A 101,254-nucleotide genomic window follows, 5' to 3' on the forward strand; every position below is an offset into this window, starting at 1 on the left:
GTATCTGTGCATTTCACAGGCTGAAAAATAAACGCGAAGCAAGCAGTTGCTAATCTAATCAGACACTGGCTATGTCTTCCTCAGCATGTGGGTTGTACGCTGCCGGCTTGAAATCTTTGACCTTGCAATCTCTTCTGAAAATTCAAAGGCTAGTGTGATGTGAAAAGCTTTAAGAATTTCCCAAGAACTGAATAAATATAATCTCACAGAATGGGAAATTTTGAAAGTATTTGTACTACCTAATGATACATTTTCATACGTGTTGACGTTAGTCATTCTCAAATAGGTTTTAACAGTGTTTTTCGCTCTTAACATCCTAGGTGAGGTCTAAATGCCACTTTTCAGGGACATCCCTGAGAATAAGAGAGAACACATTGGAAGCTTCCCACAGAAGGGGAGTGAAACTTTGGGTAGTGGTTTGCAAGGGAGGAATCTGCTCTTCCAACTACCAACTGTGAAGCCTTCAGGGCCTGATTTAATCTCTCTGGGCCTGCTTTCCCCAGCTCCACTGGTAAAATGAGAACAATAGGATTGCAGTATTGCTGTAAGGATGAAATGTGATTATACACACAAAGTGCATTCACAACGTCTGGTACTGAACAAGTACTCAAATGTTTCCTAAATAGTCAAAATTTAAGTCAAAATGAGTGAAAAGCTTGAAAATTCAGAAAACCAACCACTTTGCAATTACACTTTTTCTCAAGGGGTAGATTCCCGAGAAAGTGGCCGTTCTGTACTCCTTTCAGATAAAAATGATAAACTGAGAAAAACTGTATGCTGGATAACTTACCCATGGTTCCCAAGGAGCCGTTTTACTACATGCAATTAATTAGGCACAAATGTCCTGGTGCTGAACTACCGTTTACATCAATTCACTACTAGATGGTCCTAAATCTGGGTAAGGGATATTTGTCTGGTATCTAGTGGCAATATTCCAGAAATTTCTTCATTTTTTTATGAGATTCTGTTTGTGAAAACTAAGGCACTTAGTAGCCAGTTAAAACTGGGATAATTTTTCTTTCAGCCCCACCACCTTCATGCTTAAGTCCCAGAAAAATCCAGCTAACATTTTAATTTAGTTCAAATATATACTGACTGCCTGCTATATTCATATAATGAGTATTATATTCAAGAGTACGAAGGGAGAGAATGCAAGCCACTTAGGCGGTTATTATTGAAAACCTTTATCTATGGAGAAATACTGACGGCAAATGAACAGATCTCTGTCATCCTATTACAGCGTGGCGCGAGGGAGAGGTGGCCTGGACCTCCAGCACCAGGCCCTTAAGGACAGGCACGTTTCCAGTAACAGTCTCAGTTCCCCCAAATTCCCCCGAGGAAGGAGGGCAGCCGGTGTTGCCGATGGCATCGCCTGATATCACTTGTTCCGGGTGATAGGAGAGCGTGGGGCCTCCTGGCCCACCTCATCCGTGGTCTGACTGCATTAACCTCTCGGTTCCCAGCTCCTGCCACGTGAGGTGTCCTAATATGGTCAGACTCCGGAGGAGCCCAGGAGCGCTAGCCTTTCTCCTGCTAACGGGGAGGAGGCAAACACTGAAGGAAAGCAAGTGGGGATCTGGGTTCGCTTCTGGGCCAGTTGAAAGTGGGCTGCAGCAGAAGCCCTGCCCCGGGTCATCGATCATTTAATAAACCCCCAGCGAATTCGATCTCCTCAGGGGGCTTTCTGCCCTCCTCTCTTTCTTGCTCTCCCCTCACCTTCTGGGAGGCAGCCCTGGGTGGTCCCTTAGCTCCTGCACCCATATAGGAACGGGAGGTACCCTGGGGGTCGGGGTGGGCGGCTCGCCTTGCCCTTGACTCGAGGGTCTGGCTGCTCCTCGGGTCCTAGCAGCCTGGGGGGGAGATGCTGCTGCTAGGCGTGTCTGGGGCTGAGCTCATGTGATGAAGAGAGGGAAAAACAAGGGGGAGGAGGAGGAGGCAAAGAGGTGGCTTTTTTTTTTTTCTTTTAAGGAGTTTGCCGCGAGCGCGTCTCCTTCATTCGCAGTCTGGGCGGGTTCGGAGGAGGACGGCGGGAGAGGAAGGCGCTCTTGGGACCTCGCGGGCGCACGGCTCCTGTTTCTTCTCCACGTCCCTGCGATTTGGGGAAGGCGTAACCCGGCAGCTGGGCGCGGGAGAACCGCAGACGAGCCATGGGCGCCGGGAGCTCCACCGAGCAGCGGAGCCCGGAGCAGCCGGAGGCGGGGAGCGCGACGCCGGCCGAGCCCGAGCCCAGCAGCGGCGGCGGCTCTGCGGCGGAGGCGGCACCCGACACGCCAGGGGACCCGACCATCGCCGCTGCGGACCCCGCCACCAAGGTACGGTCGCGCTGGGCCACCTGCCTGGGGAGGCGGGGGGTGGGGTGGGGGTGGGGGTCCCTGCTTTTGGGTGGGGGGGTGTTCCTCGAGCTCCATCTGCGATAACTTCCCAGCCGGTCCAGACCATCTGCAAACTCGGGAGCGTGAATCCCTCTTCCTAGGCTTTTCAGGGTCTTTAGCGCCGGGGCGGGACCAGAGCAGCGGCGAGCGCGGCGGGGGGCTTGCATCTTTGTCGTGGGTCTCCAGCGGAGGCGACTGCGCCATCCGCAGTAATAAAATCCGCCCGCTGCCCGCCGCTGAGCCTTTCTCCACGTTCTTCCGGTGGGAGCGACCCAGCCCGACACGGGCGAGCTGCGCGGGGGAGTCCGCGGAGAACTGACCCCCCGGCCGAGCGTGTCGAGCCCCCGCCCCCGTGTTTCTCTGCTGCGGAAAGTCAGCTGTTGCAACCTGGCGAGACTGCCACCCGTGGGTTCCCCGCAGCGCACCGTGCTTGATACCAGCTGTGTCTGGAGCGACCTGGGTTTGGTACCCAGTCCTCCTGCGGCAGGCGACTCGAGCAGACACCGCCTTCCTGATGCAGAGAAAGCCTAGGGTGTAGCTCTCTCGGAACCAGAGAAAATCTGAGCCGATGCTGCATTTCCAAAAGGAATGACATGTTTAGCAAACACGGCGGCGTCCCCCTTTTTGCTCAGTTCTTTGGACCTACAGTTGGATAAACAAATACTGGATGAGTAGTTAGAAGTTCTCAAAGGATGCGGTCAGAGGCATGAGCAAGTATTCCCTGTGCTCAGGTTTATGGAGGAAGTGCTGAACCTCCTAGACATTTTGCATTTTATAGTCTTAAGTCTTCAAGGCTGAAATATTTATTCTTGGCGACGACAGCTGCCAAGATTGTGATTTGTTCAGATCGTTGTCTTTTAGATCTGTTTTCCAGCATGTATGTTCATTAGCCAGGCTTCACTCAACCCATTTTGTGATGTTTTTATGGAAGATGTGGATAACCATATTTAATACTTGGGGGAAAAAAAAACCTCTTGTGTCAAATTTGAGGATATACAGAGTACATGAGGACCTGTATATCTCAGGAGGACCTGTATAACTTCTTCTGAGTTATCTCAGGAAGTATAGATGTTTACAGTGTGGGGGAAAAACAAACAAACCCACCACCCTGAAATCTAGGTAAAAATCCACAGAATTATGACCTAATCGCCATGACCTTTTAGCTGTCGCAGTCTAGTTTGGGCTGAGAGACTTCTCTTAACTAGATTACCTCTAATCGTAAACATAACTACTTGTAAAACCCAGGATCCCTAGAGCTGTAGATGTTCACAGGTACCAACTGTGCCTGGAATGTCTAGATTTTCTAAGAGATGCCTAAGGAATGTACTATCCTTTGGAGGGCTCAGTTACGTTTTAATATTTACTGTACATCACTTTTTGATGCCAACTACTGTCAAAATGGCTGCATAACCAGTACTTAGAGTCCAGTTATGAAAGTAATTTTAAGGTGTGAATTGCTAAAACCTTGCGGTTGGGGAACATTTTTTTCCTTGGCTTTTATCAGTCCTTCAGGTCTTATGAACAGTTCACACCGAGATATGGTACTTATTCCCTTCCCAATAAACTTCAGTGTGTTCATTTAAAACATACCTTCCTTTCTGTTCTTTTTATCTTTCTTCCATAACCTTATCCTCCCGTTTTCCTAGTCACCACCATCTTGAAACAGCCAGATGTAATGACATCCAGAATATCATTGAACTTTTTGGCATACTGCCCAGTTATCAATTTGGAGACAAATCAATACACTTACACGTATCCTTGGAAAAATGTGTAGCTTTTCATTGCAACTAGCAAAATTTATTACTCAGGTTTTGAAGACCTAAGTGTTTTCAAAAGGACGCTCTAATTAAGAATGATTCAGCACATAGCTTTTGCCTCCCCCCTTTGCCCTGTTCAGCCCCAGTTCCTGACCTCTGAGTCATCTCATCTGCCATTCTGGGTTCCCATAGCACCATGGACCCTTCTTTCCAGCAGTTTCTATATTTGTGGGTTTAGTGACTTGATTAATACGTGTTTTTCTGGCTCTTCTCAATGATCCACAAGGGCAAGGACCATATCTGGTTTTGCTCATAACAGATGCTGCCCCATGTGTGGCATGTATGGCTGGCCCCTGGAGTGATGCTGGCTCCCTGATTTTGATTTGGGACTGTCAAGTTGGGGAATACCTTGGCCCAACTACTTTTTCTTTGACTTTCTTATTACCATGATCTGTCTCATTTCTTGGATAGTGACTAAGTCAAAGTCAGTCGGGTTATTCACAGACCAGGTGACTATCTAGCAAAAAACTAAGATTTGGGGACTGATTTCTGTTTCTTTACAACGGCATGTTACCATTGCAGTTTCAAATTGCCTTTAATCTCAAATAGACAAATGCATTATAAATGCAAGTGGCTCATATGAGACCACTTCATACATTGGATTAATGATGAATTATGTCTTGAGCTTGTTTGATTGGGTTTGTGGACATTTGGGAGGTTTAGACTAGTACATCCCCCGCCTCCCCCAGTAGAATGCTGATTATTAATTAAAGGCTGTTAGCAGATTTCTTTTCCCCATCGGTAAAACTTGATCACGCAAGCCTAATGTTTAGATGCATTGAGACAAGTCTTGGTTTTGTCTGTGATGTATTTTAATGGAAATAGAAGGAGTCTTATCTTCCAGTCAGTCTTTTACAATCTTTGTATGTTAATTCTGAGGGGAAATGGCTCTATCAGTTATTTTCCAGGTTTAATTTTGAGAGTTGGCCATTTTGGCCATTGCAGGGTGCAGGAAGATTAGACCACCTAAACAAGGTGGTAAACAAAGCCTCATGTTATTCCTCAATCATCTGCTTTTTAAAAAAAATTTAATCTTTTTGGCTGCATTGGGTGTTAGTTGCTGCACACAGGCTTTCTCTAGCTGTGGAGAGCGGGGCTACTCTTCTTTGCGATGTGCCGTTTTCTCATAGCAGTGGCTTCTCTTGCTGTGGAGCATGGGCTCTAGGGGCACGGGCTTCAGTAGCGGTGGCGCGTGGGCTCAGTAGTTGTGGCTTGTGAGCTCTAGAACACGGGCTTAGCTGCTCCTTAGTATGTGGGATCTTCCGGGATCTGGGCCCTAACCTGGGTCCCCTGCATTGGCAGGCGGATTCTTAACCACTGCACCACCAGGGAAGTCCAGTCATCTGCTTTTAAACATTTAAAGTCATCTGCTTTTAATAAATTAAAAGCCTGTTTTCATTCAGGTAGCAGTGTAGGGTGGGGTAGCCAATGACAAACTTCCGTATCTCTGGCAAATCTTGATTTCTAGAGCCAAGCTTCAGGCTAAATCTGGACAATCACAAACCTCTAAATTAGCCTTTCTGTCTTTTCTGTTCAGTGACTCAGAGCTAGAAATGGAACAGTTCTCAGTTGCAACAGTATGAGGCCTAGGTCCCCAGCGCAGGGGAGACTGGGACCCTTGTCAGTCTTTCAAGCTGTGGTTGCATTTGGTTACAAGAGCTGTGTTCTCAAGTAGATGTATTCAAATAGAAGAATCCATTGTCTCAATAGAGTTAAGGATGTCCTTACCTTTTGTGCATTAAAACAGACAACTGAGTTGGCCAGCAGCATTTCATAATTCCTCTCCCAGCCCAAGGTATGTGCTGTTTCCCACTTGCCCTGTGTTTACAAAATGGGAAAGGAGATGGCAGTAGTGGGATTATGTCACCAGTTTTACACTTGAAGGGCCAGAATTTAAAATGATTTCAAGAGAATTCTATGTTAACAAAGTGGTGTTTTTTGTGCGTGGCTACCTGTATTCCTTTGGATTTCCCTCAGATTATAGGAGGTGCTACTTTCTGATTAGAACACAGTCTAGAAATTGGAGCTGTGGATGTGAGGATGGTCATTTAGGATACCGATAGCCTGTGGGGACTGCAGTGCCTTCTCTTGAAGCCATTATAGCCTTTTAGGCTCTTAGATGTGTGAGATCAGTGGCGATTTCCACTTGAAATATTTCCCTCCATGAGGAACAGGCCACAAATGTGAATCCTCTTTGAATTCACTGTGCTTTGACTAATCTTTGTGCCGGGATAGCTTTAAACTACGTTAAAAGAATGATTGCAGTTTGGTATCTTATAGATAATTAATAAAATGGAAATAACTATTAATCATTTTGAAAGGTACTAAGAAATGGTTTCTTTTTCTCTACCAGTTTTAATACCTATTTAGTGTTACAAAATACCAACGAAAGGAAAATCCAGCTAAATGGTGCTTGCCCTCGGCCTCTATAATTCTTTTTGCCGTAGTCATTCATGAAGTGAGAAGTTAGAATTTACAGCACTTAGCGTTGTGAGAAAAATCTATCAGTACTTTTATCGCATGAAAAATATAAAACTAAATATCCTTGAAGCCAATTCTTAGTTCTCTTATAACCTAAACAATTATAATTTAGAAGTTTCATTTTTAAATAACACAATAGAAAAATATGAAAAAAGCTGGGTTTGGAAGGGAGATGCATTGTATCTTATAAATATGTAAGCTTATTTTCAATTCTTTAAAAATCTATAATTATAATTATTTGTCTTTTCGCTTTACATTTTGAGCCATTTGGGGCCGTTTTCCTGCAAGTTAGCACCTTGCTAGAGAATATAAGAGTAGGATTTTATACCTTTGTTCCTACTTGTTAGTACATCTAATAAAAGGATTAAGGTGAAGATATTAATCTGTAATAATTTTGATTATACATTTGTATTTCTTATTGTGAGTGATTCAGTTTACGTATTTAAATCTGACTATAAACCTGACATCATCATTGTTGAATCATAAAGACTTTATAAAAAGATGATCCAAAGCACTTGCTTACTCTTATTAAAATGATTTTTATTTAAAGTCATTGCAAACAGGATTCATTTAATGTTTATTTTTCTAAAAATGTTAATGGTTGAGAACCTTAATTTGTAGAGTATGGTAAAAAGGGAAAGCCTCCTATTCCTCCCTACCCCTGAAGTACTCACTGTTAATAAGAGTTTGAAATCAATGTTGGTTGTTTCTTACATATTCTTTTAAAACCTTTATGCACATGCAAGTATATAAATAAGAATAGCCCTATCTTTTCCTTTTAACAAGTAAGATCATAACACAAATATTCTGCAACTTTAAGGTTTGGGCATCTTTTCATATCAATATATAAAGGTCTACCCTCATTCTTATTTGCTACATAAATTTCTCATTTATGGATTGAAGTACCATAATGATTTATCAAATCCCCAGTGTTTATATTTAGATTTTCCTAGTCTTTTGTTATATTAAACTGACACAGGGAATATCCTAGTTCAGACATCTTTGTATGTGTGCAAATGTATCTCTAGGAAATATTACTGCAAGTGGAATTGCTGGATCATAGGATTTAAGTGCATTTTAAATTTTGATAGTCCTTGCTAAATTTACTTTGCAAAGAGATTCAACCACTTTGCATCCCTGCTTTGTGGAGCTCAACATTCACCTTCCCATGCCTTTATCTCAGTGGATAGCAGATTTTCTAGTATTAACCAATCTGTACCTCATCTGGCACCTCAGTTTCCTTAATGCATTTTTAATTACGAAGTTGGGTGCCCTGTCAGGTATATATATATATTTTAATATGTATGTATGTATGTATGGCTGTGTTGGGTCTTCATTGTTGCACGCAGGCTTTCTCTAGTTGCAGTGAGTGGGGGCTACGTTGTGGTGCGTAGTCTTCTCATTGTGAGGACTTCTTTTGCTGCAGAGCATGGGCTCTATGCGCAAGGGCATCAGTAATTGTGACTCGCTGGCCTTAGAGCTAGTGGGCTTTGGTAGTTGCAGCACATGGGCATGGTAGTTTTGGCGTATGGGCTTTGTTTCTCCGAGGCACGTGGGATTTTCCTGGCGCAGGGATTGAACCCATGTCCCCTGCATTGGCAAGTGGATTCTTAACCACTGTGCCACCAGGGAAGCCCCCCCCGCCCTGCCCCCGTCAGATATTTTGACCATATGCTTGTCTTTTGTGCGCCACTCCATCAGAAACTGGACTGGCTTTCAGAGCAGTAAAGACTATAGTTTATTTTACTGTTAGTTAATTTTAAAAAGCTTTTTACCCCCAGAAATTAGTCAAAATTGGGAAAAAGCAAGTTTAGAATAAACAGGGGCCTGAGATATTTTTCCCTTTCCTTCCCAAATTAGTAAACTATCTTTCATTTTATTTGCTTGGATCGACTTTGCAATGACCTACTTCTTTAGTTATCAGTTTAAAAATTTCTCCTCTGGGAACAATCTACAATCATCCAGGTGCCAGAAATTTCTTCATACATTTGATCCATGAAATGTTGGAATCAGGGATTGGGGGCAGCAGAAATCCATCTCCTGGGAAAACAGTAGTCCCCTCCCCTGGGCGCTGTTCTCAGTTCTCATAACAGATGACAGCCTGGCTCTGTTAACTGGAATAAATATGTTTTCCCAGAAAAACGTAGGTGTTCTAAAGCACTGGAAACTACAGGGTGTTTCCCGGACACTGTTAGGCTCCTCTTAATACAAGTATTCATTCAGGTTCAAAGGTTTTTGCTTTCCCTACAGTTTCTTCATGATGTTATGTAAATGAGATAAGCCAGATTTAAGAAGGGGAGGTTACTATAAATCATTGGCCGGTTATTTATTTATTTATTTATTTGCACTGGGTCTTAGCTGCGGCAGGTGGGCTTCTTTAGTTGTGGCATGCATGTGGAATCTGGTTTCCTGGCTGGGATCAAATCTGGGCCCCCTGCATTGGAAGTGGGGAATTAGCCACTGTGCAACCAGGGAAGTCTCCATTGGCTGATCTATTTGTTACATGCAGACATTGCAAATTGTAGAGTATGGACAGATTACATTTTCTGTGGTTCCCAAACCTGGTTGTGCAGTTGCATCACCTGGGGAGCTTTTTAAAGACACCACTGGACCCCCTTCTAGATTACTCAATCAGAATCCCAGGCCACCCCAGTGTCTGAGATTCTGTAGCCTTAATGCTCATCCAGGGATCCTCATTTGCCTAGAGAGGCCACCATTGCCTGGAGGAAGCGGTTTGGGGTGTAGACCTGGGTGAGGCATTCAGAGGTAACAGCAGCACAGGCTGATTGACGTTGGCACTTGTGTGGGTGGAAGGGAGGGTTTCAGATGATGCTAGAAGGATTAGGTGTTTCCCCTCCACACAACAGAGGAGAAAATAAAGGGAAACATTTCTCCTACATAATTTCACTCCTTTATTCTACTGTCTTGAAAGCAAGTGTGTTTGCTGCTAGTAAAGGCTTTTCTTAATGGAATGTGCTCTTCAGGGTAAATAGGCGTGGAATCAAATGCTCTTAACACCTGACGAAGTCGTTGAGGATCAGAAGAGGACTGTCTGGCTTTCCCCATCTCTTATTTTATATTCAATCTTGATTTCATTAACATTTCTTTACTGGCTTCTGTGCTTCGGGAACTGGGGTTACAAAGAAGAGAGAAATCCAAGAGCTCGGTGCTAAAAAACGGTCAGAGTGCTCCCTTTTATATATTCATCTCTTCAGTCCACTAAAATGGATTATTTTCTGTCTAGAGGGAGAGATCTAAATTCATTTTCCATACTGGTTACCTGTTGTTCCAGTACCATTGATTAAATAGTTCCTCCTGTTAAAACTCGGGTTTCCATATGCGTGTGTATATATATATATATATATATATATATATATATATATATATATATAGATTGATTTCTTTTTACTTTAAAAAATGTCCTACTCTGTTTATTTGTACACATGGTTGAAAGCATTAATAGAGTGGCTAAAAATGTAATCGATTCTAATGGCAGACCCATGGTTTAAAATACTTTTATATTCTGCTTCTTAGGGCTAACCCTAGTCTCATGGCTATGGTAAGTTTATACATACATAAATATTAAAAAATGGGGAGCCTGTGTTGTTTTCAGAAGTGAATTTATGTTCTTGGTATGTAATAACACTGTGCATTAAAAATAGTCACTCAGGTATTTCCTAACCACTGACCCTATGAAAGGCCCTAGTCTAGATGCTTCTGGAAGTAAATAACACACAGCTTTATCCTTGAGCACCTCATGATCTAGGTGAGGTCCCTCTAAAAGAAAGATTCAATAACAAAAATTTAAATAAGTTGGGTAGACAATAGAAAAATTGCCATTAGTTGGTACATGTCTGTTCAGTGAATTGTCCAGATAACTGATGTGCAAAGAAAAGATTTTGGCAAGTGTTGCAGGCAGATAAAAGCCATTAGTCCGGAGGCCAGAAGGAACAAGGCATATGAAGGAGCTGAATATTTGTAAGAGGATAATGGGAAGATGATAACAGAGTTGCAGCCAGTCATGGGAAGAGCTGCACAAGCAGCAGAGAACCAGTGAAGTGAAGGCACCTGATAAAGAACAAAGCAAAAGGGGCTTCCCTAGTAGCACAGTGGTTAAGAATCCGCCTGCCAATGCAGGGGACACGGGTTCGAGCTCTGGTCTGGGAAGATCCCACATGTTGTGGAGCAACTAAGCTCATGAGCCACAACTACTGAGCCCACGTGCCACAACTACTGAAGCCCATGAGCCTAGAGCCCATGCTCCGCAACAAGAGAAACCACTGCAATGAGGAGCCCTCGCACCACAATGAAGAGTAGCCCCCGCTCGCTGCAACTAGAGAAAGCCTCCACACAGCAACAAAGGCCCAATGTAGCCAATAAATAAAAATAAATAAAATAAATGAATTTATTAAAGAAAAAAGAAGAACAGAGCAAAGAGGCAGACCCTCTCACACTTAGGAGTGTGTGGGGGGGCAGATATTAGCCTCTGCAGTGGGATGGGTGCAGGGCGTAGGCTCGGCCTGGGGGCAGCCAAAAACAATGGAGATTTCAAGGCTTGGAATACGGAGTGCCTCAGTTTCTCGAGTAGATAAGGACATTCCCCTCATGATATCAGTTTCAGTTGCCTATTGCTGTGTAACCAACGGTGCCAAACAGCTTACACCAAGAATATCTTTAGAAGAGAGAACATTACTTGATAGTAACATCCTGGGACTTTTTAATGTAAAGAAGAGGTTTGCAGCAGAGCCTAGGGAACGACAAGGGCGTCCATGAGATCAACAGTGTTTCTCTAAGTAGTGATTGGCATCAGAGCCCATGGCACTGCCACTGAGAGTAATCCAGGCTTGCAGAGTGGGAGGCACAGGGGAAGGTTAAATATCACAGAATAAGAGATGATGGCTGCGAGTGGCAGCTGGGGAGAAGGTGGAACCAACAGTGAATATTAATAGAGGAGAAGACTAGCTACAACAGATGCCACTGGGCCCAACAGCCATTGGGTCACTGCTTCATCATGCGACAGTGACTAGTTTACCCCAACACATCTGGGTCCACCTAAAAATGAAAGAGGCTGATGGTTGACTAGCATTTCTTCCATTTGTAGGCAAAGAATCTAGGTGGCTTGGGGAATGTTTATCTTCACTTTCAGAGAAGACATTTCTTCTTCGCAGTTTTTTCCATCTTCAGTGTGTGCCCTTTGGTGGGTTGTTCAGAGGGCGATTTATGGTTTGCTATTTTTCTTCATGTCTGAGTGTATGATTTCTTATTGAATTGAGCCATTACATAAGGCTCTGGATTTTGTCTGCTTCATGATCAATTTTTTGCCCTCACTCCTGATATCGACCATCCTTATTGAACACGTTTCATTGCGTTCTTGATAGTTTTCCTTACTCTTTGAAATACGTGTTGTTGTGATGCGTAAAACAAGCTTGTTGATATATGTTATGGTTCTTAGTTTTTTTTAACGTTTTCTCTTCTGGGTGATACTTTTTCACTAAGGTAACAAACTGCTTGTATAATGCTTCTTAGGAAACTTTTGTTTGAAATTATCCTTCACTTGGGTATGTATGTGAAAAGTCTTATTCCACACAAGTAATATTGAATGCTATGCAAAGTTCAATCCTAGATGTGGTTGAATTTACAGTTGATATGCAGTACCAGCTGGGGTGGGGTGGGGTGGGGTGGGGTGGGTGGAGAAGGGATTGCAATCTACAGGAAATTGCTAAGAATTAGTCTGTGATGAATTTTTCTTAATTATTTCATAAATGACACGTTTAACCAATATTTAGACATGAGTTCCTGACTCCTATAGTGTTAATCTAAATATCTGAATGGAAATTTTTGTTCTTGTTCTGCTCTGTTTTATATGAAGTAAGTTACTGAAAAGCAGTGGAAAATGTCACCACTAAAGTTTACTAAATCAGTCCTGATTATTAAGATCTTTTCTCCAATCCTGACAAAAGTTAGGGTATAAAATTTAAACAAAAAATACTTGACAGGAATGGGGGCAAAACTCAAATTGATTGTGTTTTGTATCTGATTTTTTTTTTAAACCTTCAGGAGTTCAAGTTTCCTTTAAATTCAATTTGGTGGCTGTGTTAGATCATTTTTTGCAATATAGAAAACTTGTTTTGCTTTGATTTAAATGCATATTGGTTGTTCTTTTGTTATTAATTAAAGACGCAGTAAAGTCTTTTAAATGCTCAGAAGGTTTTTGTCCTAAATGGAGAGCTAAGAGGACCTACCATGTTATCTAGAATTGCAACAGTGACAGAGATTTCAAGTCACTTCTGGAACTGTGCCTGATAAACAGTCCCTCCAGGACAGGGAGGAATGCGAAGAATGCTGAAGTATTCAGGGAAGTAGGTCATGGTTTAAAGCATTACATTTGTCAGAGAAAGTTTCTCAGGCAGTCCCTGTGATCGCTGGATCCCTGCTAATTCCTTACTCAGGGTCCTTTAGTCTTAGGCAAATTAGGTGGCTAAATGAACTTGTCAGTCTCTAGGAGGGCTGGACTAAAAGTAACACATTCACCACACGTGCCTGTACTCCCAACACCAAAAATATAGAGTTGGGCTATAGACTAGTGACTGGAAAATCATAAATGTGATAAGTGTTTTTTCTTAATTGCACAATCTTGGAATAAATTTTTTTTAAATAGTAAATAGGCACATGATGTGTAAGCATACTTAGGAAGATTAGAGAGCACCTTTACTTTAAAGTGAACTGGGGATCTTTCTTTGCTGCCAAGATTAATAAGCACTGTGGGGACCAGCGGAGTCCCCTATAACTATGTGTAACCATAGTGTCCCTAGTCTATTGTGTACTTAAGCTTGTGGAAATCGTGTTTCACCCTAAATTGTAGCTGAGGGCTGGACAAAGAGGCACTAACATGAGAGGGTTCAAAGGCAGGAGAGAGCACATACTGGGTTACCAGGAAAGGTGGCATGGAGGATGCTATGGACTGAGTGTTTGTGTTGCTGAAAATTCATATGTTGAAACTCTAATCCCCAGTGTGATGGTATCAGGAGATGGAGTCTTTGGGAGGTAGTTAGATCATGAGGGTAGAACCCTCATGAAGGAATTAGTACCCTTATTATAAAAAGAGACACCAGAGAGCTTGCTTCCCCCTTCCCACCCCTAAGTGATGCTCTCTGCAGAGCCCTTTGGAAGAGAACTCATCAAGAACCAAATCAGCATGTTGGACTTTCAGCCTCCAGAACTGTGAGAAATAAATGTTAGTGGTCTTGGCTACCCCGTCTATGGTAGTTTGTCATAGCAGCCCGAACTAAGACAAAGGGAATGGAATTTATGGTGAATTGCTGAAGGATGGAGATACTTGAGAGAAGGAGGCAAGAAAAAATTAAATAATTTTTTTAAATAATAAAAATTAAAAAATAATAAAATAAGGCAAGAGAGAACCTCATTCATGTTGGGAGAAATACTGAGTGAAAAAGTCTAGGAGAGGTTGGGTTAAAGATTTCTCTGCAGGACTTTTGCAGAACCTTAATTTTATTTTTAAAGTTTTTTTTTTTTTTTTTAATGTGGACCACTTTTAAATTCTTTATTGAATTTGTTACAATATTGCTTCTGTTTTATGTTTTGGTTTTTTGGCCATGACGTATGTGGGATCTTAGCTCCCCCACCAGGGATCAAACCCACACCCCCTGCATCCACACCCCCTGCATTGGAAGAGGACCGCCAGGGAAGTCCCAGAACCTTTAATATATTATTATTAATTATGCCTCTCCCAAAGGAGACATGTAGCATGCATCTTTACCCAAATACAACTGGGAAATGCCAGGCTAGGGAAGAGAGCAGAGCTAGAGAGTGGTGATTGAGAAGCCAGGAGAGGTATCTTGTGGCTTTGTCGTGGAGAATTTGAATACCAGAGTGTGACTTCTGCATTTATTGTAATTGGCAATGTGAAGCCAATAATTAATTGGGATCTACATCTCTTAGAATGGAGGCGAGGACTTAACTTTCTGTTTAGAATCTAAGACTCAGAGAATAATTCTGAGATATTAAGGAAATTGGTTCACTTTTGGGGGAGGGGAGCAAGGAGGATGGATTTTCATTTCATTCATACAAAAATGATTGCATTTTTATATCTGATTTTTAAATGAACTGTATGTAGAGAGATTCTTACTTTCAGATTAAAACTGAAAAATATGGAATATATCCCAGCTTTTAAATGTACGTTATTTGGGAAATGCCTCAGATGAACCTGAGATGAAATATTTCATATTTTTACATCCTCATTAAGTTATGTCTGGAGTTCCTGATATATTTTGGGGGATTGCAGAGAGACAGAAGGAAGTAGAAAATTGAGCAACAATAAGGATCATTAAAAATTTGGAAATTGAATACACTTTGGATTTATTTCATTGTTCAGATAGTCCAGATGATTGCATATCAGGTTTAGTTTTTATTTTCAGTGGCAGTGAGTCCAATAACTTTATTGACTCAGTTTCTGTGGCACTTAATTAATTGCATGTAGAGCTGAACATCCTAGGACAAGCCACATTATGTCCTGAAACTTTCCCCTAACAATCTTTTCTGGGGCCAAAGACAAATGGACTACTGTGGAGTTAAATGCTGTAAATTATTGTGTTCCTCAAACCCTTTCCAGCGCCTGCAGTGCATACTGGAGGTATTGTAACTGTATGTGAACTTGAACGAAGATCAGGGGAAGGTCAAAACACAGCCTTCTTGAATGGAGTTGCAAATTCTTCCTCTGGCAAATAAGAGTAAAGGGAAATGTCACCCGTTTGTTGCTTTTTATGGTCATGAAGAAGGAAAAAATCCCCAAAGCTTCTGATTCCTTTGCTATGAGCTGACCAGCTGGCTTATTTCGGCTTTGGATAAGAAGCTGAGACACACACAGATTTATTTTTTCCTTGAGTCTCATCAAAGCAAATAACCGTATCCTGGGATTGTAAGCTAAATTTTTAAGAAAGGCACTCCTTTGGAAAACCTAAAAATCAATTTAGGGCTGTTCTTGTAAGATTGCTTTAGGCCATTTAAGTGGGAGTGACTTAATCTAGGCGTAAAGTAATGATTCCTGCTTCTTAGTAAACATTTACTAGTACTATGTTTATTTTAGAAATTAGCTCATATAGAAATATGTTTAACATACCCACGCACTGACCCTTTTCTTCAAGTGTAACTTTCTGTGCTTATTCTCAAACAAAGCATGAACTTTCTGTGAGTGAAAGGGGAGCCTGGCTGTGCCAGTTTTGTGTGCTCTGCCCGTGTCCGAGGGCTCCTTACATAGTTATTTTACTGTATGTTTCTGGGTTGATTACAAGGGTGAAAGCTGTTGAGGATGAACTAATGCCAAAGCTTGAAGGGTCACGTACATGTGGAAATATTAAAAAAATACAGTTCCTTCTCTCACTGTCAGTTCATTTGTCTGGTTTGAGTCTTTATCAGGTACCAGACAGTTTTAGGGGCACTTTGCCCTATCTTACCAGTTGCTTATAACGTCTATGAACTAAGCGGGATCATCCCCATTTTAAAAAGGGGCCAACAAAGTGGACCTTTATGGGGCTTTTGATTCACTAGCTCTTGAGGGCTTCCCCCAGTTTGGTCAGCTCCCGGGCTGGGACTGGTGGGTACGAGACCACCACTGCGATGTGAAATGAGCCTTGGCTGTGATGCTGAGAAGACAGCTCCCAGTAACTTCTGATACACTAGACCCTCCTCAGATCCCAGGGCACTCTGCCTTTCTAGCTATTTTAGGACATATCGCTCTATCTGCTGTCAAGTAAATGGCAAACGAGTCATCTTTGTGGGCCAACCGGTTATTTCAGACCCTGTCCCCATTCTTCCCAACCCATCCGAGTGGTGAGGTAGCTGATGGCAGGCTGTGAGAGCTTCTTGGGTTTGGAGGCAAGTCATACGACCTAAAGAATCAATACCACTCATTTTTCTCTTTCATTTGGGTGTAACTGAATGCCAGGCACCTACAATCACCGTTTTCTCCCTTCCCATTTTGCTCTGCCATCCTGACCTCCCAGTGCATCATCCTTCCTACTGTGTAACCCCCATTCCCTTGTAAATCCCATTCCATTTCCTCTCCTAAGGATCATCCCCCAGCTGGTTTGCCAGCCCAGATCAAGGCTTTGTCCTTTGGGGATACTGTCCTCTCCTGGGTTTTTTTTTTTTTTTTTTTAATTTAGAGAATACTTTATTAGTTTCTGTAATCAAACCCAAGCAGATAAGACCTTACATATTTAATACAGTGCGTTACCCCTGTACAAATGGAAAAAATTATGTTCAATGTTTCTAGACCAATATGGCTATTAATTTCTGTACAATGCCAAGCCAACACGGTACAACTGGGATACTTCTCCAAAGTTGACAGCACAGCTAAAGTTTCCAAAAATTCAAATTATATATATGTGTGTGTGTGTGTATATATATATATATAGATAGATAAATAGATTTATTTGTTTATATAAAAAGACCAATAGCAGTATGTTATGCATCAGTAGCAGCAACAGCTTTTCCTCCCCTGGGGTTTTAACACTCAGTTGCATACACCCGTTTCAGTCCCACATACGCATCTATGTATTGGACAAGTTTACCTCAAGAACAGTATTTTCTGGGACTTCCCTGGCTTTCCAGTGGTTAAGAATCCGCCTTCCAGTGTAGGGGATGCAGGTTCGATCCCTGGTCAGGGAACTAAGATCCCACATGCTGAGGGACAGCTATGCCCATGTGCCACAACTAGAGAAGACTGAGTACCGCAAGGAAGAGCCTGTGCCCTGCAACAAACACCCCAGTGCAGCCAAAAAAAAAACAGAACACTGTTTTCTTCTTTCCCCTTTGCCTGCTTCCTCTTCCCATAAGAGAACTCTCTTCCGATGGCTTCAGCATCTTGTAGAATGGTATCAGTCTTACTGGCTTTTCCTTTCACTTAACCAATATCCAGGAAGGACATCAAGAAGTTCTTTTGGTTTTGGAGCTGCTTCCTCAGTTCTTTTTCTCCTTCCGCAGTTTTAATGATCTCATGCAATATACTGCAACATTCATCTTCAAACTAGTCTTCCTGCTTCTAGCCATTTTTCCCTGTGTATGACTGCTTTATAGATGTAGACAGGTAGTAGAAGTACCTGGAACCCTGTGATCTGAGAGGCCCTCTGCTTACAGGTGTGTCTGTCCCTTCAGACTATTCCTCTTTGCCTCCAGTCACACACATATGTATTCGTTATCCTTCATTTACCGAGTTGCATCTTGAGGGTTGGGAGAGACGATAGAAACCAGTGGTTTGTTAGATGCTTTCTTTGCTCTTCTGTATGTTTCCCTTCCATTCAGTCAGTGAATGTAGCAATAAAGGGAAACTCTTTTCATTGCTTTTGTTTAATTTTTAAAAATATATTAATTTATTAATTAATTTATTTTTGGCTGCGTTGGGTCTTTGTTGCTGCATGTGGGCTTTCTCTAGTTGTGGCAAGTGGGAGCTGTTCTTCGTTGTGGTGTGTGGGCTTCTCATTGTGGAGCACAGGCTCTAGGCATGTAGGCTTTAGCAGTTGTGGCATACGGGCTTAGTTGCTGCATGGGATGTGGGATCTTCCTGGACCAGGGATCGAACCTGTGTCCCTTGCATTGGCAGGGGAATTCTTAACTACTGCACCACCAGGAATTGTCTACGTAACTGAAGTCAATTTTCTACCACCATGGGCATCTTAAGATAAATGAAAGCTATGGCATTTTGGTCATATTTGTATAGAAACATAGATTGGGCTACAAATTTATTCCATTCTTGGGTTGGTTTTTATTTTGGGAATTCTGTCTGAAGCAGAAACATGGCCAATTAACTTAAAAAGTTCAACCATTTGATTTATTGGCATTTTCATTTTCAACAAGCAGGTATCTGGTATGAATTAAATAAAGTTTAGAAATTCTTTGTTTTTCTTCTCCTCTCCCCACTTCCAAAAAAGAGAAAATCCCTAAAGCCTTTTATAATTTCTGTCATGAAACAGTTGAAGCCATTCTTTATCAGGACTGCTTCCCAGGTGGACACGATCTCACAGGGTGTACGCAGCCCCTCCCACAGTTGTTTTTTTTTTAAAGCTGGAGAGACATTTCACAAGTTCAAGTCTAAGGCTTTAACAAGTTTTTTCGGTCTTAGTTTCCTTATTCTTCAGAGTTTAAACCCATTTTCTTTGCCTGAATATAAAAGATAGTTTATTAATTGAAGTTGTTAGCCTTTGGTTTTCTTCCTTACAGGTGAAAAATGTGTTCATGTGACTTTTCCAGAGTCTCCTCTTAAATTTTCTCTTTGATTCACATGGTGATTCACTGAGAGTCTGGATAACTTAATGGCAGGAGAATTACCATTACTTCCTGAACTAGAATCCCCGTTTACTTCCTGGGCTTTCTCTAGCTCAGTTCTTTTTTAGCTGTATCCATGCGAAGCTGGTCATTGGGGCATCCACTCAACACATACTAAACTCTTCCTGTTGCTATTTCTTCAGCCTTTTTTGCTCCACAAGCTCTTGGGAGATACCTTGTGCACCATTTGGTTTCCTTTACATCTACATGCTGTCGAATCCTGAAACTATCCATCTCTGCCAGGAACAGCTCTAGTTTCTTGTCTTTTGCTGCTTCAAGCTGAGCCCACCTACCTCAAATCTGTACCTTCTCTGCTCTCTTCCCCAGTGGTCCATGCAATCTCCAACGTGGGGCAGGTGGAGAGGAGGCTGCTCTGGGGGAAAAGCTAGTGGTATACAGAAGGGATTGAGTGACCGAGAGGAAGGGAACAGAGAACATCAGCTTGGAGGATGGCCCAGCAGTCTAAGTGCACCAAGAAAGCTTGAGCAGGGTGTGGTCCTACAAGGAGGCTTGAATGAATGGCTGACATGCCTTAAGGACAATAGACAAAAAGCTATTAGCTCTAAAATGTGTTTAAAGCAATTTACTAGTTTTGCTTGCTAACATGATAAATGAATAAGATCCATATTTAATGCAAAATTCTAGGTGATTCTTTTGCCAACAAATTCTACATCAAGATAGTAGGAATCACAAATCCATGTTAAAGATAGATTTTTATATAATATAAATATGTATGTAATACTTCTGGTTAAAAAAAGTAAATTCAGCTTTAAAAATCTCATGTATTTGGATGAGACAGACTGAATTTGTCTGTAGTAAATAGAATTTGTAGTAAAAGCTTATGTTTTAGGGACAAAGTTAAATTTATACATGTAAATGAAAGCATCCTTTTCTTTCTGCAACAGATTAATATATAGATCACATAACATACATTTCACTCATTTAAAGTGTACAGTGCAGGGGAATTCCCTAGTGGTCAGTGGTTAGGACTCGGCACTTTTACTGCCGTGGCCCGGGTTCAATCCCTGGTCAGGGAACTAAGATCCCACAAGCTGTGCAGAGTGGAAAGAAAGAGAGAGAGGGAGAGACAGAGAGAGAGAGCACGCACACGAAAGAGAGAAAAAGAAAGAAAGAAAGAAAGAAAGAAAGGTGTACAGTTCAATAGTTTTTAGTAATCAAAAGACACTTTATTGAAAAAATGTTATCACTGAACAACTAAAAGGAAGTGATATTTGTTAACTGATCTGACTTTGGTTCTTACCACTGCTTAATACTTTTTCTTCATAGGAATCCAGTTGGCCCCTTCTAAAAACTTTTTTCAAAAATCAGAGTATAGGAAGGAAACTCCTATTACTGTCTGAACTTTATTCACTGTAGGGATTTCATGACCCATTAAATCAGTTAGCTAACGCAACTTCAATCCAGTAGATTACAAGGTCATTTTCTTCTGCTGTATTTTAAATCCAGTAGAAGACAATAATATAGCAGAAGACAAAACATTTGAATATATTAACCTTCCCAGAGAAAGGCTCACTTAAATTCAGGTTTTTAAAATTAAAGAATAATAGTGCTTATTAAAAATCTGATAGTACATGGGCCTTCCCTGGTGGTTCAGCAGTTAAGACTCTGCACTTCCACTGCAGGGGGCGTGGGTTTGATCCCTGGTTGGGGAACTAAGATCCTGCATGCCTCGTGGTGCGGCCAAAAAAAAAAAAAAAAAAAAAAATCTGATGGTACATACATAGCTATATAAAAGCCATTCTTTCTCCTTACCCCTCCATCCCCCATCAGTCAGTCTCCTTTACCAGAAGGAACCACAGATGATGGCGATTATGACATCGAATGGATTGTTCAACAGTTGTGTGAGAAAAAATTGGTGATTGTTGGGGGTCAGCTTGGGTTCACTTAAGAATAAACCTAATAATCAAATTTATTTAATTTTCTTCTTTTCCCCCTTCCTTTCTTGGTCTTTTATTTTTGTTGTTCGGGTTCCTAACTATGAGATTTTGGGGAAATAAACGGATGGTGATTCTGGATTTGACGAGAGAAGTGTAACAAAACTGAGTGGTTCAGCACCTGTCCTTATAAATGTGGTCTAGTCACACATACAGTTGAATAAATGCAATTGATTGCTCTGGTAAGGGTTACCCCTATGTTATCAACATGCATCAGAAGTGAAGGAAGATGTCTCAAATTGACGAAAGATTTTTTAACAAGTTAGACTAGAAGCAAATGCTGGATGACGTCGTCTTTCAAACGTAGGTATGGTGACTGTATTTTGGGATAAAGAGGAAAGCCAGGTTAGCTCAGCCCACTGGAGCAGGTAGAACCAGGACATCCAGTGCAGACAGAGGAGGGCACTGGATCTGTGGAAGGACGGGCAGCGAGGAGGGCCACTGATACCATAGAGGGAAAACATCCCTGACACATCCATGAAATGCATCCATTTCCGTGCTTAAAAAAAAAAATCATAGAGCAATATGGCAACACATCAAACCATGTAAGTGTTCACATCCTTTGTTCCAGTGCACCTGGTTCTGGAAATTCAGCAAATAAATAATATAAAGGAAGGTAAACTATGTTCCATAAAATGTGTTACTAATGTTTATCTGTGTCTTGAGATTTTGAAAGGCCGGTTAAGTGAATTGTATGTGGTACATTCACTTATCCTTTATCATTAAAGGACACGTGAGGAGAATTGGTAGCAACTTGGGAAAATGGTTACGGCTTCAAAATGGGGAAAATATGCGGAACCGCCTATAATCCAAGTGTATGTGTGGGGCTAAAAGTTGAAGGGAGCACATGAAAATGAAGAGGTGTTAGGACGACAGTGTTTTAGATGATTTCAATTTTAAAAACTTTCCTTAATATTTTCCCTTTTTAGGCTTGAGAAACCAGCAGATAGATCAATATGGGAGGGAATTTAGGTCAAAACAGGATCTAGTGTAAAAGCAGAAGGGGAGTAAAACACTGAGGTTTAATTGATTTTCTGTTAACTGAAGTATAACATGAGGATGGGTGGCTAATACCAAAAAGCCTCTTACGCTGTATTATTAGAAATAGTGTAGCGTGGTTTCCACTGGCCAGTGTCCATTTGGAGTACTGTACTTGGTCCTCAGAGTCACATTTTAGTGCCAGGTATTGCTACATTAAAGTCAGAACTGTAGATGTTGGTCCTTAAAAGACTCATGAATATTTTCAGGTCCTTGAGAGATAGTTGTCACAGCTGAATCCACAAAACCCTGGCGAAGAGAGAATGTAGGGTTTGGAGTAGGGTTATTTTTTTTTAATTAAATAATTTATTTATTTATTGGCTGCGTTGGGTCTTCGTTGCTGCACACGGACTTTCTCTAGTTGCGGAGAGTGGGGGCTACTCTTTATTGTGGCATGTGGGCTCGTCATTTTGGTGGCTTCTCTTGTTGTAGAACGCATGGGCTCTAGGCATGTGGGCTTCAGTAGTTGTGGCACATGGGCTCAATAGTTGTGGCGCACGGGCTTAGTTGCTCCATGGCACGTGGGATTTTCCTAGACCAGGGATCGAACCCATGTCCCCTGCATTGGCAGGCAGATTCTTAACCACTGCGCCAGCAGAGTAGGGCTGCTTTGAGAAGAGTGTTCTTCAGAGTTTCAGCTTTGTTTCCTGTGATAAGTTTTACACGTAAGTTATAGATTTGTAGAACAGGGACCTGCTTTTGTGTCTGTAGCCACTGTATACCATTTCTGATTCCTGTTACTAGGGCCAATTAAATGTCTAGAATGCAACCATGGAAAGACGCCATAGCTGTTCTCATAGGTTGGCAAGGTAACATACCACTGTTAATTAATGAGGCTTTTTCACAGGCAAACATAACAGGGATAATGGCAGGAACAGAATGTTAAAGTTTCCAAGAAGGTGTAGGATGTGGTTTCTTTTTAGTGGTAGCCGAGATAGTTCACAGGCAAGGTCTCCAGGCTGCCAGTTTTTTCCATTGCCAATAGGGAGACATCCATTCTCTGAGCCCTCTGAACCTTTCTGTTTAGGTATTGCTGATGGAGAGAACTAAGTGATCATCCTTTAGGCCTCCCCAGCTGCTCTGATTCCTACCCACAGTTATTGGGCATTGCCTTTCTGCCTGACAGATGCCACCCCCACTCCCCCCACAAGACCTCCACTTTATCTTTTTCTTTCCTGCTAAGTGAGATCCAGGAGTCTTCATATGGTTCTTTCCTGCTAAGTGAGATCCAGGAGTCTTCATGTGGGACTAAGCAAGTAGCCATTCTTAAAACAATGGGACATGTTCTCAAATATGTGTATTTAAAATGAAAGTAAAATATTGGTAGCCATACATATATATGTACAAAACTAAATTTAGTGTGAATCTGTCAATATTGATCTTTTTGCTTTACAAGAGAAGGTGTGACATCTGATCAGATACCTACATCATGTGGAAACTTTCAATTTTGGAACAGACCTGCGTTTATAATTTGCAGGGTGTTCGACCAACTTTCAAACCCTTGTTTTAATATTACAGAAAGAAAATTAGAATTTGGGGGCATATCAAAATTTAGTGTAATATGAATTCTGTGTTAAAAATGCTGGAAGGAAGCTGTCCCCAGTACTAGATGTGGAAAATATTTAATGTCTAGTGACTAAATCTCATGGCCAAGGTGAAAGATGTTCGATCTTAGGTGAAAAGATTTCTGTAGACATATGAATATAGACGCTACAGATGGCTTTCTTTAGATCTCGCTGTCTTTTTAAAGACAGCTATGGCCTGTCAGCCCATTTAAAGATGGATGGTAATCCCAAAATGACACCTGAGTTTTAAGGTTTTTTGTTTTGTTTTGTATATCCTTCCTAAATTTTTAAAAGTTAGTGCAGACTATCTTTCACTAGCACTTTAGACTCATTTATCATCCTATTCAGTCTTCCCCTCCAAATTTAGTGGAAAAGGAGCTAATTTCTATCATAAGAACTGGCCAAAACATCTGGGGGAGGGGGGGCTTACGTAATTAAAAAAATGTATTTTATTTCCTTCAGAAATCAACACCACTTAAATCTGATTTGTCATGACATTTTACTGTTGCTCAAGAAGCACTGTAGATGTTGGTCGTGATTAATAGGAAATGAACAGATACGTTTACCCTAGGAAGATATCCACTTTCCCTTTGAAATATTTCCTAGTCTCAATTCCTGGAAGAATTTATTAAGATATAATTCACATACCCTACAATTTATCACTTAAAGTGCACAACTGAGTGGTTTTTAGTACATTCACCATGTTGCATACACTTAGCACCTCAATTTTAGAACATTTTGACCCCCAAAAGCAACCTCATATGCATTAGCAATCCCTCCCCACTTCCCTTCCCCCCAGTCCCTGGTAACCACTAACCTCCTTTCTATCTCTAAAGATTTTCTTATTCTAGACATTTCATATAAATGGAATCACATAGTATATGGCCTTTTGTGTCTGGCTTTTTTTCACTTAGTGTAATGTTTGCAAGGTTCATCTATGCTGTAGCATATATCAGTTCTTCATTTCTTTTTATTGCCAAATAACATTGTATTGTGTAAATATACCCCACATTTTATTTATCCATGCATCGGTTGATGAACAAAAACTATGTCCACTTTTTGTCTATTTAATATTGCTGAGAACATTAGTGTACAAGTTTTTGCCTAGACATATGTTTTCAGTTCTCTTGGGTATTTATCTAGGAGTAGAATTGCTAGGTTATATGTTAACTAGCAGATTGTTTTCCAAGGCAGCTTTTACTCCCCCCCCACCTCCCCCCCCCCCCCCAGCAGTATAAGAGAGTTCCAGTTTCGCCACATCCTCCCCAACGTTTGTAATCTGTGAAGTGGTATCTCATTGTGGTTTTGATTTGCATTTCCCTGATGGCCAAAGATGTTGATTCCGTTTGTTTTTAGCGAACTAAATATCTGGTATTCTTATACAGCTAAGTAAAGCTAAAAATTAAGGATGTTTTCTGAAATGAATGCTTGTACAACAAACAGCACAACAGATCCAAGGGAACAGTAAGCATTGTGCATCCTTGGCAATAAAAGCACATGCTGTTTAGGCTTCTGAAAAATGATTCTTACAGTCCTGACCTAATAGATAAGAAATACTGCTTCTAGATAGGGAGTTGCTGGAATAATGAAATGTTTCCATGGTGAGGAAGTGGTGAGAATTTGTTGGTTAAACAGGTTTCTCACCAAATACACAGAAGCAGTTTCTTCTGTAAAATTCACCAGCCATCAACATTTGCCAGATTTGCTTTCCTTCTCTGGTTTGTATCCTTTGTGTGTGTGTGTGTGTGTGTGTGTGTGTGTGGTTGTTGAACTCTTTTAAACATCAGAGTACTTGTAAAGAGTTAAGCACTGCCTGCTGAGAATAAATTCTTGCATTCTTCTGCTTAACTGCAGTATCATTATCACATGAGAAATTAACCTAAAATTTGTGGGAATATCATCAAATGTAGAGTCCATATTCAAACTTCTGTTCCCTAAATATATTTTATACCTGCATTAAAAAAAAAATTGGATCCAGAATCTAATCAAAGGTCCCAAATTGCATTCAGTTACGTTTCTTTTAGTCTATACTAGAACACTTCTTCTGCCTTCATGTTTTTTGTGAAATTTATTTTTATGAAGAGCTCAGGCCAGTTTCTTGGATAGTGGGTTCATCAGATTTGTTTTTCTATGATTAGATTGAGGCTGAACATTCTTAGCAAGAATACACCTAGATGATACTGAGTACTTACATTACTTACCCCGAGGGGTCATAGAACGCCTGGCTGCCCTATTATATCAATAGATGAGGCTGAGTTCAATGATTTGATTAAGGGTTCCCCCCAGATCTCTGTATTAGGAAAGTATGCTTTTCCCTGTGGGATAATGTGAGAGTTTGATGCTGATTATTCTGTTGCCAAACAATGTTTTAGTGTCCATTGATGATCCTTGCCGGAATCACAGTGGGTGATGCAAAATGGTAACGTTCTCATCCATCATTCTTTCTACGTTTCTCCATCTGGTGTTCTTCTGTAGAGAAGAGCTTTTCCTTTTTACTCTTTTCTCTCCCTTTGTTTCCCTCTTAAAGTTAAAAAAATTTTTTCCCAACAAAAAAGTTATGAGCGTATTTATTTAATACGCTGGTTAGATAATTGTTGCTTAGAATGGTTAGATAATTGTTGCTTAGACTGGTTAAAAAAATGGGATCAAGATGGTCTTTACCCTCAGTTCCTGAGGATCACCTGGGTGTGAGTGGTGATGGAAGAGGAGGGAAGGAGAGGGTGGCAGGGAAGCAAAGCAGTTGACTAGAATAATAGATCTTAATTTCATTAAACTGAATTAGAAAGATTTTATCAGAAGTGTTCTTTTTTTCTTTTCCTGGAGGAAGTTATGAATTATAAAACAAAACAAAAAAGTTCTGCCCCTGCCCTTTTAAGGATCTTTACCCATTGTAAATATGGAAATTAGAAATTGTAGAAAGATTAAAAAGTAGCAAAGGGGGGGAAAAGTGAAAATTCCAAGTTAACACAACCATTACCTCTTTCATATATTCTTAGAAAAAAGGAATGTTTGTGATTTGGTGCCATTTCACAGTTTTATAGTTCAACTTCAAAAGCATTAAAAATACACACAAACAAATTCAGGTTCATAGAGACAGTGGTACGAAAACAGAGGTAAGAATTCTAAGCCAGTTCTCACAAACCGGTTTGACCCATATGTGGTCAAGCAGTTGATCACCCTAATGGCCATTTTGAGCTTCGCAGCAAGGGTACCTAAACCATCATCTTCCCAGCTCCTTGGCTTGCTGTATTTGGAAGACGTTGGAAAGCGCAGAGGTTTTGCATCTGAGAGAGCCTAGAACTGGGTAGTGTCCCTTGTGTCAAATTTGAGGTCTCCTATGTTATTTACATTTAGGATGTTGAACCCTCAGAGTAATCCTTGAAGAATGCATGTACATTTTACATCTAGAAAAGGGGAAAACCTGTTGAAGACTAGGTTTTTGCAAAATGAATCTACCCTCTAACAAGGTGATCCGAAAAACTGCCTGCCTGAGATCTTCCCTTAGAAACTCCATTAAAGGAGACGCCACATTTCCAAGGCTCATATTTTTGCTGTAGAAGACATTTGAATGAATCAGTAACCGTCTTTTTTTAAAAAATCAGAACCTTTATACATTATATATTGGTTTAGTACTTTGAATGTTAAAAACAAGAATCTTATGACTATGACTATCACTGGAAGAAGTAAGATTTTAAAGAATTATTTTCCTGCCATCTGTCTCAAAAAGGCCACCTGCATTACGTTGTCTGCCTGCAAATTGTGCATGTGTATTTTTCACTCCAGTCTGGGATGCAGAAGGACTGTTTTCTTATTTTTGTTGAGTAACTTTATGCAGGCTAAACCAATAGAATGCTTATTGAGCTAGAAAACTGTTCTATTTATCTAGACATCTAGACTGCTTTTAAGTGTTGGCATTCATCCTTGCAGGAAGAAAATAGCTAATAAAGGATAAAAATTAGATTGACCATAATTATTAATTGATGACACTCCTAACAACTTTTCTTGGTCTAACAGTTGTTGGTTAACAAATTGATGAGACTGAAGCTTTGTATATAAACGTCATTAGGGTAGTCGGGAGCCTGAAGAGACCTTGAAATACAATTTTTGGTGTAGAGCAATGAATCTCCTATTTTTTTTTTTATATTTCCGTGTTTCCTGGACACTTTTTTTGGGGGGGGGGGTGTATAATTGCTTTACAATGTGGTGTTAGTTTCTGTTGTACACCAAAGTGAATCAGCTACATATGGATACACATACCCCCTCCCTCTTGGACCTCCAGGACACTTTAAAAATCTTGCACAGAATGTAGTGTAGCAAAGCTACAGCTGTAAAAGTTCAGTTGAATAGCATGGTGTTCTCGTGGTTAGTCCTTGTTGCAAAGTCTTGCTAGCAGAACCAGGAAGGAATTGAAAATGTAGATTTATTCCTCCAAGTGTTTGCTTCATGTTTGAAAGTGATGAAGACATTTTCATAGGTGCCAATGCCTTGGATTGCATGTTTCTGTTTTTGCTTAGGGCGTTAGTGGAACTGAGAGAGGATGGCTAATGAAACCGAGTTAGCTTTGTCAGCGGTCTGGGCAGCTGAAGAAGGGATATGGTTCCCTCCCAGTTCTGAACCTGCCTCACATTCACTGCATCACCTCTCCCTGTGGACAGAGCCTCCTGGTGCCTCACACAAAGAGAAGCCAGCGGGGCTGGGAGTGGCTCCAAGAGCACAATACACCAGGAGATCTGAAGATTTGGAGGAACTTATTTTATTTACTTATCGTTTATTTTACCTTTTCCCCCTAGGAAGTCTCTGATTGTGTTTGATCACAATCCTATCTTTTGTGAAAGATTCAGATAGCCCTTTTTGTTGATTTATCTATTTAGTAAGAATACAAGGGGACTTGTCCTTTAAAAGACTATCCTTCATGGATTGATATGGCAATTTTGAGGTGGAATTCTTCTTGTGTGCATTTCTAAAGGCACATACTTGATTTAAGCCATTGTAAACAAATCTTGCTCGTGGTCATTTAGTGAACAAGAAAGCAAACAAACCTAAAAACAAATACAGCGACTTATAAAATCTCGAAGATACAGAAGAAAATGCATCCGTCCTTTCCTAGGGGTAATTACTTCTGCAGCTGTTTCAAGGTGGGTTCTGTACACTGGGGCTCCTGATTTCCATCGAAGCAGATGGAGATGTAGAGCAAATGTCTGAGCAGTTATTAATCAATGGGACTGCAAGAACCATTTGTCGGTTATAAATGTTACATAGACTGGAGTGCTTTCCTTGGCAATGTTTATGTTCCTAATTTAAGAGAAAGCCTGAATTTTTTCTTTGGGGGTGGGCTTCTCCTAAGATAACCACACCCAGACAGATAAAACTCATTTTCTGGATCTACTCCTCTTGAAGAGTTTTTAAAATGCAAAATAGATGGAAAGAGGATGCACGTAGTTTCTAAGCACGTAGAGGTTTACAACAGGAGAACTTTGTAGAACTGCAATACTTTGAAAAAAAAAAACTCCCATTACATTTCTTTAACTCAAAATTTGATGCTTGATAAATGATAGACGCTTGGTAGGTATTTATTGAATGAGTTTAACTGTTAGTTCTTAAAAATAACCTGTTTCCTTAATAAAATGAGCAGGCTTAATCTGCAAGTAGACTATTGCCTCCTGTTTAACCGTTTTCTTTAGTGTACTGTATTTTAACAGGGCTATAAATCCTACTTCTTTTTTAGTGTTTCCCTTCTGTTCTTTTTGAACAGAGATAAAAGGCATTTTAAATGCTAATAAGACTATACATAGAAACAGATTTTAGGAATAAAGTATGGATTTTGTAAGAATTTATTCTTCAGTTGCATTGGTTCACCTGGCACTGGTGTTTTTCCTAATATTAAATAAAGCATTAATCACTGTTATATATGAGACATGTTAAGTCTTCCCTTTCAGATCCTTAGGGAATAGCTAATGGGTGTGTGTGTGTGTGTGTGTGTGTTTCTAGTAGAGAAGCAACATTTCTTTTTTCTTACTACTGTGAAAGATGGGTAGTAAACACTGTTCATCTTCTCTATCATATTTAAAATCTACAATGATGAAAATATATCACTTCAGATAGTATTTGAAAAGGTCATGAGTTAATTTCATATTAACTTCCTTCCTTCCTTCCTTCCTTCCTTCCTTCCTTCCTTCCTTCCTTCCTTCCTTCCCTCCCTCCCTCCCTTCTTTCTTTCTTAACTTTTTTTTCTTTTTGGCTGCGCCACATGGCTTGTGGGGTCTTAGTTTGCTGACCAGGAACTGAACCCCAGGACCTTGGCAGTAAAAAAATGCAGAGTCCTAACCACTGGACTGCCTGGAAATTCCAATTTCATATTAATTTCTATGTGAAAGGAAATCTTTGGGTCCGTAATGTATAAATGGGGATAGACTCACAATGAGGGAGAATCCAAGTGCCATTTACTGTTTTCAAAGAAGATCATAAATCTGCTTGGATTCCAGGATTGGGAAAGGTCCACTCTTGGACCTTTGTGTTGGAGATCTACCTTTTATCTATAATGATGTTATTAGTGCTGCAGTTATTAAAGGATAATGTCTAGTTCATGACTTAGCTTAGGACCATGAGTTCAAAAGTGTCCCTTCATCAAAACTTAACCTCATTCTTATTTTCTAAAAGTCCACACAATTATAGATTTGAAATTGAGAACAACAAACCTTGAGTGTCTTATAGCCTTCATGCTTCAGTTGGCCTAAACTACCCACACCCAGGACCTTATTCTTGGGAATACACATGTTATTGCTTCAGTGTTTTAAAAGATTGTGTTCCCTGGTACTACCTTATTAAAATGTTATCTCTTTTTTTTTTTTAAAAAAAAGAATAGAGGTAGAGAAGGAGATGCGAACAGTGGCCTCGAAGCTGAGGATTTTTTAGTGTGGTTTCTATTCCTAATGAGGTCTGCGACCTTGGACAAATAGCATTCTTTCAGGGCTGGGTTCTCAGCAGTATAATGGAGAGACTGTTCTAGATCCCAAAGATGGACACGTCAAGCTCTAATGTTTCATGATTGTACTCTGTGTCTCCCTCCTTCTTAAAAATATTATAATATTAGATACTTTTAAAAGTACTCAGAACACTCCATTTTGGCATATAAATTTTAAATTTACATGTATTTAATTAAGTATATTTAATCTATGATTTGTGATTCATAAGCATATGAATTTTTATGGAGTTGGCAGTTAGCTTGAAACACTCCCATTTTGCTTTCACTTACAGAATTCCTTCTGTTTCCATATCATTTTAAAAAATACATTATAGTTAACTAAGTCCTTTTTATTTGCCAGCGAACACACTGACAGCTGATTTCCATTCTGCAGGGAGTGTCTTTGTTTCTGTGACCTCCTCCTCTTACTTCCTGAGGGTAAACTTCCTGGTTTCACGACTAGGAGAAATAGCAGGTGTTTTCTCCTTAGGATAAGGATTTGAATCCTCTGTCTGCCACTTACCCTAGATGGGTGGCTTAACTTCCTCTACAGATTGGTGGTTAAGAGTGTGCTTTCACAAGTGATGCTAGTTTTGATGCCGCTGGGAACAAATAAGTTCAGATTTTACTGCCACGTCAATGATATTGGTAGAGTTTACTTTGACAGGTGAAGGATGATATATTGTTTGCTATTTTTTTTATTCTTTTACTTTATTAGAGCAGATGAATATATTTCCACGTACTGATTTCCTGATTTAGTTTCATGTTACGAACAGTATTCTTTGCCCATTTTATCTATTGGGGTTTTATTACATGCTTCAAAACTCACGGTTTATAGTCCCACATCTGTGGGCAGGCCCTCAGCAAACAATTTTTTCTAAGTTTTTTTAGTGAGTTGAGTTGCTGAAAGTATCTTCCCTTAGAAGTTTCCTATGTACACGGATTGGGCTTCCAGGCCAAGCCCCCAATCCTCACTTAATCCTTTGTATCCTAACGAATACCATGGATTTTTAAGTCTTGGGTTTTGTGGGTAATGCATTCTTTGTGAGGTTAGGACCTGATTTTCTGTGGCTCCTTTTATCCACATGTGTTTTATTCCTTAACAAACACACAGTGCTTATTACGGCCGGGGTTGTTTCAGGAACTTTACAAATATTAAATCATGTAATCCTTTCAACAACCTTTTGAGGTGTAAGTACTATTAGCCCCATTTTACAGATGAGGAAACTGAGGCTCAGGCTGACTGAAGCAGCTTTACTAGGGTCACCCAGCTCCAGGAAGTTGAGCCTGGGTGGACTCCTGGAGGTCTGGCTCTTCACCCCTCTGGGCTTGCTCTAATGGATTGTGCAGGGTTCTTCCCTTTAGGCCTCGGGCTGGTCATAACCCAGATTTGGTTCTCATAGGCTCACCCCTAATGTTTGCAGGGCCCGGGGCGAGAATACAAATGAAGACACATATATAGTACATGTCAAAACATTTTAAAACTATTAATCAAGCTAACACACTGTTAAATGAAATGCTATCCTCTTACCTTTTAAAAAAAATTATTATTTCTTTATTTTTATTTTTGGCTGCATTGGGTCTTCGTTGCTATGCGCGGGCTTTCCCTAATTGTGGCGAGCGGAGGCTACTCTATTGCGCTGCGCGGGCTTCTCATTGTGGTGGCTTCTCTTGTTGCGGAGCACGGGCTCTATGTGCACAGATTTCAGTAGTTGTGGCTCGTGGGCTTCGTTGTTCTGCGACTGAACCTGTGAGCCCTGTGTTGGCAGGCGGATTCTTAACCACTGGGCCACTAGGGAAGCCCTATCCTCTTATCTTGAAAAAGACCTTCATAATGACCTAGAAGCCCAGAAGTTAGTTTAGAATTCTTAGACCCCTACAACTTCCCTGCCAGAACGGAGGCAGGCTGGAGGGAGGGCCAGCCTCCATCCTGCCTGCTTCCCACTCCTGGCTGCCCCTGAGAGGCCTTCAGCACGTGAATGTGATTAACCAGCCCACTGTCCAAGCTCTGCCCCTACCCCCCAACCTCCATCATAACAAACAGCCTTTGGCAGGCCGCTGGCATTGGGGTGCTCTGGTAACTCCACACTCTTGGGTCCCAGGACGGGTGGGATGGTAACTTCAGGTAGGTTTGACTTCTTGATTCCTGTAGGGGAGGGAAGGGCCAGAGGAGAGCCAGAATGGATGCTCCAAAGTGAGAGAGGCTCTTTGGCCTGGGTCTAATGGTGTGATCACTCATAGGGATTCTTTGATATAATTGCTTTTTCCCTTTTGCCTCCTGTGTGTTGGCTCATCCATTCTCTGCTGTCTACCTCCACCTTCTGTTCAAGCTAGTCAAACTTGAACTCAGTAATCATTTACCTAAAGTGTATTATGTGTAGGTGCTAGGTGTGTCCCCACCCTCATGGAGTTTAGATTTTTTTCCTTAGCTTAGCTCTGGAAGCTTCCCACAGCATAGCCTGCATTGTATAAAAATTCAGAGGTGACTGGTGAAGAACTTTGAAATTTCTTCCTGATTAACCCAGGACTGAGCCTTTAAGGAAGAGAGCAGTGGGAGATCATGGAAAAGCAGAGGCTCTTATATAAGGAGGCTGGGCCTTGTGTACTAGACAGCAGGGAGTTACAGTTAGGAAGTAAAGGAGACTGGTGTGGCAGGTTGAGTTAGAGTACTAACCAGAGTCAGGGAGATCAGCTCTTAGGGTATTGCATTAAATCAGATATTGATTCAATGAAATGTTGAAGCCTGAGCCAGGGCAGAAATCAAGGAATGGGTATAGACAGCACTGAAGACACAGAAATGGCACTTGATGGAGTGGCACTTGGGGATGAATGAGGAGCAGAAAAGCCAAAGGTGATTCCCGGGTATCCAGGCTCTTGCACCTGGGATGTTATTCCTCTCCTAGAGACGAGTAGTGTCAAGAAAAGACATGACCGAACCTTTGGCCAGCAAAATAGAGGGAAAGGGTAACGAAAGCAATGATTTGTTATTTGTGTAATACTAATAGCTAGCATTAATTGAGTGTGTACTATGTGTCAGGTGTTGTCTTAAGCGCTTTGTACAGGTAAACTTGTAAATCCTCTTTCTGCCAATGAGGAAACAGTGCCATATAGAGATTAAGGAACCCTGCTGCTAGTCTCTTGTCAGAAATAGACATTCTGGCTCAGAGAATGTGTGCATGTATAAGAAAGAAAGAGAGAGAGAAATTCAGTATAAAGACCAAAAGCTCAGTTTTCTAAACTCAGGAACTGTCACTGAGATAACCCAGCCTCAAATCTGGGACTCCTTCTTTTTCCATTGGCAGGTCCTGCTGGCTTCATCTCCATTATTTCAGGTTGATCCTTTCTGTCCCTAGCGTCTCCTCCCTGCTTTCAGCTGTGCGCTGGATGCAGCAGCAGCCTCCCTGCCTCCATTCTTGGCCTCCTTCATTCCATTGTCCACTGGGCAGCCAGATTGATGGTTTGAGGGGTTTTTAGGTTCGTTTGCTTATGCTCCACTTACATCCAGTGAAGCCTACAAATCTTAAGTGCATAGCTTGATGGCTTCCACAAAATGAATCCATGTGTGTAAAGAGCGCCCTCGTCGGTTTGTAGACCATCCCCAGCGCTCCAGAAACCTCCCTGTGGCCCCTTCAAGTGATTACTTAACTGCTGTGGACAAATTGCATCCCCCTAAAATTCACATGTGGAAGCCCTGACCCACACTGTGACTGTATTTGGAGAGAGGTCATTAAGGGTAAATGAGGTCACAGAGTAGGGCCGGAAAGGATTTGTGTCGTTAGACGAGGAGACACCAGGGGGTGCTCTCCCTTCGTAGTGTGAGCGCACTGTGAGAAGGTGGCCATCTGCAAGCTAAGAAGCAGGCCTTCATCAGAAACCAACTTGGCTAGGACCTTGATCTTGGACTTCCCAGCCTCCAGAACCATAAGAAATAAATTTCTGTTGTTTAAACCACCCAGTGTGTGGTATTTTGTTACAGCAGCTGAAGCAGGCTCATACAGTGACTTTGGAAAGTGAACTTAGGTCAGTCAAGTGACTGCAATGCAAGATGTGTAGTGGTCTAAGTTATGAGATTCAGTGACTTTAAGAATAATTACTGTGAATAACATAATTCATGAAGCAACAGAGTGGGGAGTCTACTGAATTCAAGTAAGACTATTCCATCATAAAAACTTACATATTAAAATAAAATGTTGTCCCTTATTCCCCCGAGGCAATAACTTGCGATAGTTTTATAGGATATTTGCTAACCTAATTGATAAAAAAACTTTTCAGTCTCAAAACAATTTCCCCCATTATTATATGAATGGATACCAAACAATGTTTTCCTGTCTTGGCAGTAATGCACATTACTGTTTGCTATTGAACTACTTTCTCCTTGCCAGGAGGTGCTCATACCCATCAGAGAAAACTGCATTTCATTTTCTGTATGTGTTTTTTCCAAACTACGGATTACCAGAGAGCTTCCAATCCTCAAAGGAGAGTTTGTGGAAAGGATGAAAAGAATATTTTTTTTAGAAGAATGATGCACAAGTTTGAGACAAATGAGTATTAAGACAATCAAAAGTTGTTGTTGTTTTTAACAGTAACTTCTCCAGTTGCAATCTGCTCTTTTTTAGGAAAGAAAAAATCAGTTTCATGCAAAAAAGGGAGGAGTAGATTATATAAAGAAAATAGAAAAATATTCAAAGTATTACAGTTTACCGTTTCTTTGAGTTGTAGAGGGAAGGGGAAATTGTTTGGGCAGTCTGTGTGATGAAGAAAGCCAAATATATTTTCCAGTTTCTAGATAATTTTTATATGCTGTGAATTTAAAGCAAATTGTTTCATGTAAGTCAGCATTTAGTCCAGAAAGAGCAAAGGCTTTGTGATCATTCACGTGTATAATATGATCATTGTAGGCTGTAATTTAGAAACAATGAAGGCAATTTTGGGAGAGGGTCACTGATAGGACACTGTTTAGACACAGCACTTGTCCCTGGAGAAGCAAACTTGCTGAGGAATAGCATCAAGTTGGAAGGATTTTGTTTGTATTCCACATGAAGTCAGCAGGGAAGGCTGGCACCTGTCTGCCCGGCTCTGTGTCCTGATTGCTAAGTAGTTTCTCCGTCACTTGCTCTCAAGGCTCAAGATCAATGGCAGGGTGGGAAGGCATTTCCCAGAAGCCCTCACTGCTTCACAAGGAGCAGCCCCACCCCTAGTTAGATAAGGTGTTGCTTGTTCTAAAAAAACAAAAACAAAGGAGCTTTCCCTCTAGTCACTCAGATGGGAGGGTTGGAGACCATTTCACTAGCAGATAAGTCTATACTTCTGGAAATCATTTACTTTGCTTACAAGTCTTTTGCCAAGTGGTTAAAGAATCAGCCATCTCCACTTAGATGCTCATTTTTATATATTGAAGCGCTTGTGGAGGAAACAGCCCCTTTCTATTCTTTGTCTATCCAGGTCTCAAAGCAGAGCAATTTGCTCCTTTTGAGTAAGAGTCCTGAATACGATCTGATTCGAATAAGGTTATATAGCTCAGAGCTCAAAGGAGGTCAGGGCTTATATTTTATAGAACAAAACAATCACACAGGAACCAAAACTGCAGCTGTTGACTTGATTGAGACACCATTGTTGTTGGGGTGGACAAGCCAGCTGAGAAGGGGGTAAATATATTTTATTAGGTTAAAAATATCAGAAGCATGTTCTTCAAACTGACCTTTCAAACAGTAGGTGCTAACATAAGCTAATTGCTATTCTGAATTTGGTAGTTATAACTCAAGATGACAGACATCTCCTGAAATAGTTTATTCATATTTTTGTGGGGTTGGGATACACCTGAACTTGCCTCTCACTGCTTCTCAGACCCCGCCCCATTCAGAACGGAGAATGGAGAGTGTTTCTCCCAAATGAATGCCTTCTGCCTCCTGAGTCAGGGCAGGTTTCTTGAGAGTGTTTATGTAGGAAATGAGGCCCACTCTGTGTTCCCCTGTATTACTGATAAAGCAAAAAAAAAAAAAAAAAAAAGGTATTAATGGTATTACTAGATGCTCTCTGTAATAGCTGGCAGCTCTAAAAGCTATCTTGACAGGTATAACTTATGATTTATAAATTAGGTTAATGGGTTCCTTTTTTAATGGGAAATGCCCTTGTACAAGATCACTTTTTCAAGTAGTAATTAAGTACCTACTGCAAGTGCTTTCCCCTCTTAGATTTGTATTTTTCTGGAGGATTTTTTTTTTACTAGGCATGGGACTTTTTTTTTCCTTCTCTTTGAGTGCAGATTAAGAGATTCAAGCTGATATTCTCCACCCCAAATGCTGAGAGAGAGGGCTATACAGCTTTTAAGTTCCTCTGCAAATTCACTATGATGCTTGGTTAGACTGTGAATGCATTTTTAATTAAGTGACGTTTTTTAGAGTGTTTGCTTGTATATAAGTGAATAGTCTGACCACCTGTATGTGTCAGAAGCAGAAGTGTGAGGGAATAGATTTGGTAGCAAAACCCAACCCAGTGAACAAAAAAGCTCCCCAAATACCTTGTAGTTGATGTGGTATTTATAGGGCTTTGCCAGTGGAAAGGTTCTTTACAATGCCTATTTCTTTAGAAACACCCTCCCCTTTCTTTCCCTTGGGCAGAGTTAGATCCTGATAAGAAAGTTGGTGTTATGTGCAGTGTAAGTAACTTATACATTTATTGAGTAATTTTTAAAAACCGGGAAAATAAGAAAGAAAAGAAACCCAGCTGCCATTTTTCAGTCTCGGCATCATCTCTCAGAGTGACTTCCTTTGTACAGCCTCGGCCAGCCGAGGTTTTCTTGGAGAAAGGAGGCACAAGGGCTGTTGAATGTAGATGCTGCCGCCGGGCAGGTTGCCTAGGTGAGGGGGGTGGGGCTGCCCCCATCACCTTCCCTCGTGAGATTTTAGAAACAGCCTTGACCACTAGCTCATTCAAAGTAAAGGCTGAAGATGCTTAATCTGCAGAGACATTGGTTGTGTGACCTGGATTGTGACTCTTTACTCCTTAGGTAACATGATGACTAGTGTGTTTAGGGATTACTTCAGTTTTGGTTTTGTTTTTGCTTTGTTTGGTTTTAGGATGCTTTCATTTGTCCATAAGGCATGGCTTGGGAAGAGGCAACCTACCCTTGAGATTGGAGAAGTGTGTGGACCAACATTAACCTGTTCTTAGAATAGTCACTATTTCTTTTTTCTCTTTTCTTTTCTTTCCTTTTCTTTTCTTTGCTTTTCTTTTTTTCTTTGCTTTTCTTTTTTCCTTCTTTTTTGTCTTTATTTTTTTTAAATTGAAGTATAGTTGATTTACAATGTTGTGTTACTTTCAGGTGTACTGCAAAGTGATTCAGTTATAAACACCACACACACACGTATAAAACTATTCTTTTTCAGATTCTTTTCCGTTATAGGTTATTACAAGATATTGAATATAGTTTCCTGTGCTATACAATAGTTCCTTGTTGTTTACCTGTTTTATATATAGTAATGGGTATCTGTTAATCCCAAACTCCTCTAATTTATTTCCACCTACCCCAGCCGACTTCCCCCTTTGGTAACCATAAATTTGTCTTCTATGTGTGCGACTCTGTTTCTGTTTTTGTAAATGAATTCATTTGTACCATTTTTTTAGATTCCACATATAAGTGATATCATATGATATTTGTCTTTCTCTGTCTGAGTTACTTCACTTAGTATGCAATCTCCAGGTCCATCCACATTGCTGCAAATGACATTATTTCGTTCCTTTTGATGGCTGAGTAATAGTCCATTGTACATATGTACCACATCTTCTTTATCCGTTCCTCTGTCAATGGACATTTAGGTTGCTTCCATGTCTTGGCTAGTGTAGATAGTGCTGCTATGAACATTGGGGTGCATGTATCTTAGAATTAGAGTTATCTCCAGATATATGCCCAGGAGTGGGATTGCTGGATCACATGGTAACTATTTTTAGTTTTTTAAGGAACCTCCATGCTGTTCTCCATAGTGGCTGCACCAATTTATAGTCACTGCTTCTTTATGTAAAAAATTATTTTAGTGCCTAGTAATGCTTATAGGACTTAGTATTAAGGCGTTCCTTCACCACTGAGTTCCGGTAGCCTGCTCAGGGCTGTTTTGGTGACAGAAACACAGGCAGTGTCTGGGAGGCCAAAATGCCACCTTGACTGAGCACCTGCAGGAGGGCTGGATGCCGTGCTGCCCTGAGTTTCAGGCTGGACGTCATGGAGAAGCAGCACTCCTGCCATCTGACTTTTTCGTTGCATCCCTCGCCCAGCCCTCTCACCCGCTCTCCACTTTCACATCCGTAGGGCCGAGTCTTTGGCCAAGCACGTTGCTGGCACTGGGGCCTCAACACTCAATTAGGACTCCTCACTGTCTTCTTGCCAGATGACACCGTCCTCTCTTGCCTTCAGCAGTGACCCCCAACCCTCACCAGTTTCTTGTTTTTACCTCTCTCCCTCTCCCCAGCAAGGAAGCTCCGTCCCCCTTCGTTAGAAGTTACTCCCGCTGTGTCCCTCCTGTCAACTTACCTGCGTGGACACTCCCTCCCTGTGCATGGAAACTTACCTCCTAGAAACTTACCTGCATTCTGACTTGTTTTCCGTGTGTGTGTGTGTGTTTGTGTGTGTGTGTTTTATCTCTTTTTTAATATATAGTTTCTATCTGTTTATTGACAACTCTGCAAGTTTTTTAAGAACTGTAAAAAATTTAATATAATGTATAGTTTTTTAATTTAATTAATTAGTGAAGTATAAATTAATTTAAAATTGAAGTGTGGTTGATTTACAGTGTTGTGTTTCTGGTGTACAGCAAAGTGATTCAGTTACATATATATACATATTCTTTTCCATTATAGTTTATTATAGGGTATTAAATATAGTTCCCTGTGCTATACAGTAGGACCTTATTGTTTATCGGCTTTATATATAGTAGCGTATATCTGCTCACCCCAAACTCCTAATTTAATCCCGCCTCCCCCTTGATTTCCTTTTGAGAGCTGGGTTCCAGTCCCTGCAAGTGACCGAATCTGGTGTCTCCATTCACCAATGATCAGGTTGCTTTGGTCAGTATTATGCTCCGGGATCCCATTCCCAGAGATTCTGGCCTAACTGGGTTGGGATGTGGTCACACTGATAACTCTGTGTGGCATTATCCCCATTGTACAGGTGAAGAAACAGAGGCTCAGAGGATGGCAAATGTGCTCAAAGTTCTCACAGCTAATGGGTGACTGACCCGGGCACCCCTCCCCATCTGTCTGCCTGTAAAGCCCGCTTTTTACTTACTGCACTGTGCTGTGTGCATCCAGAGACGCTTTGTAGCATTTCTACCAGTTAAAAGTCCTGCGATTACCTGCCTTTATGAATCTGTGGGCCTAGAAAAGGCCTTGTTTTACTCTGAGCGGCCTTACTGATAAACAGTGGCTGTGCTGGAGTTGCTGCAGGACTGGGTCACGTCACTTCTGGTATGCAGCAGGCCATGTGAATGCCGGGGAGTACAGGGCTAGGCACACACGTCAGAGAAACCCGTTGCAGTTTATCATTTTAATTCTGCTATCAACCATCCACAGACCCTAAATGGATTCCTCCACAGTGGCATCTTCAAGCCCATTATCAGAGCTAAATGTTTAATAACTTTATTAAATAATCCATGCCACGCTGTATAGGAAACTCTCTTTAGTTTTTTTCACATAGAAGGAAGCATCCTGGACGTCCCCGGGGAGGGCTTAACATAGCTCTCGCTGGCCGTCGGCTGGCCCCCTGCCCTTCCCTCCTTGCTGGGTGCCTTCTCTCCTAAAAGCTTCAGGCAGGAGAGGTTCTGGCCGTGGAACCTCCTGCTTAGCAGGCTTCAGAAAGAAGCAGATGTGAGGTAGACATTTAATCGATCGAAAAGCAGTTTAGAATTCAGGCCGAGAAGCAATAGATGCTCTTTAGTAAATGCAGCACGGCTCTTTGTGAAGAGTAGCGATTGGCAGGTTTTCTATTCTGTATCTTAGCTTTTCCAGTGATTGTGCTAGAAATATTTGGAATAGAACATTATAGGATAGCAAAATTGTTGATTCTTGGTTAAATCACATTATTTTAGATGGACCATCTCTGCAAATTAAATTCATTTTATTGGAAATAAGACAAGCAATGTTGCCTGTTTGTTTCCTTTTTCAGTCAGGTGGATCGCAGGCTTAGAACTGAAGTAGCAACAAGCTGATCAATACATTCTCTCTAACTGGATTTTTTTTTTTTAAATCAGCAGTCATTTTAAGCAATGTGGTTCAAAAGCAGTATGGCCACTAAATTTGCATACTGATAAAGTATGCTATTTAACTTTGACAGTGGTCTCAATTATATTCCTAATTAAATAGTATGTTGCTGGGAATCCCCTGGAGGTCTAGTGGTTAGGACTTCGTGTTTTCATTGCCAAGGGCTGGGGTTCAATCCCTGGTCCAGGAATTAAGATCCTGCAAGCCTCACGGTGTGGCCCAAAAAAAAGTATGTTGCTAGTGTTGGGCAAAATTTGGAGTAAACATCTGTCCCGTCTTTCTCCACTGCAGTTGTCAACATGGTGTAGAAGAAGCTGCCAAAGGAGGTGATGCACGCAGCCTTGGGTTACTTAAAACAAACAAGCAAATAAACGTCTCAGAATAGAAGAGCTCCTTATAAGAGACCTTCTTGTGTTTTCCTTTTTCTCATCTCTGCCTTCTCCCCCATAACCAGATGATGATGGGCCTCTACCGCTGGACCCATACTCAATCCCAGATGTGTATCTTGTTTTGGCTGTTAGAGTTTATTCTGCAAAGTTTGGGCACTGTGTATTTTTTGGACTCCCTCCGTAGTGAAGTTTCTGACACTTGTGTCTTAAGAGACGTGTTTCTGATTAGAAGAAGTAATGTTAGGGAATTCCCTGGCAGTCCAGTGGTTATGACTCCACACACACACTCACTGTGGAGGGCACAGGTTCAATCCCAGGGAGGGGGTGGGGATGGGGACTAAAATCCCGAAAGCTGTGTGGTGTGGATCAAAAAAGAAAAAAAAAATATTAGCATCTAAAATTTTTTGAACCTTAAAATCTAAACTTTACTTGAAATGACGCTGGTTTCCTCCTTTGTCAAAATTGTTTATCTGTCAGGCTCAGAAACTATTTAGCCTTTGTATGGCACGCAGTGGATTTCCAAACATTTTGTATTATCAAATTCCTAAGCAAGGATGTGACGTGATTATTTTACTACCAAATGCACATCCCTTTGAAAGAAGCAGCCATTTAATGAGAGTAATTCCTGGAATGTGACATGGTGTGTAGGGATTAAGTGGGAATTGGGATGGGGACTTCTAAATCTACAAGAATGAAACTGGTGCAAGGCCTCAAAAGGAACTAGGCATGAGGATTGTCAGAAATGTTTCAGGACACCAATCTTGTGTTTTTAGGCGACTCATTTTTATTGTTCTCTTCACAGTGATATTTTGCTTACTTTGCATTTGGGATTTGTGGAGGCAGTTGATTTGCCCTGTACATCTTGTAGGTGCCACAGCTCAGAGGTAACTTGTCTTAAACATTCGTGCTCTGTCATAACACGAGAATATAAGCTTTCCTGGTCTGTATCCCCGAGATGTCTAACTTGACAAGATCTGTAGAGCCTCATCCCACTGGGGCCAACAGCCAGATAACCAGCCAGCAGACGGTGGGTGCTCACTTTTCCGTTAAACAGGGAACTTCAGCGGATTTTGCAGCTTAAGGAGTAACTTGAGTGGGGCTTGTTCCCTGTCCTAACACAAGAATCTTTTGAATTGCTGGACTGCTTATGCTTAGTCTTTTCCCCCGTTGGACACCCCAGTTCAGCCATGGTTCACGCAAGTAAAATGCATTGTATCATTGGTCCAACATAATTAAGAAGTAGGATTGTGTTTTCTTGGTTTAAGGCAAATTGGAAAAAGAAAGAATACAGTTCTTCAAGTTCAACCCTTAGAGTTCATTTCTGATTCTATGAAGTGGACGACTGGTTCTTAACCGGTGTTAGCACCCGCCGCCCCACCCGAGGAGAGGTGGCACACGTGGTGTGGGGACCACCAGGGAAGCCTCTTGTCCTGTAATTCCTCTGCACAGTTTCCACAGAGAGGAGGACGCTGGTGTTAAAGGAGTCACAGCTTGCTTGCTTGCTTCCTTCCTTCTTCTCTTTCTTTCTTTCTTTTTCTCTTTCTTTCTTTCTTTCTTTCTTTCTTTCTTTCTTTCTTTCTTTCTTTCTTTCTTTCTCTCTCTCTCTCTCTCTCTCTCTCTCTTTCTTTCTTTCTTTCTTTCTTTCTTTCTTTCTTTCTTCTTTCTTCATTGCATTTAACAACTTTATTGAGAAATAACTGACATACAGTAAATTGCATGTATTTAAAGTGTGCAGTTTGATAAATTTTGACATACATCTACATCTGTCTAACCATCACCACAATCAAGACAATGAGCATATTAAACACATCCCGAAATTTCATGCCTTTTTGTAATCTCCCCCTCCTTTCTATAACCTCTGATCTTTATGTTACTATGATCAGTTTGGATTTTCTAGAAATGTATATAAATGGAATATACCATACGTATTTTTTTCTCTTGCTTTTTTAACTCAGCATAATTATTTTAAAATTAATCCACGTTGTTCAGTTTGGAAGTTTTTTAACAAGTTGAACATATACTGACAATATGACACAGGAGATACACCTACTGCTTATCCAAGAGAAATGAAAACATGTATCCAAAGACTTGTATGCGAATGTTCCTACAGCTTTATTTGCAAGTGGATATGTGGTTTCCCCAGGATCTTTTTTTTTTTTTTTTGGTGCTCGGCCTTCTCATTGTGGTGGCTTCTTTTGTTGTGAAGCCGGGGCTCTAGGCAAACAGGCTTCAGTAGCTGCAGTGGGTGGGCTCACGGGCTCTAAGAGCACAGGCTCAGTAGTTGTGGCACACAGGCTTAGTTGCTCTGCGGCATGTGGAATCTTCCCGGACCAAGGGTCAAACCCATGTCCCCTGCATTCTTAACCATTGTGCCAGCAGGGAAGTCCCTTCAGGATCATTTGTTGAAAAGACTTTCCTTTCTCTGTTAAATTGCCTTTGCTTCGTCATCAAAGATCAGTGTGTGCGTGTGTGTATTTCTGGGCGATTTATTCTGTTCCAGTGATCTGTTTGTCTCTTCTTTCACCAGTACTATACTGTCTTTTGGTTATTGTAGGTTTTTTGTTTTTTGTTTTGCTTGTTTGTTTGTTTGGCTGCACTGGGTCTTAGTTGCGGCACACAGGATCTTTTGATCTTTGTCACGGCATGCGGGATCTTTAATGTTATATTAAGTTAGATAATGTCAGTCCTCTGACTTTGTTGCCCACACAGGTTTCTTAAGTTATGTTTATTAAGCATCTCTCTGTCCTAAGTATGATACAGACCTCAATGGCGTAGGGGCTCCAAACATTACCAGGTAGGCAGTTCACGTAACGGAGCTGCGGTGGCCCATCTTCACGCAATGAATTGCTGTCTTCGGTCGGTGGTGCTTTTTATTTCCTTCATCTCAAGCAGAGATCTTATAAATTCCCTTTGCTTGAAATCAGCATGGCTGATCGCCTGCTTCACCAGATTTAGAGCTCTTTGTTTTCTTTTACATACTTTCCCAGAGAACCCAGGAGTTTTAATACTTTTTGAAACAGCTATAACTTTTTAATATAGGGAAATATTTGACTGAAATGTTGTGTGTTAAAACATATTGCATTTATCTTGGTGTCTTTACTTATGGCAGATGTTAGATGTGGTTCAGAAAGGGTTCTGTGGGCAAGTCATTTTAGAAAATGCTATAATGATGTCTTCCTTAGAGTTTCAGAATGCACATTAAAGAGTCTAAATTCTAAATAAATCTGCTTGACTTTGTCTAGGTCAGATTCCCAAGCTGATTTCAGCCCAGAACACTTCTGAGAGAAGCCTGGTATTATACAGGTATTGATATATCTGGTGTACTGATACTCTTGAATACCAGTTTGAAAAATGTTTATCTTTGAGGTTTAGAGGGCTAAATTGTAGGCACCATTCCTAAAAAGATGAGTTCACCTGTAGTGACCAAAGTCCCTTGGGATTTAAATAAACAATATGAGATATATTACTTTCTAAGACACAACAATTTGAATATTTGAGTAGAATTGAAATTTAATTTTGCAGGCTAAAATCAAACTAGGGACTTTAGTGGCTATCTCCTAGTTTTCATTCTTTCTCGTGTCTAGGAGTGAGTCTGTGTTATTCCTCCTAAAACTATGTTAAATAATTTTCACAAATTTTACTGAAAACTATGAGAAACATGAAAATTAGTAATTTGTAGGAAATGACCAGAGACTGTGTATCTGGTATACATACCCTTCACCAAGTGGCATTTAAGGACCCTCATGTGCTGTGCAGATAATGTTCCAGAAACTTTCCATAAATAGGGAGCAATGTCATTTCAAAAGCAAAATAAGATTAATCTTTGTATTCTAAACATTAGAATTTTTTTCCACTTGGATTAAATTAAATTCATAAAATAAACAGCAGCACAGCAAAACTGCTCTAAGCCAATTAAATATGAACTTGGTTAAATGTGGCTTTTTGGCCAGTGTTTTTACTTCCGGTTGGGGGTTGGGGGATGTTGTCTAGTTGAACAGCCCTGTGGACTCACAGGCAGATTTCTAAGTAAAGACCAGCAGGGTAAATTGGTAGTACGTGCAGGGTCAGACAGCTGGACCGCTGTCCTCACTGGGTGGGGCTGGAGGGAAGGGGGCCACACTGATTCTGAGTGATGGTGATGAGATGCCGCCGCCTTTTCTGGTCCTTTGAATCAACTCACTCATATTTAAAGCAATGTGACCAGCCAGTAAGGGGATATTTTTGTTTGTTGGTTTTGTTTTGTTGAATATATGAGTGGAAAAAAGTAGCATGAAATTAAAAACAAACAGGTTTTATTTAAAGATCAGAGGCTTCAGGGCATCAGTATTTTAAGAGGTGGGGTGGCTGCCACATTGACAGGACAGTCTGTCCTCCCTTTTAGGAGGAAAATTGGGATCAGAAAGAGATCTCTAACGGCCAGTTTCTTAGAGACAAGGACTTCTCCTTTACAGAGGTCACTAGAAGCACTCCTGACCTGGGGTACGTACTCTTCTTAGTTTCATGTGGTTTGAGAGAGCTTTTGGCCCCGACGTTTTGACAATACCTCTGAAACTTGATAAGTAGTTCATATTCTCTCTCTCTGAAAAGCCTTGCAAGTTGAAAGTTCTCCTCATTTTTTTTTATAGATTGCCTTAAATCTTTTTTTAAATTCATAGACTAGAAATATATCTTCCTTACTCTTTAAGAATTGCCTTAGCCCTGCTTACTATATATCTTGAGCTAATTAGAAATTAGGTCATTACCAAGGGGTGAAACATTTTACTGTTTAAAATATTAAAATTTTGAAATTTTCTCGACTGAATTGAGGTTTGCTCGACTCTACAGATTTTATTGGCTTTAAAATTTAACTCTGTGAGAAGTTTCCCTAAAGAAAACTTACTTTTTTTCTTTTAATTCTGGAAAATTTCAAAATGTATACAAGAGTAGAGAATAACAACAATGCCATGTACCTGTCACCCAGCTTCAACTGTAATCAATGTTTTGCCAATCATATTATGTCTAACTTTAATTTTTAAATTTTATTTGTCTATTTTAAAACAAATACGAGATATGTCATCTATAGATCCATCATTATATATCTCACAGTTGAGGACTTTATAAAAACCTAACCACGTTATCGTCACACTTTATAGAATTAACAATAATTTTTTAGAATCTTAAAGAAAATCTTTAAAAAATTATTTTAATAGCTGATGTTTTCATATGGTTTTTATTTCTGCATCTCAGAGAACTGTCCTTGTGGTAGAGAGACTTCATATCGAGACACAGCATGTATTTTTTTTTAAGATTTATTTGTTTTATTTATTTGGCTTTTTTTGTTTTTTTTAATTTATTTGTTTGCTTATTCATTTTTGGCTGCGTAGGGTCTTCGTTGCTGCTCACAGGCTTTCTCTAGTTTCATTGAGCAGGGGTTACTCTTGGTTGCGATGCTCAGGTTTCTCATTGCAGTGGCTTCTCTTGTTGCAGAGCACGGGCTCTAGGCATGAGGGCTTCAGTAGTTGCAGCACTTGGGCTCAGTAGTTGTGACACATGGGCTTAGTTGCTCTGTGGCATGTGGGATCTTCCCAGACCAGGGATCAAACCCGTGTCCCCTGCATTGGCAGGTGGATTTTTAACCCCTCTGCCACCAGGAAAGTCCCAAGAGACACAGCATCTTAAGGCCAACTTGTTGGAAAGCATGCCTGTGTGGGGCAAGGCATAGAGGGATTAAAGAATTCAATCCAGTTTGCTTACAGCAATTAGGGCTGTTACCCTTCTAAAATTCTTATAAATAATGGACTGCTTAGCAGATGGAGTCATCAGTTTCTGCAGTTAGCCTCTTATTTTCCAACTATTTCTAGAAATTTTTAAAAGTTAATATATTTAATTTATTTATTTAGGCTGCATTAGGTCTTTGTTGCTGCACGCAGGCTTTCTCTAGTTGTGGTGAGTGGGAGCTACTCTACTTTGTGGGTGCTCAGGCTTCTCAGTGCAGTGGCTTCTCTTGTTGCAGAGCAAGGGCTCTAGGTGCAAAGGCTTCAGTAGTTGCAGTGAATGGGCTCAGTAGTTGTGGCTCATGGACGCTGGAGCACAGGCTCAGTAGTTGTGGCACACGAGCTTAGTTGCTCTGCGGCATGTGGGATCTTCCCGGACCAGGGATCAAACCCACGTCCCCTGTATTGGCAGGCAGATTCTTAACTACTGCGCCACCAGGGAAGTCCCTAGAAATTTTAAAGTATATTGGAAAATGCTTTCACCATTGTCCTGGCACTTGCTGTTTGGACAGCCTGGCTCTAGAGTGAATATACTGCTTGGAGCTGTGACTGTTGACTTGTACAAAATGAGTCATCAGCCATAAAGATGGTCAACTTTTTGATTGGTGTTGATGGATGGGCTCACTCGTAGCTCCCACACAGCTCTGGGTGTGGAGGTGTGGATGCAGCCCCATTGCCATAGCAGGATAACTTACCTTTGCTACCTGAGGGTCAAACCAACTAGGAATCCCAGGCAGAAGAGGCTACATCTCTCCAGCCATTGTTTTCTCTTATGACCAAGCAAGGCTACTGCCATTTTACTGTAGGGATGCCCGAGTCTTGTGCTACAGCTGCATGCGAGTGCCCACCAGTGGTCCCTGTACACAGATGTCTCATTTTATTGGATTCTTTGTCGTCTCACATCTAATGCTGCCTCTTTCGATACCCTCCTTGGGAGGAGGGATAAATCAGGAGCTTGGGATTAACATACACACACTACCAACAAGGACCTACTGTATAGCACAGGGAGCTCTACTCAATATTCTGTGATAACCTGTATGAGTAAAGAATCTGAAAACTAAATGAATTTGCTATACACCTGAAACTAACACATTTTATTTTATTTTAATTTTTTTAAGAACTTTTATTGAGATACAGTTAACAGACAATAAACAGCATATTTAGAGTGTACAATTTGGTATCCCAATCTCCCAATTCATTCCCCCCAAACCCTCCTTGCTTTCCCCACTTGGTGTCCATATGTTTGTTCTCTACATCTGTACCTCTATTTCTGCCTTGCAAACCGGTTGATTTGTACCATTTTTCTATAGTCCACATATATGTGTTAATATATGATATTTGTTTTTCTCTTTCTGACTCATTTCACTGTGTATGACAGTCTCTAGGTCCATGCATGTCTCTACAAATGTCCCAGTTTGTCTACTAACTTTGGGTTTTGTTTGCTCTTCTTTCTCTAGTTTCTTTAGGTGTAAGGTTAGATTGTTTATTTGGGATTTTTCTTGTTTCATGAGGTAGGGTTGTATTGCTATAAACTTCCCTCTTAGAACTGCCTTTGCTGCATCCCATAGGTTTTGGATCGTTGTGTTTTCATTGTCATTTGTCTCTAGGTATTTTTTGATTTCCTCTTTGATTTCTTAAGTGATCTCTTGGTTATTTAGTAGCATATTGTTTAGCCTCCACGTGTTTCTGTTTTTTACAGTTTTTTTCCAGTAATTGATTTCTAATCTCATAGCGTTGTGGTCAGAAGAGATGCTTGATATGATTTCAATTTTCTTGATTTTACCAAGGCTTGATTTATGACCCAAAATGTGATCTATCCTGGAGAATGTTCCATGTGCACTTGAGAAGAACGTGTAATCTGCTGTTTTTGGATGTAATGTTCTATAGATATCTGTTAAATCCAGCTGATTTATTGTGTCATTTAAAGCTTGTGTTTCCTTATTAATTTTCTATGTGGATGATCTGTCCATTGGTGTAAGTGGGGTGTTAAAGTCCCCCACTATGATTGTGTTACTGTCGATTTCCTCTCATAGTTGTTAGCATTTGCCTTATGTATTGAAGTGCTCCTATATTGGGTGCATATATATTTATAATTGTTATCTCCTCTTCTTGGATGGATCCCTTGATCTTTATGTAATATCCTTTCTTGTCTCTCTTTTTTTAAATTTATTTATTTATTTATTGGATTTATTATTATTTTTTATTGGCTGTGTTGGGTCTTCATTGCTGCACACAGGTTTTCTCTAGTTGCTGAGAACTGGGGCTACTCTTCATTGTGGTGCGTGGGCTTCTCATGGTGGCTTCTCTTGTTGTGGAGCACGGGCCCTAGGTGTGTGGGCTTCAGTAGTTGCAGCACGTGGGCTCAATAGTTGTGGCTCACAGGCTGTAGAGCACAGGCTCAATAGTTGTGGTGCACGGGCTTAGTTGCTCTGCGGCATGTGGGATCTTCCTGGGGTAGGGCTTGAACCTGTGTCCCCTGCATTGGCAGGCAGATTCTTAAACACTGTGCCACCTAGGAAGTCCCCTTTCTTGCCTCTTGTAACATTTTTTTTATTTTAAAGCCTCTTATCTGATATTAGTATTGCTACTCCAGCTTTCTTTTGATTTCCATTTGCATGGAATATCTTTTTCCATCCCCTTACTTTCAGTCTGTATGTGTCCCTAGGTCTGAAGTGGGTCTCTTGGAGACAAGCATATATGTGGGTCTTCTTTTTGAATCCATTCAGCCAGTCTATGTCTTTTGGTTGGTGCATTTAGTCCATTTACATTCAAGGTAATTATCAATATGTATGTTCCTATTACCATTTTCTTAATTGTTTTGTTTTTGTTTTTGTAGCTCCTTTTCTTCTCTTATGTTTCCCACTTAGAGAAGTTTCTTTAGCATTGGTTGTAAGGCTGGTTTGGTGGTGCTGAATTCCCTTAGCTGTTGCTTGTCTGTAAAGCTTTTGATTACTCCATCGAATCTGAATGAGATCCTTGCTGGGTAGAGTATTCTTGGTTGTAGATTCTTTCCTTTCATCACTTTAAATATAGCATGCCACTCCCTTCTGGCTTGCGGAGTTTCTGCTGAGAAATCAGCTGTTAACCTTATGGGAGTTCCCTTGTATGTTATTTGTCGTTTTTCCCTTGTTGCTTTTAATAACTTTTCTCTGTCTTTAATTTTTGTCAATTTGACTACTATATGTCTTGGCGTGTTTCTCCTTGGGTTTATCCTGCCTGGGACTCTCTGCACTTCCTGGACTTGGGTGGCTGTTTCCTTTCCCATGTTAGGGAAGTTTTCAACTATAATCTCTTTCAATATTTTCTTAGGTCCTTTCTCTCTCTCTTCTCCTTCTGGGACCCCTATAATGCGAATGTTGGTGTGTTTAACATAGTCCCATAGGTTTCTTAGGCTGTCTTCAGTTCTTTTCATTCTTTTTTCTTTATTCTTTTCTGCATCAGTGATGATCACCATTCTGTCTTCCAGGTCACTTATTTGCTCTTCTGCCTCAGTTAATCTGCTGTTGGTTCCTTCTAGTGTATTTTTCATTTCAGTTATTGTGTTGCATATCTCTGTTTGTTTGTTCTTTCATTCTTCTAGGTCTTTGGTAAACTTTTCAATCTTTGCATCCAGTCTTGTTTCAAAGTCCTGGATCAACTTCACCATCATTTTTCTGAATTATTTTTCTGGAAGGGTGCCTATCTCCTCTTTATTTAGTTGTTTTCCTGGGGTTTTATCCTGTCCCTTCATCTGGTACAAAGTCCTTTGCTTTTTCATTTTCTCTATCTTTCTGTGGCTGTGGTTTTCATTTCCACAAGACGAAATACTGCTGATACTGCTTGATACCGCTATCTGCCCTCTTGTGGAGGAAAATATCTAGGAGGCTTGTGGGTGCTTCCTGATGGGAGGGACTGATGGTGGGGAGGGCTGGGTGGGTGGAGCTCAGTAAGCCTTTAATCTGCTTGTCTGCCAGTGGGTGGGGCTGTGTTCCCACCCTGTTGGATGTTTGGCCTGAAGCCACCTAGCACTGGAGCTTACAGGCTCTTTGGTGGGGCTAATGGCAGACTCTGGAGGGCTCACGCCAATGAGCACTCCCCAGAACCCCTGCCACCAGTGCCCCGTCTCCTCGGTGAGCCACAGCTGCCCCCCACCTCTGCAGGCAATCCCCCAACACCAGCAGGCAGGTCTGGTTCAGTCTCCTATGGGGTCACTGCTCCTTCCCCCTGGGTCCTGGTGAGCACACTTTTTTGTGTGCCCTCCAAGAGTGGAGTCTCTGTTTCCCCTAGTCCTGCAGTCCGATCCCACTGGCTTTCAAAGTCTGATTCTCTGGGAATTCCTCCTCCCGTTGCTGGACTCCCAGGTTGGGAAGCCTGACGTGGGGCTCAGAACCCTCACTTTAGTGGGTGGACTTCTGTGGTATAACTGTTCTCCAGTTTGTGAGTCACCCACCCAGCATTTATGGGATTTGATTTTAACGCGACTGCACCCCTCCTACCATCTCACTGCGGCTTCTCCTTTGTCTCTGGATGTGGGGTGTCTTTTTTGGGGAGTTCCAGTGTCTTTCTGTCAATGATTGTTCAGCAGTTAGTTGTAATTCCGGTGCTCTCACAAGAGGGAGTGAGTGCACGTCTTCCTACTCCGCCATCTTGATCCTATCTTAACACAATATTTTAAATCAACTATAATCCAATAAAATTAAAAAGAAACAAATCCTCCTTATGTTTGTGTAAACATGAGGACAATTTTTAAAAGGCGAACTTAGTGTGATATAAAGGATTGGGAGAATACTGGAATACAACCTTTGCCTCGATTTGATCAAGTGGAGAGACATAAAATGGCTTCTGAGTGCCTTTCTGTTTAGAGGGAGAACTTTCTCAAATATTATTTCATTTGAATCTCAACCAATCTGAAAACAGTGATGGTATTATTTATAATACCATCAATTTATAATTGGGAAAAGGAGCTCAGAGAGAAGTTTCCATGGCTGGCAGGAGCCTGACTTGCTCTGTCTGTTGTTTCCCCTGTACCTTCTAGGGTTAAGAAAAGAAAAAAGAAAAGAAAAAACTCAAATGGCTCCCCTCCATTTAGACCTTTGTAAAAACTACCTTGCCTCTCTTCTCCCACCCAGATCATTAGAAAATTAGAAGAATTAGGAGTCTTCACACCAGTTGTTCTGCTGAGTGCACAGCTTGGATGCAACAGGCAGGAAGTCTTGGAGCTTTCATTTTAGTGGGGAAATGGACACTGGACAAGTCATTCCTATTAGATTGCAGTTGTTGAGCAAATGGTAGAACAAAAATTGCTGAAATTTATGTTAATACTTGACTTATTAGCAACTTAACATGTGTGCCAGGTGACATTCCAAATATTCGTTGTGGTGGATAAAATTGAATTCTTATCCCATTTTACAGAAAAAGAGTGGACAGTATGAGGCTAAATAACGTTCCCAAGGCCACAGGTCAGGTAACTGGCAGATCAGACCCTGCTCTCCCAGCCACCTCCTGTTTGCTGACCTGGAATATCAGCCTATAACAGCCCACAACAATGATGGGACAATGATAAAATCCCAGATTTGACTTATTTAATCTTCCCCTGAAGCACCCTGCCCTCCGCTCTGCCTCTGAGCTCACCATGTCATCCACAGTGGAGGAGTGAATGTGGGTTAGTTAGGAAAAGGCTCCTGAAACACGATTTCACTGTCAAATTTCTGTCTTAAAGCAGTCCTCTTCTCCCATGAAAATTCATGTGTCTGGCAGAAATTAGAAATAAAATGCTCCAGGGTAAAGCAGAATTTTCCTAACTGTCTCCCAGCCATACTAACAAGAAGCAAACTGAAACAAAGTAGCTTGTGAAGGAACAGCTCCTCTCCCCTACATCCGGTTGTAAAAGTAATCAGGAGGATTAGATAACAGAACACAGAAAAGTAGAAAAATAAAGGATCTAAAAAATTCAGTTCCCTTCCCTATGATAATTTGGTATATTGGGGTGTTAACAATTTGGTAATATTGTTATTACCATATACTTAGCTATTTGGGGCGTATGTTCTTATATATATTTGTAATCATATTGTATATAACTGTTTAGCTTGCTTTTTTAATTTAATATTACAACATAAAATACATCTCTACACTATTACATGTACTTTGTTGGTACCATTTTTAATGCCTGCAAGATATACTGTAACCACCCCCCAAATTTTGGGCATTTAGAAATTTTTTCTGATTTCTTTTGTGTTTCGGCTGCACCGTGCAGCATGTGGGATCTTAGTTCCCTGACCAGGGATTGGACCCGTGCCCCCTGCATTGGGAGCACGGAGTCTTAACCACTGGACTGCCAAGGAAGTCCCGAATTGTTTCTGATTTTAAGCTATAAATTTTTCGTTTATCTTTTGCTTTCCTTCCTCTGAGTTTTTTTGTTTTGTGTTTGGTTTGGTTTGGTTTTTGCAATGACCTTAAGTGTAGGAACTGGACCAAGTCTATTAAAGTAACTAAATCATCCCCTCTTCTCTGTCTTTCTCTCTTTGTCCTAAAGATTTATACCGTGTTTAGACTTGAATTTTAAAAGAAAAGCCAACCTTTTGAAACCCATCATTCTGTTAGTGTTCTGTAAATGACACCTAAATTAGAGGGAGATTGTTAGCATCAGCGTAACCTCGGCTGGTTGGTACTGTCACGGTGGCGACTTAGGCTTATGTTCTGTTAGCCTGAACCATTTTTATGCAGTGAGTTGGCTGGGTGTTTCCTAACTTAGGGATTCTGCTCTGAAGCAAGTCAGCCCTGAGGCAGAACATTCTTCCCCTCGAGTGTGTGCAGCTCAGGTCACCTGGTCTGAGTCCTGGCCTCAGCACGTCCTGGCCATGCCACGTTGGGCACAGAATTTCTCAGTGTTCTAGCTTCCTCAGCTGTAAAGCAGGGTGATGGTAGTAGCTTCCTTAAAGTGGAGGATAAAATCAGGGAATGTATATAAACATGTTTGTGAAATGGGTACATAACGTGTATTAATATATCAGGAGCCTCTAGTGGCCTGCTGTAGGGCTATGCTTTTTGTTTTGGGGGTTTTTGTTGGCCGCACAGTGCAGCTCGTGGGATCTTAAGTTCTCCTACCAGGGATTGAGCCTGTGCCCTCAGCAGTGAAAGCACAGAGTCCTAACCACTGGACCACCAGGGAATTCCCCAATATTTTTGATTAATGGCTTGGCTGAGGTCATTAATATGCTAATCACATTTGGAGATAATATGAACGGAATAGTTAAATCTTCATAAGTCCAGTTTGGGCCACTGGCTCAGATGATCTGAAAAGATTTATGAACCCTGGAAAGCCAGGGTCATAGCATACTGATAGCCTAAGAACCTATGGACTTTAGGGCTGAATGTATGTTCACCTTTATAATGATAAAGTGAATAGAAAGAAGACCATGTCTCTTCCCCTAACTCCTCTCCAAAGGATAAAACCAAACAGCAACAACAGAAATGACACAGAGGTAGCCATTGTTAAAGTTTTGGTATATATTATTCTAGACTTAAAAAAAAAATGTTTATATAAACATTGGAGCAAATGCGCTCCCCCCACCTCCCTCCCTCCCTCCCTGTTAGTGGATTTTTGTTTTATTTTAACACATAAAAGAATCAAACATTCTTCAGCAACTTTCTTTTTCCCACTTGAATTGGGGACATCTACCCACGTCAGTAGATTTACTACTAGATTTCTCGTATTCCTTTCAATGCTTTCTGTTATATGCATGTGTTATAATTTAGCTCTTCTTCTCTACTGATGGATGCTTAAGGTTTCGTGCTTTTATAAATTATTGTGTGTTGCACATCACTGTACCTATTCCTACATAAGTATTTAAAGCCCTATCTATTGGCATGGAATGGCGGAGCCAATGGTTAGGTACACTTAATGTGTTTATAGCTGTCTACAAATTGTTCTCCAAAGATATTTACTGTTTTATTCTCTAATTTCTGTTTTCTTCCGTTTGACCTTTTTAAAGGTTTACTTTCCGAACACTTTCTATTAGAATGAAGAAAAAAACGTTGAAGAGTCTTCTTTATAAGTTTCGTCATGGGATTTAAAATCCTTTCCAGATTATCTTTTTTATTCTCATCTTGTGTGCCTGTGTCATCCTTATATTGACAGGCTCTGGTTCCTTCCTGGTTCCAGCCACGTAACAGTTCTGCTTCTTGGGTTTTGCTGTCATTGTTGGGACCAGTTGCATTGCTCAGAGCCTTATCTGCCACGTGGACTGCGGCACTCTGGCCACTCCCTCCTGTGCAGGTCCCCCAGTGGGGACCTGAAGCCGGGAGCATCACTCTTGTGGAGGAAATGGTTCACAGGCGCACCTCCTCTTCTCCCAGCATCCTGACAGCTGTCAAGAGCTCATCTGTTTTGTTCACGGTTTAGCACGTTCATTGAAGAGCTTGATACCCCTACATTTTACTCTGCAAAGGGGTTCAGAGCAAGTTGTGGAGCATCCTTCAGAGAAGCAAAGGGGACAGAGACATCGGGTAGTTTTTCTGTCAGGGCTTGGCTACCATTTTGATATTTTCAGTTGTTGTTCTTAGAGGAATGAGAGGAAAACACTGTTGCTGGAAGCATTCGAGATTTTTTTTGAAAGCTCGTTTAGTTGTAATGTGGTAATACTTTACAGGAATAAACTCTGGCTGACCCACTCAAGGGATATAAGCTTCAAAACATTTAGGGTTTTGATTTGCTCAGAGGAGGTGTTTACGGTTTTTGAAGCACAAATCCAGTGGGAAAATAGGTTTTCTGGTGTGAGCTGTGTTTCAGTGCAAAGAGCATGCCTTTGAAGTCTAGTTCTCATTTCAAAGGACATAACTGTTTATAAAAGTGAGAACAAGGCGGATGGATAAAGCTATGTGAGGAAGCTTCAGCGTGAACGTGTTTGGAAACTTCACTCCCATACTGCTTTCCTCCCTCCATGAAATGCCCCTCACATCTCACCTGGCCCCTGCCTCTCCCATCCCATGTGTGTGGACATCTTTCAGGGTCTGTCTGGGCTTAACCGAAATCCTTGTCCTCTGTGGGCACTTGAGTTACAGAGAAAAGAGAGCAAGGCTGAGGACGAGCCAGATGTGTGTTTAGTGACAAAGAAATGCATCCACGATGTGTGAAGCAATCAGGTTATAAAATCATGTATTCTCCATTTTTTTTTTAAAGAATGCTTGTATGCATGTAAACAGACATAGAAAAAACAGAAAGAACTTACACGTTAAGAAACTGTGGATTAGGTTTCTTGCAATTTGAGGTGACTTTAACGTACTGATAACTCTCAGAAGCACCTGGATCTTTAACAGTAGTGTGAATTATTTAGATGGGAATGGGAGAAAGGGAAAACAAAAACACTATATATAGATAATATATATATTATAAAAATATACATATATTTTTGGCTTGAAGAAAAGTAAATGATCTATCTGTAAGAGCACATGACATTTTGTCAAAAGCATCTAGAAGTGAAACACTAAGTTTTAAAAAACGCAAATGGTGGACATGTCTGAACATGGCTGAATGGGATGATGTGCTGTTGTTGTGTGGAGTGTGGGTGTGTCATGGACTCAAGACATCACCCACGGGCCAGAGCTTGGGCACACTTGCTGGACCCAAGCAATGCATATAGTAAAATAAGCTCAAAACTCAGTTTCAGTAATGTCACTGTCATAAATTGTCACCAAGGTTGTCAGCGCGTGCCTTTCTGAGGTAGAGACAGTTGCCCTGTGGTCACTGGGAATGACTCATCCACAATTTACTTATCACACTTGACTACAGAGGGGGCTGGCAGGTGATCTCAAAGACTCCTTTTATTTTATATCATCTAATGTCCATCATTATAGACGTGTAACATTTCTAAGAGCAGATGAAAATTTATGCCATGTCCTATAGATTCCTCAAGTTTAAAGGTACTCAATTTGATTCCCACTAAAGATGCCTTGGATTTGACAATTCATGAAGACTTAGGAGAAATTTTTCAAGAATTATAGAAACTCTGTAGAACTCTAGACCCTGTAATAAACTTCAGAGTTCTGGGTCCTAAACTAGGAGCACGGTTGACCAACGTTTTTTGCTTTGAAATCAAGGTATTCGAACAACTGTCTCTTAGGCTCCCACTTAGGTTGCCACGTCGTGGTGTCTGTATCAACCTTTTTTTCTTTTTCTTTCTCTTTTTGGGCCACGGCAAACGGCATGTGGGATCTTAGTTCCCCAACCAGGGATTGAACCCTCACGCCCTGCGTTGGAAGCGCAGAGTCGTAACCACTGGACTGCCGGGGAAGTCCCTATGTCAGTGTGTTTTAGGTTTAAGACTCATTGGTTTACTGTGAGGCCCACAATAATATGCATTTATTGCTTTCCCCCACTGGCTCATCATCACATTATTAACGAAATCTCAGTCTAACTCGTGCACAGGACTAGTGGAATTTAGTTAAAATACTCTTAAACGCTGACATTTTTGCTGATGAGCATTATGGAGACAGCCCTACCCCAACCCCCTCATCTCCCGTGCTTTTGTCTTTAGGTTTCATTTAAAACTCCCATCTTTTCATATTTCGGTAAGAGAAGACTTTAAGTGGAAATGTAATCTGAGCATCCTGTCTGATACGTGGACTCAGCATGGGCGTTTTGAAGCCAGCTTTCCTATCGGTAGTGAGAGTATTAAAGTACAGTGATATTATTTCAGGAGGCAGCTCTTGCAATTGAAGGGCATCTTTGCTGGGAGCATGGAACAGCCAGGTGAAATCAATTTCAGCACCGTTCAAGCCTTCTGGATTGACTGCCTTGAATTGGACCCACTCCTTTCAAGGCTCTGATGGAAGTCAGTGGTTTGGCCAGCGTGCTCTGTTGGCCTGTAAACACTGTGGAATGATGCCAAACGGAGTGTCCAGCTTTGAGATTTCTTTGGAGTAATTGGGTCTGGGTGCTGTGGGATACTATTTAAGGCATTTTGTCATTGGGCGTAGTACCAGGTCCCCAACCTTTGTGTTGTGGAAAAATCCCTGAAAGTAGTTGGTGGTGAGTCCTGGCCTTCAGGCTCTGGCTGAGCTGTGGGACCCATGGCCAGCCAGCCTTCCCCTCTGTGATCACTGTGAGTCTCAGTGTCCCCATCTGTAACATGGAAACAACAGCACGTCCCTAAGTTAGTTTTTGTTTTTTTGGCACACGGGCTTAGTTGCTCCGCGGCATGTGGGATCTTCCTGGAGCTGGGATCGAACCTGTGACCTCTGCATTGGCAGGCGGATTCTTAACCACTGAGCCACCTAGGAAGCCCCTAAGTTGGTTTTAAGGCAAATGAGAAAAGCATATGAACCATTAAGCATTGTTGAAATCCTTAGGTTCCTAATGGTTATCATGTGATTTTTATTTGGCTTAAAACTTTTTACGTATATTCTCAGGATTTAAAAAATTCCCTGGCAGTCCAGTGGTCAGTGCTTTCACTGACGTGGGCCCGGGTTCAATCCCTGGTTGGGGAGCTGAGATCCCACAAGCCGCGGTGGTGGCCAAAAAAGAAAAAAAAAAAAAAAAATACGGCATGTCTATATGTCTACTGTTTTGCAGCTGATGACGTCAACTGCACGGGCTATCCTATGAGGACGATTGCAAGCGACCTTTTTAGTCATATTTTTAAGAAAAATACAGTGACTCACGAACACACACATTAGGCGTCTGTTCTTTGTTCACTCAGCTGTGGACACACTGGCCTTTGAACCGCGGGACCTCCTCACTTGTCTTCCTTTTACCTTTTGCTCACATGCCCCTTGCTGACATCTTAGAGGTCAGCTTTACCTTTATCTTCCTTCACGACACGCCAGCCTAGGTCATGGCCCTCTGTTGTCATTTGCTGTGTGTATTCCTCCTTCGTGACAGTTTCCATAGCTGCAATTCAGTAATTATTTATTTAAATGTCTGCCCTCTTCTGCGAGGACACGTTGTCACTTAGGTATATTCCCAGCCAAATATGTGTAACCTGTGTCTAATCACAAGAAAACGTTAATTTAAAGTAGAAAATGTTTTTCAGAGGTCTGTCTTTCACAGTAGTTTGTAAGCTCAGAGTGTCTGGGACCACACCTGACGTAGTCACTGTAAAATCTCAAACAGGCCTGGAATGATGGGTGTGTGTATCATGCCTGTGCATGGTTTTCAGCAGAATGAATGAATGCGTGAGTGGTGTGTGCCTTTCCCCAGATACAAAGCCCTGTCTGCTGGCTCACAGCTCCTTGACTCTCTTATAAGATAGCTGGATCATTCAGATGAAAAAAAGGCCTTATGTCTTCATTGTGAATAACCCTCCATTCCTCAGTATTTCTCCTCTAAGTGATTTATATTTTCATACTTACAGTACTGTTGCTAACTTGGTTGTGAAGATTGAAATCAAGTTTACATGGTTTTGTCTTCCCTGTAGCTCCTGCAGAAGAATGGCCAGCTGTCCACCATCAATGGCTTAGCCGAGCAAGGAGAGCTTAGCCTCCAGGAGGGAGCCCTGAATGGCCAGGAGGAGGAAGTCATTGTCACAGATGGTAAGTCACCTTGCCAGGCTCCGGGCAGAACGAGGGGCTGGAGGACAAACAACACCTACGATGAATCCCTGGAGAACAGTAAAAACAGGCCTGGGCAGAATATGTACTCTCATCTTACCTGGGGGTGGACAATAGTGGCGACAAAAGCAATCAGCTGGTTCCAAAAAGACGTATTTATCTGACCATTTGCGTAGCCCCTATACTTAGGTACAGAAGTCATAGCAGTGCTTGGATACAGGAAGTGAGATTGTGTTTCCTTTTTCTTAGGCATCCTTATCTAGAAATTCATGGGGCTTTTTAAAATTATTTTTGATGTCTTGTTCCAACGACTTGTCTGGTGTCGAATGTGAATTCTTGTTGGAAATGCTGAAGTCTCGGTTGCTTGAAGAGTCCGTATCTCCCACACTAGAGTAGCCTGCTGCCCTTGCGATTTCTCTGGTAGTGTACATTTCAGGGTGCACACCTCTTTGCCCAAACTATGATAGGCTGCGTGTGTTATAGCTCTTGACCCAGAGATCCTCGAGCGGTGGTTTTACGGGAAAGCAGATCTGTGACCACACCATCACTGGTTTGATTTCAGCCGGTGGAGGGGCTGGGGACCACACCTTAGGGACAGAATCAAGCACCTTGACAAGTCGGTCTCTTTCGAGGGCCACGTGTTAGAGAAGAACCTTCCTCTGTGCTTGTTTCTTGTCTGATTGTTCTGTTTAATCATAAGGGAATAATTTAACAACCGCTGTTGAAGATGTATGGAATGATGATACGGCGTACAGTAAACTGACACTTACATGTAATGTGAATAAGACAAATGAAGGGGAAAAGCCTTGTGAAAGGAGACTGGCCATTGCCTCGGTGAGATGAAATTCTTCTCACATGTGGAACCTGTTTCTCCTCGTGTTCAGTGCCCCCGTGGAGCTGCTGCAAGCAGGGAGCTGCTTTTGAAGTTGGTGGGAATCCCGATCTTTCTATAGCACCACAGGCACCATATAAAGTTAGAAATACATAAGCCTCACAGAAGGAGGATCTGCACGGCCTAGTGTGAGAGTTTCAAATAATTGCTACCAAAAAAATTGGAACAGCCCCAACTCAAATTCCGAAGTCCCGGGCTCTGCCCTTCCCATGGTAACCTCTGAATCAAATCAAGCCACAGCCGTTTTGGAGCCTTCCATGGGCAAGTCACTGTGCCCTGTGCTTCAGGGAAGAGGAAGAAAGCTAAGAAAGGGTCCATCAGAGGAGACAGGCTGGTCTATGGAAGGCTCCATAGGGTGAAAATAAGGGGGACTTCCCTGGTGGCCCAGTGGTGAGGACTGTGCCCCCAGTGAAGGGGGCACGGGTTCAGTCTCTGGTCTGGGAACTAAGATCCCACTTACTGTGCATCTTGGCTGAAGAAAAAAAAAAAAAAAAAAAAGAAAAGAAAAGTTAAGACGGGGCAACATGGTGATTTTCTAATGAATTTTGTAAGAGATAAGAACTGCTCAGAGTTCTGGAAGAGCCCTCGTTTGAGGTCAGAGGGTGGGATAAGGTCTGGGGACTGAGAGGAGGTTGGATTTAGATTTGTTGGGACAAGGTCTGCCAGCCGAAGGGAGGAGAATAAGAACAGCCAACATTTCACAAGGTTTTTTTATGGGTCCTGGAACTGTGCCTTTTGTGCACTATGGCCTCTAGCAAGTAACCCTGCGAGACGGGTCCTGTCTCCATTCAAACCCAGATCGGGAGATTCCCAAGCACGAGCTCTCACGCGCTGTGCGGGGCGTGTCCACAGGCTTGCCCGCAGAGATGGCGTCGACGGAGCACGGGGTAGAATGAAAAGCCAGAAGGGAAAATGGGCTGGGTGGGAGGCTGAAAGCCGAGTGGAGTTTAGAAAGTATTTTGGCAATGTGGCATCACTGAAATACGTCCCCAGGGGAGTGGCGGGCCGGGGCCTTTTATCTGACCTGGTGTGGAGTGTTGATAAGAGAAGGGAGGGGCTTCGGCAGATGCCCCTGTATCTGTACAATCCCAGGTAGCATGGAAATCCTCTCTCATCTGTGGCATGTTTACTGGCTATCTTCTTTTCGTCCCGATTTGATTTCTTTCCCTTTTCAACCACGTGTTTAAACACTGATTTTTACAGAAAGTGATTCTGTTCCCACCCTGTGATTATTCCATTGTCTCCCTGAGCTGACCATGGCCTTGGGGGGGTCTGAGCAAATACCAGATGCCTCTTGCAGGAAGAGTAGTAATTGATATACCTTGTCCTTCACAAGATCCTGAAAAGGCCTGGGGGCCTAGGAGAGGACCCCTGTGTGGCCCAGGGCTGCAAAGGGTGCCCCCGGAGGCATTTCCGAAGGCTCTGCCTTTGGGATGAGCTTTTACTGTTTTAGGCAGAACTGTTATTTCTTTGGTTTGTTAGGGTCTCTGAGGCAGTGTGGTACACTTGTTTTTTTATGGTTTTCTTCTTTTCCTGCTTTGTCTGCCTGTGAATGCAAATGCAGACAAGTTCTTTACGTTAAATTATTAAACAGTATTTTTTTTCCTGCTTTTCCTTTGACTTCAGTGATAACCTGCGGTTAGACTTTTTGTATTTCCAGAAATCTGTACTCTACATGGCAGCTTACTGAGACGTAAACGAAGGCGTAATTTGGGATATAATGCTTAATTGTAGGCTTTGAGAGACGTTGGTTTCCACTCTTGTCCACTTCAGTAAGAAAAGATCTGAGCCATCCTGGTCCCTGGGAGGATTGGCCAGCAGTGGAGTTTGGTCCTGCCAAAGGTGGATCGATGGATGGGAAAAACAACAAATGAGGGGCATTCCCGCTAGAGGGGTTTTAATTTATAAAGTGACAGACAATAGTTAGACAAAGCCAGAAGCAAAATACTTTCCCACTTGACTTTGTTTCTGAAACCAGAAATACTGGTAATTCAGAACCAATCCTTGTCCTATAATGAAAATGAAGTCCTGTTTCCTTGTAACCTTTCTTTCAATGACAGAAAAAGGGATCTGCTTACTAAATACTTTCTAAACTACACTGTAGGGTTCAGATATATGTGTGTGTATTTTGGAGAGTGCTTGAAGATTATATAATTTTGGGGACCATCTTTTAGAGAGTATAAAATCAGACATGAAAACAGATATTTATTAAAATGAAAAAGAAAAATAATTCACAACAAATTACTTTAGCCTTGGAGTTAGTCCCTTTCTTCTGAGTTCTTTTTAGGCGATATATCATTTATCACAACTGCTTATATAGAAATACAGGCTTTTCCCAACCGTAAAGTTCTATCCAGCCATACCCCATTCACAGGGGATGCACAAGTGCCATTTTGTGGAAAATCAGCTTCTGCAAGTTTTAATCTTCTCTGCTGGAAAGACTTGGAAAAAAAAAAAAAAAGACCTCTCCCCCAGATTGTCATTTGTTCTATAGTCTATTGTTTATATGGTTTTCTGTGAGTTTCTCTGAGTGCCTGAACAAGAATGACTTTTAAAACGTTATGTCTTGGTCTGGGTCCAACTTTAGATTTCAAACTTTTGCAAATTAAAACTTTTAGCTTTTTTTTTTAATTCAATCTTAGTGTCTGTTGGGCAGATTATTTTCTTTGCAAACAGATGAGGAAATACAGTATTACAAAGTAAAAAAAACTTGACTGCTTTATTTTGTTAATAACACATTTATTAAAGTGTCTACCGAACTCATTGCCATATATGAGTAATCACGAAACTGTGATCTTAGTACATTTGAATGTATCATTTACAAGGCAGTTATTTCTTGGGTTCTTTGAGATTTGTCTTTCTGCAGAGTAGCCACAGCAGACGTTGTTTGCTTTTGTTTTCTCCATCCTTCACAGGTCACATTTGCTTGTGTGAAAGAACACACACACAATGGTGGTCCTCTCCTTAGGTTTTGAAGTTTTGTTCACATATGCCTTGGCATTTTGCTACTTGGGGGTCAGCCGCAAATGTCAGCCCCCAAATTCGGGGACCAGGCTTTGCTCTGCTGAGCAGGGTGGTGAGGAGGCTGCTTCAAGAACAGTGCACGTGAATCACTGCTCTGATTCCTCCGATCTGGGAGGCGATCCTGGAAAACATCCTCTCACCCCCAAGAAAAATAAACACCCCCCCCCCCTTGAGAGAGTGTGTTCCTTACCTTTCTCAAGGTTCTACTTTTCTACATCCTGATATTTTCCCTGCAGACACAGTACCAAAAGTGGAGGATCCATTGCTCAGTTATCTAGAAGTTGAATTTGCAGCACGGTAGAGAATTTCATGTTTCTGATGGTGCGGAATGTCACTGAGTTGGCCTTTATTGACTTTGCTGTTTGAGCCTGGCAGCTTCTGGTATACAGGGCCTTTGGGATACAGGAGGGCCAGAGGTTACTGCCAAGTGATCACAGCCTTCCCCGTGGATCTCGTTACCTTACAGAAGATCCATTCCGGGGTTACAAGTCGTTCCTCTCTGCTTTTTGATCATTGAATAACTTTATCTGGAGAGTGAGTTCCCCATGTGCTGCTCCAGGTTGCTGTTCAAAGATGACTCCCCCAAAATACTGGTTTTTCTGTGAGAGGTTGCTTTCCCAACTGGGAAGAAATGTTTTTATGAGTCAATCCCTTTTCTCCTTCAGTTTGTGACATAGCTGGTACCTTGTTAGTATTCTCATGAAGCCATGTCTGTTGCCCCCTCCACGCCTCCTTTATTTTTCTTTACATCAGCTGTCGACATCTGGCCTTCAGTATACCTGTCTCTTATCCCCCACCTCTGCTATAAGAACCATAAGAGCAGAGATTTCTTGGAACAGGGGTGGAATTTATATGTTTCAGTGTTGAATCCCCTGAGTCTAGAACAGCGTATGACACATAGTAAATGCTCAAAAAAATATTTGAATAAGTGAAGACACAGTTTTAAGTTAGAGTTAACACTACTGCATTTTCACTCATGTGGGAGAGGAGGATCTGTTTGCTTTTCCCTTTATATCAATTCATTCCCTGCATAGTTAAACACCAGAGCTTCGGGGACTTCCCTGGTGGCGCAGTGGTTAAGAATCCTCCTGCTAATGCAGGAGACATGGGTGTGATCCCTGGTCCGGGAAGATCCCACATGCTGCAGAGCAACTACTGAGCCCGCATGCCACGACTACTGGTGCCTGAGCTCCTAGAGCCCGTGCTCTGCAGTGAAGAGTAGCCACCATACTCCGCAGCCAGAGAAAGCCCTCGCAGTAACAAAGACCCAATGCAGCCAATAAATTAGTAAAAATAAATTTAAAAACAACAACAACAAAGAAGAGCTTTCTAGATGTATCTAAGTCTCCATTTCCTTTGTTGCATCAGCACTGACAAAGCTGGGTACGCTTCAGTGTTGGGCTCTCACAGGTGCCCGCCATTGGTTATCCAGGTGTTGTTGCCTGGAAACATGAAATCAGACCCTGACCTGCCTGCAGTTAAATGAGAACTCCCAGTGATGCTATCAAATATGAGGGCTGTATAGACAAAGAGAGGGGTCTCCCTTCCAACACTTTGGTATTTCAAATAGAATATTATTGCATGACATTTTCTCAAGCTGTATCCTGTTTTGTAATGTTTTGAAACAGTCACAAACTTAGGCCTTGAACTTAGGCAAAAGTCCTACAGTCTGCAGTTTCTGGGAACTGGTTTTAATTCGGCCCTGTGCTCCGCAGCAATATTTTTAGCATGCCTCTCTGAAATTACTTATGTCATTGACAAATTTCTGGTACAAATACTCTGCTGCTTTCATCTTTAAAGAAACACAGATTTATTTTTCAGTAACTAACAATCAAGCTGTATGGAGATTTTTTTTTCCCCTTGAAATATATTAAGTCTGACAGTGCAATGAACCTTTATTTTCATTCTAACTTGAAAAATTTTGGGTTGGGGTGGGGTGAAGGGATAAAGAGTAAGGCTTCTATCCATTCTCCCTCCCCTTTATCGTCAGTTCATTCCAGGAGAGTAAAACCTGGGCAAGGCTGCTTTTTTTCACTCTCTTTCTGTGTGACCTTGAATTGAATACACCCCTTTATCTCACTGAGCATCAGTTTTCATCTGTAAAATGAACACCCTCATCCATCTCTGAAATTATGTGACTGAGTCACATCGGTAGTCCTGGTAATATAGGCATTAAAAAAAAGCAATGATGGGTTAGCCATCGAAGATATGCAAGTGACTTTGGGCAGGTGGGAATCTACTTGGCAATTTCATCGTGCCTTTTTATAAACATACTTTTATGCTTTTTCTTTTTAGTCTGATCTTAAAAGCCATCTTCTAGATTTGAAGTGTTACTATAATGAACAAAAAATTCAAGAGGGGAAAACAGTCAAGAATGTCTCCATATGTCATTAGGTATGAAAGAAAGATAAGGAGCTTCATAAATGTGGCCACAAAGTAACGTGTTTCTCCCCCTACGTAGGGGAAGATCAGAATCATGTAATAGGGGTTGGTTCTGGCCCAGGATGAGTGAACGATGCTGGCAAATGTCCCAAAGACTGTCAGTCAATCTTAAATTACTGCAGAGACTTCCTTATAAATGGCTGTAGTTTTGAGGCTACTCCAGGGCACCCGTGAGTAGGATAGATGCTCTGTGCACTCAAGAGTAGGATGGATGCTCTGTCCACTTGAGGAGGAGCATAGGTGAGATGGCCTGTATAGATTTGTCCAAGTAACATACCAAGATTCAGACCCTTTCCCTTGGAGGAACCGAGGCAGTTTATGGTTTTCTAATTGTGAATAAGCCACAAACGGAAACATTAAATTTAGCATTTTATTTATTTAATAAAACTCCTTTAGGGGACTTCCCTGGTGATCCAGTGGTTAAGACTCCTGCAGTTCCATTGCAGGGGGCACGGGTTCGATCCGTGGTCGGGGAAATAAAATCCCACGTGCCGCACTGTGCAGGCCAAAAAAAAAAAAATTCCTTTAGGTGTTTTCGCAAAGACTTTCTTTCTTTCTTTCTTTCTTTCTTTCTTTCTTTCTTTCTTTCTTTCTTTCTTTCTTTCTTTCTATCTATTTATTTATTTATTTTGGGGGGGTACACAAGTTCAATCATCTGTTTTTATACACATATCCCCGTATTCCCTCCCTCCCTCGACTCCCCCCCACCCTCCCCGTCCCAGTCCTCTAAGGCATCTTCCATCCTCGAGTTGAACTCCCTTTGTTATACAACAACTTCCCACTGGCTATCTATTTTACAGTTGATAGTATATATATGTCTGTGCTACTCTCTCGCTTCGTCTCAGCAAAACAGCTCCAGTTTCATCTAATATAGCAACCCCCAGATGGTTCTGGCAGTGTATATTCTAGAGCACAGTGTCCCTAGTTTATATGAAAGGATGCTTTGATAACATAAATCCTCTGATTTATATTTGTATATATCTCTGGAAGGTACGTTCTCTGAGCTTAAGTTCTACAACTTTTTAGCCTATCAATTGAATCTTGTTGTTGAGCACCATACTTTGAATTTTTACAGTTTTTGTAATTGTGTTGGTACAAAGTGATATCAAATAGCCCCCCCCCCCCCCGCGAGTTAACAATGCATGCAGTAGTTATTTTGGTGAAAATTGATGCATGCTAGATTGAATTAATTGAATGAACTAGTTGCTTTAATGTTTCTTAACATGGACATGCAGTATCTAGACTGACACCAAGTACCAGGCAGTTATTCTGCTGTATTAGTTTGCTCGGGCTGCCATAATAATATATCATGGAATGGGTGGCTTAAACATCAGAAATTTATTTTCTCACAGTTCTGGAAGCTGGGAAGTTCAAGATCAAGGTGCCTTCAGGTTTAGTTTCTGTGAGGCTTCTCCTTGGCTTGTGGATGGTGCCTTCTCGCTGTGTCCTCACATGGTCTTTCCTCTGTGTGTGCCCATCCCTGGTGTCTGTATGGCCTTATAATCTCCTTTTATAAGGCACCAGTCAGATTGGATTCAGGTCTACCCTAACAGTCTCATTTTAACTCAGTCACCTTTTTGAAAAGCTTTCTCTCCAAATACAGCTATGTTCTCTCATGTGCTGGGGCTTAGGGCATCCACATACAAATTTGGAGAGGATGCATTTCATCCCATGACATCTACCTTCATGACTGACAGCTGGAAAGCCAGGTTTGGGACCAAGAAGCCTCAATGGGAAGGAACTTTGAGGCTGTCTACGCCAGCCTCCTGCCCCCACACAGGAGGCTCCTCTGCTTAAACACTGGAAGGTTTGGGGAGTTTCTCCATAAAAGGAAACCAGTTATTCCACTGAACTGAAAATATGCCTCCTCCAACTGCTCCCTGCTCCTGGTGCTGCCTTCTGGAACTACATAGAACAAACTCACCTCCTTTTTCCACATTGCGGCCCTCTAAGTATTTGAAAACATTTTTCATGTCTTTCCTTTAATCTTTTCTCCTCTAGGCAAAACATCCCCAGAGAAAACAAGCTGTCTCACATTCAGAGAAAAATGCCAGGGCTGATATATATATTTCAGACATGGATGTGCCAAGCATAACTGGGTTTTAATTTCAGTATTCCCACTTCTGAAGAATAGTTTATTTCTCAGACTCTTTAAATCATGAGAACAGCTTGGTTTGCTTTAAACCAAGGATTATGTACTGAAAGAACTGATTGGAGGAGAGAAGTAAATTGATGGAGCTCCCCATCAAGGATGTTGCTAAAAGAACTACTGCCAAATAGAGTGAAGACAATAGAAGAAAATGTCCATACATGTTGGTATTTCTAACGCTGCAATCCTCAGTCACCCTTTTGGTACTTCACCCAATATGAGCATAAGCAGACAGCCTTACGTGATAACAGTAGTTAGAGATAAGAATAAGAGAATCCCACTTCTCAAGTCATTGTTGTTGTAAATAAAGCAGAAGTGGATGTTGTAGTGATAGTCTCCATGGAAAAGGTCTCAGCAGAGCCAGGGTTTGCTTCTAAGCCGCCTCCTGCAGAGCCCCCAAAATTCACCTCAAGCTTTGTGGCCCCACTTTGTAAGCTCAGTGTAAGCTCAGTGCACAGAAGTGTGACGTTTTCCTCACGCGCGTCACATCTTGGCCCTGCACGCTCCCCTAGTTGTGTTAGTTTGCACTCAGTGTTCTAACACTTAGGATTCTGTTGGTGTCATCTTGATAAATGTATCACTGTTGGCATCTGATGCTGTTCTGATCTTAAGCCCTTGGAGAGCTCCTTAGCTCATGGAGTCCTTTTCATCCTCAGTGTTCTGAAGACCTTACAGCGATGGATCTTCACGTGAATCCACTTATTCAACATGCTGGGTTCGTGTGACCTCTTTCAGTCTAGAAACTCATGCAGTTCATTTGTAGGAAGTTATGTCTTCCATTTCCCTCTTTGCTCTTTTTTTGGGATTACTATTATTCAGATTTTAGAACTTCTAGAATGGTTTAGTAAACTTTTTTTTTTCCTGTAGTTTGTATCTCTTTATTCTTGGAACATGTCCTTGAAAATAGATTTCATCTTGTTACTACATTTTTAATTTCTAAGAACTGATTTTTTTTTATTCTAGACATTTTTTTTGGCCTTGACACAAGGCTTGTGGGATATTAGCTCCCAGACCAGGGATTGAATTCAGGGCCCTCGGCAGTGAAAGCAGAGTCCTAACCACTGGACCACGAGGGAATTCCCATGACTTTGGAGTTTATGTAGTAAATTTTGGTGAGCCAGGACTATATTTTCTGGAGGCATTAGAAGTAAATTCTGTCATCCAGATTCTGTCTAGGTAGTGAATTCTACCTTCACTTTATTATTATTATTTTTTTTACATACAATAAACTACATATATTTAGAGTGTACAATTTGGCATTTTTTTTTCTTATCAGTAATGTTTATATGGCAATCCCAATCTCCCAGTTCATTCCCCCCCAACCCTCCCCGCTTTCCCCACTTGGCATCCGTATGTTTGTTCTCCACATCTGTGTCTCTATTTCTGCCTTGCAAACCAGTTGATTTGTACCATTTTTCTATATTCCACATATATGTGTTAATATACGATACTTGCTTTTCTCTTTCTGACTCACTTCACTCTGTATGATAGCCTCTAGGTCTATCCATGTCTGTACAAAAGTCCCAGTTTCATTCATTTTTACAGCTGAGTAATATTCCATTGTATATATGTACCACATCTTCTTTATCCATTCATCTGTTGATGGACATTTAGGTTGCTTCCATGTCCTGGCTATTGTAAATAGTGCTGCAGTGAACATTGGAGTGCATGTGCCGTTTTGAATTACAGTGTTCTCTGGGTATATGCCCAGTAGTTCTACCTTCACTTTAAAAAAAAGACATACTTTTAACTATCACACTCTAGATTTGTAGCGAAGTTGTCTTTACAAGTAAATTTTAATTCATGTGACTACAGGTTAAATAAATTTATTACTTCTGCAAGTGTAAGGTCTTGCTTTGCGATTACTTTTGAAGCCAGTCTAAACATACTAGCTGATCTTTTAAGTAAAAATAAAAATGGTTTAAGCACTTTATTATTGTATATGATTACAGTAAAATTTGGTGCGAAAATAATAGATTTGAATATATTAACTCAAGAGATAATGAAAGAGACAGCTGTACCAATTAAATCTATCGATGGCAGTTTAATTCCCTGCCACTTATAGACCACCAGGAACTCATGTGTAGTGAAACCAAGTTAGGTTTATTTAGCCTGCTGCACCAAGGGAGGATTCTAGCATGGGTGGCGCAGTAACAGGGAGGTGGGAGGACTTGATTATAGGATTTGGACTTATGCTAGATGATTCTGAGAAAACAAAGGAATCATCTCTAGGTTGAATGTTGAAGAACTGAGGGCAGTTCTGTGATTGGATAGCTTGGTCGTTTCTGTCCAGGAGGCAAGAAGATGGAAGCAGGACTAGAATTGTCATTGCAGGGGACTTCCCTGGAGGTCCAGTGGTTAAGACTCCGAGCTTCCAATGCAAGGGGTGCAGGTTCCACCCCTGATCAAGGAACTAAGATCCCACATGAATAGTCATTGGGAAAGAAGCAGGAATTGTCATTGAGAAATGAGTGAGCAGAAAGGAGGGATGTTCAGTTACTTGTGTAGTTTTAGAAGTTGTGCTCTGGCCATATGTGGCTGTTGAGCACTTGGAATGTGGCTGATCCTATTCGAGATGTGTTCTACGTGTGAAATAGTACAGAAAAGGAATGTAAAATATTTCCCTGATAATTCTTCATATTGAGTACATATTGACATAACTGGACATACTGGATTAGATAAAATATATTAAAATTAACCTCAACTGTTTGTTTTTATTCTTTTTAACGTGACTACTAGAAAATTTAAAGTCAGGAATTCCTTGGTGGTCCAGTGGTTAGGACTCAACACTTTCATTGCTGGGGCAGGGTTGGATCCCTGATCGGGCAGCTAAGATTCTGCAAGCCACACGGTGCCTGAGAGAGGAAAAAATAAAAAAAGAAAGAACATTTAAAGTCTTGCATGCGGCTTGCTGGTGGGCTCACATCACAATTCAGGTGGGCAACTATGGAATATCTAGGTAATTACCATTATTTCTTCCCGGTATGAACCTTCACCTGGCCCCTCCCTCCCACTCCTTTTGAGAAAGACTTCATGAAAAATCAAAGATTGTCTCATTCTCTTCTGGAAAATCGAGAGGAGCCTCAGGTTAATTACTTTTAGTGCAAGATGATACGTCTCTTTAGGATGCATTTCTGAGAAATTGATGATAAAAGGTATTCTTGCTTCTTATAGAAGTATTTTTCAAAGGATTCTTTAAAATGAGGCTTAACTATATTTAAAGCAGTATTTCTCAACCTTCTTTTCATTACCACTGCTCCGCCCAATGAGTATTTTTAGACATTTTTTTCCCTAATGGTCCCCCTCTTAAAATTTTAACAGCAGAGATATACTGTATGCCAGTTTATGTAATATCAATAATTGTATCTAATCTATCAAACTATGTATGTATATATACACACACACACATACGTGTGTGTGTGTATATATATGTATTTTTTATATATATGTAAAATCTGTGCTTCATATATAAAGGAGTAAGATGAACCATGAACCAATTTTCACCCCCTGGGGGAATGGATAGTTGAAAGAACTATAACTGGTTTTTCAAGACTTTGGAATCTTCTTTAGACTAAACCAGAGATGAGTGTTAGGATCCAGGCGGCACATCGGGAGGTGAGCTGCGAGTGATCAGGCAAAGCTTCCCGTGCCGCTCCCCATCACCGCCGGAACCATTATATTCCACCCCCCGCCCCGTTCGTCCGTGGAAACATCGTTTTCCACGAAACCGGTCCCTGGTGCTAAAAATGTTGGGGACCGCTGCTTTAAATATGATACATCCCAAGCAGTTGCAATTTTCATACAGAAATCTGTGCTTTCATTTGGTGTAGCTAATAAAAGTAGAATTGCCAAATCAAAGAATATAAAAACATGTGAACTCAATAAGAGGAGAAATAAACGTACTCCATGTCACTTTTATTATTTGGACTGAGTTTTTTTAATAGTTAATTTTCGCTTGCCTGTTTTTTTTGTTTGTTTGTTTTTTGGGTTTTTTTTTTTTTTTTTGATAAATTATCTTGTTAAGTGACTTTTAAATCCCCCTTAGCTTTTCTATCGTATTACAATAGTCCCTTTGAGGAACTAGTCTTCAGATTGTCTTGAGGATTTTGAATCAAAATAACCGTGTCTACACAAACATGTTCAACTCAGCTGGACCGTAAAATTCAATTAGCTGGTATTTGTCTGTTTTCATAGCAGAGGAGCAGAGACTTGAAAATGCGCTGAGCCCAGGAGAACCTGCCTGATGTCATTTAATTCAGTGTATATATTCACCTTCTTCATGGTTATTAGTTTGCAGCAGCTTCTAACTCAACCTGAGGTTATCTTTGAAGCATTTTAAAGGAGCAACAGTGCATAGATGCTCCCTTAGATCTCACCTGCCCTTTCCAGCCAGAGGAAAAGTGACCTCACTGGGTTTGGGTTTATTTTTCTCTGAGTGTAAAGCTGGGGTGAAAAGAAAATGAAAGGAGGGGTGATGGGGGGATTTGGCGTGGGTCCAAGTCTCCAGCTCCCGGTGCTCACGTGTGGGTTAAATACTCACGCGTGGGTTAAATACTCACGCCTCCTTGGAAGAAATTAGTGAATTTAGCATCAGCGCTGATCATGGTGTCTTGGTCCTTGTCTTAACTGCAGCATTTTGTCCACTAGTCCAGCCTCCCCCGACTGTGAGGCTTCCTCAGCTCTCATCCTGAGTTACTACTTTGTGAGTCTCGTCTGACTGTTTCCACTATTTCCATATCTTAATCCTCTCCACTTTGGGCTTCTGATGCTGTTTTCTTCTTGATGGCCGCTAATATCTGTCCATTCTCAGAGTCCTTCTTCAGATTCCTCTTCCTCGGGGTTCCCGACCTTTGACTTCGGCTGCCTCATTCCATTCGGATGATCTCAAAGACGCGTGGGCAGTAGGTGATGTAACTTGACTCCTTTCTCACCTTGGTCACTGTGGTTTCCATCGATTTTATTTCTAGAGCATCTTCCTCCTTGTCATTACTGCCCAGTTACTTTTTCTAAATTACAGTTCAAATTATGTGCCACCAACTCTGCTCCAAAACCTCCAGTGGTTCCCTGCAGCCTCCAGAACTCATACAAAATTCTTTTTTTTTTCTTAAAAAAAAAAACAGCTTTAGTGAGGTATCAGTCACATACCATGCAATTGACCCATTTAAAGTATAGGTGTCAGTGCTTTTTAGTATATTCACAGAATTGTACCACCATCACCACAGTCAATTTTAGCACATTTTTATTTCCTCATAAAGAACCTCCTTACCTGTTATCAGTCTCTCCAGCTGTCTGTTTCTGAGTAACCACTAGTCCACTTTATGTCTCTGTAGGCTTGCCTATTCCTGATGGAATTAAATAATATGTCAATATATGCTCTTTTTTGACTAACTTCTTTCACTTAGCAGTATTTTTTCAGTGGTTCTCCATGTTATAACATTTATAAATTCTTCATTTCTTTTTGTTACTGAGTAATATTCCTTTGGATAGATACACCAAATTTTATTTTTCCATATGTCAGTTGATGGATATTTGGGTTGCTTCTACTTTTATGCCTGCTATAAATAATGCTGCTACCAATATTCTTGTACAAGTTTTTGTGTGGATGTAGGTTTTCATTTTTCTTGGGTATATATCTAGGAGTAGAATTGTAGGTCATTCGGTAAATCTATGTTTAACATTTTGAGGAATTGCCAGAATGTCTTCCAAAGCATTCCCACTACCAATGTATGAGAGTCCATTTTCTCCTTTCTTTGTTATATTGTCTGTCTTCTTGACTGCAGCCATTCTAGTGAGTGTGAATTGGTATCTCATTGTGGTTTTGATGTGCATTTTCCTAATGGCTCACCATGTTGAGCATCTTTTATTGGCCATTTGTGTTATCTGCCTTAGAGGAGTGTCTACTCAGATCCTTCATCTATTTTTTTTTTTTTTTTGCCACACTGCACAGCCTGTGGGATCTTAGTTCCCTGACCAGGGTTTGAACCCTGGCCACAGCAGTGAAAGCGCCGAGTCCTAACCACCGGACCACCAAGGGATTCCCTGATCCATTTAGAAAAAAATAATAAATTTATTTATTGGCTGTGTTGGGTCTTTGTCACTGCACACGGGCTTTCTCTAATTGCGGCGAGCAGGGGCTACTCTTCATTGTGGTGCTCCAGCTTCTCATTAGGGTGGCTTCTCTTGTTGCGGAGCATGGGCTCTAGTTGTGCAAGCTTCAGTAGTTGCAGCACACAGGGCTCAGTAGTTGCGGTGCATGGGCTCAGTTGCTTCGCGGCATGTGGGATCTTCCTGCACCAGGGCACAAACCCGTGTCCCCTGCATTGGCAGGCAGATTCTTAACCACTGCGCCACCAGGGAAGCCCGCCCCCCTGCCCCAATCCATTTTTCAATTATGTTATTTGTTACAAAGTTCTTAAGATGTCATTCAAAGCCCCTCATAATCTGGCCTCCAGTGTAATATTTCTTGTCTCATTTCTAGTCATCACCTCTGTCCCTCCCTTCTCCTGGTCTCCCCAAGTAGACTCTGAGCCTGTAGCTATACACTTACATTCCCTCAATGTTGTGTTCGTCACACCTTTCCCCATGCTGTTCCCTCTGTGGGACTGCTTTCCTCTGGGCCTCAGGGAGGGCTGTCCCCTCACGTCCCCCATCCTTTCAGAGGTTAGCAGAGATGTTACCTGAGGTGGGCTACCCTGGAGCATGCCCACTTCTTTCTTTGGGTGTGTCTGCTACTCAAGACTCAGCTCCCCGAGGTCAAGGACAGTATCCAATTATGTCCCTAGGGGCTTAGCATAAATAACGCAGAGCAAGAACTTGGTAAATATTTGTTGAATGAACCATAAAGTTTTGGGAAAACACTTTCTGTCATCAACTCACTTGTAATATTGGTAAACATTTTCCCCTCATTTCTGCTTTGAGTGATGATGATTTCCTCTAAAAATTCTGACGTAACAAAAACAAGCAAATAGGGAATGGAAGTGATACCCAAAGAAAGTTGCCTGCATTGTACGCTGGCCTCAGGTCTGATCTTTACTTCAGCTTTTATCGTGATAGATGACTTTTCTTTGTAAATCCAAGACACACAGAGGTGTATCGGGCAGCTATGCCACATGCCCTGTCCTTGATGACTCTTCGAGGTAGAGGTCAAAGGAAGAGGCAACAACTTGCCACGTGATCTCTTGCTCTGTGTCCTGGTTTAAACCACCTCTTTCACAATATCAAATCTGTCTTCCCAAGTTTAAGTGCCAAAGCTGAATAGTGATACATTTACCTTTCAAAACGTTGTTTTAAATGGTCCTTACATTTGTAATTAGTAATGTTCCTTCCATTCAGCTCAGGCAAAAGCTGATGCTGTACTGTTGTTAGGATCTGGACTTTTAGAAAGGAAAGGAGCTGGTGGCACAGCCAAGCAAGGTCAGAATCAACAGAGGCACCCAGAAGTTGAATATGTGTATTTGAGGTGGTGCCAGATGATCGCCATCTGCTGTCCCCAACAGCTGGTGCTGAGAAAGGATGTAGAGCTGGGACCTCAGATCCCCGAGGTAGCCCAGGCTGATACACACGCTTGGGAAGGCCGCAGACTGCTCACTTAATGTGGACCAGCAGTGCAGCCTCCATAGTCGGCTTCATCCATGATTTGCACAGCTAGGTCTCTCCAGAGGAGGGGTGGGGGGCTATATGGGGGGGGGGGGGGGGAAGCAGAGGAATGCGGAGCTGCCCTGACCCCTTAGCTGTGTGGACTACAGAGGGACCATTAGCACCAGCAGCATTTCACACACACCAGACTCTCACTATAGTTGAAGCAACTTGTGAACCAAACTGAAGACTCCTCTAGGGAAGATAAAGGGTTAGAAAACTGCTAAGTGGCTCTCTCTGGGTATCAGCTCCCAGGCGTCAGGACAAGGTGTATCTCTCTCTGTTCCCACATGGACGTACGGCCAGGCTGGGTGTTCGCCGGAACCTAAGAGGGAAATCAGATCTATGGAAGCTGAAGCTGATTTTTCAAACAAGGTCTGATTTGCCGGTAACGAGGCCGCCTTAACCTTGCTCGGTGCAGGCCTGATAGGGTGCGTAGCGCCCCCTGGTGGCCAGAGGGAGCAACTACGTGCCATGCCAGCCAGCACGTCTGTTCCCATTAGCCTTTTCTTGATAATTCTGTTCCCCTCCCCCCACCCCCCTCTTTCCTTTGTACACTCTGGCCCACCCCGGTCCACCCCAAGCCCTCCACCTTCCTCCCTGCCCCAGAGCAGTGATGAACAGGATCTTCACTGTCTGAAGAAAAAAGCAATAGTAAAACCTTTCTTTTGTTTACTTAGGGGGAAGAGTCTGTGCAAATGGGGTCAGACAGGCAAGGCATGAAGTGATAAAGAGAAAAAGGATGAAAAAAGGGAAACAAACCCAGGGGGACCTCAATGGAAATAGTGTGTCAAAATCGTAAGAACTCCCCAAGCTATCACTTATCCTATCTATGTCTTTTTATTGAACAAACCTGAAGTTTCAGTGAAAAAAGATTTTTACAAAATTTAGGGCTGCTTGAAAATTTCTGAACTTTAAATGTCTGCTGTGACTGATTTTCATGCTGTGTGCCTGTATAGTACAGATGTGGCAGTGTCTCTAAATTGGAATATGTCATAGTTTGATCTGAAAGTTTAGCTAACTTCTGCCACTGGGGAAAGGGGGTGAGGGGTGAGACAGACATAATGCTCAAATATTTGGACTTTTTAAAGAGTTGGCTTGATCAAGTGTTGAAGACACACCTTGGCCTTGTAACAGCCCTTCTCAAAGAGTTCAGGAAACAGGACAACTGAGGGTTGCCAACCCCAGATCTGTGCAGTGTGTGAGAGAGAAGCAGATGGTGAAAATATGAAATACTATAGGTGCTAAAAAGGGAATAGCATTTTTGCACCTCATCAGCCTCTAAACAGCCAGAAGGATACAGAACAGAGTTTTGGTTTTGGTTTTGGTTTTTGGGTTCTTTTGGTAATGGCAGTAGAATTTAATATCTTCCTTTAGGTAATATTAAAAGCTGAGATACAGAAGTAAATCAGTGCCAGGAATGAGGTAACGGTTTAGATAAAATGCTGCTGACTCTGGTCTTTTCATCCCAGCAACTCTGAAACCCTCCCTGGGTCTCTCTGCAGAGCCTCACTGACCACGAACAGAGGCCAGTTTCAGGGAGGGCTCCCCTCCTTTAAAGCGAAACACATGACTCGAGAGCGCGGTGCCAAGTCCCCGGAGCGCAGGGAGGGCCGGCCAGCCCCCGGCCCGCCAGCCCGGATGGGTGGGTGGATGGGTGGGTGGGTCCTCGTATAATTAGCCGGGGAAATGCAGCCTCAGCCCGCTTCTGGCTGCAGCTCCGAAGGCACCTCAGGTTCTCCCTGATTTTCCGAGGGTGGCCTGGCGCTTAGCTCTTTCTGATCACAGCGTAGACTGCGGGGGTGGGGGGCTGGCAAGACCCCGTGCAGCTCCAGCCAACAGCCCACGGAGGGCGAGGCCGGCCGCTCTCCCCCTTCGGAGGTGCGCCGTCCAAGATGCTGGGTATCATCACAATCACAGGTAAGGCGGCCCCAGGGTCTGCTGTGTTGTGCCTCCGTGGCAGGTGGAGGAACCTGCATTTGGACGCGGGCGGGTGGGGGGGATGCAGGGCAGCGGCTGGACATCCCGATGGGCTTTTAAATCTCTCTCACTGCGCTGACTTTTTGATCCGAAGAGCATTCTCTCTTTGGCTCAGCAGGAACCAAGCAAACCCCACATTTTCTTTTTGCCTGTGCAGAATTCTTCCTGACGGGGCCCAGAGAGGCCCTGGAATGTATTTTGTAAGGGGTTTGCACCTCTTCCCCTGGTGGAGGGGAACGACAGCCCCAACCCAACAGATGCATGTTAGATTGGGGTGAATTTGAAAGTAGGTTGTGAAAGCCTAATTGCTTGCCATAGTGATAAAAAAAAGTAAATGCCTGTTGTTGACAAATTTCAATATTTGGCATTTTGACCTGCTTATTCGGAACTTTCAACGAATGAAGGTACACTAGGGGACTAAAATGTTAGCTCTGGTTTGTGTGGTGGCTTTAATAGAGCCATAGTTACTATAAAGTTGGTGACTAAGGCAACAGCATTAGGCAGTGAATAGTAAAAATGTATGTTTCTGCAGCTTGCTTTCTAGAAATCTGGCTATGAGTGTGAATGAGAATATTTAACACCTGCCTCCAACAAATGTTACAGATATCAAACTTATGGAATGTACTCAGAGCTCCTGTAGCTTGTCGTTTGATCTTTTCATGTGATTGTACTGTAGCCTGAATCCTTAGGAACCTGCCTGTTTTCACCTCCTTTCTGCCTTTTGCCCCCCATCAAAATTAAATTCCAATTGCTAATTTAGGCTTATAAGACCAGCTCCTCTCTAAATATTTGAGATCTTTGTTCTCCAAATACATGTTTTCTTAAAAGTGCGGTATAGAAGTTCTAGGACTTAAAATTTTTCTCAGTATCTCTCACTTCCTATAGATTAGCTTGTTTACTTTGAGATTTCCTTAAAATTCCTTCCCCAAGTTAACTCGACTAGGCTTTCTACCCTTTACCTAGCTTGAAAATTTACGTGATACCTAGAAAGTATTATTAGACTACACAATTGTAAAAATTAAAAAAAGACAGAATTCATTTTTTCCCCAGATCATTAATTTTTCTATGAATGAGATATATAAATGCTCAACCCTGAGAGAGGCTGCCTGGGGGTGTGGTTTGTGGGGTGTCACAGCTGGAGATGGGGCTTCTGTGATCATGACTTTTTCTGGGTGCTTTTTGTGTACAGTGTGATCTTTTATTATAGTCACTATTTGAAGAGTTTATCACATGCTGAGTTTCTTAGGGGAGAGGAAGGTGGTCCTTTTTAGCAGAAATTAACAAACGTGGGATAGTTGAGGGGGCTTTAAAAAATTGGTTCAGGTAATTCTAATGGAATGCTAAATGAATGGAAACAGTTGGAAGGGCTGCCTAATATTTAAGGCAACTGTAAGTAACTGGGTCGATTGCTTTCTTTGTTTTACTTCTATTACAATGTTGATATGAAGGATGTGGCAAAATATGGTACTTCTTCTTGGTAAAAAGAAAAGTGTGCAGAAAATCTTACACTTCAAAAATTTAATAGCAAATAGACATTTCATAACAAAAGAAGTAAAAAAAGGAGTTTCAGCTGTTTTTTTTTCCTTCCCTCTGCCAGTTATTCTGATGAGGAAGACTTACAATTAATAGTCTTTAAATAGGTGGTCAGAATCTTGAAAAACAATGAAGGCTTTTAAAATTGGCATTCAGGATTAATTGAATATCAAAGGTTTCTTATAACTTTGGGATTTCTCATTTAACTAGTGTAGAAGAGGGACTTCCCTGGTGGTCCAGTGGTTAAGAATCTGTGCTCCCAATGCAGGGGGCCTGGGTTCAATCCTTGGTTGGGGAACTATATCCTACATGCCACAACTAAAAGAGCCCTTATGCCACAACTGAAGATCCCACACGCCACAACTAAGACCCAGCGCAGCCTAAATAAATAAATAAATATTAAAATAAATAAATAATGTAGGAGAAGGTTATTCTCGGCTGCTTTAGTAGGACTGCCTTATGTGTGAATGTGTTTCCATTTCACAATTAATAGGAAGAGAGCAGGATTGATGACATTTTTGTAGAACTGCTTAGGAATGAGTTTTCATTTTGTAAAGCTGTCACCTAATACTGACCGTTATCCTCCCTTCCCCAGACCCTGTGCACACACCCCCTGAAGTGAATACAGCACACCTTCAAGTAGGAGAGGATTGATTTTTCACATCACATTCTGTGTCCTTTCCTGAACTCTTTTCCTCACATCACATTCGAAGTAGCTTAGCTTAAAAACTAGAAAGTAAGTAATTGGACACAATGATGATGAAAGAGGTATCCCCTCCCCACCCATACATCAGTGGCATGCCAGCAAGACAAAACAAAACCACACATACACAAGGACACATTTTATTTTTTTTAAATTTATTTGGCTGCATTAGGTCTTGGTTGCGGCTTGCGGGACCTTTCCTTTCCTTCTCTCTTGTTGCAGCGCTCGGGCTTAATTGCCCCGTGGCATGTGGGATTTTAGTTCCCCAACCAGGGATCAAACCCACGTCCCCTACATTGGAAGATGGATTCTTAACCACTGAACCACCCGGGGAAGTCCCCCAAAACACTTTTTTGAATTAGGAAAATATCTTTCCTGTTTTTCCTAACTCACACACAGTTCGAGACTAAATGTAGAGTATCATGAGGAAGTAGGGCAACAATATTCTTTATCTCCATACTAAACTGGGAAGAAAGAATCCTCCAATATTAACAGAAGTTCTAAATTATTGATAATACACTTCTTTATGCAAATCATTTTACAAGATTAAAAAAATACCCCCCCCGACTCTGAGTGGCCATTGTCATTATCTCCCACAAAAATCCTGCAACCCCCTTTTTATCATGAAAACTAAGTTTCTCTTGGTGTTCCACAGCTACTAAGAAGCACAACTGTAGAGTCTCTTGTAAAGGACTTCTTCCTCCTATAAAGGATGCTGATAGTGGTTTCATGGTGCCCAGTTGTATAAGGGACCACTGAACGTCACCGTCAAGGCCGGGGCCAATGATGAGCATCACTTGTCTGCTCCTGTAGGGGGTTTCGCTTCTCTGAGTTTTAATCCCAGTTACACATCTCCCCTTGGAGGTTTTGTGGTTGATGAGCATTAGAAGAAGAGCTAGTTGGGAATGTAAGATATAGGGATGGATTTAGAATGTGGAGAATTTCTGGAAAAATTCCAGGGCAATGCTGCAAATCGTGGGGGAACGCTAACCAGTTCCAGATGTCACAGCAAGCGGGCCCGATGTGTGACGGGAGCAGAGAGCACTGGTTATACTGAACTAAAAAGAAAAGAACCAATGTTATAGCAGTTTGCAGTTCTGCACTATTTCTCTGACAAACATAGCTAAGTCTGGATAAAAACATTAACATTTTGTAATCTACAGTATGACTTATTCCTTGAAAGTTTTTGTTTTTCTTTTTAACCCCTAAAGTAAAAGGAGACAAGTCATACTTTTATCTCTCAATCTCTAAGTATTTGGAAGAATGAGAAAAGAAAGCCAGTCTTGCAACTTTTGGACCCACAACTGGTTGTTGCATTTTGTGGAGCTTGGGGGGGGGGTATCTGCATGGGGAGCAGGATCCAGGACAGGACCTTTAACCTTTTAGGATCATGGACCCTTTGGGACTTGAGAGTGGGGAAGATGTATTCACTTATACTCGTAGGAGGTGGAGTCAAAAATTATCCACACTCTGGCTGTAGAATTTATAGAAGTTTTAATATAACTTGACTGTGGGTAATTTTTGACTCAGATTCTCTCGTGATTGATTTTATAAATTGGGATTAACTAGACATTTATCTGTAGATAAACATAGTTTACTAGAAGATACCACCTAAATGAGAAAAGCTTTGACAGTTCTCTGCCAAAGTGGGATTTCTATCCATGAAATGTTTTCGAGTTTTAGTTTCTTTTGACACCACTAAAGATGTAACTATTCGTATATTTTCATGTTTGTTTGACTTCATTAATGTTTTATAGTTTTTAGCCGTGGATGGGCTTGTTAAGCTGTTCCAAATATTAACTCATAGTTTATTACTGTTACAGATATGCTGTAAGTTTTCCTATAATGTAGTAACTGAGGATAATTTACACTTTTAAAAATGAGAATATAGCGCCAGAACGTATGTACTACGAGCTGTAATTTTTCTTCTCCGTTTTACTTTCCACCCTTTTTTCTTTAAGGAGACCTTTCGGTCCAGTGGTTAGGACTCCGCATTTACACTGCCAGGGCCCAATTTCCATCTCTGGTGGGGGAACTAAGATTCCACAAGCTGTGTGCTGTGGCCAAAAAAGAAAAAGGAGACCTTTCATTTGTCTTAGAAAAACATAAAGACAAACATAAAGCTTATTCCAAATCTTTGCTCTGATAAGACAACTTCAGAAGCTGCACCATCACTTTGCCCGTGATTCACTGTATGCTTCCCGCATCCATAAAGCTATACGCTCACCCCAAGGAAGCTCCTTCTGGGGCATTTGCAGAAAATTTAGCAAGTGAAAGCACGTCCTATGTCATTTTGAAGTCATCTTTTTCTTTTCCAAATAATGTTTCCAGCATATTAACGCTCACTCACAAAGGCATATGACTAGAATCTTCTCTCAGAGAAAAGGAATAGAAATATTTGGTTTCTATGCTGATGTTTATTTACGAAGCAAGACTTGTCTGATGTTGCTGCCACTAATGGTTTTAGTGAAAAAACATGTTGACAACAAAAACCATGTACCGAGTGAGACTGTGTTTAGGGTGCTGCCGATGAGTGTGGGGACCGTTGCAAGGACTGCAGTCTTTTCTCGCCCTTTGAAGTGTCTGTGGGGGTGGGGAGAGGACCGGTGACGAGCAGGACTGCATGAAGATGAAAGTATCTGTCGGTCCTGCCTCCTAGAGGCTTCCCCAGTTGACGCACTGACCAACTTCCTTTCCCAACCTTTTGGCCATCTTGGATGCCGGGTGAGAACGCGGAGTTTCTAGGTGAACCACAGCAGCACTGAATACGTGAGCACGGTGTTTGGTTTTTATGGGCATTTGAGAAACTTGTGGGATTAATAGCAATGTTCTGCAAAATGGCTGGATAATTCAAAGCCCCCCTTGAGGGATAATTATACATTGTATCAGAAAGGCCCACCCTAAACCAGTTGTTTTGTGGAAGGACTTTCTGGATGCCAAGAAAGTGCATCCGGGAATCAGCGATGCTCAAAAGATCAAGCTTGTTGATTTTCCTCTTCCTATCCAACTGGACAAATCTAAGGCAGACAGTAATTCCACAGGGAGCTGATGTGTCAGATTAGGGCAGAGGAGGTTTTGAAGTCGTTTAAAAGTAAATGTATTGGGACTTCCCTAGTGGTGCAGTGGTTAAGAACCTGCCTGCCAATGCAGGGGATACGGATATGATCCTGGTCTGGGAAGATCCCACATGCCATGGAGCAGCTAAGCCTGAGAGCCACAACTACTGAGCCCATGTGCCCCAGCTACTGAAACCCGTGGGCCTAGAGTCCATGCTCCACAACAGGAGAGGCCACCACAATGAGAGGCCTGCATACTGCAATGAAGAGTAGCCCACATTTGCCTCATCTAGAGAAAGCTTGCGTGCAACAGTGAAGACCCAACACAGCCAATAAATAAATAATTTTTTTAAGAAAAAGAGCAGATAGGGAGCTAACTCAGAATGCCCATTTTCCCCCTTGAAGTGTTTATGCCGGAGTCAAAGAGGTAAAAACAGGTGCGGTATGGCATTCGACTTTACAGAACTTGAAAGAGCACCTTTATGTATTGATGGGTTTCTGTAGCATCTGGTGGTCCTGAAGATCTAGGAGTGTCTCAGGGCTGCCAGGTCTGGAGAGCTGAAGGCTGCTCAAGACTGCCCTCATCTGTTCAAAAACTCCTTCCCCGGTTCAGACAGTGATTTTATGCATGTGAGTGTGATAATGAAAAATTGGACCAATATAAATTGTCTAAAAGCAAGGGCACATAAAAGTAGATTATGTGGGGGGTGGGGTGGGATGAATTGAGAGATTGGTGTTGACATATATACTCTAATATGTATAAAATAGATAACTAATAAAAAATTTATTTAAAAAAAGTGTTATGCAACCAGTATGTTGTTTTGAAGACTATTAAATAATTATCCAGAGGAAAATACAGATATTAATAGTGATTATTGCTGGACATTGTCTTTATGGATGTTATTCTCAATTTTCCATATTTTTAAATCTTCTACAGATCACTGTTGGAATTGGTAAAAAGTAATTAAAAATAAGTATTTCTGTTCTGAGGAAAACAGTGAAGGATGATCTTTAAAAAATTTCTTTTAATTTTTGAAGTATAGTTGATGTACAGTATTATGTAGGTTACAGGTATACTCAGGTGATCTTTTGAACCATTATCTGGGTCAAGAGAGTGTGTGGGTAGGACCTTTGTTTTCTTTCTTTTTTTTAAACATGACTGTAACAGTGATAAAACTGCTTTTTACACTGAAATAGAATGTGAATTGCTGTCCACATCAGACATACAGCAGTTTTTCTCTAAGTGTAGATGTTGATGTGTCTAAATACTTTTTCTTGCCAGAAGTGGCATTTACAAATTATAAAGTTACAATGATGTGTGGAGAATAAGAATTTTAATGCTTTGAGAGTACATGGAGTTTATTTTTCTTTTAAAAAGACAAACTTTGTGTTTACCATTTTGTAAAAAATAGACTTTATTTTGTTAATCTACTCTTTAATGAGGTATAGTTGTTTTACAATGTTGGATTAGTTTCTATCGTACAGCAGTGAAGTAGAGTTCCCTGTGCCATACAGCAGGTTCTCATCAGTTATTTATTTTATCCATATTAGTGTATATATGTCAATCCCCATCTCCCAATTCATCCCCTCCTCTTTTCCCCCTTGGCGTGCATATATTTGTTCTCTACATCTGTGTCTCTAAAAAATAGACTTTACTTCTTAGAGCAGTTTTAGGTACACAACAAGAATGAGTGTAAAGTAGAGAGTTCCTGTATACTCCCCATCCTCACGTATGCATAGCCTCTCCCACTGTCAACATCCCACACTAGAGTGGTACATTTGTTACCACCCATGAGCCTACATTGACATCATTATCACCCAAAGTCCATAGTGTACATTAGGGTTCACTCTTGGGGTTGTACATTCTGCAGGTTTCAACAAATGTATAATGACGTGTATCTACCATTGGAGTATCATGTAGAGTTACTTTCACTGTCCTAAAAAGTCCTCTGTGCTCTGCCTGGTTCCTTTCCTCCTGCCTCCCTATCCCTGGCAACACTGATCTTTTTATTGTCTCCACAGTTTTGCCTTTTCCAGAATGCCATACAGTTGGAATCATACAGTATATAGCCTTTTCAGATTGGCTTCTTTCGCTTAGTAATATGCACTTATTAAGGTTTCTCCATGTCTTAATCATTTACTAGCTCATCTTTAGTGCTGAACAGTATTTTATTGCCTGGATATACCATAGTTTATTTATCCATTCACCTATGAAGAACGTCTTGGTTGCTTCCAAATTTTTGCAATTATGAGTAAAGCTGCTATAAACATTGGTGTGTGGGTTCTTGTGTGGAAATGTTTTCAACTCATACCAAATGTGGGTATGAGTTAATACCAAGGATATCTGGGTAAAAACCAAGGAGCATAATTGCCAGATCAGATGGTAAGAGCATGTTTAGTTTTTGCAAGAAACTGCCCCACTGTCTTCCCAAGTGACTATACCGTTTTGCAGTTCCCACATACAACCGTTTTTGAAGTCAGTTTATTCCCCTGTAAACCAGCTTGGAGGGAGCAGGTGACCTCTACTTTCTAGTTGTCAGGCTCTGTGGTTGGAAATGATAGCTTCCTAATGGGAACCTGCACGAGGTCCCCAGTTCTTATTCTGATACTTAGGAAATTAAAGCACTTACAACCAAATCAGCCCGTGCAGGGGTTCCTGCCATGCCCTCGGCCACTGTTAGGCAATGCGAGTTTTGAATCAGCTTCTCGATGGAATGTCGTGTGGATAAGAGAGAGGCGGTTCAGGAACGCAGCGGCAGGGAGGTTTGGCTGGTTTTAGGCATCTCAGTGCTTCACTTGGAAGAGGGACCCCGGGGGTGATGCTCAGGGTCTCTGGGGCTTTCCTTTGCAGGCTGGCGAGGAGGCTGCGCCCTCTGTGACGCGCGCGGCGGCACCCTGGGTCGCGGCCAGGGGGCGGCTGCCAGTCTCCATCCAGCGATGGGGCAGCCGGGAGAGGAAGGCTGGGCCTCCGGGGCCTCTGTTGGGCTGCCCCTGCCCGCCGGCGGCGCGCGCCATGCCCTGGTGGAGTAACCTCTGCTGTGAGTAGCGCGCGCCCCCCGGCGGCGGTTCGCCTGGGGCCTGACGGGCTGCATCGCCTGGAGCGCCCCCTCGACGTGTAGGTTAGATGGGCGTGTGGGTTTCCTTCCTTGCTCCTTTCCCTTGCTTTGATCAGGCTGCCTACGCATGAGCGCGTGGGGTGGGGGTGGGGTGGGAGTTAGGACACCTGCACACCCAGGGCTGCAGGGCCATCCTCTCTGCTCCACAGGGTTTGCTGAGGCCCCTGAGGGGCAGGGGCTCCCCTGAGGTCAGTAGAGCATGTGCCCATACCCTCTACTCTCAGAGTCTGCATCTGACCCGGAGATTGAAAAACAGAACCGCCGCGCAAGGGAGGCCCAGGCTGCCAGTTGCTTCTTGCCAAAAAGGGGCAAGGCCTGGAAGACAGTGACTTAGAAGGAGGGAGGGGGAGTCAGGGTTGGGATAGAGATTGTGCGGTGTGGGGTCACCTGGGAAAGTCTTTGCCTGGGAGGTGGGCGAGGTAGAACATGATAGGGGACTTAAAAATCACAAGGATTTAGCCAAGACCAGAAAGTTGCCCCCGCTGGAAAGCTGGGAGGCAGGCGAACAAAACGGAGGATGTGGAACAGGACTGAGCGGGCCTTGCTACTTGGGCTGCAGCAGGCAGAATGCCTAGGCGAGTCATAGGAAAGGAGATTGAAAGAAAGGATCTAGGTTTCACTCCCTACGGCTTCCCAGCTGAGTGGGTACTCATGTGGGTCACGTGTGGCTTGAGGCAGGTTACAGACCTCTAACAGGCAAGCCTGCGATTAAAGTTGGCTTATTTTTATTGGAATATAGTTGATTTACAATGCTGTGTTAGTTTCAGGTGTACAGCAAAGTGAGTCAGTTGTACGTATACATATATCCAATAAAAATTTTTTTAAAAAAGTTGGCTTATGTGTTTATATGTTAGAATGTAATTTAAACAGCCTTGACTGCCAGGCTAGGTAGTTTAGAAGATGCCCCTCTAGGTCTTGGAGCCTTTAGGGATGTTTGACAGCTAGCTTCCTAATGTGATCAAAGGGGTGTTTTAAGGAAGCAGAGCCTCTCTGTAAGGTCTGTACAGGTCCAGCTGGTGCAGAAGGCAAGTGGAAATCAGGGCTGAGTTGGGTTTGTCCAACCTTGTGCGCAAAGCACAAAGGTGCCATCTGGGCCAGCAGGGGCCCTGCCCCGTCTGGAAGATTGTTCTGACAATGGTAACTCCTAGGATTACTGAGGTCAAAAGAGACTCCAGACCAATTGACCAGTTAGGATTTTAAGTTTTCCCGTGATCTTAAATATTTTTTTAATGGGTTCGGCCATATATCACTCTTTAGAGAACATCTGAATATCGCTAAGCTCTAAGGACCATCAGTAGTTGTTTTGTTCTACCAGTTGGCAGCTGTTCAGCTTTGTTTCCTGAGTTTTGATGCTAAACATTCCAGTCATCCCAGAGTTTTATAAAAAGCGTTTCAAATTGAAACACAGATTTAGGACCATGGATGGGAAACTGGGAAGTGGTGTGTATAACACCTACTTTCTCCCACTATGTTAGCAAAATGTCTCTGTATTTTCTAATGGTTTCTGGAGAGGTTAGTTAATGAATGTTTTTACGTCATGCTTGTTGGCAGGAGAGTTAATTTTTATATATGTGCATTACCAGTAAAATTATAGTAGAATAGGTTTTATTATTGGGGTTTGACTTTTTCCTCTAGTGTATTTCCAGTGATATCATCCATCTCTTAAAAAAAGGTCACGTCTCTTGTGTTGCATTAGAAGTGTTTGCAGAAAGTTTTCTCATGAGTATGCTTTTATAATTGTGAAAATTTGTAAAGTAGTTCATGGAAATGCACTTAAGTTCAAGGAATTTTTAGACTTAACTATATAAGCGGGTTTATAATAAGAACAATGGAAAGTTATAGCATTTTCTTCTTTCAGAAGACTATACATACTTTAAAAAAAATAATGGGGAGAGGGCATTCCCAGCAGATTCCAGCTTGAGAGGAACGTCGGGGTTGGACACTCTGGATGGTCTATCACATATGTCTGAATTTTTCTTTCTCTTGGGATATTTGCGTTAACATTTAATGTGGGTTGTAATTTTTCCTTTGTTGTTTATAAGTCTGAAGTTGGTCACAAATATGTATTTCAAAGTGATTTTTTTTTGTCACCTGGGGAGATTTCCCCCCAAATTTATGTATTTGTGGGAAAATTTTAAGATACGAAAAAGTTGAAAGAAAAGTGAATATTAGAAGGGTACTTGAAAGTAATCAAATTGGTTTTTCTTCAAACCTTTTTCTCTATCTAAAATGTTCAGTTCAGGGAGTCCATTCCGAGCTTTCACTGCTGTGGCCCAGGTTCAATGCATGGTCTGAGAACTGAGATCCCGTAAACCTCATGGCTCAGCTAAAAAAATAAATAAATAAAATATTCAGGTTGGTTTTATTTATTTTAATGCTACCTTAGGTGCTAATATCAGTTAGAAAAAAATGAGAACTGGCTGATACCCAGAACTCTTACAGAGACAACTACCGCACTGTCACCAAAGCCGAGGCCCTGCCTACCCGTGATGCGTGGGCAGGGTTAGTGCACCTCCTCAGTATCCTTCCTTCCTCTCTGCAGAAGAAGAGGCCCAGATGATGGCAGTTTTACCTGTGATTATCCAAAAGTCTGGTAATGTTAGAAAAGAAAAAGCAAGGCGAAAAGGACTTCAGGTTAACTTATAGCACAGTACAAGGCACGTTCAAACAGAGCTCTGCACTTGGGCACTGGTCTTCATTTGGGTCGTACTTTGGACAGTTTTTCAGTGAACTTTCTAGGCTTCACTTTCACCATGAAACCCAATAAATAGTATGATGGAAATTTGTAGACATAGGTTTGTACTATTTCACATAAAGAATAAAATTATTTTCATGGAGAAATAAGATGATAAAAATTGAGGGAATTTATGGATTTGGAGGTGTATAATGGTTTCTGTATTTCCAAATATTTCTGAATTTCAAATACCGATTTCCACGTTCTAAGCACTGTGATATTGGACCTGGTTATAATTATTAAGCTTCATTTTATGCAGCAGGCATGAAGTATACTGTTAAAACATTATTGGGACCTTTTTGTGTGTCAGTTTTAATTGACCTTTTTGCTTATTACAGAAAGCAATACTGAATAGAAAATTGGAAAATTCAAACAAGCAAAACCAAAATATATCACATTCCCATCCTCCAGAAGTCATATGTGAGGGGTTTGTATGTGAGACAGAGAGTTTTTAAACCAAAATGAGGTCATAGTATATATTTTGTTTGTTAACTGCTTTTCTTCAAAATTTCTACCCTTTCATTTCGGTAAAAATTCATCTTCTCTAATCTCAAATCATACATTATCCCAAGAAGACCCAAAAATGTCTTTGAGCTGGCTTGCCCTAATGGAATATCCAACCCAGGACCATACCTGGCATCTCTGGTTGTTATATTAATTAAATTTTAAAATTTAGCACAGAATCCCACCCTTTATTAAATCACATTGACTTGCTTCTTTAACCCCCAACAAGTTTTAAAATTCAAACCTATAGAAAAATACAGTAAACACCCATATACACTTGACCTAAATTACTGTTCACTGATATTGTACCACATTCTCTCTCCTCCCCTCTTCTCCTCTTCCCCCTACCCCCTCATTCTCTCTCCTTAAACTGTTTGAAAACTGCTTGCAGACAATCCATTTGTATTCCTGTTTGATTTTTGTCCTTTGCGACATTGATATTTCAGGCCAGGCTTCAGTGTGGGCTGTTGTCTGTTCCCATATGATTCAATTCTGTTAAATATTTTGTCAGGAGGGCTATGTAGGTGATTTATTGGCCTTCTCAGTGCCTCACATCAGGAGACATGACGACAGTTTTGTCAGTGATGTTAATTCTGATTGCTTGGTTAAGGTGGTGCCGTTGTAAAGGAAGCTGTTTTTTGTTGTGGTTTTTTTAATTTTGTCATCTTTATTGGAGTATAATTGCTTTACAGTATTGTGTTAGTTTCTGCTGCACAACAGAGTGAATCAGCTATATGTATACATATATCCCCATATCCCCTCCCGCTTGAGCCTCCCTCCCATCCTCCCTATCCCATCCCTTTAGAGCTTCACAAAGCATTGAGCTGATCTCCCTGTGCTGAAATGAAATGAAGTTTCATTACTTCATTTTACTGAAGTAATTTTACTGAAATGAAGTAATCTGTGTTGATAACTCTAAAACTGTAAGTGTGCTGGCAACCATTCATCCAAAAGTTTTAGCATCTCTTGATCCTTGACTGAATGAGTTATTAGAATGGTGTTAGTGATTTTTCTACATCTACTGACAAACAGCCAACTAGCTTTCCCGAATAAGGCAACCGCTTAAGCTACAGCCAATCAAATAATTTCCTTGCTTTGCTTCCAGGTCTCTGCTATAAAAACTTTCCCCCAATTCCGCTCTTTTTTTAATTTGTTTCTGAATAGCTGAGTTTTTTTTCTTTTTGAATAGCTGATTTTAATGGTGATGTGACTAGTTCCAAATGCCTTCAGTCATGCCCACATTCTGAAGTGTGCTGCCCATGAAATAGTGTTGCATTTGTTTTATATAATGAGAAATTTTTTAATGTTTATTTTTATTTATTTATTTATTTATTGGCTGCATTGGGTCTTCGTTGCTGCACACGGGCTTTCTCTAGTTGCAGCGAGTGGGGGCTACTCTTCATTGCAGTGCTCGGGCACCTCATTGCGGTGGCTTCTCTCTTGTTGCGGAGCATGGGCTCTAGGCTCATGGGCTTCAGTAGCTGCAGCACATGGGCTCAACAGTTGTGGCTCACGGGCTCTAAAGCGCAGGCTCAGTAGTTGTGGCACATGGGCTTAGTTGCTCTGCGGCATGTGGGATCTTCCTGGCCAGGGATCTAACCCGTGTCTCCTGCATTGGCAGGCGGACTCTCAACCACAGTGACACCTAGGAAGTCCTGAGAAATTATTTTTATTTTTACTGAAAAAGTTCTGTTTCAGTTGACACTACAGTTGAAATGAATTAAAACGTGGATCTCTCCTCCCCAAATTTAACAGCAAGCGAAGATCCACTTATTTCCTTTAGGTTAATTGTTTGATGAATGATACAAATACATGTTTAGAGACAGTGATGCTCAGCATTTTCAAGGCTGACTGGCTATTTACTGGTGCCTGGGAAGAGCCTGCGCAGTTGTCTATAAAAGAAAACCATTCTTCTTGACTCTCGTCCTTAATAAATAATATATGAATCTTGATGTGGTAGAATTCTAAATTCTAAAGCAATGACTCTAAGGATCAACGTGGGGGCTTCCTAGTGGTGCAGTGGTTAAGAATCCGCCTGTCAATGCAGGGAACACAGGTTCGATCCCTGCTCCACGAAGATCCCACATGCCACAGAGCAACTAAGCCCATGCGCCACAACTATTGAGCCCATGTGCTGCAACTACTGAAGCCCACTCGCCTGGAGCCCGTGCTCCTCAACAAGAGAAGCCACGGCAATGAGGAGCCTGCACACCACAACGAGGAGTAGCCCCCACTCACCACAACTAAAGAAAGCCCGTGCTCAGCAACAAAGACCCAACACAGCTAATAAATAATTGATTAATTAATTTAAAAAAAGGATCAAAGTGGAAGTTATATCTATATTTATTGACTGGCATTTTTTCATAAGGAAGCATTTCCTACTCCTCATTTACTTTTTTGGTATCACGCTTTTTAAATTGAAGTATAGTTAATTTACAATGTTGTGTTAGGAGTGTCACCCTTGGTTTCATAGATTCGATTTTTATTCAGTGTATTATAAGCCATCACTGTTGTTATTTTTTTATGCTTCAGAGTTTGGCCAGGAGGGGCTCCTTCAAGCTGGCTCCTGTGTCCTTTTGCTATGTGCTTTTTGAGCACCCCCTTTTGTCACAATAAAATGTTCCTTATACTTTGCCTGACCCAGCCCAGAATTTCCCCAAGGACCTCTGGTCCCTTTTGGAGACTGTTGAAGAGAATCACATAGAATAGTTATAATATATAGTTATAATAGTTATAATCACATAGGTAGTTATCACGTAGAATACCCCTCCTTTAGATTTGTTTAGGTACTTATTTAAGCTTAGTTTCTCTAACTCTATATGTTTCATATAAAATGGAAGTTATCTTTAAAGCTTGATGGATTCTAGATCATGGGTGTGATGTATGATTCCGTTTTATGCATACCATCTGGCTGACCTACCCTTAGTGATATTGTGGCCGCTTACCTGTAAGTAATTTTTTGCAAGTTGAGTTTGTTAACTTTGCCTCTAAAGAGCAGAATAGTACCTTTGAACCTGTATTTTCAAAGGTCATTTGAAATCTGTCTAATCTATTGAGATTTACAGATACTGGTAAGACCATTACCCAATCTTGGCATTGCTTGACTTAAAGAAAGTATTCAATGGCCGTATTTTTTAAATATTTAATGTTCTTGAATTGTAACCATTTTCTACCCCTCCCCCCCTTTTTTCCTTTTAATAGTTGGACAGAGAGAGTCTGAAGATGTGAGTGAAAGGGAGTCAGACAAAGAGATGGCTGCTAACTCAGCGGTGGTCCAAGACATCTCGAAGGATGGGCAGGAGGAAATGCCTGAGACGATGGAACAGATCCCTGCCTCAGAAAGCAGTGTAGACGAGCTGACGCAATCTGCTGAGCCCCAGGCTAACGACGTGGGATTTAAGAAGGTGTTTAAGTTTGTCGGCTTTAAATTCACTGTGAAAAAGGATAAGACGGAGAAGTCTGACACTGTCCAGCTCCTCACCGTCAAAAAGGATGAAGGTGAAGGGGCAGGAGGGTCGGACGGGGCTGGTGACCACCCGGAGCCCAGCCGGGAGACGGGGGACACGACACCCAAAGACAGTGAACTGAAACAGTCCACAGAGACACCCGAAGAGACGCCCAGACGCGAGCAGAGCCGCACAGAAATCCCCCTTCAGGCCGAGTCTGGTCAAGCAGCCGAGGAAGGCAAAGATGAAGGAGAAGAAAAACAAGAGAAAGAACCCGCCGTATCTCCAGACTCTCCGACTAGTCCAGTGGCCAGCGACACCGCATCGCCCTTCAAAAAATTCTTCACTCAGGGTTGGGCTGGCTGGCGAAAAAAGACCAGTTTCAGGAAGCCTCGGGAGGATGAGCTGGAGGCTTCAGAGAAGAAGAAGGAACAAGAACCAGAAAAAGCAGACGCAGAAGAACACGAGAAGACGGAAGATGCCTCCGAGCAGCCACCCCCGCAGGAGGCCCCCGAGAGCGCCCAGGATGCCAGGCTGTCGGCTGAGTATGAAAAAGTGGAGCTGCCCACCGAAGATCAAGTGCAAGCACCTCCCGAAGAGAAACCCGCCCCATTAGCAACAGAAGTCTTTGATGAAAAAGTAGAGATTGTCGCGGAAGTCCACGTTAGCACTATAGAGAAGGACACGGAGGAGCAGGAAGCCGAGGGAGAAGAAACAGAAGAGCCCTCGCCACTGGAAAAGTCGGTTGAAACGAGTGCCGACCTTCAGGAAGCCGAGCCCGAGGAGGCGCTGCTGAAGACTGAAGAAGATGCGGGCGCCCCCAGCGAGGACCACTCCGCAGACGCGAGAGCGCCGTCCACGCCCCCCGAGGGCATCGTGAATGAGGTGGAAATGCTGTCCTCGCAGGAGAGAATTAAGGTGCAGGGAAGCCCTTTAAAGAAACTGTTCACTAGCAGTGGCCTTAAAAAGCTCTCTGCAAAGAAACAGAAAGGGAAACGAGGAGGAGATGAGGAGCCCGGAGAGCAGCATCCAGCCTCAGCAGATTCTCCCGACAGTCCAGACGAACCCAAGGGCGAGAGCTCGGCCTCGTCCCCTGAAGAGCCCGAGGAGATCACGTGTCTGGAGAAAGGCGTGGCCGATGCCCCCCAGGACGGGGAGGCTGAGGAAGGGACCACTTCCGATGGAGAGAAGAAGAGGGAAGGTGTTACCCCCTGGGCATCTTTCAAAAAGATGGTGACGCCCAAGAAACGCGTAAGAAGGCTCTCTGAAAGTGATAAGGAGGACGAAGTGGACAAGATCAAGAGTGCCACCCTGTCTTCCACAGAGAGTGCAGCCTCTGAGATGCAGGAAGAGGCGAAAGGAAATGGAGAGGAGCAGAAGCAGGAAGAGCCAAAGCGCAAGGTTGACACCTCCGTGTCCTGGGAAGCTCTGATTTGTGTGGGGTCATCCAAGAAAAGGGCAAGAAAAGCATCCTCTTCCGACGACGAAGGGGAAGTGAAACCCCTGGGAGGAGAGAGCCAAAAACTAGAGGAAGCAGGGAAAGACAAGGAGGCCGGCCCAGACGCGCACCTTGCTGGCTCCCAGGACCACGATGGGCCCCCAGGAAGTTCCTCACCAGAGCAGGCTGGCAGCCCCTCCGAAGGGGAGGGGGTCTCCACCTGGGAGTCATTTAAAAGATTAGTCACCTCGAGAAAAAAATCGAAGTCAAAACTGGAAGATAAAAGCGAAGATTCTGTAGCTGGGTCTGGTGTAGAACATTCAGCCTCAGATGCCGAGCCCGGGAAAGAAGAGTCTTGGGTTTCAATCAGGAAGTTTATTCCTGGGCGGAGGAAGAAAAGGCCAGATGGGAAACAAGAACAAGCAGCGATGGAAGATACGGGGCCAACGGAGGTCAACGAAGAAGATTCAGAAGTCCCGGCAGTGGTACCTCTGTCCGAGTACGATGCGGTGGAAAGGGAGAAAGCCGAAGCCCAGCAAGCTCCGAAGGTGGAGGAGGGGCCCGAGCAGGAGGTGGCTGTCCACGTGTCTGAAGAGCTCAGCAAGAGCCTCGTTCGCTCAGTGACCGTGGCTGTTGTGGATGGGACAAGGGCCATTACCAGCATCGAAGAAAGGGCACCTTCGTGGATCTCTGCTTCGGTGACAGAACCTCTTGAACAAGCAGAAGATGAAGAAAAGCCACCGACCGGAGAGGCGTTTGAAAGAGAAATTGTGGCAGAGGAAACCCACGTTATTACCAAAACTCTGCCAGAGAGCCAGGAGGCCGGTGATGACATGATTGCTAGCGAGGTGGAATTGACCTCTGAAGCTGTGACGGCTGCAGAAACCACAGAGCCATTCTGTGCTGAAGAAGCCGCAGAAGCCTCTGGTGCTGAAGAGACCGCCGACATGATTTCGGCTGTTTCCCAGTTAACGGAGTCTCCAGACACCACCGAGGAAGCAACACCTGTTCAGGAGGTGGCGGGCGGCGCGCCCGACGTGGAAGACCAGGCGAGGAGGACCCAGGAGGTGCTGTGGGCCGTTGCGGAAAAAGTCAGAGAAGAATCAGAGCTGCCTGAGGCCAGAGGGCCAGACGACATCATCCGGACAACCCAGAAAACACAAGCGATAATACCAGAGATGGTGGAAGAAGCAGAAGAGGATGCTCACGCCCTTGATCTGAAGGAAGCGATGGATGGAGCGTCCAAAGTACATGGACAAGAAGCTAAAACTGAGACTTTGACGCAGGGGACGGTGGCACAGGCCACCCCGGAAAGCTTGGAAGAAGTCCCTCCGGGCACAGAGAGCGCAGAGGCCAGGGAGCTTACCAGCATTTGTCTAGCTGAAACCGAGGCTGGGGTAAAACCAGAAACTATCCCAGAACAGCCTACTGCTGCTGATTCAGCTGAGACCCTCACAGACAATGAGACCAATGGAAGCACCCCAGAAGCTCCAAGTATAAGCCAGCAGGCCAAGATCATGGAAATCCACGGAGACGGTGAATTTCCATCAGGGACCCAATACCAGGTCACAGAAGGTGAGGTGCTTCCTGCACTGAAAGAGATGCCTCCCGAGCCGTCCGATTTTCAATCCCAGGAAGAAACACATTCAAAAACGGAAGAGGTTCTAGAACATACAGATAAAGAGGTAACAGTGGAAACTGTACCCATCCTTTCAGAGACTGAGGTGATTCAGGAGGCTGGCCGATGTGCTGATGTGGAAGCCAAAGAGGAACCATCTGTCGAACGACGTGCGCTGTCTTCTGACACAGAAATAACTGAGGAGAAGATAAGTGAAGTTGCCTTTGAGGATGAAGTTCCTAAAAAAGCTGAATTTGAAAAGAAGGATGATATCGAATTCCAGAGTCCTGCTAAGTCCCTCCCAACCCCAGTGGAGAGAGGGATGGTAGTCCAAGTGGAAAGGGACAAAATGGAACCAGAGCCAACCCAAGTGAACGAAGAGAAACTTGAGCACAAACCAGCTGTTACCGTATGTGAAGAGCTCAGTAAGCAACTGGTTCAGGCAGTGAATGTAACTGTCCTAGACGGGGAAAAGGAAGTCATCCGTTTTGAAGGAAGTTCTTCTCTGCTTGTTCATGAGGAAGTGGCATGCACAGAAATTCAAGTTCAAAGCTCTGAGGCCTCATTAGCTCTAACAGCTGCAGCAGTGGGGGAGAAGGTCTTAGGAGGAGCTATCAAGATTTTAGAAACAGCGGAAACTTTGGCATCTGCAGAGGCACGTTTAGTACCGGAAGAAAAGGCCTCAGAAAAAGATGAAGACTCTCCTGTTCAGCCGGGGGAAGACGCGGTGCCCACAGAGACTGAGCCTCAGGCCGAATCAATACCGGTGATAGTATCTGTTACGCCTGAAAAAGGCATCAGCGCTGACCTGGAAGGAGATAAAACCGCATCACAGAAATGGGAGTCAGATGGAGACGGCGAGCAGGTTGGTTGTCAGGAAGGCAGAGTGGGCAAAGCAAAAGAGGAAGATTTAAAGGCTGAAAATGAGATTTTGAACCTTGAGACAGAGAGCTGCAAACTTGTACAAAACATAATTCAGACAGCCGTTGACCAGCTGGGAAGTACAGAAGAAACAGCCACTACTTTCCAGACCCAGGCTCAGCTGACAGAAGCTGACAGCCAGGAAGCTGGGCAGAAAATCGAGAAAGAAGCAAGTGAACTTCAGGCCCACGCATTGGATGAAACACAAACCGTCGAGGCCAAAGAGGAGTCCTCACTAAGCGCCGAGGAACACGCACATCCAGATGTTTCCAAAGATGTGAATGAAGCTTCAGAGAAGATGGTGGCCACTAGGGTAGAAGGTTCTAGGGTAGATGACCAGCGGCTTGAAGAGGTAGCTCTCCCATCTGAGGGAAAGAGAGAAGCCCCTGAAACAAAGTCTGTGCTAGAAGATGACGATGATGCTGAGTTTGGAGAAAGAACCGAGAAGTCACCGTTTGAATCCCAAGAAGATGAAAAAGGTGATGCTGCTGATGACCCCGGGAACCAAACCTCAGCCCCGGAAGAAGCTGAGGCCTCGGGAGGCTCAACCGAAGAGTCTCCAGATACAAATGGACCGAAACTGAAAGAGAAGGGAGACAGCCAGGAAGTAGAATTTCAGGAAGGAAAAGTGCAGAGCGAGTCAGAAAAAGAGATCAAAACACAAACACAGGAGGAGACACAGAACGAGAAGAGAGAACCAGCAAAACCTGAACCCACAGAATCCTAAAACGTGACGTAAGTAACTTCCTTTTCTTCTCATTTTCCCTTCTTGTCTGCCGTCTGATGGCAGATTTGTTATGAGGGAAGCGGGAGTTCAAATAATTAGCATTTTATGCAGAACCTACATCTGGGGAATTAACCATCAACCTAGGAAATCCAGGTCAGTTTCCTTTTTCTCACTGACATACTCGTCAGTTTTACTGGTGTCCTGAAAGTAATGACTTCGCTTTACGCCCAGTGTGACTGCTTTTGAAGAAAATAAAGGGGCCTGTGTGTATATGCACAAGTGTGCGTTTGTGTGTGTGTTTGGCTTAAAGACGTAAGAAACATGTTGTGCTCACACAGCACCATACCAGCTAGTTTGTTGCATTTTTTTTAATAACTGGAAGTCCAAAGTAGGTTTATACACGACTGCTTGAAATTTAATGTGTAGCTCTATGGGGGAAAAATGGATTTCTTCCAGGAGTTGTAACAAGCATTTTAAAAAAATTTCCAGTGCACACGAGAGCCTGACTGCTGGTATTTGGGAGGCAAAGGATGCTGTATTATGGACCCTTACCATCTTTCTTTCTTACGGAGTTAAAACCATGGTTTTCACCAGGGTTCCCATCGGGTGCATCTCACTCCCAGCACCCTTCTGTTGTCACTTAAGTGAGGGAGGAAAAGGAGATTTTATTTACTTTTGATTCTGACTTCCTTCTACAGTTACACTTGTGTATTTGCAAGACCAGAATGTGAAGACAAGTGGGAGAAGAAAACAAATGCTGCTGATGAGACCAATCTTTCAGAACTTTGGGAACCGAAGAACAAACGCATCAACCGCTCTCGTTTCTAGAGAACCCCTGACAATCCTGAGGCTTCATCGGGAGCTGTAGCCAGATAACATTTCCTCTTTTCAAGACCACCCTGATATTCTCCCTCGGTACCATATAATGTTTCTGATTCAAGGTCCTCGATTCTTAGCCTGGAACTGGAGTTGGCAATACCTAGTTCTGCTTCTCAAACTGGAGTATCATTCTTTATGTATTTATATGTATGTTTTAAGTAATCCTCCTTCTGTATCTAGTGTATATTTTTTTCTTAATGTTTAAGGAAATGTACAGTATAGTGCATTCCTTTTGTATCACAATATACGACGGGGCATGCAACCACGGTGAAGTCTCAGGAAGCTTTCTGCCTCAGTTACAACCTTTGAAAACAGAGCTTCCTAGAAACAACGTTCCTGATCAAAAGCTACACTTCTTTTAAAATTCACTAAGGATTAGGTCCATGTTTAGTATCACTCTGAAATTGGTCACTTTCCTATTATGCACAGTATGCTAAAAATAAAAAGGTATTTTTGGGGGGAAACATACAGAATGTTCCATTGTTACTGGGAAATTTTTGTTTCCAGCCCCCAGTGGAGGTTGGAAGGAAGGTTTCTTCAGTAGCAGATTAAGTTAAAGTCTTTTCTCCTAATTGTTAACAGTTTTTTTGACAGATGAGTGTGTTTTAACTTTGAGGCAAGGTAGTGAAATGTTATTCATGTTATCAAGAAAAGAACTGACTGTTTTTGAGTCTACTGTATATGCTGGACCACATTCACACGCAGCACGAAATAAGTCCGGTTCTTTACAAATGGTATTTTGATAGATGCTGGGTTGCATCTGTGCCATATTTGTGCCCACTCTTTTAAGAACAATGTAGCATTATGTTCATTTGGATAAATTGTGATTTGACAACTGATTTCAATAAAACATTTGCTTCACTTAGATTTGCTGAATTTATTAGATAACAGGAAGCCTGGGACATATGTTTCCTGCATTCCAAAAGCAGAGAAGCTAGAAAGAACTTTTTTGTTCATCTAGTCACTACACGATGTCACCACTTTACATGGGTTTGAGTCGGGGATCAGAGGAAGTCAAAGGCGCAAAGGGAGCCCCTGAAATATGCTAGAGCTGTTCAGGTTGACGGTACTGAAACAATGCTGCCACCTGGTGGTGCCTTCTGGACAAAGTCAGTTTTCTTGGTTAATATCTGTTTATGGATAGATGTCTCTAGGAAGACATTTTAAGAAATCTTAGTAGTAAAAATGCTTTGTCCAACAGGTTATCTTGGAAAAAAATTTTAGTGTCATAATGATTTGTCATTCATGCTAATACATAAAAGATCCTGTCAGACAGTTACCACGCAAAGGACAGTCCCTTTTCTACTGAAAGTTCCCCTTTTTCATGGGTAGAACTGCCCTGGTGTATACACTTCTTAAATTTTACCCAAAAACTCAGTACTCCAGTTCGAGAACTTAAATTTCAAGTGCAATTCAATTATCTTAAAGCATAACATTCTAGCAAAACTAGAATAGTCTTTTAGCAGAAAGACAGTTGGCTGTTAAAACTGGAAAGTAGTTTCTCTTAAACCAACAAACCCGACTACGATAAAAAAAAAAAAATTGGCCATATCAGAAAGACCCCTCATGGTAACAGCGTATGGCCTTGTAGTTAGAAAACATTTAATATCCTTTTAGGAGTTATTCACACATATAATAGCCACTTGTGCTTACTTACTAAGCTTTAAAATCCCCAAATTAAAAAACACTCTCTGATCTAAAGGTTTCTTTTGCCAGCTTGAGACTTAAAAAAAAAATCCAAATGCTGGTGTCAGTTTTTAAAGATCAACTGAAATTTGGAGATCACAGCTGTTTTTAAGGAGTTGATAATACTTCCAAGTATCAGTTAACTTCATTTCAATGGCAGGAAGAAACTTTGTGCTATTTCAAACAGATTAAAGATTTGTGTAGTTTGTGGTAATCATTTGGGGGGGAGGGTGTTAAATTCCATCCTGCCACTTCATCTCTTGTATTTGGTCTTGTCTTAACACACGTGGCCAGGTTGTTCTGACCATCACGCTTGGTTTTCCAGTGATGGTTGCTTCGTGACTGTGCTCTTGATGTGCCCTGGATTACTTCTCTGCAAGCTCTGTCCCTATGTCCATTAAGCATCATTGTTTCCTTAACAGGAGGAATGCTATTAACAGTAGCATGAAATACAATTCTGTATTATAATTCTGAAGCTGCTGTTAATTTGTGAAGTACATAATAATCAAATGCAAACTGCAGAAGTTGGAGCAAGTGCCTAAACTTTGCTATTTTGGGCATGACTATGGAGCTATGTACAATAGAAAGCAAGGCAAGACTTGTAAACTCTTGCTCTTTCTTGTAACAGGAGTATAAGATGTTCCCCCTCAGGTTCTTTTGCTAATGGTACCCCCAAGTTGCCTCTCTCTGTCACACAGGTACTTTGTCCTGGTATTTTCCTTTGATATTTGGAACTACAGATAGTGAAGGGCTGGACATTTTAGCTTTTCAGTATAAGCTTCACGCTTAGCAGCTTCCTTTAATCTGAGATAATATTTGATTCCTAGTCCTGTTTGGGAGTCAAATTTTCATTTATCTAAATAAAATGCAACCTAGTTGAATGCCATGGACTTTCTTTCTATAATTTCATCTTAACTGTTTGGATTGCTCTGCTCTTAATGGTTGTGAGATTCATCACACATTTCACTTCTAACTTAAGCATCCTTTGAGACACTGTCCACAGCTGACCTCCAACTTCCCAAAGTGAACACAGTTTTATGCAGTTTTTGGATAGCCACACCCTGAAATCCCAACAGGTAACCAGAACCAGAGTTAGACACTCCTTATCCAACTGCAAGAAAGGAAATGGACACAGTCCAAGGATTCCCAGGAAGTAAGAGATTGGCACCTGAACGTGACCAATGTCACATGACTTCGTGTGATTCTGAAGATGAATCTGCTGGACAGCCTGGCAAAATTTTTGTGCAAATGCAAGTTTCTCCTCACCACCAAGTTCCTTACCATTTCAACTTGTATCACTGGAATTAGGAAAATAACCTGGCTCTCCT

General features: G+C 42.0%; 1 protein-coding gene across 2 annotated transcripts; it reads left to right on the forward strand.

Annotated features, from left to right (window-relative positions):
* The first annotated feature begins 2,048 nt into the window (after nt 1-2,048).
* AKAP12 (A-kinase anchoring protein 12) lies at nt 2,049-99,065 on the forward strand. 2 transcript variants are annotated; one of them, XM_057740090.1, is made up of 4 exons: nt 2,049-2,312; nt 59,311-59,425; nt 92,413-97,369; nt 98,060-99,065. In XM_057740090.1, exons 1-3 carry the CDS (start codon nt 2,148-2,150, stop codon nt 97,359-97,361), a joined length of 5,229 nt encoding a protein of 1,742 aa, XP_057596073.1. In that variant the 5' UTR covers nt 2,049-2,147; the 3' UTR covers nt 97,362-97,369; nt 98,060-99,065. The 2 variants fall into 2 exon arrangements, with proteins under 2 accessions (XP_057596073.1, XP_057596072.1); XM_057740089.1 differs by lacking the exons at nt 2,049-2,312; nt 59,311-59,425 and adding an exon at nt 77,409-77,505.
* The last annotated feature ends 2,189 nt before the right edge of the window (nt 99,066-101,254 follow it).

Source organism: Hippopotamus amphibius, chromosome 6 (genome assembly GCF_030028045.1).
Source record: "Hippopotamus amphibius kiboko isolate mHipAmp2 chromosome 6, mHipAmp2.hap2, whole genome shotgun sequence".
NCBI classification, from domain to species: Eukaryota; Metazoa; Chordata; class Mammalia; order Artiodactyla; family Hippopotamidae; genus Hippopotamus; species Hippopotamus amphibius.

Bases quoted from the DNA above. Each gene is read 5' to 3' on its own strand.
- AKAP12 (XM_057740090.1), top strand. From the start codon at position 2,148: ATGGGCGCCGGGAGCTCCACCGAGCAGCGGAGCCCGGAGCAGCCGGAG. The intron at 2,313-59,310 runs GTACGGTCGCGC...TCTTCCCTGTAG, and splicing joins CTGCGGACCCCGCCACCAAG to CTCCTGCAGAAGAATGGCCA. The intron at 59,426-92,412 runs GTAAGTCACCTT...TCCTTTTAATAG, and splicing joins GGAAGTCATTGTCACAGATG to TTGGACAGAGAGAGTCTGAA.